This window comes from Alexandromys fortis, unplaced genomic scaffold (genome assembly GCF_014885135.2).
Source record: "Alexandromys fortis isolate MF-2015 unplaced genomic scaffold, M_Fortis_MF-2015_v1.1 scaffold_37, whole genome shotgun sequence".
Lineage (NCBI taxonomy): Eukaryota > Metazoa > Chordata > Mammalia > Rodentia > Cricetidae > Alexandromys > Alexandromys fortis.
This window is the reverse complement of record NW_026067914.1, coordinates 1,431,610-1,575,788: the sequence shown is the minus strand read 5'-3', so window position 1 is coordinate 1,575,788 and position 144,179 is coordinate 1,431,610. Positions and strand designations below refer to the sequence as shown.

Genomic DNA, 144,179 nt, shown 5'->3' with positions numbered 1-144,179 from the left:
AAACCAGAACAATGAACACATGAAACAGCAGGATAAGAAATAAGGATGTGGAGGGGAGAGTTGTCCCACTAATTAATCACACTTGCTGGTCTTGGGAAGGACTGAAGTTTGGTACCCTACCCCCACTGGCAGTTTACAAACCTCTGTACTACAATTCCAGAGGATCCAGTGTCCTCTTCTGATCTCTGCAGGCATCAAGCATGCATGGGATGCACATACAGACGCACCGACACAACGCTCATACACATAAAAAAATAAATAAATAGTCAATCATTAGATAAGAAAAAGGAGGAGGAGGAGGAGGAAGAAATAAGGATGCAACTGAAATTGTGGATTTCAACTCTGATTAGAAAATAAGGTCCAGAATTTGATCTATAGTGACTTCCCTCCATACACTCGCCAGAAAGAGTAATAAGTAATCAATGAAAAAAGTGCTAATTGAAACATTAATCTGGTACTAGATAAATAAATACATACCTTGTCAATGGTACAGTCATATCTTATTCCAAAACCAGGGCAGCATATTTCATCTTTCACCTCCTTCCTAATGACATGGAAGTCCCCATTCACCAGACGAGACTGAAGCCCACAGACCACAGAGGTTTGCAGGGCTGGGTCACCTCAGCGCTGATGGTCTGAGTCCTAAACCATCTTCAGAGATGTCACTCACTAATTCTCAGAAGGTGAAGGTCTATTTTGCTTTTTGTTGTCCCTGCTGTTTGTTGTATTGTTTTCTCATTTGGCTCTACGGTACCTTACCTCCCTGTTGTCTTTGAACAGGCTCTCTCATTGACCTCCGCTGGTGTAGTTTGGGAGGGGACAGAAAAAGAGAACAATGACTTACCCTTTGTACTCTCGAAGAGTTAATAAAATCTTCATTTTCCGTCCTGACTCGGAAATGTGTCAAAGGTACGAACTGATTGATTTATATCCGGCCAACTTCTGGAATCTCCCTTGACTCAAAATATCTTCTTTTAAATGGCTAAAGGTGGCCTCTTGCGTGAAGTGTTTTAACCCTGTCTTCTACAAGACCTTGATTGGAGGGGGAAATAGTTATGCAATCAAGGAACTGTTATCATTACTGTCATGCAGGTGAAGGTCCAAGAGTTACAGGCAAAACATGAAGAGCTATTAAAGTGGCAAGAAAAGTTACATAAAAGATGCACATATGACCAATAACTTCAAAGATGGATACCTTTTTGTGAAAAGTACCTCAAACCGTCCCAACTTTAACAGAGTTTTCTGCCTTCATGATTTCTTACAAACGAGTGCTGTAATCAACAGAGTCATGGCCCTGAATAGCATTTGCCTCTGACTGCATAGCAGTGATCTAGTTGCCAGAAAAAAGAAAAGGCTTCTTCTCTGTTTTGGCCTGAGAAGGATCCACAAGATTCCACTGGAATATGAAGCTAGTCTAAATACATAGAGTCAATGCGTCCTCCAAAGGACCCACAGCTCCTGCCTCTCAAAAGACACTCTAGTTTTTTAAAGTGGACTAGTTTAGAAGAGGAAAAGAGTCAGAAAGAATGGGAAGCAGACAAGAGAGGGTGAGGAGGGAGAGTATGATCAAAGCACATCACATACGAGTATGAAACTGCTATTATTTACAATTCACACATGCTAATAAAGCATTTAAAAAGAAACTATTTTTGAGTGCCTTCTGGCCAGGCTCTGATGCTACAGCCAGGGCTGTATACTCAGACCGGTCACTCTTGGCCCTGAAGCCAAACCGAGTAACCTGTTTGTACAGTTTGACAGCCATATCAGGGCAGGTTTGGTGTGTAAAAGTTCACAAGTTGGTGTGACAATATGCTTAAGTGCATGGAGTAAAATACAAAGCAGACCACTCATGGGATGTTTGATAAAAAAAAAGTGATATTTTTATTTTAAAAAAAAATTTCTTAGGAGCTTATATTTTTATATACATGTGTCTGCCTGTATACATATATAGTATACATATATGTGTGTATGACAATATATGTATCAGTTTTTATATATATCAGTATTTAAAGATGAGGTCATAAATTTGAGAAGAGGACATGCATGAAATTTTCATTAAAAAGTTTAGTTTTAAATAAATAAGTTCTCAAGGAGATAAGAGTCCCTGGCTATGGAGAAATACCCTGGGCTGGAGGATGGCCCAGAGGGGAAGAGCACTTGCTACTCCTGCAGAGGACCTGAGTCTGGGTCCCAGCAACCATATGAAGCAGCTCACAGTTGTTTGTGACTCCAGAGCCAGACGCTCCCACACCTCAGACTGCTGTGGGCATCTACATGCATGTCTACGTGCCCACACGCAGTCACATTCTCCTGCAAATAATCAAAAAGAACAAAAATATTTTCAAAAAAAGAAGCGGGGAATACTCATGCATCCCTGGAAATTCAAGTATGAGAGTATTGCTTAATAAAACCACTGCCCATGTATTAATTGATTTATTTAGTAGCGCTCTAGAAATTATTCATAAAGCACTGCAAGATCATTTATAATATCAAAGAATTACACAAAAATATATAATTAAATGCAGGTTTTAGATTAAAACATGCATTTTTAAATGGATAGAGAAAAAGATTGGCAGAAATTACATAAATAATTCTCAATGAGTGCCTTTTGTTAAATAAGTTAATCAATATCTATGTTATTTTACTTTCTAATGTTTTTCAAAAAGCCCATGCATTAAGTGTGATATCTTAGATTGTTCCTGTGTAGGCATGCTGTTATCCATAGATGAATGGACAGCCAGACAGATCAATGGCTAGCAAAAGTCAAAAGTCCAAAGAGATGCTGGCAAACTAAAAAGCAAATAGAGCTCCAGTGAAAGGGAACAAGGAAGCTAAATTCTTAGAACACACAAGTAATAGATAAACGTCCCAGGCAGTGGTGGTGCATTCCTTTAATCCCAGCATTCAGGAGACAGAGGCAGGAGGATCTCTGTGAGTTAGAGGCTAGCTTGGTCTATAGAGTTCCAGGACAGCCAGGACTACACAGAACAATCCTGTCTTAAAAAATAAAAACACGGCAACAAAAAAATTGCGTATAAAATAGTAATAGAAATGCGTGTGATTTTCAAAATCGCCAGCATGAGAAAGGACTTCATAAACTATCTATTAATGAAACAGTTTAACCAGATAAGTAATTCAATTAATTCAATAAAGCTTTATTTGGAACCTACTGTGTGCCAGGTACTTGTGCTTGGGATACAAAGATAAATATGATAAGGTCTGTCCTCAAGAGGAAGTATATAGTATGTCATGCTGTGGCTTGATAATGCAGGGTCCTTAAAAGCTATCCAAAGATTAAAGTTTTTATGCTTCATGTTCCACTAGTGAAAATGAAAGATTAAATTCCAATACTTGGCTGATGAAAAGGATGAAAATTTGCAGCTAGAGATTCAAGACTTAAAAATGCAGTGACTCGTGTTGGTGTCCCACAGATGGCCAAACCACACTAGGTTAGAGGAAGAGGTCAGCTTTGCAGAAGTGAGGCCGTTGGCCATGACCAGTGCTGCCCGTTGTGGTCAGAAGCAATGTAAAGCTCACCGTGAGACAAGAATAATAACAAAACCAGAACATGCCATCTCTTCCATGAGACGCTTAGACACCAATGTGAAAAGCAAAATATACAGAAGGCATGGTTTTAGAAAGCTGTTTTTTTTTCTTCCAACCACCCTTGTCCACTAAGCTCAGATGATAAGATAGTACAGAGAACTAAACCAGGAAATGAACTGAACAAGGGGAAGAACGCACCGTGGGCATCGTGAACGCACCGAAGCTGCATTCTGAAGGTCACAGGTGCTGAGAGAGGGATGGTGTGCTTGATGGATGGATGTGTAGCAAAATAAAGTAAGGACCAGCCAAGTTTGGGCTCACTTTAGCCCAACCCTGTGGCCCTTGGGAGGTTTTTAATTACACACAAATCCGCAAATTCTGACTCAACTAAGGTTCTTGGGGCCCAGAAATTTAGTATTTTGAAAAGAATTTTTCCAAATAGGGTTGATGTTCTGCCCACGTGACTCCTAGTTAGCAAACCACAGGACTTAACAACAAGAGATGATACCCTGAGCATGGTTATTTTAGACTTAAGGGATATTTCAAACGTCATAATTAATTTGGATGATTAGACTAAATTTAGAAGTAAGAATCATGCACTTTTCATATCTGAGTCATACTGAGGAAATATTTAATGAATGAACGAATACAAAATGTAAATTTTTAAAACCACTTGAGCACTTCAGCCAATAGGAAAGGTGATGACAAAAGAAGTTGTTGCAACATCAAAACAGAAGAATGGCAAACATCAGCAAGCGCCCTTCTGCCAAGTGCCTCACACACAGTGTGTCACCTCAGACACGAGCCTCACAAGCAGACAGAATCGTCCAAAATAGGTAGCTGAGGCCCAAGATCACTAGTAAAGCTTGGAATCTGGATTTCTGAATACTCATCACTGTGGGTTGTATTGGTAGATGCTTAACTATGTATGAAGAGGCGCCATAGCCACCAACACTGGCTCAAATTTCTGAGAAGAATTCCAGCTTTGGATGCACTCTACTGGAAACTGAAATGACACGTGATTTAATTAAGATATTTACCTAACTACAAGATTAGAGCTCTTGGCAGTAATCAGACAGGTGGACAAACATCTGATGTTTCTGTAAAATCATTTGACTCTTCTCATGTAGGATCCCCTTAGAAATGAAACAGCAAAGAAAATATGCGCCCCCCCTCCCGGTGTTTTATTTTGAAATAGGAAAGACAATTAACTGCCTCTTGAAATCAGGGGAATTTCTCAGTTTTTGTTATTTCTCTGTTTTCATCTGAGGTAACCTTTTGCTTTAATTTTAAACAGATTGTCCAAAAAGAAATATCTTTACATGATGTTATACATCGGGCAGAATAGCAGATTGTGTCAGCTGATATTATAACAAATAAAGAGAACACAGCATCTCACATTGGATAGTCACTGTTATGATGAAAAAGGAGGTTCTTTCTAGAAAACACCCTACTCAACACCACCAAAGAACCAAGCACCAAACCATAAGTTTAAAAAGTAAAACAAGACAAATGATAGTGCATTCTCTCATATGTGGAATCTAGGTTTTATCAGAATAAAGCAGGGACGTGAAATGGGACAACAGCAAAGAGGGCAAGAACGGGCAGGAGACGGAAGAAGGGGGCTGGCTCGATGGCTCAGGGGGTGGAGATACCCGCCATCATGGCTGCTGACAAGGTTACAGGACCCTCGTGGTGGGAAAAAAGAACCAGCCTCCAAAAGTTGTCCTCTGACCTCCCTCCACACCAGCACGTGACTTTCTCTGTATTGTGTGTGTTTATACGCACAGAGATAAAAATAAATGTAATTTTCAGTTTTGAATTTGGAAAGGAGGAAGGAACACGTACGTAATTAGGGAGTAGATATGATCTAAGGACATGATACAAATGCTTGAATCTGTCAAGAAACCTATTACTTTATAAAATATGGAAGTATCAATGAAAAGTAAGACAGATGTAGAGGACATTTTATGTAATGTCCTCTCCTCGGGTGTTAGTAGAAGCCTTCAGTTTAAAAGGGAGCTGTTTAGCTGCCCCAGGGAGGAAATGGGGAGCCATCCTACCATCCGAGTGATTTCGGAGTGAAAAACTGGCAAAAGTAAACGAGATAAGCACATCACTTGCCTTGTGGCTCCTTGGGAAACCAGAAATGGAATCTTTTGAGCTCTGTGTTTGAGTATAACCAAAGCCGATTCACTTAGCAGTCTGCCATATATTGTGAACTGGAAACACAGCTGGATTCTCCTACCCTTCCAACACATTTACTTTGTCATTTCAAGAACAACGCCTTATACCCTAGACGCACTCCCCATCTTCCATCTTACCCCCATTTTTTCATCTGTGACCTTCTTTCTTCAAGCCCCAAATGCACTGTCAGGATTTACTGTGCAAGCTCATACACAGCTGCTCTCTGAAATCCTTGCTCATTTACTAATTGTGCTGCGAATGTGGTTTTAAAAAAGCCGAAATTAATATCCCCCTCTCTCGGATCTCTGGATGCGGGTAGCACAAACACCATGGTTTGTTCTGGGCATCCAGAGTTTTGCATCTGTCTGGGTATGTACCGGTGATGCTCAGGAAAGTTCCCACTTTAGTCTCTAGAGTGTTCTGAAACAAGCAAACAGAGGGAAACAATCATCCACAAATTTCCTCTAGCTGTCTTTAGATCTTTACGACTAGCTCACAGTTCTTTGACAGATCTCTTGGGGTATCTGAAAGAGCACTCGGTGATTTGGAAAGGTCCTTCTGCCTCATTCGTAGGAAAACAAGCTGACAAAATCGCTCAGTAGTTCAGTATTTCTCTTATGTGCACAGGGCCCTGAGTTCAATACCCAGTGTTGTAGATGAGAGATACTTCTGCATGGGCCAGCCAGGAGGGCTGTTCTGAGGATGGCAGAACGAAGGCAGGACTGTCTGGAGGAAACAGATGTCTTCCCTTATGTTATTAACACTTCATATAATGATTTTCTTGCCGTTACTCTGTTTTCCTTCCTTGAGTCTCTTGGCACTTTACTCTGCAACTTATTCCAAATTTCAAAATGGAAGATAAAGGGGAAGTGAACAATGATAAAACAGTTCAAAGATTACGTAACCAAAGGCAGAACTCAGAACAAGTTTCTACAATAAAGCCCCAAACCCCCAACAGACTTCAAACACTACCAAACAAGGCCAAGTCCTCTGACAAAATCAATTCTTTGAAAGAAATCATTCTTCTTGAAATCAAGGCTAAATAAATGTGCTCGCCCAGAAAGGTGAAAGCAGCCCACCCCCGAAAGCCTAGAGAAGGCGAAGGGCAGCCCATAATACACCCAACATATTGTCCAAATTTTTCTTTTCACAATCAGTTGAGCACACACAATGTTCTTACTCCATCCTTTTGTTTCTTTAATTGCTACTTCGAACATTTTAGTCATCTGTGTCCCTGCAACACAATGCTTCAGCGACATTTTCATTGAACTAACTAAAAGCCTTATCTGGAGGCTGCCCTATTAAATACAGGTTTTCAAAAACATAGTAGAAAGACCTACTTAGATGAACACAGGTTAGTTGGAAAGCCTGCTTCATAGGAGACAAATACAGTAAATTGATATTTAAGGTATTTATCTTAAGTGTAATACTTTGTTTATGGTATTCTAAAAACAGATGCCAATGTATTAGCCCTCAAACGTTATTTTTTAAGAGTTGTTTTACTCCACAGCCTTCCCTTGGCCATTTATGATTTATTTTATTTTAATTGTATGAGAGGGGTGTGTGCATGTTCAGGTGTCCATCGGTATGTTGGATTTCCTGGAGTTGGAGTTACAGGCAATTGTAAGATACCCAAAATGGGTTCTGGGGATAATTAGGTCCTTTGTAAGAACAGTACACAGTTCTGACCCAGTACCTAGCTCCTGATCCAGTCCCTCTCCATTTTATTCTATACCAAGTAAAAAACTAAAGTCAGTGGGAAATAGTAATTATGCCTCTTATAATCAATACACATAAAAATACTTTAATTCAGTACACATAAACTTTGACATCTTTTACATTTGAAATTTTTAGTTAGAATTTCTACTTTAAGACTGAACAAACAGAAAAAAAAATTTTTTTCACTTCCAAGCCAACCCAGACTGAGAAAAAAATTTAAATATATTTTTCCATAGTAGCTTCAGTTGGTAACCTTATGTTTTTGAATTATCTCTACATTCATTTCCCTAAAACAAAAAGAAAGGATTTGGGGGCCAAAAGCACAACACCACAAATTCCATTGTTGTTATTTAAGAACTTCAAGTGAGAGAAAACATTTCCACACACAACCTTCTGCTTTCACCTCCTTTGCACATGAGACCATGGTCCAAACGCAATAGTGATGATTAGAGCAATCAGAAGAGACGGCCAGCAACCGCGACGACTGCCATCAATGAGGAGAGACATCATTACAAAGCTCGGGTGAGGTAACTGCTAGACTATAGCACTTAAGAGGACCTTTTGAAAAGAACAAAATTACTTAATGTATAAGGGGAAATAGACAAAATCGAAAATCCTCAAAAACCTCCAGCACACCTGAACCTCACACAAAATTATAACATTACCTGTAGACATTACTGGCTCGAATTTTTAACTAGAACAGCAAACTGTACAGTACCCTGGCAACTGGTGTATATTTTTGATGCTTTTGTATATTTTATTCTGTCAGACAAACTGAGGAGAGTTTTCTGCTGCAAAAGTAGAATAACTATCAAAACTGAAGAGAGAGCCGAGCTACCGTCCGAGCAGCGCCGGCTCAGCAAATGATGTGCACTTGGGCCAGTTTGGAGATGAGTCAAAGAAGGAAGTAACGGCTGCAAAGGGGATCTTACTCAAGGCCAGGATGCTCGCTTTCTGATTAGAGCAGCCACACTAATTCCTAACCACACACTCAAACAGCCGAAAATATCAAGAGTTGGTTCAAATGGCATGGACATTTGTAAATGATAGACCCTCCCTGCCTACTCCATAGAGACTAGAGTTCACAGCTGAACAACGGTGGATCTCACACAATACTTGTGCAAGTCTGAAATACGAGACTGCATATCTCCATGCACAGTGAATTGCTTTCTAGAAATCGGCACCTATTTTCCCCAGAAACTCCATTTTAATAATCCTGCCCTATCTACAGTCACAGTTTTGTCATTTTAATTCAGTGGCCCTTCTCCCATTGCTTCCAGAAGGTCAGGTAGGCTACTACTTGATGAATAGCTACCTAAATCCTATGTACCCAGTCATCTTGAAGGAGCCAAGCCATTGGGTGGACTTTAATTCTTTTACCAGGGACAAAGAAAGAAGTGTATTTTGAAAGTAATGTACGTTTACATCTATTCATATTGTTAGACACATCCTTCTTGGCTTTAAAATTTCCAATGAACAATATGCTTTAGTCTTGTACGAGAGCTCTTTCTCAGTGATCAAAGTCCAGTATGCTTGCAGGATAGATAGATCCGTGGTTAAGAGCCATGCTGCCTTTGCAGAGGACCCAGCATCTACACCCACAACTGTCTCTAACTCCACTTCCACGGTATGTGACACCATCTTCTGGCTCTGCAGGCACCAGGTGCACACCAGGGGCACATACACATATGTAGACAAAAACATACATACCAAAAAAAGAATAAATCTTTTTTCATACAATGCACTTAGAGCAGAGATTTTAAATACTTAAAATAGAGCTGAAAATATGGCTCAGGAGTTCAAAACACTGGTTACTCTTCCAGAGGACCTGGGTTCAGTTCCCAGCTCTCACGTGGAGGCTCACAACCTTCTGTAACTCAATTCTCAAGGGACTGGACACCCTCTTCTGACCTCCGAAGGCACTATGTACCCATGTGGTGCACAGATATACATTCAGACAAAACACATACGCATAAAAATATGTTTTAATCTTAATATTTAAAGTATGTCCAAGTCGTGGGAACCAACAAAATCCTGCAGCAGGTAATCACCTACGCCACCAATTCTGACAACTGCCGTTTGTTTCCCCAAACCAATGTAAAGATAAAAGAAGCACACAGATCACATAACCTCACTTTTGTGGGGAATCTGAAAACACTCATCTCGTATAGAATTGGAGGTCACAGGAGGCTGCAAAGAATGGTGAGAAGGTGGGGATGGGACAAGGTTGGTCAACAAGTACTAAGCTGCATTTAGATAGAAGAAAGGCCAGGGAAGGTGCCATGGCAAAGGAGCGTGCCCGAAGTTAACACTGATGCACTGCATAGGTGAGGAGCTAGAAAGGGTTCCAAACATTTACACCACAAAGAAACGCCAGGTCCTTAAGGAAACAGATGCATTTAAAATGATGGCTTCCTACTGCATCACATACTTCAGAAACTAACCCACCTTATACCGTCCTCCAATGGCTTCCTTTTTTTTTTCAGAAGTTAGAGCCTTGAAATTATCTTAATGGGTTATGACTAACACATCTTAAAATTAATAATGCTGATAATAAGTTAACATATTTCCTTTTGTTGCTCACAGATCTTCATGTGGTGGTGATAGAAAATGTATTTCTTAGTGCAGCATCATCAAAAGGGCTTGAAAGCATTACTATAGCAACATTGGAAACTCCAATAATAGTAGCTAAGGTAATTTTAAGTTTTTTTTAGTATCTCTAAATTTTGGTCCAACTCTTCAAAAGTGAATTAATATCAGCTTGGTAAGTTTTTCCTTCCTTTTAGCAAGGACAATATTAGAAATATCCTTGCAACCTCTGCTCACCTAATGGGTTGCACCGTCACAATCTAACATAACTCTGTTTAACAAAGAAAAAATATAATTAACTGTCTGTTGTGGGGAAACAGCCTCAGATTCTTTAATCAACAAGCCCATCTTCAAATCCATAAACCCAAACAATTTCAAAAAGACCCTAGGGGTAACGAGACCCAACCTCTCTAGAAAGTGGTTTGAGTAGTTTCTTGAACACACTCCTCAAAACATCACTTTTTAGGCACGTGTCTTACTAAAAATATTTGTTCCGGACAAATTTGGTAGCCGTTCAGGAAGTACTTTCTTCTGTCTTGGTCATTTCTGGTAACAGGCAGCTTCTTGGAGAAATGGTCTTTCCCAGAGGCACCCAGCTGACTTATCTCTTAGCCACCTGAGCCGAGCTCCTTATTGGGAAAAGCTGATCTACAGCCAACAGCTGGGAATGTCTGTCCTTGCCTTGTTAAAAAACAAAAAACCTCTTGGGCATTTTATTTAGACTCCCTTTTCTTCACATACGGAGAAGAGGTGCTCCTTGCCTTTAGGAGATCCTATGCTTTTTTTAAATCTGTAGCCCCTACCAAGAATGGTTTTCCCATGACCCCCAAAGGGTAGGTTAGTAGTAGGCAGAATACAGAACTCAAGACCATGCCATCCTCTCAGCCACTGATAAAAAGGTCCTATCATAGGGTTAGGGGTGTAGCTCAGGGATACGTCGCGTGTCTAGCATGTTCAGGCCCTGGTTCTAAACCTTAGGAACGTAAGAAAGGGAAGTTCTACCATGATTGTTTCATTCATTAAATCTTTATATTTCATTAGGATTAAGGTTCCCTGGAAAAAAATAATAATATAATAAGCAATCAATTCCTTTCACACACTTGTTGGGTAGCCTCTACATGTCTTTCATAGTTCGGCATCCTGGCATTTTCTTATGAACAGTAAAGGGCCAGTTGCTACAACGCTGAGCTCTCCACTGAACAGTTACATGAAAGTAATTTGTTAACTTTAAACCATGATAAAAGGTCAATATGTGTACATACATTAACTGGGTGCGATCTCATTTTAAAAACCTCTTAATTTACATCAAAGCATTCTTTCAAAACTAGGATTATTGGTAGGCAGTATTAAGAAAACCACAGCTGAAAATATCTATGTAACCAACTGCCAAAAAGAAAGACTCTTGACGAAGATAGCTGGATTTCTGTGAACTACATCTTACCAAACAAGATTAACTGAAATATCACAGCGTTTCCTTTCGAAGAAGGAAGTTCCAAATATCCATGTCATTACAAGGTGAAAGTGTAACCAACTAAGAACAGGAAGAGGTATTGATCCTCTCCATAACAGCCTGTGACATTTCTGAGGGCAAGACACAGGGCTGTCACACATCACTGAACTCGGGAGGTAACACTCCACTGTCCCCTCTGTGGTAAATAGTGTAGATGAACTGGTTTACGCTTAAAGTGACGGTGTCACTTAAATCCTATTTACAAGGAAAGGAATCACAGGTTTGCCCAGTTGTAAGCCTCAGTCACAAACATTCTGCATTTCGGTTACTTTTTATTTATTAATTTTATTTCTTCTTTGAGTCTTTCACATCCTGCCTTCCCATCCCATCCATCTCCTGTCCCTAAAATTTAGGAGAAAATGTGGGGGAAGGAAGAAGGAGAAAAATCTCATCATGGAAGTTGTAGTGTGGGTCATACAATAAACCCCTTTATCCATATATTTTTACATGCAGGCGTTTATCAAAAAGAACCATTGGTCTGGTTCGAGGCCCCTGGTCTCTGCTGCACCATCACTGCTGGGCCCTCTGGAACTCTTCCTGAACATCCCGTTGCTGCCCTGTGTCTTGCAGATCCTGCAGCCGTGGGTCCACAGAAATGACAGCCCCTTCCCATGCTCCAGCAGGTCACAGATGGGGCCGTGTTTGGGTGGTTTTGAGCCTGGGTAGCCGCTGGGTTGATCAGGCTACCAACTCTCCCCTGTCTTCACCACCACGATTGGGCTCTTCAGTGTAGCCCTGACTGATTCACCCCATAGAACAATGAGTAAGGCATGGGGCCAGTTCTCTTGCTTTCACATCCTCAGGGTCAGTTCTCCCACACCTACACTTTCAGGGTCGGCTCTACTGTGTTGTCCAGGCAAAGTGTAGAGGCCACTCTCCTGATTGCTGCAGCCAATGAGGGACAAGGGACCACTCTCCTGCTCTTAGGATCTCAGGGCCAATTCTTCTTCTATCTGCCTCAGGCATTGATGGGCTAAGAGGCATCTCTCCCCTACCCAGGCCACCACAAAGAGATGAGTAATGGGGACAACTCTCCCATGCTCACAACCTCAGAGCTGGAGCTCGCCCATGCGGCCACCAACAGAGTCAGTTCTACTGTGTTGCCCAGGCAAGGTGCAGGGCCTGCTCTCCTAAACGCTGCCTCAGACATTGATGGGCAGGGAGGTGAAGGGGATGGGAAGGGGTGTCAATTATTTTTAAGGTAAGAAATTCTAGGACCTTCTCACCTAAGTGCCAGATATCATTTTACTCTATGGAGAAACAGATTAAATATATTCGCTGAAAATATTTCCTGTTCAACCTCTTCACAGGATCTCGGGACAGCCGCAATCCTTAGAGAAAGAAGATCTCTTTGAAAGACTGAGATGCATTTCTTGCCCTATGAGGACAAAGACACCAACAAACTTGACTAACGGGCAAGTCCCAAGTTCACAGTATCATTTGGAGGGAGCCTTTCACCTAAATCCTGATGATGCTGAAACTCTAGAGGCCGGATAAACCCTGCTGCCTGTTACATCCAGAGATTTAGGAAGATAATTGGATCACATCTGTTAATGACTTTGAGTTCCATAGAAACGGATGCCAGAGAAATTCCTGACATTGTTAGAGGAATGTCACAAAGGGCAGGAGGTAGAACAATTTCTCAACAGCTAAACTTTAGGGGACTTTCTCTTCACATGGGTTTCTGTTTCCACCACACACAGAGAGACACACACAGATACACACACACACACACACACACACACACACCACCCCACAGTGGTACTGTGATGTCTACTCACCTGTGTCCACACAGACCTTTTAAAATGAAGAGGAACAAAGGTTGGTGACAGTGGTGGCATGTGGCAATTATTTAGGGAAATTACTGGGTTGCTTTTTGGGGGGGGAGGGAGGGAGGGAGTTAATAGAGAATAAACTTGAAGAAGAACAAAGCCAAAGCAGACTACATCATCTGTATTTGCAAAACTGAAGCTCAGATGAGGGTGAGAGCCATGGACTTCTCATGTCTAATCCTGGTTGGGCCTGAGAGTGGTTTCTACAGTTCTATGGCAGCGCAACACATGCTGGATGCCTTTAAGAGAATGTCTAGCCTGTCTTCTTCCCAGGTAGTGCCCACCCAGTCCTAGAAATCCAGAATTAGATCCAAAGAAATCTAGGAATTTCAATATGACCATAGAGGAAATCTAAGGTAGATTCTCCCTCAAGGTACTCTCAAGGACAGAATCACCTGGACTTACATAAGGGTACATACGCCTGGCTCAGTTCCCAGCACATAATGGCACGCTAATTGTCCTTCCTTCCTCTTCCCTTCGTGTTTCTTTATTACTATCTCGCCTTCTATTCAAAAGGGATGGGTCATTTACCTCTCCATACTTTCGCTTCTTCTCCACAAAAATTGACAGGGCCCTTGGGGATGGGGTGCGTGCCAATCATACCGTTGATGAGCCTCCTGTTTCTTCATGGAACAAAAGGATGGCTCCCATCACTGCGCCCCAGCCATCCTGGCAAAGCAGGAGACCAAGGTGAGGGGAGGCTGCAGCAGAGACATCAAATGCCAGCTCCAGCTGTTGCTACAACAAAGAGTGGTTGTGGTGTAATCAGAGCCATCCAGGCTCCATAAAATACTTCATTTACCCCATAATACTCATTTCTGTTCCTTCCCAGTTTCTCTCCTCTGCCCTCCACTCGGAGATACAGGGGTCAAGGAGACTCGGCCATTTACTGCCCTTAAGCTATTGCTTCCATCCTTCACACCCACATAAGACGTAAGGTTAGAAGAATTCGAGCATCCTCCCAAACAGTAAGCAACCTGTGGCCTCCATGCCGTCATCAAACCCATACACTGAAGCTTTGGTCGCTGTGAACATCAACACTCCTTCCGACTCAGGAACTAGCTCTAGTTTTCTAAGATGTCTGACTCCTTTACATCCCTTCCCTTCTGCTTTCCTATGGTTCTGTGTCCCGAGCTCCTACATATGTAGTCACCAGGCAGAGGCAGAAGAGCCTAACACTAAGAAGGGAAAATCCACAGTCCTATTTCATACAGGCACTGTGTAGGTGAGAAGAAATTTTCACAATTTGCTAAGTCGCAAAATGAGGTTGTGAGGATTACAGGAAATACCGCATGCCCAAGGCTCAACACATATGCATTCAGTTGCTCACGCCTTGGCTATGTGATGGACTCTGAGAAGGTAGGGCTGAGCAAAGCAGAGCTGCTGCCGGCACAGGTTACCATCCAGTGAGCTGGCAGGCCCTGGAGCTAAAGCAGAGAGTGATGTATGCGGTGGAGGCATGATAAGGGGCTACTGTGCTGAGCGATACAGTGTCGAAATAATTTTTGCTCATAATATAGCAGGAAAACTTTCTTTAAAGAAACTTTAAGTGGAATGAGGTCCAGAAGAAAAAAAAAAACTGAGAACAAATCCATGGCTGTGTTAGGAAAGGACTATGAAAAGACTCTAAAGCAGTGGTTCTCAGCCTGTGGGCCGCGACCCCTTGACAAACTTCTATCTCCAAAAAATAGTTGCATTATGATTCATAACAGTAGCAAGATTACAATAATAAAGTAGTAATGAAGACGATTTTATGGTTGGGGTCACCACAACATGAGGAACTGTATTAAAGGATCACAGCATTAGGAAGGTTGAGAACCACTGCTCTAAATCTTTTATTTTCTATTTTTATTTTTTGATTTTTGATTTTTTTCAAGATGGGGTCTCTGTGTGTGTAGACCTGGGATGTCCTGGAACTCATTCTGAAGACCTGGCTGGCCTCGAACTCCCAGAGATTCACCTGCCTCTGCCTCCCCAGTGCTGGGATTAAAGGCATATGCCACCACCACCCTGCTCTAGCTCTAAATCTTAAAGGGGTCGAAGTGGCCAGAAATCTTGAATAGAGGGAAGCAGGATAGAGAAAGGGCTGAAGTAAACTATCATGCAAATGTCAGTGGTTATGATTAGCTCTGCCGTGTCAGTTTAATAGGTCCTAAACAGAAACTCTCTTTTCAATGTAAGTCCTCTCTCCTGCTTTTCCTTTTGTATTGTCATTAGTAATCCCCAATCTGATGACTAATATAATAATAATAGTTTCTGGGGGGACTTCTCTTTGCCTTCCATTTCTACCTTCTTGCTGAAGATACGTAATGCAACATCTCAGGTCTTTAGACTCCCTTCCACCCTGTGTTCTCACTTCTTTTCCCACGGCTTCTACACAAACCCTCTGACCCCATGCCCGAGTTCTAGCAGGAACCTGTTTACTAAAGCCTTATCATCATGTTTTATCAACTCAAGGAAGCCCTGCCCTCACATTAAACATCACAAAACATTACTTTGTGAATAACAATAGTAAGGCTTTAAAAAAAATCAATGGCCTCTGATCGACTTTGAGCTGACACAAGGTTTATGAAGTTCTTCAAGACATTGCCTTCTGCCCATGAGCTGGCCTGAAGGTAGTGTGTGAAGAGAGATGAGCATTCTCACCAAAATGGCTGAGAATCCCTAAACACTGAAGGCCCATTCCACACTCTGACCCCTTGTGTCTCACTGGCGTCCCCTAAAAAAGAGTTTATGATTCTGGATACAAGATGGGTATGGTCAGTACTTTTTTAACCCAATCAGAGTATTCAAATGTACTTGGAGCCGGGCGATGGTGGCATACGCCTTTAATCCCACCTCTAGGGAGGCAGAGGCAGGCGGATCTCTGTGAGTTCGAGGTCATCCTGGTCTACAGAGCTAGTTCCAGGACAGGCTCCAAAGCCACAGAGAAACCCTGTCTCAAAAAAATAAAAAATAAAAAAAGAACCTCAAATGTACTTGGAGTGTTGAAAGGCACTGTGTGATGTATTCTCTAAGGCATTTCTCTAGGACACCTGTTATACTTCACCCCCCAATGCTAGCTCTTCTACCCTCTAGGTCCAACAGTTCTGTCTCTCTGTCTGCTCCTTTATTCCACCCTTCTCAAGAACTTTACAGTATTATAGGTTTGGATCTATTGTTTATGGCAATAAGGAAGCTAAACGGAAACTATAATTTGGGACCTTTGGTACATTTTTGGATTAAATGACTAACATGGACCAGTCAAGGAAAAGAACTACTACAAAATTCCATCAGTGGAAGGCAAATCTGCTCCGACTGAAGACGCTATTAGAGAAATGGCCATTAGAGAAATGAATTCAGATTTCCAATTTGGCCCACAAAGCACACATCCTTTTCCCTTAATGCTCTATGGGAACGGAGCATTTTATTTCCACAGCCTCTTACAGACTGGCAGAAAGACAAAACCTTTGAGGCCCTGCTGTTGGCTCCTAAGCTCTGAGGCAGCTACCACCCCACGGAGAGCTTACCCCTTTGCTGAGCATGCAGTACTGCATTCTCTTCTGGTCTTGGAAGAAAGCGATTACTATAGATGTATTTTCTAAGTAACCTAAGGGTTATCTGTCCTCATCTACAAAATAGTTAATCATTTTATTATGCTCTTTACTGAACAAAGTAAGTAGGTGGAAATCGTTTTTGCCAGTGAAGGTCTTATCCTAAACTTACGGATGTATGTGCTATCATATATATATCCCTGGAAAGGGTTTCACAGATCTAAACTTTATCCTCAGGCATATTCAATTGACATACACAACCAACAGGAGGAAAAGTGTTAAAGTAATGACTGCCTGTGATCGGCCTGAGCATTGCTGTGCATGCCCCGCCCCCTGGCCAAAACAAAGCCTTGCTATGTCTATTCTGAAAGAAAATCTGAGGGTGATTCCTTATCAGACTACGGTGGCAAATATTTTACTTCTTGCTTAGTGCTATTGCTTGGGAGATCATTAGCTTTAAGAAGCCTGAACTGAAACCTATGTGAAGGAGGAATCTTCTTGTAGGGTGACAGGTGTTCTCCTTGCATTGATTATGGAAGTGATTGAGGTCATGAGGAGGGAAATGGCAGTGGCCTTCAAGTGGGTGAGAATTCCCCAGCAGGCAAAACAGACAACATCTTCTCCCACCCTCGTCTAACGACAAAACATAAAAATCGAAGTCGCTTGCTATCAACTCAGCATGTTTAAAATGCTGTCGTCACCCCCAAATGCACAGCTATATCATTGAATATGTTTCGTGAGCCCCAGATAACAAAGACTCACTATTCCCTAGTTTATACCCCTATATAGCTTCGGGGACTCTTTCAAAGGACACATCCCCAGATAAAATATGTTTTATATTTAATCCAAAGATAGCTCCCACATCTAGCAAATTATCAGGGACATCGATCATGATATTTATTTGTCCTAACTAATAATCTTCTGGTTGCTGAACTTGTGGTATCGTAATGTATGTATTTTCTTCCCGCCTCTGCTACTGCTCTTCCTCAAAGAAAAACAAACGATTCTAACAATAATCAAAGCTATTTCTATGTCTACACAGTTGGACGGCACCTTTCTAAGTGCACAGATACCCTTGTGGAATTTTTGCTGGGTCTCTCTCTCTCTCTCTCTCTCTCTCCCTGCTTCTCTCTCTCCTCGCCCCATTGTTCAGGGACATTTGAAAAGAAAGTGAGTCAGCAGGAGAAGCTGCTGCACTTAAGGCAATTTGTGATCTGGTTTATAATTCATGCATCAGGGCCTGAGGGAGCTTAAGTGCTTAACTCCCGCTTTAGGATAAAAGCATGAGTAACGGCATCTCTCACTTGCATCTGATTCGGCTTGTTCATTGGATCCAAATCTAACACCTTGAATAAGTTCTCACTCAACACTGATGTCACCAGCAGCGTCTTGATCCTCAAGTGTGGTGCTACAATCAAATATTTGTGGTTATCCAAAAGGCCTTCTTTCTAGCTCCAAGGCAAATCATATCACGGTCTCTTTGATAGTCTCAGAAGGCAGTACTCTGGTGTAAAACAGCTTTAGCCAATGCGATTGTTTATAAAGGAACTATGCAGGGGAGAGAAGGAAGCAGGAAGTAGGGCAGAATACAACAGGCACATGGCTGTGATCTTCTAGACTACTAGTCAACTATTTCCCAGATTTTCTATTTGTAGCTTTGAGATTGTCACATCTAATGAGATTGTCACATTCTCTCTATGGCTTTTCACTGGGGATATTAGCCATACTTAAGGGTATGCCCCATGCCCAGCAGTAAATGTCCAATACAAAATGAACTCATGGTATTTTTGTAGACTTTTCATCTCACAATGCTCTATTTAGACATTTTTTACTTAGTGGTGTTTTGTTTTTATATTATGATACACAATTTTGTATATTTATAGGTTTGTATGTGTGCATGTGTTCACACATATGCAAGTGTGGGTGTGCTTTTGTCTATGCATGTGAATGCGATGTGGGGTTGTATGCTAGTGTTTTTGTGTATGTACACATGTGTCTGTGTATGTGTTTCTTGTGTTGTCTCTTTTTTTTTTCTTAATTCTTATTTGTTCGCCTGTTAGTTTTCCAAAGAAAGCAAAAAAGAACACAGGGAACTTGGTGTATGGGTAGAATCTGGAAGGAGTTGGGAGAATGGAAATTGTGATATATTGTGTGGGAAAAAAAAATATTTCCAGTTAAAAAAAAAACCTACCTCTTTCCCCTCACTTATTCATTGGGAAGCTGAGGTCCAAAGAAGCTAAGCAATAAGTTTATAAATCTGTAGAAGTCACATATTTTCAGAATCAGTAATAAACTCTTGGTGGTCCAACCTAGCCATCAGAGGAGACAACCTCCACAGGCTAGCTCTGCTATCAGTCAAGACCCATGAGTGTAGGGATGTAATTTTTTAATTGCTGAGACTTGCCCTGAGGGTGCTGAGATGTTACCATGTCCATGCTGAAATGACCAGCAGCATCCAAGTTCAATAACTCACACAAGGCACATCTATGGTCTGCTGAGAAAAGTTCCTTCTGAACTACTCAGATGGCTAAAGTGATTCTTTCCTCGGAAACAACAACCAATCCTACCTAGATGTCACTGTCACCAGCTCAGTTTTCGAGAATCGGCCACACATAACACTTGCTGTTCATGATCTGGGGAGACACCATGACTGGACTCGGAGATGCTCAGGTGGCGGAGTGTATGCCCAAGTACTAAGAAATTTTTTTAATTTGAAATTAATAAAAGGCAAAAGTACTACAGAAGTTCTTGCACTTTTATTATAATTGTGGCAATACTGATTTTCAGATTTTAATAAAAACACCAGGTTAACAATGGGCGTGCATCCTCCCGAGCACTTTCGACAACAACTCCATTTAATCCTGAAGCGACACTAAAAGTAGGCGTTAGTGCAACCCCAGACAATTTCACAGACAAGGACCCGACACACTCTCTCTCTCTCTCTTCCTCCCTCCTTCCCTCCCTCCCTCCCTCCCTCTTCTTAATTTCAAGCTTAAGTATTTTGGAGTCTGAGAAAATTCTTTGGGTGACAAATTAAATAAATAAAGACTGAGTCAACCGGCTCACAGTTTTTGGAGTTCAACTAACAGCTTTACAAAATCTGACCAGGCCCAGTTGAGTGTGTGAGAAATTTTCTCTTCTACACGACCTCAAAAGTAATCTAATTCACAAGCTCTTTATCATATGCTGAGCCCTAGAACAATGGCAGGTGTTAGATACGGTCATTCTGCCCTGGTGACAGAACGAGAGCTAGACATTATTTTAAAATGTAATGTCTTTTTAAAGGGCAATGTATGGTATATGTCAAATTGACAAGCTGACAGTGAATACATTTTTTAAAAGTTCTTCTACAAGTATTTGAACAGTCAGCATTCCAAGTACTAAGGATTTTTTTTAATTTTAAATTAATAAAAGGCAAAAATCTACAAAAGCTTTTTGTAATTTTATTATAATTATGGCAATATTGATTTTCAGATTTTAATAAAATGAAAAAAGCGTTTTACTAGATGCCTCCTTTAATTAAATATTTTGATTACATTTTTAAAAGATTATGAATTAGATACCAGGTAAATATTTCCTTAACAACTTCAATTAGAGCTTCATTTTGTTTAATGTTTACACTTTCTTTCCATGGCTGCTTTTCTTCCAAAAATAATAAAGGAAGTACCATAAATCCCTTTGACTATAAATTGTAGGAAGACTCCAAAACAAACCACGCAAACATGACAGATAGACGCAGCTTCGACAAGCCCATTCTCCCTGGCTGCCGATGCGCGGCTTCTCTCATTCATTGCTCACCACACGTGCACTCCCAAAGCTGCTTCCACTTCCTTTCAATGTGCCCGTTTTCTCCATTTGCATCATGAGTTTGTCATTACCCGCCGTTCTTCAATAACTATCTCCAGTTATTTTCTGCCTGAGCGTCCGTAGTCATTTTCATCCTCAGTTCATTTTCAGTGAATTCGGTCAGAATAAAAAAGAAGCCCTGCGAGAATTTACTTCTGGATTGTGCTCCCCACTCTGAAATTCAAACTGGAGTCCCAGCCTCAGAACTTGACTGTATGTAAAGAGAGACAAGGCTTTCCCAGGAGGGATCAAGGTGACACGTGTTAGGGTCAGCTCTAACTCAGGGTCACTAGGATTCTCACAACAGGGAAGCGCCTCTGGGGGCACAGAAGCTACAGGCACACAGGAACGTGTGGCAAGGAACAAAGAGCCTGGCCCACAAAGAGCACAGCAAGGAGATGTGTCTGAATCTAAACCTGCCAATACTTTGATTTAAGACTTGCAGCTTCCATCACGGTGAGAAAGTACACTTATTTTTGTTTAAGCCATACCAGGTGTGGTATTTTGTTACTGCAGGAGAAGCCGACCATGGAACCATGGAGACCCTTGCTCTGCTCTCCCACAGAGCTAATTCCATCGAGGCACAGCCTCGAGAATTCAGGTTTGTTTCTGCTGGCTCATTTTATGCCTTTCTTTTCATGTCACGTTTCTTCTCTTTTCTAGTCAACCATACCAAAGATAAACACAAGGCTTTATAGCAATAGCAAAGTAGATCAGTTGAGAAAACACTTGTTCAATTGGTTTGTTTTTAACAAGAAGATGGCAGGAAGTGGGTTAGCCAGAACCAAGGATATAGGAAGAAACCTTATGGAAATAGATTTTTGTGTTGCTCCCAACTTTGGTCCGAGAAGCTTCTTTTTACCCTGGGCAGTGGTTGATTCAGAGATTCATAACTGGTGACAGCGTCTGGTCTAAGTACCAATGAGTGCTCAGCTGTGAATGATTGTCTGTGTCAGCCTTGCTCTATGGAGGGATCAGGCCACACGGTGGGAGAGGGGGGGACAGAAGGGAAGAGCTGACAGATGAGGAAGGGAATTGTGAAGCGCTGATGGCTGGACACAATGTGACAATGGATGCAGCACTTGCGGTACCTCCACAAGATCAAACCCGTCCAGATCCCAGCATGAATGGGAGAGTAGCCCTGGAATCCCACCCTTGGTGAATAAATTTTGGCAGCCAGTAGTTGACGAGGGAGGGTCGCTGTCCTTTAGGACTTGGTCATGGGGAAGTGGCCATGCCCCAGTGAATAGCCCCACATTCCTTGCACTCACTGGACTCAAGGAGTTATTGAGAACAACAACAAAGAGAGAACATGAAGTTAGAAAGAAATGGAATGGGGATGTTACGGGGGCAGCTGTGTGGATGGATGCGATCAAGATGGATGCGAAAATTTCAAAAAATGAATAAAATATTTTGAAGGCAAAAAAATAAATAGAGGTTAGGAGGAAACTTCTGTAGCTTGTGGGTGTGTTTCAAGCATTAACTGTGGTGACGATTCCGTGGGTATTTGTCTTCGGAGTCATCATATTGTAGACCCTAAATGTGGACAGTTCTCTTATATGGCAATCTGTATCTCAGTAAAGTTGTTTTGTTTTGCTTTGTTTTGCTTTGCTTTGCTCTGGGTACTTTTCCTCGATGCTTACTTTATAATTTCATACGTTTATACGATGTATTTAGATCACATATACTCCCCACAAACACCCTCCAGTTCCTCCTAACTCCTTCTCAGCTCCCTCACAACTTGCCTCCAACTCCTCCCAGACCCTACCACCACAACTTCCTCCAAACTTCGTGACTTTTTCTTTTTCTCCTTTTTAACCAACCCACTGAGTTCAATTAGTGCTTCCCATATGTGCATGGGTGTAGCACCACCCATGAAACCACAGGCAACCTACCATAAGCCAGTTTTCTTCAAAAACAGAGTCTAGTTTTTCAAAATTGAGTCTAACTAAGTAGCCCAGGTTAGCCTCAAACTTGAGAGGCTCCTGCCTTGGTCTCCGAGTCCTGGCATTATAGGAGTATACCACCACACCCAGCACACAATACAGTATGTTTTACACAGTCAAAGGGGTCTTTGTAGAAACATTTGTGGATCTCTGTAGGCTGCTTCCTCACCCTACGCCGATGTCTCCCACCCTGAAACAAAATGGCTCCTTCCTCGCGAGGCCAGCGACTCAGTCATGCCTGCATAGCTGTCATAATTCGCTTTCTATTACTGTGATAAGGGCCACGACCAAAAGCTTCTCAAGAAGGAAAGGGTTTGTTTATCTTACGCTCCCACATCCCAGTCCATTATTGAGAGAATTCTGGGCAGGAACGGAGTTGGTCAGTGTTCAGGAACCGAAGCAGAGACAACGGAGGAATGCTACTTACTGACTTCCTGTTCTTATACAACCCAGAGACTCCTGCTAAGAGGTGTCACTATCCGCTGTAGGCTCGTCCCTCCCACACTAATCACTAATGCAGAAGAGGCCCCATAGCTTTGCCTACACAGTCCAGTCTGCTGGGGACATTTCTCAGCTGAGGCTCCTTCTTCCCAGATGATGTGAAAGTCTCAAACTGACAATAAAATAAAATAAAAAAGCAGTCAGCTCGATAACCCAGGCATCTGCCAGCCAGAGAAGGACACCAGCCTTAACTGCTGACACTTTTCCGTGAAGTCCTCATAAAAGCTGCGTGGAATTGCTTAAACGTTAGATAAGTATGATTCAGATTTATTTGTTCCTGACACAATGTGCCAATCCCTGCCGTTGAAAATTAAACTATAATATATTTCCCCTTCTGCCTCACAAAGCAATGGTCTGTTTCCCCGGGGGATAATCAGAGGCCAAAGGGTGGGTAATTTGTCATAAGGGAGAAATGGGCGCATTGCCAAGAGTAACAAAGGAGCAATGATATAGCAGGTCTTGCTGCGCTGGTTTAATTAAGGTAAAGCCGATAAACTTCACTCCTGATTCTCAACAGCAGGAGGTCAAGTTCAGTCTTCTCTCTCAGACAGCCAGTCAGATCCCAGAATACATGCAGAAAGTAACTGATAACCACACCAATCATCTTTTTATGACCAAGAGCTGTATTCTTAGGCACTGCAAGACTAGTGTGTCACAGTCTGGCAGATTTAAGAATCTGCGATGTCTCATAGAGTTACACTAATTAGTGGAGGCCATACTAAAAGAAATCAGGGGCTGGGGAGATGGCTCAGTGGTTAAGAGCACTGGCTGTTCTTCCAGAGGTCCTGAGTTCAATTCCCAGCAACCACATGGTGGCTCACAACCATCTGTACTGAGATCTGGCGCCCTCCTCTGCCATGCGGGCATACATGGAGGCAGAATGTTGTATACTTAATAAATAAATAAAGAAAAAAACAGAAGTCAGGACAAGTTTCACACGAAAATAAAAAGGCATTAAGGAAACCAAGCCATGTGTTTTCTAGGAGGAAATCATTTGTGGATTATATTTCATGTGGTATGTGTGTGCATGCATGTGTGTGTGTATGTGTGTGTGTGCCCATGTGTATCCATGCATGTGTGTATGTACATATGCGCATGTGGGGGGTATAGAACTTTCTGTGCTCACTCTTACAATCATGTAGGACCTGAGTCTGTGTAGTGACTTGTTGGAAAGAGCGAATAGGAAGGAGATAATGGTGCGGATAAACAAGGGAGCGCTTGTTCTAGTCTCATTTCTGTTGCTGTGATCAGACAAGGAAGAAGAACTTACTCTGCTTACGACTCCAGGTTATAGACCAGTTGTTTCCAACCTGTGCATGGCGACCCCTTTGAAGGACACATATCAGACACTCTGCGTAGCAGATATTTACGTTAGAATTCACCCCAACAGCAAAACTACAGTTATGAAGTGGAAACAAAATTTTATGGTTGAGGGGGTCACCATAACACAAGTAACTGTATTAAAGGGTCACAGTGTTAGGAAGGTTGAGAACCCCTAATCCAACATGTCTAGGGATTTAAGACAGGGACTTGAAACAGCTGTTTCAGTCCAAGAGAAAAAAACAGCCAAGAGGAAACAAACAAACAAACAAAAAGAGTCAATGCCTGCATGTCTGCTTGTGTTCTATCCACTCTTTACTCTCAAAACAGTCTCAGACCGAAAGCCCAGGGAATGGTGTCGTCCACAGTGGACTTAACCCTTCTACCTTAACCAATGTAATCAAGACACTCCCCCACAGACATGCCCACAGGCCAACCTGACCTAGACAGCCCTGAGCCTCTTCCCAAGTGTCTCTAGGTTGTGTCGCCTTGACAATAAAACTATCACCTAGGTCACCCAACTTCTGCAACTGCTAAATTCGTTTTACAGCTTCAAACTTGCACACATAGAAAGGGTGACTGGGGCCATACAAACAAAATGAATCATAAGTCAGTACTTCAAAACTAAAGAAAAATCTCTATAAAAATATTATATGCGTTCTTTAGTGGAGGAAAAGCTCTGCTTTTTGATTTAGGTATTAGTTATGAAGTGACATTTCTCCCATGAGAATCCATCAGGCAAAATTCTTGTGTTCTATGGCTATTTCTTCCAAAAACAGAGTTGATTTTTAAAACTGCAGCCTTAACTGAAAGTTACAGTAACACATGACACGCCGTACCTTCCTTCTTTCTACAACTTTATTCATTTGTTTTGTGTTGCTATTTTGTATGTGTCATGTCACACATGTGACAGCCAGGGGACAACGCTGGGGATCAGGACCAAACTCGGGTTGTTAGGTGTATCAGTTGCACTCCTAGCTCTGTGATGAAATACCGTGGTGAAAAGCAAATTAGGAAAGAGCAAGTTTATCTCCGCTTCTGGTTCCAAAAGGGATATAGTGCCCCACAGAATAGAAAGCATAGCAGTAGGAGTCCTGCGGTGAGACCAGCCTGGCAGAAAAGGAACAGAGGATCACATTTCATGGGCACCTAGGAAGTAGGATGACAGAACAGGAAGTAGGGTGATAGAACAGGAAATAGGGCCAGGCTATAAAACCACAAAGCCTGGCCTTTGGTGAGAGTATTTTATCCATCAAGGTTCTACCTGCTGGGAGAGTTCATAACCGTCCCAAAGAGCCCCCACCAGGCAGGGACAAAATGTTCAAGTGTACAAGCAAGTGTACTCCATAATTTATATTCAAACTCCAGCAGGGTTGGCGGCGGGTGCTTCACCCTCCTGCTGGCCCACTTCTTGCCTTTCAAGTGGACCACTGAAGTATTAACTGGTATCCTGAGAGACGCTGCTTTGTGATAATATAAGCTGAAGCAAAGCATGGACAACATTGTCCAAAGCTCTGAAAATTGTCCTCATGGTCTGGTGATTGCATTTCTCAGAATCTATCTCAAGGAGCTAATCTTCTATAGGAGAGAACTCTATCAACCAAAGATGGCAACCTGTAAAAAGAATCACAGAAGCTCCAGCCATAGAGTCCTACCAACAGGACTCAACATGAGCTGAACAAGAATATCAACAGATGTGCCAAAGCGGTCAGGGAAAGCCCACAAGGCCCCAACTCTACACGAAGAACTACAGGACACAAAGGGATGCTGGGAGTGGGAGAAACAGGCTTCCTCAGGGAGGAGCACACCAGTTGGTTACCCAATAGCAAAGGGTCAGCGCTGAAAACACACATACAGGAAACGTTGTACAGACTAAGCAGGTTATATGAAGAATATGTAACAGTAATCGATGAGAAAAGAGGTCAGAAATTTGAAAGTGAGAAAAGAGGGGTATGTGGGAGGGTTTGGAGGAAGAAAAGGGAAGGAAGAAATTTTATAATTATAATTTCAAAATTAAAAGAAATGTAAAAATAGTAATTATAGTTGGTGAATTACTAGGTAATTTTAGCATTACCCTAAGGAGTCGTTTATATAGGCTAAGATAAAACTAGAAAAACAAAAAAAAGGGACCTAGTGAGGGAAAAGGAAAACACTGGAGGGCCGTGGAGGAGGAGGACACTTAAGAACAAGGTGACACATATGAATAAAAATGCCATTCTGAAACCCATTGCTTTATATGCTAACCCAAAAATAAATTTTGAAAAAATACAAAAACCAAAAAGCAAATAAATGCCTCACAGAATTCCCAAAGCAACTGGAGAGGAGCGCTTTATATAAAACAGTGTCTGGCAACCTTCTATTTAAGCCGGGTGGCACACATACAGATATTTCTACCACAACCTTATAAAGCAACATACACATGCCAATGTGTAAATGCTATAGTTTATAGCGCTCAATTACTGATACATCCCAGACGAGAAAATCTTCACAAAACATTATCAAGATGAAGATGCTCATGTCAGAAAGATAATTTTTTTTGAATCAATATAGTATACAGGTCATGTAGAAGGAAGTTAGTCAAGACTAACTTGACTAACAGGTATTATTCTCAAGATTCCAACCCAGGGGACTCCAGGCAAGATCTCTCTGAACTGGGAGTCAAGGTCAGTGGGGAAGCACTTGCCAGCATTGAAATCATGCTCAAAACTATATTAATTTCAAAAGGTTAAAAGCTCTCTTTTTGAGAGCTTAAATGAGAAAAACAATTATCATTTATAATAATTTGTTATCCTTATAAACATAGTTCCAATATTTGTGAATGGAAGAAGCAGAAAGGAAACTATAGTTTCTTTTTATCATTTTTCAAAGAGTCAACTTCCTGCAGTTAGGTAACTTATTTTATTCATCAGGAAGTGTCTAACAAACTTAAGCCTTCCAACAAATAAGTAAACCCTACCAATAAATCTGAATAACCCTTGAAAGGAGCAGTGAGATTATTGATTAGTAATGTCTCCAATGTGCACAGGAGGAATACAAAACTTAGATGATCGATTCCGCCCTCCATATCATCCCTGAGTTGATGCTAATTCGTCATGTCCATTCTTACTCTACCCCTCATAAAATAAGAAATAATGGGGGGTGGAGCTGAAGAGATGACTGAGTGGTTAAGGTTCTTTATTGCTCTTCCTATACTGCGTCCCAGAGTTTGGTTCCCTGCACCCACAGAGAAGCTGATAATCACCTCATAATTCCAGTTCCAGAGGACCCAGCACACCTTCTATCCTCTGCAGGCTCCCACACATATCTGGTGCAAATAAACTCACAAAGGTTCACACGTATACACATAAATAAAAATTAAATACTTTGCTTTTAATTTTAAAAAAGAGTAAGTGGAAATTTTATTGCTGCATTTACATCTAGATGGAGATACAGGTGGCAAGCTTATTTTCTCTGAGAACCTAAATCTTAGTGGTCTGTGCACAGACTCATGGTATGTGTTAAAGTCATGAATAAGCAAACATGATCAATTTAGTGATGATGAGAAGAGGGAGGAGCTAGGGATACAGCTCCCCTGGTCAAGTGTGTGCCTGCCATGTACAAAGTCTTGGTTTTCATTCCCAGCATCACAGAGAGAGTTTGTTTTATGTTACTGTTATTGGAGGTGGCCATGGCAATGACATTTGCTGACAGAGCAAGGAACCTAGAAGGTATGCCCCATAGAAACTAACAGTACAAGACTTTCAGGAAGTCAATCTATATAAAACTCACACAGCTAAGGATGGCTGAGGCTTGATGTCCCATTTCTTCCTGTAACAGCAATTAGGAAACCAATTTCTGGCCCCGTTCCTTCCACTGCCATCGGGAAAGGCTCAGTTTATATTCTGTGAAAGTAAGGCTATACTCCACTTGTATATTTAGTTAAGAAAAAGTTGAATGTTAAATGCAGTCCCAGAATATAGCCTGCGCATGTGCAATGAATCTCCATATTAACACTGACGAAAGCATGAGTCTTTGTCACCAGACACAGGCCCGACTTACGCTGCAAAGTTGATTTTGGCTGTGTGTTTGTGAACAGAATAAACCCCAAGCGTCACAAGGAAATTCTACTGTTTAAACTGTCACAGAAATCGGTATCAACCCTGCCAGCAGCTTCGGAAGAGGTAGCTTTCTGCACATAAGACAATAAGTTAAAATACAAGGCCATCCTATCAAATTGAGGGCTTCGTGCCTCCTGTTTCCGGCAACAGCTTCTTGGGGACACAGAGAGAACGGGTAGATAGCAGACTATGCCATTGCTGTCCACAAAAGTTTCACCTTTATTGGTTTAATGACATGCTGCGCTTTCCGTTTGCTTTGTCTTTGTTGTGTAATGTTTTATGGATGGATGCGAGGCATTTAAGAGCAGGACAGCATCATCCAGTGACCAGCTACACATTCTCCATGTTGTAGCACTACCGAACTCCATGACCTGAGAACAATTACTGGGGTCTTCTCTGTCGCAATAGCCTCACTTGTGAAACGAGGGGCATGATTCCCTAAGTACTTCACACATTTCCTGGTGCGTGACTGGTGTTCCTTAAAGGTTATTCAGGAAGAGTTCCTGGGTAGCTGACTCGTGGCTCACTCCAGAGATGCTCGACTACTGGAGGATGACAGGAGCATCCCTGATGCAGAACATGTTCACCAGGGGAGAGCAGCATTGCAGGCAAGCTTCCATAGTATTTGTTTTAATTGACTTTTATTGAGCTCTACATTTTTCTCTGCTCCCCTTCCTGCCTCTCCCCTCACCTTCAACCCTCTCCCAAGATCCCCATGCTCCCAGTTTACTCAGGAGATCTTGTCTATTTCTACTTCCCATGTAGATTAGATCCATGTATGTCTCTCTTAGAGTCCTCATTGTTGTCTAGGTTCTCTGGGGTTTGTGATTGGTAGGCTGGTTATCTTTGTTTTATGTTTAAAAACCACTTGTGAGTGAGTATATATGATAATTGTCTTTCTGGGTCTGAGTTGCCTCACTCAAAATGATGTTTTCTAGCTCCATCCATTTGCCTGAAAAAATTCAAGATGTCGTTATTTTTTCTGCTGTGTAGTACTCCATTGTGTAAATGTACCACATTTTTCTTATCCATTCTTCAATCGAGGGGCATTTAGGTTGTTTTCTGGTTCTGTCTATGGCAAACAAAACTGCTATGAACATAGATGAGCACATGTCCTTGTGGTATGATTGAGCATCCTTTGGATATATACCCAGAAGTGGTATTACTGGGTCTTGAGGAAGGTTGTTTCCTAATTTTCTGAAAAATCACGACAATGATATCCAAAGAGGTTGTACCAGCTTGCACTCCCACCAGCAATGGAGGAGTGTTCCCTTTACCCCACAACCTCTCCAGCATAAGTTGTCATTAGTGTTTTTTATCTTGGCCATTCTTTCAGGTATAAGGTAGAATTTCAGAGTTGTTTTGATTTGCATTTCTCTGATGACTACGGATGTTGAGATTTCCTTAAGTGTCTTTCAGCCATTTTAGATTCTTCTGTTGAGAGTACTCTGTTTAGGTCTGTACTCCATTTTTTTTTTGATTAATTGTCCTTTTGATGACAAAATTCTTGGGTTCTTTGTATATTTTGGAAATCTGACATCTGTCTGACGTGGGGTTAGTGACGATCTTTTCCCATTCTGTAGGCTAAGTTTTGAATTGTTGGCCGTGTCCTTTGCTTTACAGAAGCTTTTTAGTTTCAGGAGGTCCCATTTATTAATTGTTTCTCTCAGTGTCTGTGCTGCTGGGGTTACATTTAGGAAGTGGTCTGCTCTGCCAGTGTGTTCAAGTGTACTTCCCACTTTATCTTATAAGAGGTTCAGTGTGGCTAGCTTTATGTTGAGATCTTTGATCCAACATGGACTTGAGTCTTATGCATGGTGATAGATATTCCATAGTGTTTTTAACTTGAACTTTCAGAAAGGTTGAAAGGGATGAGATGTCAGTATCACCATCCTATGTAAAATACCACACAATTAACATAATAACTTAAAGATCATAGGTTGATAACAGCTTCGCAAAGGCAATGATTTGCCAAGGATCCTAGAAACAAACACCCCCCCCACACACAACCTCCTGACAGCTCATTTGGGATTAGCTGCAAAGAACACACACTTTCTGATAATAAAAACATTCTTGAAGCCACTGAATCAGAAATCTTTCTCTCAAGGTGAATGTGTGGGGAAATGTACAAAAGAGCAAGCTGTAACTTGTAACTTATAACTCTTTTCATAAAAAAAAAAAAAAAACATGTTAGAAAAGTAAGGTAACAGACTAGAGGAGCTAGCTCTCGGCCTTGGGCAGAGAAGCCCATTTTTGGAGCAAACATTAACTACCACAAAAACCCAAGGTTAGTCAAGGTGCTGAGAATAAGTATGTGTCACCCCTTTCAAGAAAGATCAAGCAAGAGCAGAAAAATGGAAAAGCGAGACGATGCGGAGGAGGGCCTTGAACCGCTGTCTCCTGGGTATAACACAGTCACTCTGTGTGCTACATCCCCAGTCTCATGGGCTGCACTTGACCGTCAAAGACAATGTGGGTTAACTGGATGTGGGTTAACATCCAGTCGTGTGTGTAAGAGGAAGCTGGAACGGGGCCTGGTTATTCCTGTCAGACACTGTCTCATCCCAGCTCACATCCTCCAGGAAGTTCTCATAAAGCCGTGCAGCAATGCAGATATGAAAGTGGAAAGCCGTGGGCCATGATGAGCTACACATGACACTGGTGGTGGTGACCAGCTGGAGAGTTCCTGTATATCTTCTTTTTCCTTTTTTTTTTTAATTTGAGATTATAATTTAATTCCAATATTTTTCCCTTCCCTTTTCTCCCTCCAAATCCTCCTTATAACCCTCACTGCTTTCCTTCAAATAATTGACTCTTTTGTCACTAATTGATATTGAATGCATATATATGTATGTATATAATAGGATATATATATATATATATATATTCCTAAATATAACCTGTTCAGTCCACAGAGTGTTACTTGGCACTGGACTAGCAATTGGTGTGTCCTTCCCAGAGGAACACCACCTCTCCTGCTCCCAGTGTTCGTCAGTTGCTTATGGCTATGTAGGGTTAAGGCTTCATGACTTTTCCCCATCCAGTTAGATGTCTATGATGTCATCCTTGTTCAGCTCATGTTTGCACACATAATTCCATGTCTAAATATATAGTTTTATTGAACCTTTCTCATGTAGGCTGATGGTGCTCCCTCCAAGAGTCAAAAATCCCATAACAACAACTCAAACACCAGACATGACAAGTCCTCTTTTGAGCTGTTAGCCAGGGCTGTCCAAGAGTCTCCCAAACCATAAAACCTTTTACTGTTTAACTTGGTTACTCCCCAGAAGTGGAGTAAGGTAAGTCCTCATCGCTGTGTAGCTTTTACAGTGTTATAAACAGAGATTTTGGAGAGAAAAAAAAACATAAACTGAAACATAATGCAAAGCCCCTCCATCCTCTAGAAAAGAACCCTGAATTAATAATGTGTACACTTCGTCCGGACCTTCAAATACAGGCAGCATCGGGAACTCACCAAGGCCAGCTGGCCTGGGTCTGAAAAAAGCCCGGGATAAAACCGGTCTCGCTGAACATAGCGGACAAGGAGGACTACTGAGAACTCAAGAACAATGGCAATGGGTTTTTGATCCTACTGCAAGTACTGGCTTTGTGGGAGCATAGGCAGTTTAGATGCTCAACTTACTAGACCTGGATGGAGGTGGGTGGTCCTTGGACTTCCCACAGGGCAGGGAACCCTGATGGCTCTTTGGGCTGACAAGGGAAGGGGACTTGTTCGGGGGAGGGGGAGGGAAATGGGAGGCGGTGGTAGGGAAGAGTCAGAACTCTTTAATAAATAAATTAATTAATTTTAAAAAAAAATACAGGCAGCAACCAAAGCTTGCCACTGGCCTAAACCACAACAGAGGTGTGGCAGGAGTATTTGAAGGAAAACCAGAGAAACCAGAGTGGGAATGAAGGAAGAGAAAGCCCGTGCTTTGAGAAGTGCAACTGCCGGGAGCTGAAGGCGGCCTGAAGCAATCACTCCCTGTGGTTTGTTGACACAGAAAGATAGTGGGGGAGTCAGCCATAGCACTGACATGTGTCACGGCTCCAGGCAATACACTCAGCAAGGAGTTCACACTTAGAAAATGAAGACAATAGGGGAGCACGCACTTGCAATGCACTGCTAAAGAGGGGCAGCCACCATTAGGGCCACAGCCAAACCCAGTGTCCAATCAGTGTCATTTTTGTAACGCACCGAACCCCCTGGAAGTCAACTGTGTCTAAAGAGACTGCATTGCCTGTGACCCTGTTTTGAGTCACGAAAGGCAGGAAAAAACAAACACAGCCAGTGCAGCCCTCCTGTTATTTTTAACCATATTAAAGTTAGCACTTGGGGAGTGCATTGGGAACTTATTAAAGGGTCGGGACCAGAGGCATCAGTGATGGCTCAGCGGGTAAGAACTCCTGCTTCTCCTCCAGCGGAGCAGGGTTTGGTTCCCAGCATCCATGTCAAGTGGCTCACAGACACCTACTACCCCAGTTCCAGGGGTCAGCTAAAGCTTCTAACCTCCTCCACTATGAGTGCATGCTCATAGGCACCACAGACGCACACAAACATGTAGTTAAAAAAATAATAAAATAACCATGCTTCTGTGAGTGTGTATAGATAACACAAATTGGACTTGCTTTCCTGTTGTCTCATGTTTTATTTTTAATTTTACTCTTTGGGGCAGTCACAGACTGGACACGGAAGGACTAGGAAGTCATTATGATCAAAGTGCATGATATGAAATTCCCAGAGAATCAATAAAAATGTTATGTTGGAGTAATAATAATAATAACAACATAAATTTTAAAGGAGGTTGGGGCATACCTGATTCCCCTTCCTGCCCAGAAGTCATTCCTTTCCTTTCTCCAATCCTGATGGCTGAATCTGGCTTGTCCCACAGACCCTTTCATCCAGGGACGATCCAAACCTATTCCTTCACAAGTTGGTTGAAGTGCACATGTGTGGCAGTGTACCACAGCCTTTGGGTTTAAATGGCTTTTCACTTGAAGTTATTTATTTGACAGAGTAGTCAGACAATTAACCGGAACAGGAAATCACACAATCAGTTCTTGAACTACTTCAACCCTTCGGGGAGGGTTTAATGACAGTTCCAAAGAACTGAAGCTTCAATGCAGAGAGGTAGGAACGAGACAGAAACGGTGAGGGAAACAAAAAACAAAGATTAGAATAACGATCTCGTCATTGAAATATACAAACAATAACAAGAATTACCCACATGATTATAGCAAGTCTTCCCTTTTGCAATGTGAGTTCCTGGCAGAATGTGAGGGAAACTGGACTCCACTGCCCCAGTTTCCCAAACCAAGGAAATAAAGTGTTTCCCAAACTTCCAATTTCTCCCTTTCCAAGTACTAACCCGGCCTGAGCCTGCTTAGCTTCCGAAGCATAAATGTGTTGGAGGGTATTATGGCTGAAGACCAAACTTTCAATTTTTAATCTCTGAAGACTAACTTTATGTCATAAGAATGGTGACCACGGCTGGAGAGATGGCTTAGGGGACAAAAGCACTTGCTGCTCTTGCAGAAGATCTGGATTTGAGTCCCAGCATCCACATAGCAGCTCACAGCCTTTTTTTTCTGTAGCACTAGGCTCAAGGGATCCAATGGTCTCTTCTGGTCTCCACAGGCAGCAGGCACACACGTGGTACACAAGCAAACATGCAAGCAAAACACTCAACACAGTGAAAATAAATAAATCTTAAAGAGGAAGAGCAGGCAACTCCTTAGAGTTACAGTACATCAGAGGTAGCATTGTACTTTCTAAAATAGTGAACCAAAGAAGGTGTAGATAAGCTTCATGGCATTTTGTCTTAGCTATGAGAACTGGATTCTTATTTTCCATCATCTTAAAGATACTGGGAAGACAATTGGAAGGATTAGTAAGCAAATGCTTCAGCTGATAGCAAATCTAGTAAGAGATACTGATTTTTCTCAACATCGTACCTCAGGACACTTAATAATATTGCTTTTTAGGTTTTTTTTTTTAAAAAAAAAAAAACAAGTTCTCATAATAAAGTCCAGATTGGCCTTGAACTCACAATTCTACTTCAGTTTCCCAAATTTTACGAATACAAGTCTGTACTGCAATGCCCAGCTTAATATACTCTCCATTGTGAAAAATTCATACCACCAATCTTCTTAAATCAAATTTTTCTTTACAATTTCATAACTATATATAATGCATTCTTATTATTCTCTTCCCATACCCTCTTCTAGCTCCTATCTCTGTGTCTGTCCCCTTCCCCTCTTTACCAATCTCTTCCCAACCAATCCCTGTCCAAGATTTGTGAGTTTGGGCTTGCTTTGTGAACCATCTAGTTTAGCCAAAACCATCTGTGTGGACTGAAACTACCTGCAGTTACTATACCAATCCTAACTTTTTCATTTCAGGAACTTCGGGGGGGGGGGAGTATATTAACAGGCTATGGGAAACGTCCTCTCTTTCCTTCATGTGTTTTCTGACACCCAGCTAACACGAGTAACTATCATGCAATGTGGTTAGTGAGGAACAGGGGTGCAGGGTGCAGTTTCTGTCTTGTTATTCTTCTGGCGTTGATTTGTGTCCTGTGCTGAGATCATTCTAGAGATTGCTATCCGAAGGACGCACAGACAACAGAAATGACTGTACAATGGTAACAGCAGACTGAGAAAAAAAAAAAAAGAACCACCACTGATTGTTCCATCAGCTAAGAATGCCTTCCCTTCTGATGTTCATGATCAAAAAGCTTTACACACACTTAATGCCATAATACTATGCCCACATTTCCTTATGCAAATAAACACAATTCTGGGTATTTTTATAGACTTAAGTTAGCTAAAATCAGGTGTGCTCTTTGGTTCTCTTATTTTTCATTTGTTACTGAAACTAGCTAAAGTATCAGATAAATTCTTGGCAGATTTTTTTTTTTAATTCATGAAGTGATACTTAAGATTCAACCCACCTAGTTACTGTATAAGATGCTAAGTATGCGTGCTTCAGCAGGATAGAGGTTTTTCTAAGAATCTGAATTGCTTGGAAAACTATATTGTGTAGTTTTTAGAGAGTAGGGTGAAGCGGTTTTAATTGGCCTTGGTGTTTTCCAATCCTAAATTCTGTTTCCTAGAAGAAAAGTAGATAATTAAGAAATGATTGTTCCTCATCAAATAAGCCGAACAAACTATAAACCAAAGAATAAGGGAAGACAAATAGACCTTTTCTGAGTTAACAAAGAGGCAACGCCTGGAAAATCTGCTTATTTACTTATCAAACCTCGTCTCATCCTGCAGGTGAAGGCATCTACCAGAAAGCTAACAGGAAGGCGGAAGCTGCTCAGTCTACCCGTTTCAGAGCTCAGAAGTCCTCCTGAGGAAGAATGCTTTCCCAGTTAATCCCGGGACCTCAACTAAAGTCTCAGGTGTACCTGCTGCCACCACGTCTCTCCAAAGTCCCAAGGGCTCTCCCACCCAAGCCAGGAGAAGTTGCAGTTCGGTGTCGCTCGCCTTCCTCCCCGCCCCCGCTTTGGTGCCCTACTGAGGGCAGCTAGGGCACTGCCAACTCCTTTTATGGTGAGAGGATGGATTCTTCGTCGTCTCCCCGCCCAAGCCTGGTACCTACCCACCCGTCCACCCACGCGTCTGCCAAGTCTCACCCGGAGCTCTCGGGCGTACACACCCACGTACAACCACACACCCACATCTCCGCTCTGCCGCTCCCGGGTAGAGTCCTAAAGCAATTGTCCTGATAGCCCAAGACCCACAAGCTCGGTCCGCGGGTGGAAGGTGAGAGAATTAATGCCCTCCATACTGCAGAGCGACGTAGACCAGACGCTGGTCCCAGCAGCATCCCCACTAAATGCTCAGCTTAGGAGTGGCAAAAGCGCGTGCAGGGACTTCCCTGGGGCTCGGCAGCCCTGGAGCCACCTCCGCAGCGCGGTGGCACCCCCTCGGGTCCCTGCAGACCTCCCCAGGCTTTCCGCTCCGCCCTCCATCACCAGGCTCCCGGGCGGTGCCATAGGAAGACTCGCTCCGCCCTTTCTGTGTCAGCCAATGGGCGCCCGGGCCGCGCGCCGACTGTCTCCGCCTTCGCCAGGGAAACTTGCGGGGAGGAGAAAAGTTTGTACAGAGTCTGGAAAGGCGAGAGCCAAGCTCGAAACCCGGCAGCGGGAGAGGAAGATGAGCAGCCCCAGATCAGAGCCCCAGGCCCAAGGGACCCAGCGCCGCCCCCAGAGCACAAGGAGCGGCCTCAACGGCAGCCGCCTTCTCCGGTAGCTGTCCCTTCAGCCCGCGGCTGGGGAGGAGGGAACCCGGACCTACGCTCCGTTCCACCTGCGCGCGTGGCGGCACACCTGGACGCTGACCTCCCGCACCAGACCTGCGGACTCTGCAAAGCTGAGACTCGCCCTGGGGAGGGATAAATCAAACAAGAAAGCCAAGACCGTCTTCAACTGAGCCTCGCTTGCTTTCTAAGCTTTTTGAAAGCTCTGACCTCAGTTCCGGAAAGTTGGCAGACCAGGTTCCGAGGAGGGCAAAGGCTTGACAAGTTCCGCACTGAGCGGAAAGAAACTGATGGCTGAGGTTAGAGGCAGGTCCAGATCATCTGCGGCCTAAGCGTTGGGACGCACCCAGCTCCTAAACCACCCTACAGGTAAGTTGGGATGAACGTTTTTGCATGGATGACACAGGAGCCAGGCTCTTTCGGGGAACCAAAGAATAGAATGTGCTTCCCAAATCGTCCATAACTTGTTTCAATGAGAATTTTATCGACTCTGTCGGCAATAGCACTAGCAAGTCACTTTTCCCTTGAGAAGGGTCTTACTCATCTTGGCGATGGAATGAGTTGGGAGAGGGGGCGGTAGGCGGGAAAGGCAGTTATCAGTTTATAAATATTAATGTCAGCAGAGTGGTGCTCTTGGCAGGACGCATTCAGAGCTTGGGGATTTGAGTAGCCACAGTTAGTAAGTGGCTACAGATCAGGAAGTCGGATCCGGTTGCTCTCCCTTGTCTCATCGACACAGCATTTTTGGCCATGGGTCGAACACCTTGCAAGTGGTAAATGGCTCACCTCTCCCTTTCCTGTCTTTCACCATCTCCAGATCGAACCGTGAGCTCCAAAGCTGTGAACAGTCTACTGACCACCAGCATGTCCACTCCTGGGGTCAATGCGTCCTTCTCCTCCGCTTCGGAGAGGCTGAACAGCCCAGTGACCATTCCGGCAGTGATGTTCATCTTCGGGGTCGTGGGCAACCTGGTGGCCATCATAGTGCTGTGCAAGTCGCGCAAGGAGCAGAAGGAGACGACCTTCTACACTCTCGTATGTGGGCTGGCTGTCACTGACCTACTAGGCACGTTGCTGGTAAGCCCAGTGACCATCGCCACATACATGAAGGGCCAATGGCCCGGGGACCAGGCACTGTGTGACTACAGCACCTTCATCCTACTCTTCTTTGGCCTGTCGGGTCTCAGCATCATCTGTGCCATGAGCATTGAGCGCTACCTGGCCATCAACCACGCCTACTTCTACAGCCACTATGTGGACAAGCGGCTGGCCGGCCTCACACTCTTCGCGGTCTACGCATCCAACGTGCTGTTCTGCGCACTGCCTAACATGGGCCTGGGCAGGTCTGAGCGACAGTACCCCGGCACCTGGTGCTTCATCGACTGGACCAGCAACGTGACGGCCTATGCCGCCTTCTCTTACATGTACGCGGGCTTCAGCTCCTTCCTCATCCTAGCCACCGTGCTCTGTAATGTGCTCGTGTGCGGCGCGCTGCTCCGCATGCACCGCCAGTTCATGCGCCGCACCTCGCTGGGCACCGAGCAGCACCACGCGGCCGCCGCCGCAGCAGTGGCTTCGGCGGCCAGTCGGGGCCACGCGGGTGCCTCCCCAGCCCTGCAGCGCCTCAGCGACTTTCGCCGCCGCAGGAGCTTCCGGCGCATCGCGGGCGCTGAGATCCAGATGGTCATCTTACTCATCGCCACCTCCCTGGTGGTGCTCATCTGTTCCATTCCGCTGGTGGTGAGTGTCTGGGGCTGGGGTCCACTCGGTCCTTCTCCTGCGTCCACTTCTCTCCCCTCGCTCCCCGCTTTCTCCCTGAGTCCTTGGTGGGGGACAAGTTTCCTCCAGGTCTGGACTGGGACCTGCTCATGGCTTCCCTAGTAGACCCAGGCTTTTCTTCTAAGTCCTGACCCTAAGGACTTGGCGGGTGGTTTCCCCCGAAGTCCCCCGAGATTCTTTCCCCGAAAGCATGGGTTCTGAGGTCCCCTGGACAGCCCCCTGCGCTCCCCTCACAGCCTGTTGTTTTGCTTTGTATCTTCCCAGAACCCTCACTTGCAGGCTCAGTCAGATGGGGGTGGAGACAACTCACTATAGGATTACTTACTCTAGCGCTCCACTCTGTGGCCCCCAGAACACTGCAAACCAGGGGTGATAAGCCCTGTTGAATTCATCCCTTAGGGGAATTGTGGGTTTGGGTGTTTTGATTTCTGTGGGCCTTTTGCTCTTTCCTAGATTATGCAGCGTTTTAAAGTTAGAATAGATGAGATGCTTTTTAGTTTAAAAGCCAGACGGAAGAGAAAGAGTGACTTGTTTAGAATAGTCTTGCAGACACGTTCAAGCTGCTCGCTGCTGCTCCCCACTCCCCTCCCTCAGTGCCTCCCCACCCACCCACCCCCGCCCCCACAGACACATACAAAACCGTGGCATGCTTGAGAAGACACTGGAACAGGGTAACGTCCAAATTCAAGTTCCTTATTCTTTTTGCAAGCCAAGAAAGCGCGGTGGAGTTGGGAAGTATGGACAGTAGATGCGATCGGGCTGGCGTTGTATTTTAATTCTCGATGACCAGGAGAGGTGCGGTTTCTCCTTTATGCAGATGGTTTCCCTTCGGCCACCAGACGCCTGTCCCCACTACTGTCATACCACAGTCACTTCTAATTTGGGCTTTTGTGGAGAAAGTGTCCCTTGGTGCTTTGGTGCACTTCATCTTTGAGGCAACACACTCTTTGAAATTGCCTTCTGTAGCGCTTACAATATAAACAGAGAGGGGTAGATGCCTCTTAAGGTCTCTGCTTTGACCTGTCCTTGGTAGAATGCACTAGAAACAGGTCAGTGGTAGAACGTGATTCTTCGTCTAGAATTGATCTTGTTCCAAGTTCTGTCTCTCCAAATACTGCATTCCTGGAAATTCTAAACCACCTATTCAAAAAGAAATTACTATCTATGTTTACTGGAACCAAGTGGAAATAAATTTAATGGGCTATTATTCTTTTCTTTCACTCATTAATACTACTAGGGATCTCTGATATAAAATATTTTTATCTCTTACCAAAGTGACTGTAAATGGAAGAAACTTAGTGGTGGCTGAGAGCCAGCATACAGTAGCTTCTTGCCAATCTGTATAAACAGAAGTCAATATGACTGGCCAGCAGGGCCTGCAAGCCATCCCAGAACCTAATGTAATTTACAGAGTTAAGTCACACTTGAGCCACATAAATATATTTTACTGTCTGCAATGTCAACCCAAAATAAAGTGTGAGCTAGAAGGGAAGAACCCTGCTTCTGCCTCCAGCCTCTCTGCCTCCTACTTCACGGGACGGTAAATGACCAAGTGAGCGGTTGTAATTCACAGGACGTCCACTTCGTGGGACTGAGGAATGGAGCTAGGCCATTAGTAACCACACACGTACTTTCTAAAGGTTTTGGTTACAAGTGAGCATGTCACACTACTGATTCACGTGAAGCTACCCATAAAGTGATCTCTGTCGTCCGCAGAGGCATACAGAACTAATTCTATGGGCTGACCCGGCCCTCAGGTTGAGGGCCATTTATGACAAAGCGTGAGGACCTGGAGCTGTATTTATGGCTGGCAGGTTAATTACATTTTAGCGAATGAAAAATAGCGTCCAGTCTAAAGGAAGTCAGAACTAGGTATGGACGTTAAGTCATCTCTATTTGAAAGCTGGGACTGACTCAGCTAAGCTCACCTAAGGGCTGCTCCTATCGGTCAAGAGCCCGAATGCTTTTGTGAAAAAGAACTAGGCAGGAAAGAAGAGCATCTTCCGATTCTAGCCTTGAGTTTGAGCTACAAAAAAAAAAAAAAAGCAATCTTTTTCGGAGGCCAGTTTAAATTAAAATCTGTGGCAAGTGATGGGAAGCCGTAGAACCCACATAATCACCCACGGTTCCGTAATTATTGGAATAATCAAAAGAAACTTTCAGTTACCGTCTTTCTTGGCTTATTGTACAGCCCCGCCCCCAGGTTTCTCATATATTCAGAGAAGAAATGAGATTCAAGCTGTGCGAGCTCCCTGTGGGCGAAAGCGGCTGGGCATACTTTCAGCCCGAAACGGAAGATGAAGCACCTGCTTTTAACATTATTGAATAAAATTGAGTGCTAATTCCATTGGAGGAAATGAAGCCCTCTGGGTCATTTTCAGTGCTTTCGAAAAGCTACCTGGCCGAGCAAACTCAGCTTGCTTGGACTTTGAGAGAGCTACATACAATACAGACGGAAGGCAAAGCAGGCAAGAATCTGCCTTTTGGACCCGTGGGAAGAGGCCAGATTAGCTCTTACAACATCTATTTAATATGAAAAGCAAATTTTAATTTGTTGTACAAAATGGAGCCTTGAAAACTAAAGTTGAGACAGGCAGAGAATTCCGTGGTGGACATAATGGATGTGCCAAACCTGCAAAGTTCTCCGTGGGTCACAATCAGTGAGCAGAGGAAGCGTGAGCACACTCCTGTGCAGCACAAACAACATTTGGTCGGAATATGGGTTCTGTCATTTTGTCCTTTCTGCTATTTATAACTTGTCGTGGGGTTGGGTTTGTTTTGTTTTTTCAAAGCAGGAGAAGCTAAAGAAACAAAAGTACATGCTTAAGATAAATATCTTGCATTCTGTAGGAACATGCCATCAAAACTAGATCGATTTCTGGTACTTAATTGTGCAGTTCTAATACTAACGCTGAGATAACAGTTCTAATCAGATCTTTTGCCTCGGGGCTAAAGAGCTAGGGTGTCAGGTTTGGAACTGCATTTCCCTCCACACAAAGGCAAGCCACGGGCATATTTATTGCTTATTTGTTCCTTTTCGTTCTTCTTCCTCTGAGCTACCAGTAGTATGGCAAATTAATCATCTGTCTTGGTCAGGTAAATTCACGTCCTTAGGGAAACAGTTTCCTGTGTTTCTTTCTTTGCTTACTGTAAATTAGTTGTCACAATAAAGGCATCCACAACAGCTTACAAAAGCAGATAGAACTGTAAGCAGGAACTGGAAGGGAGCCCACTACATGATCATATGAACAAAAAGCGCATGCGCAGGTAAAATTGATTAATTTAGATGCCACAATAGTGAAATCAAAGACATTTGATCCCCTGCCTAATAAATGCAGCTAATTTTTTAAAAGAACTTCCTAGAAGCAATGTTTGAGTCACAGCTTGAAATGGCAGGCCTTTTAGAAGTGCTGGGGTGGCTGCAGAACAGCACATAAAAACGATTTCCCAAAACCCAACAGCTCATCGCAGTCTTCTCAGTGGAGCTTCCTGCCACTCAGCACCTCAGTTTCCCCAGGCACCGATGAAGAACAACGACTGACTGGGTGGCTGGGAGTGCCTCCTTCTTCAGTTCTCCTGACCAGCTTTACTGACATCTCAAGCTTTAGTTTTATTAAACATTTATAACATGACATTTTTCTCCCCTAGAGCTAAAGTGTTGAAGCTGTTGAATTAGGAGGAAAAGAAAAACTTTTACAATGAAGATAGATATGAGCCACCAGGGATGAAGTAACTTGCACGCGGTGAATGGCCAGTGAGTGAGCTAGAAGGGACACAAAATATAGACTCTTATACCGCCATTCAGTCAAAAACATTCGTTTCCCCCTTGTCTTTGGGGGGGGGTAAGAACTTCTAGTAGCAGCTGTGTCGATTCTGGACTCCTCCCAAGGCCGTGAGATAACTGGGTACACAGAGACAATTCCATTCATGTGCTTGGGACAGAACAAGTAGCCTGCATGCTCAGATCCAGTTACGGAGCCTGCCATTTACCGGACCGCATCTCAATTCAGACAACTAATTATTGCGCTGGTCTAGTCAAGAGTCCAACATTTCAGTCCAACATTCTCGAAACAGATTATTAAGTGGGAAGTACATGATTTTAATAGCAGCCACGAACTATATCCCAAAGCTACCTTTTCCTGAGCTATCAGAGTAGCCCAGAGTGGCCATGTTTCCACATCTATATTCAAAGGAAAGTAGTAAGTGGCAAAACAAATGTTAAATCCCAGGCCCTATACTAAGCACTTTAAGAACAGCCCGAACCGGTGGTGATCGCCTTTCATCCCAGCACTAGGTAGGCAGAGGCAGGCAGAGCTTTGTGGGTTCAAGATCAGCCAGTTTCAGGCCATCCTGGGCTACAAAAAGGGGCCCTAACCTTTATGCATAGATGGTAAAGGCCACAGCCATAATATGGAGTCATTTGTTTGGTAGCAAATCATGGGCATTCACCACGCTACCATATGCCCTCCCATTGGCTTTCCTGCAGTCACCTTCTAGTTTTTATCGCGTCCTCTCCCAGTTCTATTTTGGTGCTTCTAAGATGAATGTCTGGTCCGTCTTCAGCAGTTCAGAATCCTGGACTCACTGCCAGTAGCAGGCACAAGTTACACCCACCAAGTCTGCAGTTGCTCATCGTCAAAAGGCAAGAAAGTTAGGGGCCTTGATTGTATCCAGTAAGGTTTTCAGAATTTTCCCCTCTCTTGACTCAGACGTTCTGTTGTATCAGCAACACATGCTGCTGTAACTGCAGACTGCCCGAACTGATTTATTTATATAACATCTGGGGCTTGCTGGAGAAGGGGCATAGAAAAAGTGCTGCCATGGGTATTCCTGTCGAGCCTGTCGCTGCTCTTCAGGGACAGGAAAGCAAGAGGTCTTCTCTGTGTTTTGCTTTATGTTGGGTTTTTTATTTGGTTTTGTTTTGGGTTTTGGTGGTGGTGGTGGTGGTTGGTATTTCAAGACAGGGTTTCTCTGTGTAGCTCTGTCTGTCCTGGGACTCGTTCTGTAGGGCTAGTGGTGGCTTTTAAAGTGAAGCCAGAGCTGCTGTGTTTTCTTTCCAGCGCTATTAAATGCCTCAGGTTTTGTTTTTGCTTCTTTTTCCTTACTCTACTGAGACTAGGAGGCAAAGTCAAGCCCATCCATTGGGGTTCTCTGAAAATAATTTGATTGACTTCTGAGAATTTTTATGTGAATTTAGAATTGGGGCGTATGGACTGAATTTATTCTGAAGCTTTGGGAACTAAGCCTAAGGCTTATGCATGCTAGCCAAGTGCTCTCCCCCTGCACCTCCCCTAGCCCAGAACGTTGTGCTTTATACTTCGGTCTTCTCCATATGCCGCCCCTGAACGACACTAAGTGACGAGATCCAGGGGCCTGTGATAATGTTAGCACCCAGCCCCCACAGAACTCTAAATAGAACTTTAAAAAAATTACAGCTTCTTTCACTCCCTTCTGCGGTAGTCAGATTCAATTATGGCTGCAGATAAAATGAAATACAAAGGTGCTTTCTCCCTTGCTCCTTTTTAGTTTTGATAATAAAAACACCATTAATTTTTCACAACATTGACTTTTTTAAATATCACAGAAATCTGGAAACAAAATGTGAATTGCTTTAAGTAACTACAGCTTTTTTGTTTGTTTGTTTGTTTTAACTGTTCAGAAATTTCCTCTTTTCAGGGGTAACTGTTTCCTTTGAGGTTGTGGAGAGCCAACCAACAGAAAAACATGTTAATGTTAATATATAATATACATAATAGATGATAATACATGATATACAATATATTATGCATATATACATGAAATTCAAAGTCCAAACTTGACAAAACTATTCTGAAAGCTTCTTGTAAAAGTACCTGTGCAAAATGCATCAGAGATGCTAGGTACTAGCCGCTCCAAAGTAGAGCAACACTGCCCTCTAGAGGTTGAAGTGTTAGGTTCACATAAACCCTGCCACAGATGGGGCTTGCTAACAGGCTCAGGCGCTTCACTTCCTTCATCTTTGAAACATAAAGTACAGTGTGAGTAAAATACTGACGGCAATATTTTCTAGTGGTGACCTCACTACTAAGAATAAATTTTAAACGTAAATCCAGCTTGGGACAATGAATAACGCCACGTGAAATTCATCTGGAGACTAGAGCCCAGAACAGACCTGACTATCAATAGGATAGGAGAGAGCTTGAAAAGTCCAGTACGTTTCAGGTCTCTAGTTTATGCCTGTTTATCCCAGCATTTGGGAAGTTGAGGCAAGAATAGCCAGAATGGCAAAAATTGCCCTTACTCAAACACACACACACACACACACACACACAAGCACACATGCATGCAGGCACCCATGCACACACAACCTTCCAGGTCCAGGTAACAAGCATCAGTTGACAAAGGAGGAACTCCTCCAGCTACCATGGATCACTAAGGACTTTAGTAAAGTGTCTGGAAGGAGGAAACTAAGACACATTTTTGTGTGTGCTTGTTTTTGAGGCTTTTGAAGCAGAGGAGGGGTGGGTTCTCAATACAGTAGTCGAAGAGTCTCTGAATTCAGCTGAACCCTATCTGGAAGATTCACAAAACTATAGCTCACGGGGAGCTACGGGAGGCTTTTTTTTTTTAGCAGCCAAACTGCATAAAGGACATATACTTCAGAAATAATCTGGGGCAGTATGGAGGAGGGATTGCAGGGGAAATGTTATTTGGTTGGCTACTGCAATGTTATCTTCCTTGAGAAATGCTGTTGAGGAAATGGATTAGAAAAAAGTCTGGATTCAAGACACAGCAACACCGGATTATTATGGAGAGCGGGCAGTGCCACAGGGGAAAACTATGCTCTGGCCATTCTGGCTAACAGGAGACACTGGTATTAGTTCAAAAGCACGAAGTATTTTCTCTTAATGTACAGGCATGGGCCCCTCGGTAATTTTGTAATGATTACATGGTTAATTGACTTACAAAGTCTCTTTTAAAATACATAGTAACTGACTTGTGTAAACTGCCCTTGGAAAGTAGGCATTACCACGTAAGAGCAGCTACATCACGTCACTGCAAAGGTTAATGCAGCACTTCAAAGTGTTTTGCCAAATTGCTTAATTATAAAATCTCAACGTGGGCCTCTCGTTTGCGCAGGTGCGAGTGTTTATCAACCAGTTGTATCAGCCAAGTGTGGTGAAAGACATCAGCAGAAACCCCGACTTGCAGGCCATCAGAATCGCTTCCGTGAACCCCATTCTGGACCCCTGGATCTACATCCTTCTGCGGAAGACTGTACTCAGTAAAGCCATCGAGAAGATCAAGTGCCTCTTCTGCCGCATAGGTGGGTCTGGCAGAGATGGGTCGACGCAGCACTGCTCAGAGAGTCGGAGGACATCTTCGGCCATGTCTAGCCACTCCCGCTCCTTCCTCTCCCGGGAGCTGAGGGAGATCAGCAGCACATCTCAGACTCTCCTGTACCTACCAGACCTAAGCGAAAGCAGCCTGGGAGGCAGGAATTTGCTTCCGGGCGTGCACGGCGTGGGCCTGACCCAAGCAGACACCACCTCGCTGAGAACTTTGCGAATATCAGAGACCTCAGACTCCTCCCAGGGCCAGGACTCAGAGAGCGTCTTGTTGGTGGATGAGGTTGGTGGGAGTGGCAGGGAGGAGCCTGCCTCTAAAGGAAACTCTCTGCAAGTCACCTTCCCCAGTGAAACGCTGAACTTATCTGAAAAATGTATATAGTAGCTACAGGGGTTGGGGGAGCATTGTTTGGGGGAACTTTTCAAAGTCCTGTGCAATAGACGTACACGTGTTTAGCTGTACTCGGAAGGGCTGTCTCTGTCCGCGACTCCTAGCAGAGAACATTCGAGTTTGAGTGCTCTTCCTTCAGTGCGGCAGGCGAGCCCCTTGAGTGCCGAGGCCTGACGCACACTGGCCCTCACTCTGATGTGACTCCAGATCGCAGCGGCTGCAGCTGGCCACCTTTTTCTACTGGATAGGAAGATGGCAGAGGCTATGCTACTTTCAGAACATCAGAACTTTGGATTTGGCACCTACCGGAGGTCCGGATACTGGAAGGGCTCTACCCCAAACTCAAAGGACTATCTTACAGCCGATTTAAGTGTCTCACTAAAGCATGAAATGTGAATTTTTATTGTTAGAAATATAATTTAAGGTATTTATGTTCTTCTCTGTGAGAAGGTTTATTGTTAATACAAGGTATAAAAAAAATTATGATACGCCCTCTCCTGCCAGTATAACCAGCTAATATTGTCAATGTTATTTTTTTTCCATAAACAAGTCAGGCCAAAGTATTGAAAACAGAATGAAACTATTATCTATAAAATAAATATAAATTTTTAAAAGACTTTAGCATAATCAAAGGAAAAAAGAAAGATTATTTAAGATGTGAAAATTAAACAACCTAAAATATATTTTCCAAGCTATATATAAGAAAAATTAGAAATATAATATTACATTTATTTATCCAGAAAACTGTGATTTCAGGAGTACCTAACATTGCTGGTAAATATTTTCAACTTTTGCCCCCACTAATTGGTATTTTTAAAGATGTAACATACTTTTTTAAAGTCTCTGGCTGCCCATAATTGAAGTGTGTAGTATAAAAAGTCTAAGTGGCTTGTTCTGTCCTGAAAGTGTGTGTAGTTTTACTTGCCAACACAATGTCTGACAGCGTCCTTTCCCATCTAAAGAGGAAGAGGGCGCTCTGGCGTGGTTTCCACTCTTTTGTGTGTCAACGGAAACTGACAGTTTTGTGTGACACCCAGGAATGCTGTGCCCGTGCTCGGAGGCGCTTTCTCCAAGAAATACTAAGCATGTTTTGTTAATGTGTTCTTGTGAGTTGCTTGGTTGTGACCGACTTCTGAGCCTGACACCGAGGAGGGTATAAAGAGCAGCTGAACCGACTGAAATTATTCCGGAGATTACAATAAATAATTGTATTGATCTGCGTTCCACAGCCTCAATTTGGGAAACGGTGTATGGGGTTTTGTGCTGTTGTTTTGTTTTGGGGTGCCATATATATATCCTTTTAAAATGAAAGGGTTCTTCTTGATGATTGTTTTTGTTTTGTCTGAAGCTTGAAGACACTTTTATTGGATTTTGAGGAAAAACTCTAAGACAGCAAGCTGTCAGTCTTACCAGCTGCCCAGAGGAGGACAGAAGAGAGAAGGGGCCACAGCATCTCAGCTGAGTGGGCATGGAGGTCAGCCACATGGCAGGCAGCAGCCACACGGTAGGAAGTAGAGCTTTCGAAAGGGAGCCCAGTGTACCAGAAAATGCACACTCGGGCTCTGGCTAGCCTCTGAAAGAACGAGACAGAGAAGACGAGAAAGAAAAAGTCACGTCTCTGCGTGAGGATTTCAACAGGTGGGCAGACCCGGCAGAAGCTTGTGGCAGCCAAGAATCAGTTTCACACAGGGAGGGAATGCATAGAGGTGCATTGTCTCTTAAGTGCAGAGTGGAGACGTGCCGTGTCAAACACCTGGCCAAGAGACATACCCTCAGGAGGTAGAGGCCACCTTAAACTTGGCTAAAGAAATGAGGATGAAGATTAATTACCCCCTTAATGAGATGAACATTTTAAAACAGTGCGATTTTTAAGATGTCAAGCATAATATAAAGCCTATATCTGCTTAGTGGAGAATGAATGGCACTGAGGAACCGTGATCCAAGTGACAGACAATTAGTACTAAATGTCACCAGTGTATGTTGCTGGTGGGAGAAGCAATGTTATACTTAACTAGCTGCATGCTCGGTATCCAAATCGTTATCCCTAACTACTGACATCAACACTTCCTATTAGCGTTTTCTCTGTATCAGCATATTGGCATTCCCGAGACAGCAGCCTGAACAAGTCCTCAACAGAACCTACAGAAATTTTTTTCTTTCTTCCTTACCCTGCTTTTTCTTTTTCCTTCCTCCCCTCCCCCTCTCTTTCTTCTTTTCTTTCTTTCTTGCCTGTCTGTCCATCTGCCTTTTTTGACAGAATCTTGCTGTATGGCTCAGGCTGGCCTGTCACTCCTATGGCATTCCGAGATTACAGGCGTGCGCCTGCACACCCAGCAGAGGTCTCTGATTCGGTAAGATGGACATTTCCTCAGCTTTCCTGGGTGACAATGACGCTGCCTGTTTTAGGATTACTTTAGCAACAGTCTCGAGGCCTGAGGTCATGGTTTGCTATTTGCAAATATTAAAGGTATTTTAGACAGTGTCAGGAAAGCCAGACACCATCTGTGCAGGCCTGTTGGCTCTGGCATTCAGATAAGGATGGCAAGAAAGGAGCATGCAGACTTGACTTCTACAATGCTTTCTGTCCTCATCTGAATGAATGCCCAACAAACAATGGTTTCAGAAAATGTGTTGGGAATAAGAATTTTGTTTCACTTCCATGACCATGATCCACAGAGATCACCCACCCCTAGATTTAAATATAAATTAACGTGTGTGTGTGTGTGTGTGTGTGTGTGTGTGTGTGTGTGTGTGTGTGTGTAACTTCATTTGTGTCCCTGGGGCAAGCACAGCCTCACTCATGAATTAGCATTAGTAATATGTAAGACATATCTCACCCATGCTTACTTCAGGTTCAGTACCAAGAACACTGACTTGGCTTAATCTTGTTTACTAAAATATTTACATACCATGACATTTATTCTTCAAAGTACATATCCTTTAAAATGTTTTAGTAAATTCAACTAAAAACTACATCCTTCACTGACTTCCAATTCCCAAACATTTGCATCATCCCAAGAAGAAATCACAAGCCATATGCAATCAGTCCACACTGTTATCAGTCCTAGCCCGAGAACCAATATATGCCTATTGATTTCTCTATTGTGAACTTTCCATACAAAGGCAATAATGCAGTAACTGGCATTTTTGTTGGCCATCTTTGTGTCAGAATAACATTGTCACGGTTTGTTGATATGGCAACATTAATCAATATTTTATTCCTTTTTATATCTGAATAATACCCCATGAAATGGACATACCGCTTTGTAAAATCCACACATTAATTGGCCAGTGCTGCACTCATCTCACATCCTGGCTATTTTAAATAATGCTAAGAGCTTTTTTGTGTGTGTTTTTAAGACTTTTGGGCTCATAACTGAAATTGCTGGGACATATAGTAATTCTAAGTTCAGTATTTTGAAGCAATGTTGAACTCTTTTCGACATGACTAAAACACTTTACATTCCCACCAACAATGTATAAGTCCTTGATTTTTTTCAATAACCTTGCAAAACTTACTACTGTATTTTTATTATAGCCATCTGATGGGTGTGAAGTAGTTTAACTGCATGTCCTTAATGAATAATGATATTTTCAAAGTACATACATATAGTTACTGACTAGCTTTATATTTTAGAGAAATGTCCATTGGAGATTTTTCCCCCATTTTTAGTGGCTTATGTGGCTATGATAATCTGCCAAAGCTGCCACAGACTAGATGGCTTAACCAACAGAAATTTATTTTCTCGGAGTTCTATTGGTTGGAAGTTTAAGATAAAGGTGCTGGCAGGGCTGGCTTCTCGTGAGACTTCTCTTTCTCCGTGTGTCCTCACATGGCCTTTGTCTGTATTTCCACGCTATGTGCACATCTCCACTCACACATACAAGCCTAGGCACACCAGAGAGGACCTCCTGTAAAAGCTTTATCTCCAAACGGAATTTGAAAGTCAACAAATGAACTTGACAGATGGACAATTTAACTTATTGCTGAATCTAGTATATGCTTTAAAGAACAGCTAAAGAAGGCCGCCATTTTTCCGTCGTCTGTTCCATGTGGTTTATAGGATTTAACAGTTCAAAGGTAAAGACCATTTGTTCTTCTCATTCCTTGCTGTAGAACACTTGTGGATTGTCTGACTGATATAGAATCCTATCTCGTCCCAGTACAACACGATAAACAAGCAGGTAAATGTAACCAACTAGGTCAAGTTCAAGAAAGAAATGTAACTGCTAGAGCTGCTGAAAGGCAACCGACCCAGAGTCATGGAATCAGTGTTATTTTCCCAAACATTCCTCTCTACAGGTTTCTTCTTGGAGACAAAACATGAAGGACCATGGTAAAACCCAGGCACACTGATATTTACTGTTAGCTATACTTTTTAGTCTTGAATTTGAAGTTAGAAAAATCCATGCTATACAAGGCATTTTCTATAAACTCCCTAAACTAGTTTCAGAGCAAAAACAAATGATGCTTTCTCCGCCCTCCCACTGCCTCCAGCCTCCTGACTCCACATCCACACCGGAGCCTGATTCTGAAGTCAGGAGCTCATGACTGCCTTCCAGGTGCATGGGAAAAGGAACTAGATAGCAAAGCTTTACAACACGACAGACCAATTAATCTCATTGCGCATGAAGTTGCCATGGGCCACACTTGGTGCTTTAGAGCCATACATGGGGTAAAGGAAGAGGGGAAGAGAACTGGATCCCCTGTTCTCAGATCAGCGTCAACATCTCTGCCATCCATCCATCCATTCAATACCTTGCCTTGCCATTCTCTCCAGTCCCCACCATTGGATGAAGGGGACAGAAGAGAACACCAAACTTACCAATGCCTTAGACAACACTCACTCACAATCTCTCTACGGGTAAATCATTACTTTTCTTTCCAGAGAAGAATAAACCAGGACTTATTGCAAAAAAAAATAAATAAATAAACCGAATCCCATGAATGATGAAAGCACTCGGTCAAGAACACAGTGAAGTCAGCGGGGAAGAACGCTAGGCCATTCTAAGACTTTTTTTTTTTTTTTAAGGTGGATTGTTTGGTATGTAGCATTACTAAAAGGAAAATTGTAAATCCATTATACAGTTGGGGTATTTTTCTAATATATACATAGAAAAAAAAAATCAAGATGCTTACTGACTCCAGGAAAAACAAAGAGGGGTCCAGGAATGGAAAGATAAATACTCTAGTCTAACTCAACTCTATGTAGCAATCATACACACAATCACTAAATATTGACTTGAGAATGAACCAAATCACAATAAATTACACGGGAGACAGGAACTATATATACCATAAGCTAGACTCACCTGTAGCAAAAAAAAAAAAAAAAAAAAAAAAAAAATAATACCTTTAACTAAAAAAAAAAAAAAAAAAAAAAAAAAAAACAATAATGCCTTAACTGCTAAAAAAATGAATTAAAACACAGTAAGAATGTAAGAAGTTAGAGAACACCAAGTACACTTTAGAAAATCTCCCACATGGTTGGCAGAAGTGCAAAATTAATACAACCACCTTGAAAATTAACTTGCATAGCAAGTTTAAGAACTGAAATACATCAAAAAATATGTCTTAATGCATGGCTTTATAAGATGCAACAAAGCTAAACAGTTCATTGGTCACCACTGGAGAACACTAGGGAACCAACCTATTAAATGTTAAGAAAGACATGTGTGGGAACATGGACAGAACCAGAGACCGCTGCATTAAAGGGAGTAAGTAGATTCAGAAAGACAAATACTTTTATTTCATATGCAGATGAGCGAGAGAGAGTTGGGGTGTCTGTCTGTCTGTACAAGGTGTGGAATATGTAACTAGGGACTATGAGAAGGAAGATACCTTAAGGGAAGTGGGGAAAATGGACTCTATGTGACAAGAAAAAAGAAAAGGGGACGGTGTGGGGGAGGGAAGGGAGAAGCAAAGGAGGCAGCGAGGAGGAGCGAAGACTAAGAACAAAGCATAGTGGCATCCATATATGAAAACGCCATAATGAAACCCATCATCCTGTATGCTAACTTCAAACTTTAAATTTTAAATGAAAAAGAGTCAGGTCTTTACTCCTAAATGGCTTTACTATATAAATTATTTCCCAGAGAAAGAAAATACAGTTGACTCACAGAGTGTCTCTCTAGAGTTTTCTGGGACCAAAAGAGAAACAGAATGATCACTATCATTATGTGAAAGAATGACCCAGATCAGACAGCTAAGCTCGTCAGCTTATTGCTATGTGGAATCATCTAGGACACAGGCTTTCGGGTATATCTAGGAGATGTTACCAGAAGAAACACCCACCCTGAATGTGGATGAACCATCCCACAGGCTGGATCCTGGACTGCACAGAAAGGAGAAGCAAGCTGGGCATCCGCATTGGCTCTTTCTGCTTGCTGACTGCAGATGCCACATGACCAGCTAGCTACCTGGTGCTGCTGCCACCCCGCCTTCCACTCCATGATGGACTGTATCTTCAAATCATGAGCCAAAACAATGCCTTCCTTCTTCAGGTTTCTCTGTGAGGTCTTTTATCCCTGCAACAAGGAAAGCACACCAGACAAAGGCAATCAATTAATGCTGATAAGACTAAAAAGTCATAGCTAGTAATATTTAACTTCCGGTAGAAGTAGTCAAGGCTATAAACCTCCTCCTCTACCCCCGCTAAGAAAATGAATCTTACCAGCCTCCAGAACTAAGAACCCATTTATTAGCCATACAAACACAGACGAAAACTAATAGTATCAAGTAGGATGAAATAATCAAAATCTAAAACGTGAAAAATACTAAAGAAAAATGACTAATTCTTTTTTAAAGTAATGGGGGACCAGAAGTGGAAGGGAAGTGGTCCCTATTGCTGAAGACACTATGCACTCTGGAAACAGGACCAAGAGACCCCTGAGCTGGGACTGGCCTGAGGACTAGCTGTCCTGGCACCAGAAGGCACCATGGAGGCGTCTAAAGGAGGGAGACAACCAACAGTCCTACCCAGCTACGCCTATAAACCACGGCAATGACCAGCAGGCCATGATAACCCTAAGGATACGGCACCAGCACAAACACCCTGGCAGGAACCAACAACTCTCTAATTAAACTTACGACCCACTCAACAAGAGATCTCATGCCTGGCACTGGAAACCTAGTCAATTACCCAGGAACACAAAGGCATGGCTCTTAGAAGAGAACCATCTTCAACCACCACTTTACTAAACCAGCATAATCCTTAACTAAAGTCTAAATGACTTATAACCAAAGAGAAGGGTAGTCTTCACCCCTCATAAAGGAAACTTCTCTTTGTAAAAGATGGAGGACCACTACAGAAAACCACAACCAATCAAAATGCAGAGTTGTGGAGCCCAATCCCAATGGCTACATCTACAAAACATTCCTGTACCTAAAGCTCAAGGAACATTGCAGAAGAAGGGGCAGAAAGATTGTTAAGAGCCAGAAGATCAGGCTGGAGAGATCGTACTCAGCTGTTAAGAACACTGGCTGCTCTTCCAGAGGACCTAGGTTCAATCCCCAGCACCCACCTAGCAGCACACAACTGTCTGTACCTCCAGTTCCAGGGAACTGACACCCTCGCAAACATATATGCAAAACGCCAATGCACATAAAATTTTTAAAAAGGAAGAACCAGAAGATTAAGGAGTTTGTTCTGAGATTGTGTCGCCTAATAACATCAGAAGCTACATCAGAAGCCCCACCCACATGACCGCCCAAATGCAAACAGAGCAAGGGTGACAGCAGTGGACAATGTCAAACTGGACAGAGAAAAGCCCACAGGCCTGAATCCTTCACAGGGACTGCTGGCAACTGAGGAGCAGAAGTGTTCTTCCCAGGGAAGAGAACACCAATTGGTTGTCCAGTGCCAAATGGTCAGCCCTGAAAACATACAAACAAGTAACACTACACAGACTGGACAGGTTATGTTAAAGAGTGTGCGTGTGCGTGTGTGTGTGTGTGTGTGTGTGTGCACATATATGTACAATTAGTGAAAAGAGGCCATGGATTTGAAGGAGAATGGGGAGGGGTTAAGAGAGCGTTTGGAGGGAGGAAAGGGAAGGAAGAATTGTTGATTATGTTATAATCTCAAAATTAAAATGGAAGAATGGATGAAGAAAGTGTGGAATATATACACATTAGAATACTACTCAGCAGTAAAAAACAATGACTTCTCGAATTTTGCATGCAAATGGATGGAAATAGAACACACTATCCTGAGTGAGGTAACCCAGACCCAAAAAGATGAACTTGGGATGTACTCACTCATAATTGGTTTCTAGAGATAAATAAAGGTCAGTGAGTCTATAATTTGATCTCCTAAAGAAGCTAAATAAGAAGGTGATCCCAAAGAAAAACATATAGCTATCCTCCTGATTATGGGAAGTAGACAAGATTGCCGGGCAAAAAATGGGATCTTGGGGGGGGGGGGGAGGGAGGTAAGGGGAGATGGGGAGAGAAAAGTGAGAAGGGGAGGTTGGGGGGAACTTGGGAAACGGGATGTTTGGGATAAAGGAAGGTCGGATAGGGGAGCAGGGAAGCACACATCTTAATTAAGGGAGCCATCTTAGGGTTGGCAAGAGATTTGGTGCTCCCAGGTGCCCAGGGCGATGTCCCCAGTTAGTTCCTGGGGCAGCTGAGGACAGAGAACCTGAAATGACCCTATCCTATAGCCATACTGATTAATATCTTGCATATCACCATAGAACCTTCATCTGGAGATGGATGGAGATAGAGACAGAGACCCACACTGGAGCACTGGACTGAGCTCCCAATGTCCCAAGGAGGAGCAGAAGGAGGGAAAATATGAGCAAAGAAGTCAGGACCACGAGGGGTGCACCCACCCACGGAGACAGTGGGGCTGATCTATTGTGAGCTCACCAAGGTCAGCTGGACTACGACTGAAAAACCATGGGATAAAACCGGACTCTCTGAATATGGCGGACAATGAGGGCTGCTGAGAAGCCAAGGACAATGCCACTGGGTTTTGATCCTACTTTATATTCTGGCTTTGTGGGAGCCTAGCCAGTTTGGATGTCCACCTTCCTAGACCAAGATGGAGCGGGGAGGACTTTGGACTTTCCACAGGGCAGGGAACCCTGACTGCCCCTCAGACTGGAGAGGGAGGGGGAGAGGAGTGGGGGGGAGGGGGAGAGGAGAGGGAGGAGGGGGGAAAAGGGAGACGGGGAGGGAAATGGGAGGCGGGGAGGAGGCGGAAATCTTTTTTTTTTTTCAATAAAAAAATTATATTTAAAAAAAAATGAAAATAGTAGTGGGAGAGGAAGGAGACTTTCAAGTACTAAAGAACTGTGAGACATATCAACACAGCAGCAAACAGGCTCTTTCAGTCTTTAATATTATCACGCAATATCACATAATACATACATTAGCTATTTTTAAACCAGGTGTGGTCGCATGCCTATAATCCCGACATTTGGGAGGTGGCAAGAGGGAGAGCAGTCGTTCAAGTTCATCCTTAACGACACAGCAGTCAACTACAGAGCAAGTGCAAAAAAAGAAAAGAAGAAGGGAGGGAGGAGGGAGGGAGGGAGATAGCTGGACAGATGGAAGGAAGGAAGGAAGGAAGGGAGGAAGGAAGGAAGGAAGGAAGGAAGGAAGGAAGGAAGGAAGGAAGGAAGGAAGGAAGGAAGGAGAGCAGCCCCACATCACCAGGGAAATACATACTTAGAAAAAAAAAAAAACATCCACTAACCTGGAGAGACTGATAAAAATGGACAAATACCAAGATTGACAAATGAGTGGGAAAACACTTCTTCAGCAACTGCTAGAAAATACAAAATAAGGGAAATTTAGGGAAACAGTTTGGGAGATCCTTAAAGGCTTCATATAATACGCTCCACACACAGCAAGAATCGGCCTGTATCCTATGCATTTACCCAAAAGAAAGTAATGCATATGTCCATAAACGGAATGGGTCGCTTGTACAAAGCAGCTTTATTCATAAAGCAAAACTTGAAACAACCTAAGAGTTCATCTTCACCAGCAGTTAAACACACTGTGGTGTATTCCTACAAGAGGATACTAGAGGAACAGAACAGAACAGAAAGTGTTGCTCACGTGTAAAAATCAGGGATCAATCTGAGCATGGAAGAACAAAATGCACTGTTCTAATCAAAATATGCCAGACATGAGAGTACATACTGTGTGATCTATTCATTTATAATTTCACAAAAAAAGAAAAATCTAATTTATAGTCACAGAAAGCAGATAGGTCACTGAATAGAGCAGGGTACGGGGGGGGGGGGGAGAAGAGGTGAACTAGACACTTCCGATTTGTAGAGACCTTTTGGGTGGGCACAGTGGCGGGCAGAGATAAGCAGATATTCACACGTTAGTCGAGAACTTTTCAAACTGCAAACTTACAGCGGCTGCCTTTTCCTCTGTCTGAATGATCATCGTGTAAGAAAACCTCACCCGCGTTCCTTCCTTCAGCCTTGTGGTTTACTACTATTCCCAGGCAGCAGACTTTAAAATAGTATAAGCAAAATTTCCTGGTGCCTTGTAACACACATTATTCATTTTCAATAAAATCTCCACAACTTAAAAAAAGATTAGGACTTTGACATTTTGCTTCTGCTAAATTTCATACTTAATTTGAAATAAATTCAAATCTTTGTTAGGGCTTAAGGGAGTCCTAAACAATCTGTGCTCCCTCGTGGCCTAACGACCCAAGAGACAAGTCGGGGACACAGAGATGACACCAAATGACAGCATATAATGACCGAGTAATACTGAACCCAGACCTAGAGAGGCCTCGCTGAGCTATGGGCAGCTCTGAAGCAAAGGCTTCCCCTTTCCTGCAAGATTCACAATGTAGCTGAAAGGAGGCTTGACCAACGCAGAGAAAAGGGAGAAAGGGACCAGCGTGTCCAGCCCTGTTTCCCACGCTCCTTCCTCTCCTTGGAAGGTGGGAGGGGATCAGGATTTCCCAAGAAACTGCCCATTTTATCAGCTGTCCACGGCTCTCCAAGTACAACACAGGCAGCTCACACCTAACACTCACGGAGGCACTGTGCACTCGCTGCAGGGTCACTGTGGCTCTTGCATTCGTAGTGGCCCAACTCAACTGCATGTGGCTAAGGTCCGTGACTTCATATATATCTCCTTCATTTCATTTTAACTTCCATGGGTCGAGAGGCCATTCACAAACCGTCATGCTTTCTTACTGGTTGAAAAGAGTTTCTGTATGCTAACGTGGCACCAATCAGCGACTCCTTTGTTGGGTTGAAGTCATCTTAGAAAATCACATTCTAACACACACACTGAAGACAATGATGATGATGGTGGTTCTTGTGTTCACTCCTAACTCATCCAGACGCAGGCTATGTCGTGAAACCACAGCCTAGAGTGTCTATCACCAAGCGGGTTTTGAAGGGTTTCCCACAGAAGGGAATTAAAGAGCTGATTAATAATTCCCTTACTGCAAAAAAGGGGAGCCAGCCCGTGAGTCGCTGCGTGAAGCATAATCTGCAAACCGACGGGGCCGCGTGGTCCTGCTAACAATTGTGGAAGTATCGGTTTTCTAAGACAATCCCTCTAACTCATCAGTTTTAGCCAAACAACAAGAGCAATCTAGAATACTTGCGTGCTTACGCCGTCACCATCCTTTGTTGTCCATGGGCCCCAGCTGTAGTAGATAGGAGTTCTGAAATGCCTCCCGCATAACTTAATTTAAAATACAACACTTTATCACCCAGGCGCCTGCATTCTAGAGATTAACAGGAGTCTCAAGTTTTCAGGTATGGTCTCTATTCTCATTCTCTTAACAAGTATCTATACCGTACAATTTTGAAACTAGAACCATACAAATCATATTCGATATAATTTTAACACTAATACTGTTGCTTAAGATAATTAAACATAATTATATCATTATCATGAGTGTCATTTTCCTCCAGGTTCATAAGAACACATTATTCTAATTAACAAGCTCAGTGAACTTCTACATACAATTCCTCACATCCCAGCAAAATAACCAATGCAGTTTTCTCTTCCTACATGGAAGTGTTAGCTAAAGTACCTTTGGTGGTCTGGAAAAGTGAGCCTTTCTCCATAACTAAGTCTTCCTTTTCCTCCTCATCTTGTCTATTTTGCATCTTAGATCTGAGTAATAAAGAGACTAGCATGACCCACTAACACCAAAACAGTTGAGACAACAGGCTTAGCGGTCTGGAAGCAGCACGCAGGCCACGTACAGTAGTCTTGCCTATTTTGAGGTTGAGGCACAGACTCCATGCCAAGAGCAATCTGTAACTGACAGCTGCCTTTCAGTATCACAAGCCGTGACTTCATTCAGATAAAAGGTTATGAAAAAAATCTTTCCTAAAATCAGAAGGAAGTGAGAGGAAGTATTCCCAAACTAAGACAAGTTCTTCCCAGAAATGGCTAGCACTGACTAAGCAGTGCACGTGGGGAACCATACAGATGTTTCATGTATACTTTTACACACAGAAAAATAAAATCTACCTAATTCTCAAAATCGAAGAGGAAAATGTCCAAGACACATGGAAAAGGCTATTCTTTCACAAGTTACACAATAAACAGATATCCATATGTAATGTAGCAACTGTGACGTACTCACCTCTCTAGCCATCTGTCCTCTGAGAATATCCCTTGCTATTTAACAAAGTGCCTTTTTTCACTCATTCTAAAGCTGACCTCTCTCTCCATCCAGGGCTTATTTCTGGATGATAGACTTTAGGGGGATATAACACTATTTAAAACTGACCTCTCTCTCCATCCATGGCTTATTTCCGGATGATAGAATTTAGGGGGACATAACACTATTTAAAGTAACGGCTGATTTCTCCAACCGGAAAGAAAAAAAAAATGAACATTCCCCTAAAATACCTTCTAAAACATATCATCCTCACAAAAATGCTGCCCATAATTACATGTTCCAGCTGGTTTTGTTAAGATTTCACAACACAACAGAAATAACTTTCATCTCTAATGGGAAAAAATACATCAATTATATCAGGAAGAACAGCACCTGACAGTTGTGTACGTTTTGTTTGTACTACAATATACATAATAGAAACAGTCACCCACGGGAATAATAGTATTGGTTTGTAACTGTGAACGAGGATTTTTAATAAGCTTTTTTCTTTGGTTGCTTTATTTTCCACTGTTTTTGTTTTGTTCTGAGGCAAGGTCTTACCACGTGTCTCCCCGGCTGGCCGTGAGTTCACGCGTCCTCTGCCTTGCCTTCGACAGGGCCGGGATGAGAGGCATCTGCTTCCTTGCCACACCTGCTGCACACGTGGAATTACACTACCAATCACATTCCAGTTCCCTGCTTGTCAGTCATAGACCGACACCCTAATAATACCAGTGCCTTTTTCCTTTAAAGTCTGCTATTTTACACCGGTGTGAAACTGTGTAACTATTTTCTCATTTCATTGACTACTTCCACAAAAGCATCTTTGGAAAGACATTTATAAACTGTCCACTGCAAAGTTACAAGCGAGAAGTACTCATCAGCTGTGGCAGCCCCCGCCTGTATTCCCAGTAGTCCCGGATGCCAAGGCAGGAAGAGCCTTGAGGCTAGCCTGAGTTAAAAAGGAAAACCTGTCTTACTATTTGTTTGTTGGGCTCTGCATACTTGTAAAAATCAGAAAAGAAATAGGAGGATTTTGCTCAGCAACAGAGGTACTAGTCTAGCATGCTGGGGGCCTAGCTACATCCTCCCCTGTAAAAGGAAAAAAGGAAAGAAACTCTGTTTTGACCAAGATAATGTAATTGTAGAATTTACTGACAATCTCCAAATGCCATTCACCTTTACAAATGAATGACTTGTGACAAAGATGACTTGACCTTGACAATGAAATGAAAGGTCACTCTGACATCAGTATTCACAGTTAGCAAGTACTGAAGAAAACAGTTACCTCCTTTTAACTTTAAAGTCAAAACATAAGCACAATTAGAACAAAAATTCAAGGAAATGTTCAGGATACACACATCTGCATGCATTTTTAGGCAAACTTCCAAATATATCAAATACAACCAAACGATAACTTTGAATCAAGATGAATGTCAGAAATATTTAAGCTTGCACTAGTGCAGCAAGGAAAATGGAAAAAGACAAATGGCAGATTTCTAGGAGGGAGAGAAATCACACGCTTCCTTTATCATAGAACAAAAGTCTGCAAGTCTACATTGTAATAACACCGCCTGTCAAGTGAATCTCTATTCAAGAACACAATTTCCAAATTGTATCTTCAAATGTCCTCTCCCAACAGTCCAATCAAATGCTCAACAGTCAAAACACATTTCACTTAAGATGCGAACCTTAAGTATAATTTTCTCTCATCCAATCACTAAAGAATTCCACTACTTGATTTTTATATGCTTCATCTGAAAAACTCAAGTTTTGCCCTCCTCCTCCAAGGTGGATATCGAATGTCATCTAAGCATTAAGTAGCAACCAAAACCAAACAAAAAAAAAAAAAACCTAGATTCAAACATCTTTTCACCGCGTATGCTTCATCGGGCTTTGATAAAGACAGCGCCATCTGGGGTGGAGGCGCCCTCTTCCTTCTCGTTGACTATCTCCACAGTTCCAGAAGCCGACACGATAACCATGGTTTTATTTGCAGACACCAACTTCTGTTTCTCTGCAACAGCTGCACAAACAGCAACGATCTCGTCGCTTTCAAAGTCATAGTCAGGGATTGACTCTGGGGAGATGTCTGTTCCTTCGGGTGGAATTTCTTTTTTTTCAATCCTCCGAGCTACTTTCTGCTGTTCCTGGAGCTTTCTTGCCCAAGAAAGGTCCTCCTTCCATATTTCTGGGTTCATTGGATATATGTGGAGGGCTACTTGAAAACTTCGAATTGCCTGGGGGAAAAAGATTTTTTTTTCATTTGTCTTATTTCTGAAAATCACCATGTTAGCTACAATTACATACATACAAGTGAGTATGGGTATGTATGCAACCATACATGTCTACTCTAGCATACTACTATAGCTAATTTTAGCACAAAACACAGGCCATCTGTCCAGATGATTATGGTAGAGAAAAATACAGATGTGAGGGGGAAAGACTGAGAAAACACTAATGGGCTAAAATTAGGGGCACTGGTACTAGGGCTTGAGCACCTTAGCAGAATCGTACACTGTGATCACATAAGGGTTTATCCCTCAGAGGGGGATCACACAGTTCAACATAGACAACTGGTATAACAACACACATGAAAGATAAAAATCAGAGGATTTGTCCCAATAGGTGAAGAAAAACAATATGACAAAATTCAGTGTCTTTTTGTGATTAAAAAGTCAACAATCTAGGAATACATGAAAATAAAAGCCATGCAATAGAACACCCAAAACCAACATCACATTCAACAGTGAAAAACTGAGTGATTTCCTGCAAGATCAGAACGAAGCCAGTCTTCCCATTTCTCTTTTTTAAATTTAGAGATTATAATATAATTACATCATTTCTCCCTTCCCTGTCCTCCCTCCAAATGCTTTCATATGCTCTTTCTTACTCTTTAAAATTCAACACTGCTTTTTTTCATTGTTATGCATATATATATATGTATATATTCCTAAATATAACCTCCTCAGTCTATATAATGTTACTTGCATGTATGTTTTCAGGGCTGATCATTTGGTATTAGACAAGTTGGTATGCCCTTCCCATTTATGTTCAAAACTGAACTTTAAATTAAGCCAGAGAATTAAAAAAATACATAAATCATCAAAATGGAAAGGAAGAAGTAAAATTAACCCCATTTGCAGGTGACATTATCTTACTTATAGAAAGACTCCACAAGATAACTATCAGAACTGCCAGTCGCAGGGAAAGGTGCCTGAGTCCTCGCTTACTCAGGAAACTAAAACAGGAGGATGATTTGCACCAAGGAGGTCAAGGCTAGCCTGGACAAAATAGTGAATCTCAAATAAACAAACAAAAAAAAACTGTGAAGACTAATAAGCTCCAAAAAGCTGCAATATATGAAATCAACAACAAATATAAATAGGCATATTAGTATATATATGTGTGTGTGTATGTATATATATATATATATACATACATATATGGCTTAAACAATATTATGCCGCTCAGACTAATAATGCTCCCCACAAGAGTCACAGACTGTAAAAGAAACTCCAGTACGGGCATGAGAAACCCAGTCACAGTGTTGGTCAGGGTAATCCTAGAGACTCCTAAGACATTGTAGGCTATTGATGTTGCCTCTGGTTGCCCCTCAGAGGTGTAATGTTAAGTCACTATTGCTGAGAAATCATGCACTTCAGATACAGGACTCAAGATCTGAGCTAAACTGACTCAAAGGTCTGCTCCCTGAGGAGAAGCTTTCATAGCACCACAAGGCACTAAATAACTTGCTAAGGAAGGGAAGCAACCAAAAGTCCTATCTAGTGCCTCTGAACAAGAACAAGGACCATCGTGGCAAAATACTGCACCCTAAGGGCACACCTCATATCTTGGTGGTAACCAATAGTTATCTAATAGGATTTAAGGCCAGCTCAACAGCAAGGAAAAGGTGCCTAGTACTGGAAACCTAGACAACTTCCTGGGGCTAATGAGTCATGGATCTTAGAGGAGAATCTACTACTACTACTTTAATAAATCAACAGTTTATAACTGCACTTTAAATGCTTATTCTTATGCCCACAGATAAGTGTAGTTCTCACCATTCATCAAAGAAACTTCTCTGCAACAGAGGGAGACCATTACAGAAAACCACAATTGGTCAAAACACATGGAACAACTGATCATGACCTCATGTACATAGCCCCAGTACATAGCCACAACACAACTTCTGAAACTAAGGCCCAAGGGCCATCAAGAAGAAAGGAACAAAAGACTAAGGGTCATAGAACTAGGAAATATGCTATGAGACTGTATTTCCTAGAAAAGATAGAAAAGCTTCATCCATGATAACTCAACAATATAGATGCCTAAACAAGACCAAGTACAACACCAATAGACATGGTAACATGGAAGGGGTCATTCTCACAGGGCTCCACCACTAGAAAAAGAACTACAGGCGAATAAGGAATCCTGAAAGAGGGAGGCATAGTCATCCCCAGAAATGAACACCCTAACTGGCTATCTGATACCAATCGGTCAGCCCTGAAATCACATCATGCAATTAACACTAAACGGACTGAACAGATTATATTTATGTACTTGTGAACTGACATATAATAAGCACACATACACATACACAGATACAACAACAACGAAGAAGAGGTCATGAATTTGAGAAGGAGCAAGTGGAGGGATATAGGAAGGGTTGGAGGAAAGAAAAAAAGAAAATGATGTAATCGCAATTAATTTTTAAAATGTCAAATTAGAAAAAGATGGAATACAAATGGCCAATATAAACATGAAAGAACGTTCAGCCTCATTAGCTATCAGAGAACACAAATCAAAACCCAGTGAGAATCTTTCATGAAAAGCATACAGGGATTTTAGGGAGAAAAACAAATTAGAAACTGATCTATTATTTGGCCCAGTTTTGATCCTGTGACAGCACCCCTGGGTATTTACTCAAAGGACACCAAATAGACACATCACAGAGATGCTTACGCATTGATATTTATGCACAATTGTCACAAGAGCTAAGTGGGAAACAGCCCAGGTATACAACAACGAGAAAGGAAAATGTGGTGGGTATACATATACAACGCATGTTTTAGCTATAAAGAATGAAGTTATATTGTTTTTAGGAAGATGAATGTGACTAGAGACAGTCATATTCAGGACATTAAGTCAATCTCAGAAAGACAAATATATATTTTCTGTCACCCATTGGTCCTAGATTTTATAAAGTCACATAAAACAATCTATGTATATATTAAATGGAAATAAAAGCAAATTTATGTAGAGGAACAATGTGGACTAACAGGGTGGGATAATTGAGAAAAAAAGGGGATAGAAAGAATACAGGAACCCAAGATGAGGCAGTAAAGGGTATACTCAATATACAACATGCAAATAGAAGAAACTTATTCTAAAAGTCAAAATATAATTAAATTTGAGCATTGTAACAATTAAATTTCTTTACCAGGACTATCTCTCCTAATCCAAGCTGAGCACGACCTAAAGTCTGCCAAGACTCCCATGAGTGTGGGTTACGCTTGACAGCCATTTCGGCTGCATGTACTGCTGGAAACATTTCATGAAGGGACATCAGGACCTATGTGCCAAAAAGAAGAAGAAACAAAACCTGTCATGAGCTTATGCAGCATAAACTAGCAAACTACTGGTAGGTAATTATATGCAAGCAATGATTTTCCTTTACAAAATATATTTTAATTCGGCATACAGCATTTCCATGGATTTTATCCTCTACTTTACATTCAATATCAGAAATTCTAGACTTTTACTCCCCAAATAAGTGAAAATAAAAAGTGTCTCTATGTCCATCTGATCGAAACCAAGTGGTTGTCCGGCCACAGCAGCTCAAGGCTGTCTGAAGGCTGGCTTTCATTACAGTTACTATAGTACAGTGTAATTTTTAGGAAACACACAAGTCTTGCTGTTAAACATAGATAAATGAATTCATTCAACCAGTCATCCAACAATAACAGTTTACCTGCGATGAGAATTAAACACCCTGCAGGCCTCACAACTGGGCTTTTTAAGCCACACATCAGAAAATTCACAGAACTAGAGATCTGATCGCCCATGGGAAACAGTTGTACTTCATTTGTATCCTTTGAGTCCATGAACATTGTGGAACATTCTTGACACGAACACCATTCTTAGGTTCTAAATTAAACTCTTCATATAGTTCCCACGAATCTTCCCCTAACCTGCACATATTTTAGCCCTGAATGTGAACGCTTTCAAATGAAGGGTTTTAAGGAACCTGCTTCAGTGAAATTAATTTATTTGTGTTCTTCCTCAATAAAATAAAGCTATTAAAGCATGTGACTTTCATTTCAGAGTATTATGTGTTAAAAATACTTGTTAATATACATCAAGGCTGAACTGCAATCACTTTTTAGAGGCTGTTTTGCTGCTTTAATTTTGAGAGTTTCCCTATGGAGCTCAAGCTCCTGGAACTCCTCACTCTCCTTGCCTTAGTCTCCCAGAGTGCTGGGATGGCAGCATGTGCCACCACACCCGGCTGTCTGAGACAGTATTCCTTAGATAACTAGTTCAGGTGCTCAGAGACTCTCTATACAGAGGGTTGCCACTAAGTACTAGAAATGCATATTTAATACAAATGCCAGTTTCTTAACTGGTAATCATATCTTTCCCAGCTTTTTTGCCCAGATCTATGCAATTTATTTTCTTTTCATCTCATCTGTATTTACCTCTTAGGCAGATGTGACTTGGGACCTCCACTTCCACTCATAAGCCTTACTTAGTTACTGTTCGGTTGGCTTTACGAGACCTAGAGAGGTTAAATGTCTTGTTCCTCAGTACTTCTTTTGAACAACAAGCCCTGTGGGGAATTCTTCCTATCAAGTTGATTTAGCTTACATACTGAATTATGTAAGATTAGTGCATGCAGAAATAACTAGAGGGGATGGAAAGGTTGAAAAGTGGATCCTAGAAGAGAACTTCCTACAACAAATGTTCCACTAACCTGTTCAAATAAGCCAAGGAGAAACCTTTGATACCTAAGGAGAAAAAAAACTTATCTTCCTGAGTTATAATGTCACAATGATATTTTAAATATTAACAAAAGTAAACCAAAAACCCCTGTAAAACAGAAGAAAAGAAGGTGAGAAATGAAGATGTAGCTATATGCTTCTTCTGACGAAGCTGCCTTCCCCCATCTCTTCGCAGGGTGGCATCTCTTCAGTTACAGCAGCAGGACCATCTTAGACCGAGTTTGTTCATCCTCCGAATCCTGTTAGCATGTGTCTGAAGACTTTCCAGACTGAAAGCAGAAGCCAGGAGTACAGTTTCATGCAGCAAGATGACCAGACACTTTAGAGATGGGTCATTCTTGTCAGCCTCCACCTTCTGCTTTTCAGAAATGGAGTGGTCAGGGTGCACCCATAGGTGTCGTTGCTGCCATGTAACTCACTGTTGATTTGTCTCTTACGGCTGTCCTCTTTCATGTTTGCTGTCCATTCCTATGTGGTTGTGACATACAGCCTGGGGAAGTTACCAGTAAGTTTGATATGACTGCCTTTTCCACCTTTACCTCCAAAATGGCTTTCCATAATTGAGTAGAAATTTTGTCTTTTCGTCCTCTTTTATTTTTTTTCTTTCTTTCTCTCTTCTTCGTCTTCTGGAAGTTCCACTCCCTCCCTCTTTGGTGACTGACACTACACTCCCCTGCTCCAATCCCTCCAGCTGTTGGACACAGCCCTTATCAATGGGCTTTATCAGCTGCAGCAGTTCTAAACCAGTTCTTTAAGCTTTTGAAGATGTTTCACCAAGGCCATACTGTGAATGATCACTCTGCTAAAGATTCCCAGGCACGCTGCTCACCATTACATGCTTGGTGACCACAATCACTTTCTGAGCAATGAAATACACAGTAAAAACCAAAACCAAACTGGCCAATCACAAAAGTATCTGCACCAGCCTGCAAAGCACCCATAAAGGCTTTCACAAATGTAGTTTTGGCAACCTTACCAAAGTAGCTGATCAAGTCAACATTGGTCATTCTAATTCCAGTATCTTCAATAGTGAGAGTTTGAGCCTGTTTGTTAGGAATAAGAATTGACAAGGAATTCCTTCTCATAGTCTTGTTACCGGGATCTGATATGCTCTCACATTTAATTTATACAAAGAATCTGATAAATCTGAAATGAATGCCCCCAAAAAAGATCTGTTTAAGTAGAAATTATTGATAATCAAGCGACATTAGATGGGCAATTTGTACATGAAAGGCAGTTTCAACCTCTGCTCCTCCATTGGTCAGGCTTAGGTCTGGGTTTCCTCAAACATCTTCACTGAGTGACTAGTACACACTCCACTAGGAGTAGCTCTAGGTATGCTGGAGCAGCAGATCCATACATTTAAATACATATATAGATATGCGTGTGCATATACATATACACACACACATGTATACCTGTATGTGTGTGTATATGTATACACATATTCCAAATACAATGCACCCTCATTCTGAAGAAAAATTAGCTACTGGTAGACAATTAATTTACAACCAAAGTAGAAACTTGCCGTCTATTTTAAAAATGTACTAATAATTTTATCCATGTTATACCTTCTCAAAGCTAGGTTGAAATAACAATTGACCTCATTGCAAAAGCAAATGCATTTCTAACTTTATATACAACATTTTAAATAAAATTTTTAAAAATAAATTGTATTGAAAGAAATGAGAGCAGACATATTTGTTCAGCACTGCTCACCAAACAAACACTGCCTAATTATATAGAAAAATCAAATTCCTTATGGTTGGTACCTGTGATTTCATCTCATAAAGGGTGGCATCATCTGGGGTCAGCTGCAGTGCTTCGTCCCACTTCTGGATTGCCTCCTGGTACCTGTAATTGTTAACGTTGCATTAATATCACTTTGATTCGTTTTGTTTTTCAAGACAGGGTTTCTCTGTAGCTTTGGAGCCTGTCCTGGAACTCACTCTTGAGAGTCTGGTCTCAAAATCATAGAGATCTGCCTCTGCCTCCAGAGTGCTGGGATTAAAGCTGTGCGCCACCACCCAATTTTTTTTAATTTCATATTTTAACTAAATCTTTGAGAGTACATGTTAAATTTAAAAACTGGGAACTTGAAAATAATTACTAAGAAAATTTCCTATTTAGAAATTGATAATAATACTGTTTTAAAAAAAAACCTTAGGCAAATTAAAAAAATGAAGGGAAAAATCAACAAGAAAAAAGGACAGAATATAAATAAGAGATCTTACAGATCTCTTTCTAAGATTTTGGAGCTCAGGCTAGCAAGATGGCTCGGGGGGGGGNCGATTGGATAGAGAGGGGCAGAGGAGAGCCTAACCCTGAGTTCAATCCCTGTATCCCACAGAGAGGTTAAAAAAAAAACTAACTTTACAAACTTGTCCTCTGACCTACACACACACCATAGCAGGTATAAACACATAATTAATAGTAATAATAAAAATACATTTTAAAAGAGCTTTGTGAGCTGAGAAATCGCTACCAAAATGTCTTTTTTTTTTTTTTTTATTTAACTTCACTGATGGGATCTGTACTCTAACAAACTTGTTTAAAATATTTGCAACCATGCCTAAGTTCTCCTACAGAAATCTACTTGGTAGAGATGTCAGTCTGTCCTGGCTAGTTTTATGACAATTTGACACACCTGAATTCATCTGAGAGGAAGGAACCTCAACTGAGCAAATGCCTCCATATAACTGAATTGTAGGTAGGCAAACCTGTAGGGCATTTTCTTAATTAATGGTTGTTGGGGGGAGGACCAAGAGCATTGTGGGTGAGGCCACTTCTGGGGTGGTAGTCCTCGGTTCTGTAAGAAAGCAGGCTGAGCAAGCCAGTAAGCAGCACACTTGCATGGCCTCTGCATCAGCTCCTGCCTCCAAGTTCTGTCTTGTTTGAGTTCCTGCCCTGAAGCTTCAATGACAGTGATGTGAAAATGTATGCAAAATAAACCTTTTCCTCCCCAAATTGCTTTTGGTCATGGAAAGGACAATTGTCTATTTTTGTTCATAAGTATACATATATGGCAAGCTTAAAAGATGGGTAAAATGCACCCAAAATAATATGCAGATGACTGGCTTCTAGTATGCTGTGGTTTGAATGTGTTATGTCCCTTAAAGGTGTCTATGAGAACACTTAGCCCAGATGGTTGCACTAAAGTTGTGGAACCTTTAAGAAATAGATCACTAGGGGCTGACCCAAAACAGAGTACACAGCCCTTTATCCTCTTCCACCAGGACGTGAGACATGAGGAGTCCAGCTGCACACTCCTGCCAGTGTGGCGCTACCTTCCTGCTCCCTAGGCAATGCTGCTGAGCACTATTCCTATTCCAACTACCTGCACCTGTCTGCAGCCCAGGGCTGTGAATCACTGACAATGTATGCCACAGTCAGGATTATCATGCACTAAATTCTCTTACATCATTTCTTGCTACTTGTTTTCCAGACCCTTCATTTCCTCATATGTGTTCTGTATGTACAATACTCAATGATAACTGTTATTGATTGGATGGATGGATGGATGGATGGATGGATGGATGGATGGATGGATGGATAGATGTATGCAAGTGTTGATGTGTGTGGAGGTCATAGGAAGGTATCCTTCTTTATTGCTCCTGCCTTCTTCATTTGAGCTAGGTCCTTTCTGAGCCTGAAACATTCCATTTCTGTCACGTTAGCTGGCCAGGGAGCTTCTGGGATCCACTATCTCCCAGCCAGCAATGCTGGGGTTCCAGGTACACATGGTCATGTCCAGTCTTAAGTGAGTGCTGGAGATCTGGACTGGGTCCTCATGCGTATTCAGTAAGCATTCTTCCAGACTCAGTCACCTCCCCATCTAACCCACATAGTGTTATTGCTATTTTAGAGTGCTTCAGAGAACAAGCTTACTGTAAGAGATCACTGTACATTACACCCAAAGTAAAACTGCACACCCTTCGTTATCACTGAGTCTCTTGACTTTATCAAAAGCCACATCAAGAGACTGGCCTAAACCACTCAGGTTTTTTATTTTTATTCTAGTTATTTTTATTTACACGCATAATTACACTGGCCCGAAATATATTTCTCATTTTCACATTATACTGCTTGGAAAAGACAAGTGATTAGTTAATTACAAATTATCACTACAAAGGTGAACAGTCTCTGAGCACTGACTACGATGCCAGTTACTTCACACGCATTATTTTACTTGACCCGCACCAGAACCCCAGGTGGCATTAATTATTATCTCCATTTTATAAATCAGAAAGCTGGAGATTAAAAGGGAAGCTAATTTGCCAAAGGCAGATAACACTGCAGCTACAAGGGAGAAGCAGGATGGGAAGGCAACAATTGTAACATCAAAGCCAAATGCTAAGCCACAACTTGATCCTATTTCCTCACTTAGTACTCTGCTATGGCAAACAAAAGTGAGTAAACAGGCTTCCCGGTGAGATAGGAAAGGACGGATGGAGGGAGAGACAGGTAAAGCTCATCAACCCTACCGACTGTAAGGGGGATTTAAGATGCAGTCCTGGGGTCAAGTGAGCCAGCAGCATCACTTGCACAGTGTGTACGGGAAGCAAGGAAAGCTGAGAATAAAATCTAAGTTTGGTATGGTAACACATGCCTGTAATCCCTGCACTCAGAAGGCAGGGACAGGGGGATCGCTCCAATTTCCAGGCCACTGTGTGTTACATAGTAATCTCCAGGCAACCAGGTATACATTGAAAAACCTTGTCTTACAAAAACAAAACATATCTCACTAGGCATCCTTTTTGAGTAGCCTTTAAGTTTTTCTAAGTATACTCTACTGTGTACACACAATTAAGCTCTTGTTTGAAATGTATCTATGTAATGTTCTGGACTACTGAAAGAAATCACGAGGAGACATTGATGGAGATTTTGTATGTTGTGTGAAGGACTAGGGAACAAACAAGACACTAAAATGATACAGGAAAAGGAATTCCTTTATGTGCGAGGCTAAATTTAAAGGGAAACTATAAAAAATGTTGGAGATTTAACCATGTTAATTCTGGTTGATTTTCGTCATTAAAAATCCTGGTGATTCTTCACTGCAGAATAGTTAGTTATGTTAATAATGAGACTGTGTTCTTTAAGGTAAAAGAAGGATTATGGTCCTACATAATAGTTAATAATTAATCATCATATTGTAGCCCTCTGAGTTACTGGGTTCTATATGATTGGCCTCTTAGCTATTCAGACTTTCACAGAGAAATTCAAACATGTTTATTAAAAACTTCAACATCTATGGTCGGTAAATGAAAATTACAGTCTAACTGTTACTATAATGGTTAATAATAGGACAAGAAGCTAGTATTATGAGTTTATATTAATTCTGAGGATATAAAAAATATACAGGCCTGAGGACATCAATACAGGTTGTAAGGGTCTGTCTGAGGCATAAAAGTTTGGGTTATATAGGTCTGAGAGGATATTCTGAAAAATATAAATACAATTTATAAGAAATAATGGCTTAAGATGTATTTAGAAATTATTACAAGATTTATTTCCCCTTCCACAGTATTGTTATAATAGGACTTCAAAATGTTCAGCAAACTGATAGAACAATGACTGCTTACTGTTTGGGTCACAAGCTCAAGACTTTAAATTTCTTTTCATTGTCTTCTAAATACAGGCTTATATGCTGTTTAACCCAAATCTACAGTTTTTGCTAGGACTCAAGGATGTGAGTCACTCCTATTGTTTTATTGATACCTGTTACCTGCTTTTTCTACAATATGGATTTCAGTACAGATTGATAATGCTAATATATCTAAAACTTGTATTTTTTATAAAATGGAGATTCATATAAACTTCAGAAAATTGAGAAAATTATAAAACTTGGTTCTACTTCTCATGAGTTAAAAGAATTATGGTATTTTTTATCTCTCCTGGTCTTGGGACTCTTCCCCTTCCTTAATTATTGAGACTGTGAGTTCATAACTTTAACTTCTTCCCAGTTTGTATCTATTTCACCAGGTTCCCACTTGGGGGACAAACACATCCAAGCATCAACTGCTGATAACAACCTGCTCCAAATAACTATGAGTCCTGAACTCTCTGAAACCTGATGTGGATCAGTCCAGCCAATGTGATTGCTGTCTGTTTAGCTTATCAGTGAACCAGATGCTTCTAAGTTCCCTCATTGCCTTTGACTAACACTGTAGTCTTCCAGGGCCCTGAGAGCAATGTCCTAAGGTCAGCAGGAAGTAATTACAGAAATAAATACGTTGTCCCTGTTCCCTCCCTGGAATGTTAGATAAAAAGAAAATTTCTCTGTCAGTCATCACAGGGATTTTGGTCAATCATGCCTTTAATAAATGATAACTCCTGTCTGGGTACCATTAAGTTAATGATGCTAAAACCTCAATTTCAGCCTCTGGAACAAACTCATCTCAGAGATTTTAGATGACGCACTATGCAAAGGCAGAAATCCTAAAGGGGCATATGGGAGCCTTAAGACTCAATTAAAGATATAATTAAAAAGGAGGAGCTAGGGCTATACCCACCGTCATCATATGTGTATTTTATTTTAAAATTTTAAATGTTTAAACTGTAAATGTCTGTGAGCAATCTGCCATGAATAGATTTTGGCATGAAAGCACCACCACATAATTTACCCAGGTCTAATGCGTAAATTAATGGTGTAAATCCATCTACTGGCTTATGAAAGGATCCCGACAATGTTTTGGTATAGGGAAAGAGGACAAAATTGAAGTTCAATTGATATGGTGTGTGGAACCAAAAAATACTGATCCTGATGTTGCTGATAATAATCCAGAAAAGCCAGAGTGAGACCAACTGGGCCTTTGTCCCTGATCCACCCAGTTTACACCCTGCTGTTTGGAAGGGAAGGAGACTGTTGGCAGTCAATGATAACACAACTTTTAGATCGACCTGCCACACAAGAGTTCCAGATTACTTGAAAATTTTATGTTGGGTATGGCAAAGGAATTCCTGTATGTTTTGCAAAGAATGCTGCTTTAGAGAGATGGCCTTGGAGTGCTTTCAAAACTAATAATGGGACATGATAAACAATGTACATATTATACCAAGTTATTACTTCCTCAAGGTAATTGGGTAAATGGTACTTCACCCCCTCAACGATTTCCTCCACACACAAAGGAACTGCGAGAGTCTAACAGGACTCTGTTGTGGAGACAATGTACTAGTATTATCCCACTAAAGGACATCTCAGTACACTCTTGACTGGTCTGGAAATTAAGATTGTAGTGACTCTTATCCTTTATCTGCAGCAGAATCTTGGAACCGAGAACTGTCAGGTAGAATCTGGTATTCCGATACAAAATTTTACAGACTTATGTTTGGAAACTTGCTGCTGCCATGGGAAAAGTGGCAGGACAATCCAGTTCCACAAAATCTGTTTGCCCCCTCCCCAAAGGAACTGTTTTGGCTTATGTCAAAAGCCTTATTTTCCTTTAGTGGAAGAGATAAAAATCTCCATAAATAGTATTGTGTTTAATGTATCATGCCCTGATTGTATTTTGACTAATTGTATTTCTCAAGTGGAGTGGATGACCGTGTACTGGTTTAAAACAACCTTCTTTTTAATGTTGCCTGTGCATGTAAATGATCCATGGTTTGATGACAACGGGTTACAAGTAATTGAAGAAATTAAGAAAGCTTTAGGTAGACAGAAACGTGCTGTTGGATTAGTTGTAGCAGGAATTTCTGCTCTTGTTGTTATGCTAACTACGACTACAGTTGCTTCAGTGGCTTTGTCTCATCTATTCAATTTGTTAATCAATTATCTAAGAACGTTTCTATGACATTGGAGACACAAGAAGACACAGATGTAAAAATAGAATATAAGCTGAATGCCTCCACCACCGCTCCCGAAAGGGTAAGGTCTCCCTGGGGGAATCAACAAAGTCTGACATACCAAGTTGAGGCAAGACCAAGTCCCTCCCCGCTATACCAAGGTTGAGAAAGGTATCCCATGAACTGACTTTTTGGAAGGCTTTTAAGACAGGAACTTACTACATACCAGGCTGGCCATAACTCACACAGGCCTTCCTCTGCCTCCTGAGTACTGAGATTGCAGGCGTGTACCACCTTAATACCTTTTAACACACCTACCTGAACACTATGTTTAGTTTTAGGTGTAAGGCTACTCAAACTTTAGGAGTTCCTTTCTAATAATGTGAAAATAGTACAGCCATCTTACTGCTCATCACTCAAACTTCTTCATTATTCACCTCAGTTTTATCTTTTGTAAATATCATATTTACTGTGTTTTCTTTTTTCTTGATAATTCCTTCCATGTACACAATGACATATGATCATATCCTCTCCCTTTGCCCTCGTCCAGCACTCCTCACTCCTTAACAACCCCCCTCCTGGTTTTTTCCTCTACCTCTTCTTCTTTATAATCCATTAAGTCCAATCAGTGCTGCCCATATGAGCATGGTTGTGGGGCTGTACAGAAGGGTGAGCAATCTATCAGTTCTACCCCAAGTTTACAAAGTGTCATCACAATTCTGGGTATTTTCTACTAGCTCTACCTTTACCAACAATAAATCACAAATCTGGGTTTTTAATGTATTGTACTTCTCATATGCATATGAAACATTTCTTCGTATCTTTAGATCCCAAAATGATTCCCTATAGCATACTAGAGTGTATATAAACATATACAGTACTTTAATTGATAGATATAAAAAAACTGGATTTAACCACTCCTTTTTTCAAGGCAAGGTGACCACAGGTTTTTCCACCCAGGCCATAGCTGACTGGAACAAAGGAAAACAGGCAATCCAAATAAACCAATCCAAGGCCTAGTTGACTATGTATAATTTCTATGGCCTGGTCCAACTGACATAAACCTATCAGATTCTTCTTTGTGGAATCTGAAAATAGGAAACTGGAGAGTGAAAACTCTGGGAGGAGCAAACTGAAAAAACAGGGAAATTAAGCAGCAGTAGGGCACAGCAGAGAAACTCGAGAGGAAGCCAATAATTCTCAACTTTATTGAGAATAAATGTGGTGCTCTGAATAACAATGGCCCCAAAAGGCTCATATATTTGGATGCTTAGTCACCAGAGTGGTACTATTTGAAAAGATTAGAAGGATTGGGAAGACTTGCGCTCTCCCTCACACACAGAATGTAGCTCCTCTACCACCCATTTGCATGTCACCATACTCCCTGACATAATGAAACTCTGACACTGCAACTAAGTCCCCAATTAAATGCTTTCTCTTATTAGAGCTGTGCTGTGAGAAGTCCTTCTGTCTATGTATTGCCTTTATTGGTTAATGAATAAAGAAACTGTTTTGACCTGTGATAGGGTAGAACAGAGCTAGGTGGAGAAAATTAAACTGAAAGCTGGGAGAAAGAAGGCAGAATCAGGAGAAGCCATATAGCTGCCACTGGGGACAGACGTGCCAGAAGCTTGCTGGTAAGCCACAGCTATATGGTATTTCACAGATGAACAGAAATGGGTTAATTTAAGGATACAAGAGTAAACCAGAAATACACTTAAGTTACTGGCCAAACATTATTGCAAATCATATAGTTTCTGTGTGACTATTTCGAGGTCTGGGCAGCTGGGAAAGAACAAGAGGCTTCTGCCAATAGAGTTGCATTGGTCATTGTGTCTCGTCAAATCAATAGAAGTGACTGAGACAACGTCCAAATCCTTAACAAGGCCTACAAAGTCTGGCGACCTTTTCTGTCTCTGACCTGACCCCTTTCCATGATACACTTCAATTATACTTTGGTCATACTCTACTATTCCTCAGGTACATCAGGCAAACATCTGCTGTAGGGCATTTTTAATGTTGTTTCCCCTGCCTGGACTTTTCTTTCCCTGAATAACTATACTACGAATACTCTAGACTTTTTCTTTGATTCCAACATATCGCAAGACACCCTTGCCTATATAGCCTAGATATTATTGACTAGCTAGTTCAACAAACTCAAATCTCAGTCGCCTTTCTGCCAAAAACATTACTTCTCTAACTTCTGACCAAATCAATTTTCATAATTCTTTGTTTCTAACAAAGCATGGTGAATCCTGCTAAGAACATCATCAGAACAGATTGATGTGGCCTCACATTCACAACGTCAATCAAATGTATACTCAACACACATTAGAAGCTACAGGCTGGGCACACAGCAATGAAGGAGACAAAATGTCTACTTTGATAGAGCTTACACTCCGATACAAAAAACAGACATCAAATGAGTAATTGAATAAATATGACTGCTATAAAAAAGATACAGATAATTAGAAGACTAAAAGTAACCCACACTGTCTCAGCAGTTTAAAGAGGCCTGAAATGGTATTATTTGGGTCATTGCTGAAAGACAAAAATTAAGTTTACCATATGAAAATCTGAACAAAAAAATATTCTAAAGAGAAAATGCAAGAGCAGACATGAGTATTTGTGAATATGTTTGATACTATTTGGGAGAGGAGGATGAAATTCAGCCTGGTTTAAGCACAGTGGTAAAGAGATAAAATGAAAACAAAGAAACATGCAGGGTCCTGAAATTTAAAAATAACACTTAAATTATATTTAGTCTTAGTGTTGAGTTGATACTGGTATTAATACTTTCATACAATTACAGGCACACTATAAAATTCAAACAATTATGTTAATCCACTAAGAATCCTTTTTAGCATAGTAAGAAATAGAAGTTTCAGATGCTTAGATTTTAAGTTAAGACTAGCATCACTAATTTCTCATTAACAAAGTAATTTCTAGAGCTGGGAGACAGCTTGTTTGGTAACGTGCCATCCTCACAGCCCGCAGACCTCCTGGCTGTCTCGAGACACTACTCTGTCTGTCCCCTTGCTTTGATGCTCTTCTCACCTGCAAACCTTCGCAAGCATTCTTCACTCAGCCCTAACCCTGCTCCTCCACTTAATATCGTGTCTTTATATGATCCAATAAACCTGCTTAAATAATATAGCACTCAGGAACTACATCTTTTGGTGAATGTAAACACACAAATCAACAAAAAGCATAAAACTCTGGAAAATGGTGCTAAATACCACACAGAGGATTCCAAATACAAGAGTAACAACTGGAGCAATGGTAGACCATAGCCTTGTTTGACCTCAGCTGAGAATATTCTTATCAGAAGACTCCCTGTTTTTGTCTCTCTGTGCTTATCCACTAGTAAAGATGGACCGCAGTTAAAATTCATTGTAGTGGAAGGGAGTGGGATGAATAGGGGGAGTGGAGGGCAGAAGTAATGGATGGAAATGATACATTGCATAATATGTGAATTTCAAAAGCAAATTTAAAATACTGTTTAAAAATAATAAAATACATGTTAGTAAGCAGGTAAATTTAAAACACAGATAAGACAGTGACATATAGGAGACAGGAAACTGGACCATAGTCAATGCATCAGAGGTCTCGGATGGTCCTACTAGGCAAAGGAAAGGTATAAACATGTCTTAAAATAAATCCTAAATTGCTCCAAGTTTCAGTAGATATCTCATACTGAAATTATACAGTTAGAGGGGATTAATCATAAGTCCATTCCAGTAATTAGGCTGCTTATTTACACAAATGGGTAAATATGCCCTCAGTAGTTTCTAATTAAGTATGGGCAGAGCCAAGTCATCTACGGCAGATTAACCGTGAGAACAGCAGAAAGAGCTGACATGGCATGAGGGTGGACACAACACTGCATGAAGGCCATTTCCCAAAGCAATGGCAGTTTCTACCTAGTGCAAGAAACTTGAGTTTTACCACACTAACCATAACCACACAGTCCTATTGTCTTTACATACCTACAAGAGATGGCTTTTCTGAGACATGTGAGAAGTCAGTTTCAATCTTCCAAGTCTGACTTCTGATAATGGAACAATTAAATATATTTACTGCCCACATTCACTTCCCACATAAATGTCAGGAAAACCAAGTCAGCAGAAATTAGTACCAATATCACAGAATAATTTTGACCAAATAAAGGAAGAAAATAAACTATGTGATCATAGCAAGCTGTCTTGTCTTCTTTTAATGATAAGACCACAAAGTATGCAAAGTATGCAAAGGGAAAAGCATAAATGGAATTCATTCCCTCCCCAGAGTAAATCCAATCCCTTTCTCCTTAGAAAAGCCCCTTATCAAATTTATTCTAAGAACATGTCAGCAAGGTGGCTCTGCAATAAAGGTACTTTCCCCAAACCTAATGACCTGAGTTTGATTTCCAAAACCTTCATGGGGAAAAGAAAGAACCAAGTCCCACAAGTTGCCCTCTGACCTCCACATGTGAACAATGGCACATGCCTACTATGCACATGTCATACTGAATGGTTGAATGGTTATCAAAATTACTCAGGTAAATACTGCTTATAGCACTATGGAAACTTCTCTATAGATTAATTTGAAAATCTGAATTTGTTTCTGTGTTTGTTCTATGCATTGAATATCTCTTGGAAGGAGAAATAGAAGCAATCTCCTGGGTAAACTTGGAGTAGGGGCATGCAGATGAAGGGATGGGAACTTGAGAAAGTGGGTTGCGGGGGTTGGGTTCAGGAGGCAGGTTGGAGACAGGACAGAGAGTAAGGAAAGAGACATCTTCATGGGAGGAGTGGCATTTGGGGGTTAGGAAGAAACCTGGCACCAGGAAAACCCCTGAGGAATCCACAAGGATGACTCCAGCTAAGACTCTAGCAGTAGTGGAGAGGTGCCTGAACTGGCCCATCTACTCTAATCAGACTGGAGACTGCCCTAATTGTCATCAGAGATGCTCTGTCCAGTAACTGATGGAAGCAGATGCAGAGATCCACAGATGAGCACTGTGCTGAGCTCTGGAAGTCTTGCTGAAGAAAGAGAAGAGGAAATATAAGAGCCAGGGAGCTCATGATGGGGGAACCCACAGAGACAGCTGACCTATCCTCATGGGAACTCATGGACTCTGAATCAACAGGGAGTCTCCATGAAACTGACCTAGGCCCTCTGCATGTGTTCGACAGTTCTGTATCTTGGTCTCTTTGTAAGGCTCCCAGCAATGAGAACAGATTGCTGGATTACATTGCCCAGCCTTGATGCAAGGAGAGAAGCTTGGCCCTGCCTCAACTTGATGCACCATGCTTTGTTCAAGTCCATGAGAGACATGCCCCTTTCTGAACGGAAGAGGAGTAGAGAAAAGAGGGTACATGGAAAGGGGGAAAAGACACTGAGAGGCTAGGAGGGATGGGAAACTGTGGTCCATATGTAAAAAAAAAAAAAAAAAAAAAAAAAAAATTTTTTTAATCTATTCAGGCAGTGGCATTGGTACTCATCTCCCCTAACAGGAATCATCATTCCTGGAGAAGAAAGGTAGATAGATACAAGAGTAGTCTAGAGTCTTTATGTTATAGCATGGGATGATATAGAATAGGCCAAAAACCTGCTGCTTCTACCTAATCTGAAGTGTTAAATTTCATAATTAAACTTTAACCTGGGTTAGTGATGGAGCTCAGGGTCCTACCATCACTTCCACTTATTTAGAGAATTTAACAATAGATGGAAGTCGCATTTTTGTTATAAGAGCGAATCTGTCCTAAAGATTTCACCTCTATCAAATGAATATGAAAATCCTAAGCAGAAGATTAGTAAATTCCATCCAGAAACTTACAATACAAAATCCATACATAGCATAATGTACAGTGCAGAACATCAGAAATGTGGCTGTATGAAATGGAAAACAGAGGGAAACATGAGCCAGGCAAAAGCCAGAAACAGCACCAGTTTCTGGTTATCTATACCTGTGTGAGGTCATACACACATATATACATGCATATATATGGTATCAAATGGTATATACAGTATCAAATACTCTGTTGGTACCATTATGCACTAAGTTTGCATGACTTATCCAAAAAGCATCACACGAATATTAAGTGCTTGTGCTTCTTTAGGTAGACCGAGTAATCCCAGGCCTTGCCAAACAATGTTAGTGTATAACTCCTGACAACATGAGGAGCTGGAATCTGCAAAGTTCTGTTCCCTCTCTGGAATTCACAACGAGCCTTCCTTTGCCTGCAAATACTACAGCAATAAATGTTCTAAGATACAGTGGTAGCAAATACCGTTCCTTTAGCACTTCCATTCTGCCCAATCTTCTGTCTATACGGCCTACCCCATCTCTGCTCTGCTCAGCTGGAGTTTTACCCTGAAGCCAGCCATATATTATGTCTTTTCAAAGAGCTCCTAATGAACACCACATCAGACTGTCTTTCCCCTCTTCATCTATCAATATATAAAGAAGTCTCTAGTAAATTAAAATACTCTGCTCTTCCTGGTGGCTCAAATCACCAGCCATGAGTACCACTTGACTGACTCCATAGTAACTCATTTTTAAAGTATATTATAGTTTTTTTTTTTTTTACTTTTTAATGTATATTATGTTTTATGACTTTCTGGAAAGGGATAGAGATAATACAATTATTTAACATACAGCTGATTTTACTATTCAAAGTCCTATAAAATGGCATGACTCACTCTCCTTTTAAAGAGCAAAGGCTGAGAGCGACTACAAGACCAGTCCCAAGCTACACTGATGAAACCTGCCAAAGCTAGTGAGTAAAGTAGCTCTTACAAACCCACAGTGCCTTCTACAGCTACCTCAACAATGTCTCCCAGTTTTTCTAGTCCTTCTGTATACTTTTTCATTAATTTGGAAATCAGAGTAGGTTTGATTTTTGGTTTGTTTTGAGTCAGGACGTCACTCTGTAACCCTGGCTGGCTTGGAACTTGCTTTTGTAGACCAAGCTGGCTGTGAACTCTGAAGTCTGCCTGCCTTTTCCTCCTGACTGTGCCACCACATCAGCCTGAGTAGGTGTTTTGTTCCTTTCTTTTTTTTTTTTTTAACTATTCTTTTAAGCCACAGAAAATTTCTGTGCACGTAGAAGACACTAAAATCCCAGTCTTCATCGCCATCTACCCCAATTTTCCTACCTGTCCCGTGAGACTTCTAAAGGGGAGAGAAGCATGGAACACACGCTAACAAAGGACAGGAAGTGATGAGGGGGAGTTAAAACAAGTTCTTCCCTGAAATAAAGTAAGTAATTTTAATTTTTACTTTATCCCATCTCATTATTTCAGTAATAGAAAGTAAAAGGGATCCTATGACTAGAGAACTGTGATTAGAGATAAGAAGAGAAGACAGAGGGCGAAGAGGAGAAAGAGAAAGAGGAAGGCAGGAGGGCAGGGAGATAGGTATGACAGAGAGGCCTTAGCTCTTGGATGTCCAAGGTTCCAAGCATCTTTCCAGCCTTTCAGCTCCCTGGAGGACTCTGGTCTCTAGAGCAGGGATGACAGGGTGACAGCCCTAGCTAGCAAATACTGTAGACTTTGTGGGCTTTGTAGACTTGTAGACTGTAGTTTCTGTCACAACTACTCAGTTCTACCGTTGTGCCATAAAATCAGCCATAAACAGACACGACATGAGCAAATATGACCATGGCTCTGTCAGAATAAAACATTTTGGTTTCAAAAACAAGCAATGGTTTGCTCACCAATCTCTGCCTGGCTCGGCTACTGATGAAAGTTTGTCATGTTAGCCAAATATTCTTTTTACTTTAAATTCTACACTCTGCCTGAATAAACTAGAGGCAGTTATTACAACTCAACACGGTGTCATTTATGGGAATTCAGAGAGGTATTTTCAACTGTCACTATGAGTTTAAGGAATTAGTGCCATGAGCCACACAGAGCCAAGGATGTCCATAGCCTGTAAGGAAAACAGCAATCCTGTACTACAGAGGGTTGTCCTGCCCAAAAATGTCACTGACCCTACTGCTGAGAAGGAAGATGGTTTATCCTATCATCCAAGAAAGTTGTCCATATACAAAGAGCAAGATAAACTAAGAAATTGAAGAGAGCACTAACCACAACTCCTCCTACTGCGTTAGACGGATATGCACGCATGCTTATACACAGAGACATGTACATGTGCAAACACACCTCCCACAGATCTGTATGGAATACAAATTGCAAAACAAAAAGAAAAGCATGTCTTCTCCTCACCCAGCACTTTTATTTTGAAAATACAATCAATACTTCCAGATGAAGGTGGATCTCTGTGAGTTCGAGACCAGCCTGGTCTAAAGAGCGAGTTCCAGGACAGGCTCCAAAACCACAGAGAAACCCTGTCTCGAAAAACCAAAAAAAAAAAAAAAACTTCCAGATGAGTCTTTTCTTGCCTAAGTACACAAATATTTAAAGAGCAAATGAGCTGGCTCCCAGTGGTTAAAGTGAAGCAAGCAATGAAAAGTAATTCACTCCTGGCAGACCGCTGGGCTCCCTCCCACTCTGCTTCATTTCCCTGCCCTACAGGTAAATGGTGGCACCACTTAGTTCCTCCACTTGGGAAGCATTAGAAAGTTGGCACCTAATAAGTTAATCGATGGTCTCTCCCAACCCCATGGCCTATCTTCTAATTCAACTTCAGTCTGGAACAAACTGCAAAGACACAGCCCTGTTGCAGCTGTTGGATAGGAAACATTAAAAGATAAAAACTTGGTTTAAAGTCACTGTGGTTAATAAATGACTGAAGTCTGATTCAGCCAGTTTAAAGGCAGCCTTAAGAGCATGGAACTAATTTAGCACAAGGAAGGAAGCAGAGAGAACAGCTCAGGGATTACACAGGGCAGGGTGAGATAATGCCCCACAACAAAGCAAAGAACAGCTGGTGACCAAGCCAACTCAGTCAGCTAGCATGCTCACTCACCAGATGGAAATGTCACAGTGGTCAGTTCCTTTGCTCCCAATTACATTTCTAATTTACTACTGCTCAAATCTAATGAGCTATTTAGTTAATGGCATATTTTATAAATATTTATAGGTCATTTTCTCTGGGTGAGGTAGCATTCTAGATACTGAGAATGCTGCATTCTACAAGATATGAAGGTCTCTACTATTCCTCTAGAACATTCTAAATACTATATGGGAAGAAGGGGACATGGAGAAAAAGACAAGGTCTAAATGTATATATGATTTAAAACCAAGAGTCTTCTCACAATGAGACAATGGAAGAACAGGAGATTCCTCTTAGGAATGCATCTGAACTGAGGCCGGAAATGTCAAGAGAGGACAACAATCTGAAAATCTGGAGAAACTCTATTCCAGACAAAGGCAAGAACCCAAGAAGGACTAAGACCTCCATGTTAAGGGGACAGAAAAGTCAAACCAGTATGGTTATATTATAAAGAAAGGGAAAGCAATATTAGAGAAGTAGGTTAAGCCATGATCACAGAGAAACCTAACAGGCTATGGCTGGAAGGGTTGATTTAATGTAGGTGTGATGGAGATTTCATAGGTTTTATCAACACTGACATAATTTACACTTCTAAAAGATTTCAAGATCAAGGGAGAGGAATAAATTATTAGGATATAAAAACTTATCCAGATATCAGGAAAACAATGCAGGTTTATTAAGAAATTCAGTGACAAAGTAACTACCAAATGGACCAGGATAACTGAAGAGAAAACTGAAAGTGAGTCAGAGAGCATATGTGGTGTAGGAAACTCAACATGGGCTGGGCGTGAGGAGTGAAGGAAAGAAAGGAATCTAGAATGAAGTCCGTGGTCAAAGCTTGCTGGCTAACTTAACTGGGATCTCAAGTAAGCAAGATGGGGGCCAGGGCAAAGGAAAGAAGGATAAATACAAGGTCTATAAGAAGATGCCAACAGCTCTACAAATAAACTAGATGACCACTCTCTTGAGAAACTTCTTCAAAGACACCTATGAAATCACTGTGCATTGGAAGCAGTCCATGTACTGGGGTGAGGGAGGTAATCTACAGGCTCTTTCTCATATGCTGTTCTCCCACAAATCAAAGCCTCTTCCATACAGCCTTAACCCACCACTCTCTCTAGAACTCACCAAGTCAGTCTCATCTCGTCAGTCTCAAGGGGTGGTGGCCTTTCTATCAACATTACATTATGGACTAGTGAGAGGCTCACTAGTCTATAACGGCGCCAGAAAGGCATGGCTACAGGGACAGAGAACTGTCAGGCAACAGTGACTTACAGGCCAGTGGGACAGAACAGCTCTACAAGGGGGAGTAAGCCAGCAGAGCTGACTCCTAACAGGCAACTGGGGAAAATGCAAGTGCCTTTCACCTACAAGAAAGCAGCAGATGTTTGGGTAAAAACTCAGATGTTCTCTGCTTTGTTAAGTCTGATACATTTTACATATCCAAGTAGGTACAAAGACACTTCAACAGCTGGGGAGGATAACACGGACACAGATATTTGACACTGTCAACATTCAAACACTAAATGAAGGAAACTACACAAGTTTAAGGAACGAAAATAACCAAGCATCATGGCACATGCCTGCAATCCCAGGACTCAGGTGACAGCATAAGGATCAAGAGTTCAAGGCCAGCCTCACTACAGAGAGAATCCGAGGCACCATGAGCTTAGGAACACTTTTTCTTTATTCGTGAGACTATAACTACATCATTTCTCCCTTCCTTATCTGCCCTCCAAACCCTCATATACCGCTCCTTGCTCTCTTCATAGGCCTTCTTGTTCATGCTCTTTTTTCATTGTTAAATGTATACATGTATGTGTGTGTGTGTTTCTAAATATAACCTGCTCAGTCTGTATGACAGTTGTATGTATGTATGAATGACTGTTTCAGTGGATTAACAGGAACAGAATCTGAATAGTCAAAAAGGATACTACATCAGGAAAATGAGTTTGTAGCAAAAGTGATCCAAGAATTGCTAGAACGTGTGGCATCAAATATGCCTTGTTCTAAAGCATGTCAGTAAGTTAGAGAAGGCATAAGAGGGAGGAACAGATGACACAAAGACACTGGGAGATATTTAGGGAAATGTTCCTGCAAAGGCAAGAAGGGATGAATCCCGGTGCATAAGTGAGAACGTGGATCCCTCATGAGAATTTGTATTCCTTACAGCAGAGTAAAGACAAATACTCTACAGATACATTGAAGGACATCAGAGTAGGAAAATAAGCACACCACACTGACTACATCCACTTTTTTTTTCTAGAGATGTGAAGCAAAGTCACTGACTTTAAATACACTGAGGTTGGAATCAGAGCTTATGCATCACATGGTGAAAACACTCAAAGTCACTTCGGTCATTATACCTTCCTAAATGATGTTCATAGTGAATTCTAATTACTCTTGGCCTTCACACACATATACACCTGTGCCACAAGAACAAAGAAAAACCAGTCACTTAGCTATGCAAGTATCACCATCTAGTGGTTGACACTATATACTAATTTTAAAATGTTGGGAGCTTAAGAAGGCAAATCCTAGTTAGAAATAAGTCTACAAGTATCTGGAGAAACAAACTCCTGGAAAGCTTTGCAATACATGATAGAAACCAGTAACGTAAAATCCTAATACAGAGATTCTACCACACATTTACTTAGGGGTGACATAACATGCTACATTCTCTTTACATGGACTTGCTCTATAATCTTTCAATAATCTTTAAGACATGTATCATCATTTATATAGGAGGAAACCAGAAACTGGCAGAGAAGCTAATGACCTGCCCAAAACTTATTCAGAAAGAGATGATTATTAGGGTAGGATCTGAATGGATGTAAAATGACTTCAAATCCATACTCTTAACTACTATATTAAGTAGCCTGTCTTAAAAGCAAAAAACTACCTTGGGGATGAACAGAAAGTAACTCAGTCTTCTATCATGAAGAATCATTAGTACTATAGGGAAAAAATTCAAATTGCAAAATAAATCTAAGAGTAGTCTTGCCAGCTGGAATCAGGGACATCTCTGGGGTAAGATAGAAACCTAGTTCAATGGAAACTCCCAGGAATCCATGAGGGTGACCCTAGCTAAGACCCCTAGCAACGGGGGACACAGAGCCTGAACCAGTCATCTCCTGTAACCAGGCAAGACTGCCAGTGAAATGACTGGGACCGCGACACAGCCATATAACCCCTGACCTCCAATTTGCCCTGTCTACAAGATATACTGGAACAAAGGTGGTACAGAAATTATGGGAGAGGCCAGCCAATGACTGGTCCAATTTGAGACCCACTCTTGAAAACGCTTGGAGGGCTAGGAACTGGAGGCTGGACAGCTCAGAGACCTAGGATAGAACCAAACATGACTGGCAAAAAAGAAAACAAAAGTTAATGAAATGATTCCTGATCATATTCTGTTATACTCCTGATTATGCATGATCTAATTGTCATCAGAGAGGCTTCGCCCAACACCTGATGGGAACAGATGCAGAGATCCACAGTCAAACATTCGGGGGGCCTTGAGAAATCTTGTGGGAAAGAGGGATGAAGGATTATAGGAGCCAGAGATGCCAAGAACACCACGGGAAAACACACAAAGTCAACTGAACTGGGCTCATGGGGACTCACAGAGACTGAACCATCAACCAGAAAACCTGCATGGGACTGACCTGGGCCCTCTGCACATGTCTTCCAGTTGTGTGGTTTCATCTTCCTGTGGGACTCCTGGCAGCAGGAGCAGAAGTTGTCTCTGCCTCAGCTGCCTGCTCTTAGCACCCTTTCCTCCTGCTGGGTTACCTGTCCAGCATTAATGAGGTGCCTAGTCTCACGGCAACTTGATAAACTGTGGCTGGTTGATATACATGGAAGACCTGCACTTTTCTGAAAAAAAGGGAGAAGGAGTAGATGGGGAGAGGGAATGAGGTTGCAGGGAGGAACTGGGAGGAGAGGAAGGAGGTAGGGGAAACTAACCCGAGTGGGAAAAATTAAATAAATTTAAAAATGAAATTAATTTAAAAATAAAGCAGAAAAGAGTAGTCTTGTTATGATCAAACAAGCCATAAAAGACAGATACTAAAGAATGAAACCTTCACTAGAGAAGAGATAATAGTAACCTATTTGAATAAGGCCATATTAATATATTCAGATAACTCTATATGCTCAATAAAACTCAGTGAGAAAATATAAAGATTTAAAAAAACAAAAGAAAATCACAAGGACATATAAACAAGTAACTTAGTATTTAAAGTAACTTCAAAACAGTAGAAATACAAAAAGGGAAAAAAATGTTGGAGGGGGGGGTACTCAGAGTGCTACCACAGAACAGACTGCCTACCAAGAAGCAGGGAAGAGGGAGCCCAGGGTGCTACAGCAGAACAGACTGCCTACTAGAAAGGAGCTGTGAACAGACATGGGCAGAAGGGGCAGGAAAACACCAGAAAGGGGAGAAAAGAGCTCCTCACATGGTCACAGAAGAACTATGGTGAAGAAAGGCTGGGGGAGACAGCTCAGTCAGTAAATGCTTGTCGAACAGGCAGCAGGACCTTAATTCAGTCTGGCTCTACACTCACACAGACAAACATGCATACACAGTCACATATATGAATGTACATGTATGCACACACATGAAATTGTGTCGACAAAGAAACGCAAGGCAAGCCGGGCGGTGGTGGCGCACGCCTTTAATCCCAGCACTCGGGAGGCAGAGGCAGGCGGATCTCTGTGAGTTTGAGACCAGCCTGATCTACAAGAGCTAGTTCCAGGACAGGCTCCAAAACCACAGAGAAACCCTGTCTCGAAAAAACAAAAAAACAAAAAACAAAACAAAAAAAAGAAACGCAAGGCAAGTGTGGCGTGAGGCAGTGAAAACTGTAAAGCTGCTTTGATAGGAAGATGCTGGGCAGTGAGGTTGTTTTTAGTTTCAATTTCAATGCTGCTCCTTACATTGCTTTTAAACAACTTCAGCATGCTTTAGGCATTTTAAACTATTACTTCTATCTTTGCTTGGCTTTGAATAGCCAAATTACTTAATTCCACTAGATTTCCTTAATGCTCCTTATTTTCCAAATATCCTATATAATTCTAAATTATACTATATTATGCTAACAGGGGAAAAAAACCCTTCATATTTCTAAAGTGTTCTCCACTCAAAACCAGGCATGCAGCCTAGCTGATTTTAGTGATGTGACTCAATGCTCCAATGTGGGCAGAAAACATGAATTATTTTGTTTACCTTTAAAGCTGAAACCTCAGAAAATCCTACAGGAATGTCCTGACAGTAATCAATGGCTTTTCCCTCTGCACATTACTGTGGTATTGAGAAAAGGCAACACAATGAAATGAATGAACTTTACCAGGAGTTTACTAAAATTTCTAAAGATGTTTTAATAGATGTTCTAGAAGCAATTTCATAAATGTGAAAAACTTGAAAATGGTTTTCTTCTAAGACCCAATGGTCAATCTGCAAAGTTTAGCAAGAGAAAACTCTTTATCCCTAAAGCACCACAAACAACAATCACGACCTAGTATTCTGCTGTTAAGATCTTAACTGCAGTCAGCCAGGCATGATGGCTAACGCCTGTATTTCCAGCAATCTGCAAACTACAAGAGGAGAACTGACCTGAGTGTGAGATCATCCTGCCTCGTACACAACCTTATCTCAAAAACAAAAGCCGGGTGTGATGGCACACACTTTTAATCCAGCACTCGGGAAGCAGAGGCAGGAGGATCTCTATGAGTTTGAGGCCAGATCAGTCTACATAGCATGTTACAGGCCAGCTAAAGCTATATTTATAAAGTGAGGGCGTCTCAAAATAAACAAATAGATGATAGACAGACAGAAATACAAATAAAAACTTGATTTATGTTGATTGCTATTTATTTCTACCTTTTTGTCCCTAGCAATTTGATATGCTAACATAGTTGATGCGCGACTTATGCTTTCTGTTAAAATATAGGAAAAGATTCCCCAAGAATCAAAAATAAAAGCAGACCTAGAAACTAGTATATTACTGCCTCAGTTGACTCATTTATTATAAAAATAACTGGCAAAAATACCTCAAAATCATTTTTTTTTTACCAGTTCAAAGAAAAAAGAAGGAAGAAAATCAAAGCTTTCCTTTAGTTTGCCTGCTGCCGACAAGGCCCGGGTTCTCAGCAGAAAGGGAGTAGAATGTCTAAGGTATGGAGATGACACAGGCAGCAGTGTCTTCTCAACACTACTCATGGCAGTTATGACAGCATGCTTAAGACGCGCACAGGCTCAGGTCAGACGGAATCCCAACACATACATGTACATGAATGTGTGTGGCTGTGCATGCATATTTGTCTGTAAGAGTATGAAGCCAAACTGAATTAAGCATTTACTGACTGGACCGTCTCCCCCGTCTCTTATCGCCTATCTCTACCTCCTAGCTAAGGAGCTACTGGATATTGGCAACTAGTATCTGCTGGGGAAAAAAGTCGTTTTTTTTTAAGGGTGTGGCCCCTGGTAAATTGATCAAACTTTTCACACCACACGGATGATAGTCAGCAGCACACAGGCCGAACTTTATCACATCTTGAGGTGATATGAGCAGCGTTCTATCTCACAGATACCACTCTTAGGGTAAGGGTACAGTTCGGGAGTGTAACACAAGCTTAGCATGCAAAAGGCCCTAGCCAAAAAATACATACAGTAAAAACTAGATATTACTCCTTCTGGTCACTTATACATCTTATAAGAATCACAGTAAGTGAAAACATATCAAAAGTTGTCAGAATAATAACACTAAGTTTTCTAAGGTATTTTCTTCACCAAGGAAAAATGACCAAGATTTGATCCATAAAAAAAAAGAAAAGAAAAAGGAAAACAACTCTTTATCTTTATATGTATGTAGTGGGGTGTTCATGCGACTCGTGTGCAGGTGTATACTCATGTGTGTATGTGCACATGATGGAGGCCACAGGCTCAAGCACTGATACTGTTCCTCCATCACAATTCTGGGACAGGGTCTCGCACTAAGACTTCACTGATGTGGCCAGCAAGCTCCAATGACCTTCCTTTCTATCTCTACCTCCGGCCAGGACATATGACTGTTGAGTGACAGTTTCCTCCAAGTTTCAAACCTTTCGTGCTGCAGGGAAGGACTGTAAGCAGGAAGGTAAACCACTCGAAATAGCCTCAGGAAGTCCCTGAAACTGACCAGATCCCCTAGGCCCCTTCCTGGCAGAGAAAGTAATTAAAGCTGAGAGTCCCTCTCAGACAAGTCAGTCTGCCAAGACTCTGAGACCAGACCAGCGGCCTGGAAGCAGACACTAGCAGAGCTACCTGGAAGAGGCTTAAACCAACCGAGGCCCCTAGAAAAAACATTCTCCAAACTTTTGAGCTGCCTGTGGACTGTGCAGTGTGCTCCAGCTTCCTAGCTTTGTGAGCTGTCACCCATGCGGGGGTGGGCTTTGATGATGCAGCTTTCTTTGAGTCATTTTGCCTTTAGTCCTGTAAGTAACCCCTCACCCATATTTCTGTAACTCCTATGAAACTCATGGTTCACCAAGCTAGATTTTGGTGGTATCTGTCCTTTGGTTTGTCTCGGGTTCCCGATCTGAGGTGAGGTAAGCAGGCTCACGCGTGTGGCATGCATGTGTGCACACATGTGTGTGTTTTATCTCTCACAAAACAGCTGCTTATGTAGGTGCTGGGGAATCAAACCCCAGTCTTCAAGTTTGTATGGCGAGCAAGTTACCACCTGAGATACCACCTCAGCTTCAAAATAAAAAGATTTTAATTAAACGTATCTCTGAATAGTTCTCAAAGCAAACAGATATAGGCACAATGTCATTCTGACAGCTGCTCCAACAGAAGGCCATGTTACTTATCTCCCTACAAGATGAGGTAGCCAGCACAAAGTTTACCAAAAATGACTACTCTCCATCAAATCTTTACATCCAACTAACAATTTACAAAAAGTATGTGAGCCAGAGGAATAAATTAAATACAGACACAAGGGAAGAAGCATGGCACCCACCACACCTTTAATGCATCACTTGGGTGGTAGAGGCAGGCAGATCTCTGTGAGTGTGAGACCAGCCTGAGCTACAAAGCGAATTCCAGGACAGGCTTCAAAGCTACAGAGAAAGCCTGTCTCAAAAAGGTAAAAAAAAAAAAGAAAAGAAAAGTTGGCAACTACTCTCTAAAACTCTTAGATGTTTAGAAAGGGATCCTTGGGACTAGAGACAGCTCAGTAGTTAAAAACACTGGCTACTCTCCCAGAGGACCAGAGCTCTTTTCTCAGGCCCCACATGGAGGCTCACACCCATCTGCAGCTCCAGTTCTAAGGAATCCAGTGCTCTCCTCCAGACTCTGAGGCACAAGGTACACATGTATGCAAACAGACAAAACACCCGTACATATTAAATAGGATAATGACTTTTTTAATTATTAGGAACACTGAGGCTCGAGAGAAGGTCAGAGGTTAAGAGGTGCTCTTAGAGAAGGCCCAGGTGTGGGTCTCAGGACCCACATGCTGGCCCACAAACATCTGTAATGCCAGTTCCAAAAGATCCAACATGCTCTTCCAACCTCCGAGGAACCTAGGCACAAATGTGGTACAGATACAAACATGTAGGCAAAAAAAAACTCATATACACAAAAATAAATAAATAAATTAGAAAAAATTTTAAAAATTAATGGAGGAACTGGAGAGCGAGCTCAGTGGTTAAGAGCACTGGACACTCTTGAGGAAGACCCAGGTTCAGTCCCCAGAACCCACACTGCAGCTCACAACTGCCTCTTACTCCAGTTCCTGTTTCTTCTAGCTTTCATGAATACTGGGCATGCACCTGGTATACAAATACATACACAGGCAAAACTCATACACATAAAATAAAAATAAATCTTTAAAAAAGGGGAAGGGGGGGCTGGAGAGATGGCTCAGAGGTTAAAAGCATTGCCTGCTCTTCCAAAGGTCCTGAGTTCAATTCCCAGCAACCACATGGTGGCTCACGACCATCTGTAATGAGGTCTGGTGCCCTCTTCTGGCCTGCAAGCATACACACAGACAGAATATTGTATACATAATAAATAAATAAATAAATATTAAAAAAAAAAAAAAGGGGAAGGGGGGCTGGAGAGATGGCTCAGTGGTTAAGAGCATTGCCTGCTCTTCCAAAGGTCCTGAGTTCAATTCCCAGCAACCACATGGTGGCTCACAACCATCTGTAATGGGGTCTGGTGCCCTCTTCTGGCCTACGAGCATACACACAGACAGAATACTGTATACATAATAAATAAATAAATAAATATTAAAAAAAAAAAAAAGTTGTAATGGTTCGGTGAATGGTGGCACCTGCCTATGACCCCAGCACTCAGGAGGGAGAAACAAGATCACAAGCCCCAACCAGCCTAAGCTATAAGACCTAGTCATCCTGACTCAAACACTGCTAAAAATATTCTCCCTACTTGAGGCTTCTTCCATTACTTATAAACTTTATATTTACACTTTACAGGGCTGGAGGTGCAGCCCAGTTTATAAACTGCTTGACTACTGTTGCAAGCACCAGAGAAAACTAGATTGAATGGAGCAAACGTGTAATCACAGTACTTGGGAAGTAGAGACAGGAAGAGGGTCAGAAGTTCAAGGCCAACCTGGGTTATAGGAGCCTAATCTCAGAAATAAGGACAATCTTCCTTTTGATTAGACTTTAGGTTTTCAAGGCCCTGTCTCTTATGTAGCATTATTAATAAAGGTGCACCTTTATCTTTTTCTGATCTTGTTTTCCAACATACTCCATTAAACATCTGTCTTTTCTCCCCTGACTTGTGAAGGGATTTTCATTCCCACTGAAATTGCTAAGCAAAGGAAAGAGGATAAAAAGTAAGAAATCAATAGGGGGAAGGGAGAAAGAAGAGATACATAAGGGAAAATATATATATATATAATTATAAATAAAATATGCTATTATCAGGGGCTGGAGAGATGGCCCAGCAGTTAAGAGCACTGTCTGCTCCTCTAGAGGACCCGGGTTCAATTCTCAGGACCCATGAGGCCACTCACAACCATCTGTAACTCCAGTTCCAGGGATCTGACAACTTCAGAACAATGCACATATAATAAATTTAAATAAATTATTGTTTTAAAAAAGATACTATTATCAGGTTCCTGAGTGCCCACCATGTTTACAAAAGTATACAAGAAGTCAATGGCAAGCAGTATGGCTGCATATCTCTATGATATCTCTTAATGTGACTATCACTCATTTTCCTTGAAAATGGGAATTTTGCAAGTGAGCCTGAAACATCTCTTTTTAAAAATGAAATCAGATATATAAAACGTGAATCTATAAGATACAGCTGTGCTGACTAGTTTATATCAACTTGACACAAGCCACAATCATGTTGCAAGAGGATGAATCTCAATTGAGAAAATGCCCCCACCAGATTGGCCTGTGGGCAAGCCTGTGCTACATTTTCTATTTTTGTTTGTTTGTTTGTTTTTCGAGACAGGGTTTCTGTGTGGGACTCACGCTGGAACTCACACTGTAGACCAGGCTGGCCTCAAACTCATAGAAATCCACCTGCCTCTGCCTCCTGAGTGCTGGGATTAAATGCATGCATCACCACCACCCAGAACCTGTGGTACATTTTCTTGATTGATGTTTGATATGAGAAGGCCCAGATCACTATGGGTAGTGCCCCGCCCCGAGACTGGTGGTTCTGGATCATATAAGAAAGCAGGGTGGACAAGCCAAGAGGAGAAAGACAGCAAGCTGCTCTCCTCCATGGAGTCTGCTTCAGCTCCTGCCGCCAGGTTCCTGCCTGGCGTCCCTGCCTGGAGTTCCTGCCCTGACTTTCCTCAATGATAGATTGTTACCTAGAAGAGAAGGAAGAAATAAACCCCTTTCTTCTCAAGTTGCTTTTGGTCAGGGTGTTTCATCACAGCAATAGAAACCCTATCTGAGACAATAGTTCTTTGTTCCATTAGAGACCATGTACCAGAAAAAGGAAACTAGCCTCCATCAGTCATCATCATCATCATCCAAACGCATACCTTTTCTTTTCAGCCAGATTAGCGCCTTCGTCCTTCAGCTGCTTGCTCTTCAGTTTGCAGCCTTCCTGGAGGGTTTCCTTCCTCCGTTTGCTGGCATGAACCCAGCTCCCATCCTCGTTCTCAGCCGCATCCTTCTCATCGGCAGCTTCAGCTTCAAACTGCTGCGATGTGGCCTTGGATACCTTCTCACCAATCTTCCTCTTCCACCCAAAGGAAGCCATTCTGGAAAATTTCAGAAACCGCTTTAAAATGCTGCAAAGGTACTCTAATGACCAGGTGGAGACAGACTGACACAAGGAGACCACAGCCTTGCTAGCACCTCCTCAGGGATCAAGGGAATAACCAAGAACTCTAAGACTTCATAGATAGCACCTGGGCACTATTGTTTACCTCATTGCCTAATGGATGTGTGTGCTCTAGCAGACTAACCCTGGATCCCAACAGGCCTCTGCCAATTTATACAGAACCCACGACAGATTAAAGCAGGATAGTAACACATCAGATGTGGCAATGGCAAGCAGAACCTGAAGAAAAACATAACTGTTTGGATGAAAGAATAAACCACAACGCTGGCTGAACAACTGACAATATAAGTCACTCCTGTTTTTCAGTTGTTTTAATAGTATGATTGAATTTCCAAAAAAAAAAAAAACCTTTCCTTTAAGAACTACAAGCAAAGTGTTTATTATAAAATTGAATGAGAGTCTGAATACAGCTGTCCTAGAACTAAAAATTCTAGCTCAGAGTGGATTTGTGATCCTCCCATCTCAGCCTCCCATGTGCTAACTACAAACGTGTGCCGCTACACCTGGCTATAGAATAGTTTTTAAAGATATAAACAGGTAATGACTCAACAAAACTTTTGGGTAAGTAAATATATATATATATAATGGCTTTGTAAATCTATCATGATATTCAAAAGCTAAGGAAAAGAAAGGGCGGCTGATAGAATAAAGATGAATACTGAAAGTCTTCAACAGTACTCACTGACAGGATTAACTAATACATCCAGTAATTCCCTAGCTACACAGGTGGACTTTAAGATACAGAAGAATCCGAGCCAGTAGTGGTGTCCCAGGCCTTTAATCCCAGCACTTGGGGGGGTGGGGCATTATCAGGTGGATCTCTGTGAGTTCAAGGGCAGCCTGGTCTACAGAGTGAGTTCCAGGACTGTAGCACAAATTCTAGTTGGTCTTAATTAATCAAAATAAAGAGTCGGATATTGGGCTAAAGCTGAAGATCAGAGAAGCAGAGCAGTAAGCCACTAGAGAGACCTTTTATGTCTACCAGTGCTGAGACTTGAAGGGGCAATCCTCAGACTAACCAGACTGCACTGTGTCTCTCAAACCTCAGACTCCACTGAGCTATCACCTCCTCCTTCTATACCTCTCTTTGCCCAGCCGTATCACTCCTGTCTCCACCTCCCTAGTGCTGGGATTAAAGGCATGGGATTCCAAGGGCTGGGATCACCTTTGTGTGAGTTCTATTTCTCTTCTTAGACAGATTCAATCTTGCGTGGCTCAGGGTAGCCTTGAGTCTTGGGATTAGCTCTGCACTCTAATCTTCAAGCAAGCTTTATTTATTAAAACACAAACAAAATATCACTATACAGGCCATCAGGGCTGTTACATAGAAAAATCCTGTCTTGAAAAACCAAGATAAATAAATAACTGCATATCTTATACGCCATGTAGCTTATATGCTGTGTATATTCAGGAGTGTCTAAGATTCTATCCATTCTTAGAGGAATCTGTAACCTTAAGGAGACAAGCAAAAAGCAATAAATCAGAGGTCTTTTGAAATTATCAAACAATCGGTATTTAGAGAGGGAGGAAGGAAGGCAGGCAGGCAACGGTAAGTTCCTAGCAGTATAAAGGGATTCGTTACTGATGCACGTGACTGAAGTGGAATATAAGTAAAGACAGGAGGAGGAAAAAGTGAGGGTGGATAAAAGCCATTCCCACACAAAATCCCAAGTTACTATCAGCCTTGAGAAAATTGTGGGTCACAGGCCTGTTACTACACTAGAGAAAACGCATCCGGTCACCGCAAGCACCAAGCACATGGGCGGCTGCAGGCAAACCACGTGCTTTCCACAGAGCAGTGAATTTTGGGAAATCCTGAGTGCATTGTGGAGTATAACCTGCACTAGGAAATTAGGACAATGGGAACTTCCTCCTTGGCTTCATCATGTCATGGGGAAATGTATTTCCTCTGTCTGAAAAAATCACTTTATATATCCCAGGAGGAGACCAGGAAATGGCTAAAAATAGAAGAATGGTTACTATGGATCACAAATCCAGAGGCACAGGGTGAAGACAGCCTGGGGAAATGGATGCTTGGGGTGCCTTCAAAAGATACTAAAACAGAAGTAGGCGAGGAGCTGGTGGTGGTGGTTGCTCTCTTGCTTTTATGACTATCCCCAAAAGTAATGACAAAGATGGTCACGTTATCTGGTTTCAACTTCCCAAATGGACCTTACTTTACCAATTACCAATCACTGGTCAAATCTGTTGGGAGAAGCTGAAGATTGGATGAGGAGAAAAAGAATGAAGGGCCCTCGTGTGTGTGTGTGTGTGTGTGTGTGTGTGTGTGTGTGTGTGTCGCAATAGAGGCTACCGAGTCACGCAATCTATATGAGGGGCATTGTAATAACATGCCAGTTACATCTCAACTAGACTGTTTTCATTTTCAACTACTAGTTCCTTGTACCTCTAAGATCGTGTTTTTAATTAGCTTATCACTAAAAAAAAAAAAACCCTAACAAGAGGGGCTTTGGTAGATCTGGACTTGGACGGAAAAGGCGCCAAGATCCTAAACACTTTTTTTCACCAGGATTAAGAAGCCAAGTGAGTTAAAAAAAAAAAAAAAAAAAAAAACAACTGTACAGGTTTCGCGTTAATGCACGATTCAAGTCTGGTGTTAAAGTCAACATGTTCTACAGAATCAATGAGTGGGATCAAAATTCTAAACAATGGCACCTGCGTTCTAAATTTATGTACAACGATCCCCACAGAGATCGCTAGACTTGACACTTGACCCAGCCACAAGCTGGCGGGTGCTTGCGACAGAGTAAACGTTGTCTTGCACCGACTGCGTGAGAGGATGCGGCGCCCAGGATGGAAAAACACCGGCTGGGACGTAGAGCATCCCACCGAGCAGAAGAGACGTATTCGGAGAAGAGACGAATTAAAAGACACGGTTTATCTCAAAACGCTACCAAAGGAGAATTCATTCCCCTTCCTAGGCCGACAATAACCACGAGCCCGCAGCCGCAGCTCCTCAGGCCACCGGCCACCGCGCCCCGCGCCCGGGACAGCAGCAAACCTGCGGGCTCCGTGGACCTCACCGGGCCGCGCTCGCCCCCCTCTCCCGCACGCAGCACCCTCTCGCCTCGCTTCCCTCCCCTCTGTCTTCTACCGCCTACTCGCAGTTACCTGAAAGCCACTCCGTGGTCCCGTGTTTACATTCCACGTGCCCTTTGGCACCGGAAGCAGAAATGATCCCGCCGGCCCCCTAACAGACCTTGCCTGCCTGTGCGTTTTAATTCTCAATTAAATACGCATGAAGTCGTCCGGGGACGTTCGAACAACCCAGAAAAGCGGATAGAAGAAGAGGACTTTCTTATCCGCCAGCACCTTCAACAAGCCCCCTGATCCCAGAAGTCACTGCGGCGCCCAAGGTACTATGGGATTTGTAGTAGGGCCACCAGACCAGCGCGCCCTCTAGCAGCAGCCGCGAGTGGCTGACTTGGGGCAGGAGGCTCGGGCAGTAATCATTTGTAATACACACAGTCATCAGGTGAGGGGCTTAGACTAGCCTAGCCAGGCCTAGCAGGTGAGGGCCAGTGAGACGCAGAAAAAAGAGGAAAAAACTGAGCTGGAAACAAGTTCAAGGGACCTGCGCTGACTAATTTTTGTCAACTTGACACAAACCTAAACATGGCTGGCAAGAGGGAATCTTAATTAGGAAAATGCCTTCATAAGACTGGCCTCTAGGTAAATCTGTGGGGGTATTGTCTTAATGATTGGTGTGGGAGGACCCCATCCCTACCCCCACCCCTCCCATGATAAATGGTTTCATCCTCCAGGCAGGTGGTTCCTGGTCGGTATTAGGAAGCAAACTGAGCAAGTCAGGAGGAGCAAACCAATAAGCAGCCTTCCACCAGGGCATCAAATTCCTTCCTACCTCCCAGTTCCTGCCCTTCTTGAGTTCCTGCCCCTGCCTTCCTGCTACGACGTGGAACTATAAACTGAAGTAACCCTTTCCTCCCCAAGTAGACTCTGATCGTGGTGTTTTAGCCCAGCAATTGAAAACTCAGACGCAAGCTGATCAGGGAGAGCCAAGGCTAAACTGCAGACTTCCAAGTGAGAATCTACAACACAGCGTGCAAGTAGCACTGGGCCATTTCTTACAAGAATATTACAGGCAAATGTTAACACTGGTGTATGCTGAGGAGACCCATTTTTGGAAACTACGCTTCTTCAACCTCAGCACTTAGCATTTCTTACCGGTTAGTTATTTTTTGGGAGAAACATTTTAGGGTGCTGAGACGCCATTAAGTAACACTCCCCATGCCCCAGTCACGAACAGGACCAACAAACTGTTTCTCTCAGAAATATCAAACATACCCTGGAAGAAAAATCCTACCCCCATCACTGGCACCAAAAGCACTGACTCAAGGCTGTAAAGGCTTGCTGCTCCTGCAGAGGGCTCAGTTCTCAACACTCCAAGGTCTGTGCAGCACACCATAACTCCAGCTAAGGGATCTGTCCCCCCACCTCCGGCCTCCATGCTAATATGCAGGCAAAACACTCCATAATGAGATCTGGTGCCCTCTTCTGGCCTACAGGCAGAATACTGTATCCATAATTAATAAAATCTTTTATATGTAGATAGATATATATCAGGCGATGGTGGCACACACCTTTAATCCCAGCACTCTGGGAGACAGAGACAGGCGGATCTCTGTGAGTTCGAGGCCAGCCCGGTCTACAAAATGAGTATCAGGAAAGCCAAGGCTGATACAGAGAAACCCTGTCTCAAAAAAAAAAAAAAACTCTTCACAAATTCAAGCCAGTGTTTCTTAGCCTATATGAATTAAGACCCTTCCATCATCCATCACCAACATTCTTAGATGTTGCCATTTCTCACAAACGATGCTGCATTGGTTGAAGGCAAGGATGCGAAGCTGCAATGGCAGTGATGCAGTCCTCCATCACACCCCTACAGTGTAACTCTGGGGTACAGTGTTCTTCTGAGATGAGGCCTGTGGTACCTGGCAAGACTCCAACTTTCAGGCTCACTTTAATAAACCAATTATCCCGGCTTCCTCAAGGACCTTGCTGAATGATGGCCTTTATTTTTCTACCGGACCAAGTACTTTGCTGCTACTGAGAGTAGGCTGGACAAGACAGCCCAGCGGTTGAGAACACTGGCTCCTGCTTTGCCGGAGACCCAAGTTCAGTTCCCAACACCACCACGTGACGGCTCACCCTAGGGGATCCCAACACTGTGTTCTGGCCTCTGCAGGTGCCTGCGCACAATCACCTACACACCACTAAGAATAAAATCAGTTCTTCAAGGCTATTATAAGTTGAAGTTCTACTTCCTTGCGGAACACAACTTGTTTTGGAGCCACTGATGAACTTATTATTCACACTTGGGTATTTGACCTTTTCTTGAAATGAGCAAAGCAAGGGGTTCGTGAGATGACTCAGCGGGTGAGGATGCTTGCTGCTGAACAGGATGATGAGTTCCATCCCTAGAGTGCAAAGAGAGTTGTCTGGCCTCCATATCTGTGCTACGGCATGCAAACACACACACTCTCTCTCTCTCTCTCTCTCCATTTTTCTTAGAAAAGGAACTCTTGTTTCATGAAAAACAGCTAACACTGTCTGTACCAATGATAAAATTATAGCGATCTTGACAGTTTCCCAATACGTCTAGACGTGGAGATAATGGTCTCAGATGCAATTTTTATTTATAATTTGACTACGTTCATTAACTCTTTCAATGGTTGTAAAGTAAGCCAGTATTCTCAAAGTAACCAGGGCATGGCTGGTAGCCAGCCTCTAAAATGGGCTTTAGTGCTTCCGAGCCCTGGTATTCTTCCCACGATGTGGCAGAATTGGTCTGTATCCTCACTCTCATTAATCACAGTAGGCACAGTGGTGGGGGCATGTTCGTCCTGGATGGAGGTGACGTGGTCACATTCATTGCAACACCGAATACCCTGAAACACTAAACACCCACCAAGTCCACACTTACATTTGTTGTACTTTAGTGCATATGTGTGTGTCTCCACCCATCCCTAACAAGATGGATGGAGCAGGATTTGTATCTTGGGAGTCGTGGTCATGTTTGTCATGAAGGTTTCACAATGGCCATCTGGGGGAACGAATAGTACTTGAGGCTCTGTGCCTTCTAGGTCTCTCAGGGTGGCTTAACTTTGAGGTCCTCTACTCCCGTAACGGCTTGGCAACCGCCTCCAAGTCACTAAACATCCTCTCAATATTTGTTACTATTTATTGGCATTTACAGCAGAACTTTATTTATTCATAGTAAATAAGACCGCTTAATAGATGCTGCTCCACAAGACAGTTTCTTGTGCAAATCTGCAGAGAAGGCCTAGAGAAATGAGTTCTCCAAATGTACTTTGCTGTTCATAAGACTCTGCGATGCGGCTTTGCTGTCTTGAGTATTTAGAAAGTCAGCAGTCCAGCAAAAGCCCCAAGCGTACGAAGGGTTTTAGATTTACTAGCAACTGTATTCGAGCAGTGACGGATTGCTGCCCAGGGTTTGTGACCAGGATGTGACAGCTGCTCAGCGTTTCTGCTTGCATCTAAGTATTTTGTTTAGATGGCTGATTTCTAGGTGAAATCAAATTTACGAGAGACGAAAAGCAGTGTTTTGAGTACTAAACTATAATCAAGCACAATTTTCTATTTCAGTCCACGAAGGAGCCCAGATACTCAGCTGTGTGCGAACCAGTGAACCTCCACCTATCACACCTACATTGAACAAGAAAGACAAACCAGGTGAAAAATGAATGTCTCTATTTATTATGCCATCTTTCTAAATCCAGGTACTCTGGGCAATCATACATAAAGCACAAAGATTGATTCCACCCAAAACCAACTTACAGCTCGGCTGTGGGTGGATTTCATTCATCTTGTCGGAGCCCACAATGAACGGGGGAGAGGAAGGAGAAAAGGAGAAGAAAGATTTAGACATAGTTTTCCTTCATTCCCAAGACGCCGCTTGGGACACAGATCTTACACACCCCAGTTCATTTGTGAATGATATCAAAGATCCAAAGGATGGTGTCAGGAAGGGAGAGAATTGATATAAAATTATCTAAAACTCCAAAATACTACAAAAGCATCTTGAGAAAAGATATAATCAAATTAAAAGCAATGGTGTTTATTTCAGTGAAATTATTTTAAATTAGATATATTAAGCTCCCACATGTCCCAACTTGGTAGAAAAGTTCCTTTCGTGAGAAATCAATTTTAATGGCAAATTTTTTACATACCAGCAAAATCTGTTATATTTAAAACTATGTATACAGTACTTTTCTGGCAAAACCTTATACAGCTTTCAGTTGTCAAGACAAAGTAAAAATATGGTTGCATAAAATCACAAAAAATATAAATTGCTGAAAAGATAATAAAAAAGATTAAAAATCATTTGCATTAACTCCCCTTACATGTTCAATATAAGAATTTGCAAACTACATTTGTGAAAATTCTGTTGCTAGCTTGACATACTTAACTGAAAGTTGTCATTTCAAATATCCTAGCTTTAAAAAAAACTGACTGCAATAGTCTGCATTTATCATCCTGTTTATACAAGTGCAATATTTAAATATCTTCAAAATAAAACTCGGTAACTAAAAGGAATCACAGAATAACTTATAAAAGAAGCAAAGTTTACAAAATTAACAATTTTTAGAAGGTCCTATTTCATTGGTTCCTCCTTTTGTGCCTCTCCCCCCCAGCAGTTTATAGAGATATTCCTTAGTCCTATTTACAAATCTGTAACTTCAAAAATGCAGTCTTCCGTCCTTCACATCGGGAACACAATGCTGCATTCGGACAGCATGAGTGACGTCAGTAACCCCAAACAGAGGACACACACACAGGTATAAATACAGTTTGGAACTCATATAAATGGAGTCTCCATTACTTTATACAGCATTCAAATTGGAGTTGAATAAAACAAGCCCTGAACAAAAAGAATCATAGTTTTTGTTCGGAATTCAGTGCATAAACTATAGAGTCATCTTTTATGCAAGCTATCATGACCTCCAAATTCACTGCCATCTGGTTACATAAGTGCTCAACTGATTTGGGGAGTGAGGGGACTTTAAATGAATGCAGTGAAAAAAAGTCTGTCCTAAAAAAAGGGAAGATGATTAATGTTTAAAGAAAAAAGTAGTTTTGCATTGCTGGGATCAAACCCACAAACTGGGTGTGCCCCAGGCAAGCACTACCACTGAACTAGAGCCTCGGACTCAATTTAAATTTAAAAGAAGCCAGATATGGGCAATACGAAATGAATAGTTAGCTCATCAAATATCAGCTTTGTCTTATGAAATTTTAAACCTTCATTTACAACTATTATGCTATGCTATCACTCAACGGGGAGGTATATAAATCAAAGATCTAAGAAAGATTAAACTCCTTTAGCAGCTAATATTTTAAAAATTAAAACCTGAAATAAACTTGACCATTTTGAAGAACTGATTTCTTCTACACTTTTTCAAAATAATATTAACCTGATTAAAGAGCTACAACTGAAATCGGACTGTAACTTAAATGGGATTCCGGACAGGTAAGAGATAAATATGGAAGACCATGCACTATGTGGAAATTACTGATTTTATAATGGATTCAAGAGTTCCTTACAGGACGATAGCATTATTTTTAGGAGATGCTAAAAGTGCTTAGGGGGTTATTGTAGAAGTGAACTTAGGACTTTGGAATCTCTGAATATAGAAATTCCTTGGGTTTAGAGGCTTACAAGCTAAAGAAAAATTTTAAATTGAGCCTGTATCTGATATGACTTGCCACACAAGTGCTTAGGGCTGGTATGTGTATCTTAAACTCTCAATGGTTCAGAACAAAATCATACATACATTCAAAGATATATGCATATCTATGCTTTTGTACATATATGGACCTAAAGAGCAAATGCAGCCAGAGCGGCTGTTGGAACTGAGTCAGATACACGTGCAAGCGCTATACTCTTTCAACTGTCCTTTTTTAAAATACGTCCAGAATAAAATCAGGGGTTAAAAATCCAATCCAAGCATTCGAAGCTTATAAAAGACTTCCTTTCTATGCACTAAGTCAATTTTAAAAATACACAATCAAGTGACATTCAGTACTGTCATCACGATAGCCAGAAGACTCTGTTGACGGTGACAAAAACATGATTCAGTACAGTATGGGCACTCGACTCGTGGATCCAAAGCAGCACTTCATACACAAAACATGAGGGGGAAATTGCAGAAGTGAACTTGGGTTTGGAGGCTTACAAGCTAATGAAAATTTTTAAATTGAGTCTGTATCTGCTATGACTTACCACACAAAATAGCATTTTAAGAAGGGTACGGAAATAGTTCACAATGTTACCAGAAATGGAAATAGTAAATATTTAAGAAGCTAAGGAGCCCAGAAAACAGAATCACCTAAGGTCTATGGGGATTCTAGGCAAATAATTCATGTAGCAAATATAAACCACATCAACATATATGAAGGCTTTTATGGTAAATTTATGGCCTACACAGCCCTGCTGTACCAAATTAAAATGGTCAAAAATCAAGTGAGCCTGATCCTACAATCCATTCTGTGTATATTATGATATATGTACCTATTGAATAAGGGACAACAGAATGGTCCCAGTTCATTTCTGCACATAGGCTTCTAATTATCAATCATTTTCCAATCCCTGTGCAAACTGCATTCCAAAAGGCCAATCCTTAGTTATAATCATATATATATATATATATATAACTTGGTAAGTGGAAGTGTTTGGCTATTATTTATTATGCATGCTTATTGCATCAAAGAAATAAGCAAAGTTTTAGGTTTACTGGGCAAGAATTTTAATTAGATTTGCACACATCTCAAAAAATTCTATTGTGTGACTTCCTGGTCTTGGAGCGAAGTCAACAGGAGAAGAGTCGAGCGAGGTCACAGATGAGGTAAGAGAAACTTCTGAGGGTTTTCCTTGAGCCTCAGCATCAGAGTCACTCCTTTGGCAAGATCGGTAGTTGCTGATGGATCCCGATCTCTGTGGAGTAGCTGTCCCAGATTTGGCTTCTGTAATTTCATCTGGTGGAAAAGAATTTGAACATGTTACTCTTTCTCCCTCAAGTGTTCCAACAGTATGGGTCAGACTCTTTAAGTGAGATTACTGACCAGCTCCCAGGAGCACGTTTCTCTTAAATACATGCTCAAATGGGGGCAGTGTGCCTGGAGTAAGCCACTCAGCATCTCCACACAGCACGAAGAATGCCTATGATGGCCAGTCTACACAGGTACATAAACTACCACTCTTGTCTTTTATGCTGATTTAAGAGCCAGGAAACTAATATCCTGGGTTTTAATAAAAATCCCCTAGCACTAATATTCTTTTCTATTAAGACCACAGAATTAATCACTTGAAATATAGAAGGTATCTCGGAAATCATTTCACGCAAGAACCATTTATTATACTGATAGGAAACAAAGCTAGAAAAGTCAAGTGATTTGTTCAAAGAAACAAATGAGCAGAAAGCTTCAGTAGCTCGGGTGCTCCACTCTCCTGACTTCAGTTCAGTGCTTTGTGCACTGCAGTCTCTCATATTCACTTAAAAGCATAGCAGGGAAACAATTCCAATAAGCAAAATCAGAAAAGACCAGGCCTAGTGGTACGGGCCTTCAATCCCAGCTACTCGGGAAGCTAAAACCAGGATGACCCTAAGTTCGGAGTTCAAGGACAACCTGGGTAGACTTCCCTCAAAATAACAAGTAAAAAGGGGGTTGGAGTTAGAACTCATTGAGAAGTACCGGTTTCATCTCTAGTACCACAAAAGTATCGCTAAAAATAAAATCACAGAGAAACTAAAGAACAATCACAGAGAATGAAATCTAAGTAGAACTAAAATACTATAACAGAGGAAGTTGGAGAGATGGCTCAGCAGTTAAGAGCACTGCCTGCTCTTCCAAAGGTCCTGAGTTCAATTCCCAGCAACCACATGGTGGCTCACAACCATCTGTAATGAGATCTGGTGCCCTCTTCTGGCCTGTAGACATACACACAGACAGAATATTGTATACATAATAAATAAATAAATAAATATTTCTTTTAAAAAAATACTATAACAGAAATATAGAAACAGCAAATTTCATATAGTTGGTCAAGCCCAAGAGTGGATATAACTAAGACTGCAAAATTATCTAAATACCGAGAAACAAATAATACTCGTGCCTGATCTCAAACTGTATTGGTATATGTTAGCTGGCAGGGACATGCTATCCAGACATCTGTGCATGGTGCACACCTGTAACCCAGCATTCAGAGATGGAGCAAAGAGGACCGACTCTTTAAAGCCAGGCCAGCCTACATAGAAGACCCTGCCTCAAAAATCAATCAATCAATAAACAAATAAAAAGTCAATCAATAAATCAACAAGCCGACTATCAGGTTGGTCAGTGTATATCATAGCTCAAGCCTCTGTTTTTCTTATACTCTGTAGGTGCTGTCTTTGAGTCTATACGTAATAATTCTAGATATCCTCCCATAGATACTGGTATAAGTGATTTGGAAGAATAGCCATAATGTAGTATTTAATTTTAAAAGTACTTAATGGTGAATAAAACTACAATAACATCGACATTTACTTTTAAATAAAAAATTTATGTTGACAAAATGAACCTTACAAAGTGACAGAAATATGAAAGAGAATTATCAGTTTAGGATTAAACTGTATATTTTTTTAAACTAATGCATTATTTATTTTTGGAATTTGCCATGTGATACTTTGAGGCTTTGATGGACCAGGGTGGGTGACAGAAGCCACAAAAAAAAGCCAAACTGAGGGTGTATTTATATAGATGAAGATAGCAGGTTCTAGAACGATCTAAAGAGCCAGCTGGTAAACACGTGGCTGCTGCCATCCCAGAGCCGACTGTAAACTGTATATTTTTAAAAAGTTTTCAGGATAATAATCATTTTCTACTTTGGGAGAAATGGTAATGGTGACTAAAGCCAGTGTTTTGTGTATGCAAGGCAAGAAAGAACATCACTACTGAACTACATCCCTAGCCCCAAAATGATAATCTGTTAAAGAACATTGTTCTACATGGAACAAGAATAATAGGACTCACAATCGTCAGTGTCAGTGTCATGTTTACTATTACTTACCAGGAAAAAGGCAGGAAGCTTCATGAGACAAAGGTTGAGGTGGGGAAGGCAGTGGGGGAGGGGATAAAAACAAAGCACACGGAGGAAAGGGTCACGCTGGGGGCCGGGAGATCAATGGCTCCGTGGATAAACAGCCCACTACACTGCATCAGGACCTCAGTTCCCGTCCCCACACCCATGGAAAAGTCAGGCCAGGAGGTGAACATCTGTAACCCTGGCACTGGAGCCTGGAAATGAGAAGATCCCTGGGCTTGCTGGCCAGTGAGTCTGACCTAAAGGGCCACTTCCTCTTCGGAAAGAGACCTTGTCTCAAAAGTGAGATGCAGAGTGATAGAGGAAGGCAGTCCGCATTGAGCTGTGCTGCTCCCACCCATGCACACATGGGTGAGTGCGCCAAAACACACCTGCGGAGGGAGGGAGGGAGAGAGGGAGGGAGGGAGGGAGGGAGGGAGGGAGGGAGGGAGGGAGGGAGGGAGGGAGGGAGGGAGGGAGGGAGGGAGGGAGGGAGGGAGGGAGGGAGGGAGGGAGGGAGGGAGGGAGGGGGGAGAAAAGGTATTGCCATATTGAAACTTATTACTTTGCATGCTTAGTTTTAATTAAAAACAAAACAAATGACTATAAACCAAATTAGGTAACGAAGTCTATCTGTGGGTCTGTGGGTACATACCATCAATACTACGGAAATCCAATAAGTAAGTCCGACTGTCCACCTGGTATAGCTGTAGACTCATTTTGGAAAATGTGCTTGTCACAGGATTCTTCCTTCGTACACGCAAATAATAAGGGTTTACAACCTAGCATTTGATAGGAACAAAAACAATGATACATCAAATCAAATCTTCTATTAAAGACTTTTGTCCAGAGGTTCATCAAATGTGTTAGGTAGAATATTTGCCTTCTTACCTTCCATTCATAATCCAATTGCTTGATTGCTCTACAAACTTCTGCCATGATATCATTTGGTCGACTTTGACTTCTAATTCCCAAATGCCATTTTGCTTTCCGTACACCTTGGTGTTTGGATTTCTGTGGGTTTAATTCATCAAGGGTATGCCGTGCCCTTGGTGTTTCAGCAACCAAGAATGGTACTCTTTCAGGATGCGGCCGAGTTAAATGGTGATCATCGAGGAAAGAATCAGGGGGGCTTGTTGCCAAGTAGAAATCTTTGGCTTCGTTCATTATTCTCCTGTTGTCTATTATGAGATGGTAGGCAACCGCCAGTGGGTCCTGGTGATTTCTGTTGTACAGGCAGCTGAGAACCTCCTCTTCTGAGCATTCAAACTTCTCACACACTTCTTTTAAGGCTTCATCATCAATCATGGTTGAACTGTATGATGGATCCTCAGGAAACAGATATTTTGGAAGGTCCTGTTTAAACCATTCATGTTCCCTAAGAGAAAACAGCAGTGTGCGGAGGATTTTGAGTAAAGCCAAGAATAAAAATAATGCCTTTCAAGAGCTTAGGGTATGAATTAATTTACACTTATACCCACACTACATTACTACCTTTTAACTCTTTTCCTCTTCCAGCTCACACTTTATTGAATATACTAAAAAAAAAATGTTCTAACTTGCCACTAATTTTGAAGGATTGATGCAGCCAAGTAAAAAGGTATGTCTACTCAAATGACAAAATAGTTTTCTTCAGCTCAGAAAGAAATAATCTTGTGTGGCTTCACTGTTATACTCTTGTTTATACTGTTTCGTGTTACATGAAAAGAACTTAGAAACAAAAACACTACGCAATATCCTGAGTTCTTACTGTGTACTTAATTTTATGATAAGCAATTCATACATGTAAAATCTATCCTCCTCCTCACAACCCAGTTCCGTATGACTCAAAAGGCCCTTCTCTGAATGATTCCCGATTATATTATTTAATTGCATATGTAAAAGTATAGGGAACCATATCAAGAACTATGCTAAAACTCAGAAAACAAAAACAACAACAAAAACCACAGAGGAAAACGCCCAAAAGAATAATGGTTATCATCTAAGTGAAAGACATAAAAGCATTCTTTTATTCTCTTGAGTTTTGTTTGTTTGTATTGTAATTTTAACAGTGTATGTTTGTTTCTTTCCAACTGGAGACTGGTTTTTGAGACTGAATCTCACTATGTAGCCCAGGCTGGAATCGAAGTCACTATCATCCCCGCCTGAGCTTCCCAAGTCCTGGGATTACAGGTGTGCACCACCATTCACAGCGCTTTCTATCATACTTTCATTATGAAAAACTGCGTAAAACATATGCAAACATACTTCTCACGTAGATATTTTACAGTATCAGTTTAAGAGAATGAGGTTAAAGCCATGCCCTCTGCCACTTGGGATCTCCTTTCAGCAGGTTTGGTTTGGTTTGGTTTAGTTTTTTTGTGACAGGGTTACTCTACATAGCCCTGGCTGTCCTGAACTCACTATGTACACTATGTAGATCAGGGTGGCCATGAACTCACAAAGATCTGCCTGCCTCCACCTCCCAAGTGCTGAGATTGAAGGTGTAGGCCAGCACCACCTCGCTTCAGCAGAACTTTTAGCATAAGAAGTGAAAAAAAATAAAGCTTACATCACCTGATGAAGGTTAATGTTCAGAAGGATGCCTATATGTTTTTCTTTGGGTTCTCTTTCTTATTTAGCTTCTCTAAGAACCCGAATTATAGGCTCAATGTCCTTTATTTATGGCTAGAAACCAAATATGAGTGAGTACATCCCATGTTCCTCAATGGGTTTTTGATCCTACTGCACCTATTGGTTTTGTGGGAGCCTAGGCAGTTTGGATGCTCACCTCACTAGACCTGGATGGAGGTGGGTGGTCCTTGGACTTCCCACAGGGCAGGGAACCCTGATTGCTCTTTGGGCTGACGAGGGGGGGGGACTTCGTTGGGGGAGGGGGAGGGAAAGGGGAGGTGGCGGTGCGGAAGAGACAGAAATCTTAAATAAATAAATAAATAAATAAATAAATAAATAAATAAATAAACAAACAAAAATTAAAAAAAAAATAAAGCTTAGCCGGGCGGTGGTGGCGCACGCCTTTAATCCCAGCACTCCGGGAGGCAGAGGCAGGCGGATCTCTGTGAGTTCGAGACCAGCCTGGTCTACAGAGCTAGTTCCAGGACAGGAACCAAAAAGCTATGGAGAAACCCTGTCTTGAAAATCAAAAAATAAATAAATAAGTAAATAAATAAATAAATAAATAAATAATAAAGCTTAAATCCACATATAATCCTCTTCCTGCTTATTCTAATGCTTTCTTTTTTTTTTTTTTTTTTGGTTTTTCGAGACAGGGTTTCTCTGTGGCTTTGGAGCCTGTCCTGGCACTAGCTCTGTAGACCAGGCTGGTCTCGAACTCACAGAGATCCGCCTGCCTCTGCCTCCCGAGTGCTGGGATTAAAGGCGTGCGCCACCATCGCCCCGCTCTAATGCTTTCTTATTTATTACCCCTATATGCACAAAATTTTTCTTTCTTTCTTCCTCCAGTACCAGAAAAATGTGTAGTCTAGTCATCAGGATATCAACAAATTAAGGAAAACAAAAATAAGGGGGGGGGGGTGAGATAACAGTGTTGGCAGAACAAAGTCTCCAGTACATACTCTGAGTGTTCATGAGAAACGGCTCACCTCAACTTGAGAAGCCAATCTGTCACCATCCCTTCTGCCTTATTAAAACTATTAGGTTCAACCACAAACAATGCAACATTACCAATAAAACTCAGTTTCCTAGGACTCAAAGCATACTGCTAGGGAAAAAACTACATCATTAATAAAATGAAATTTCTCTCACGTCTTGAGATTCAAAACGGTAGGAAAGCCCGCTGGCCTGGAATTACCTGATATCTTTTACTGTGGCCCTCTTCATGGCATCCACCTGTAGCATATGCTTCAAAAGGCTGATCACAGAGGGATTGAGATACTGCGGGGTGTAAAATATCCCATCACAGATCTTCTTAAACAGAGTTGGCACATGGTCGTCATCAAAGGGGAGGGTTCCACATAGCAGGGCATAGAGGATGACCCCGCTGCTCCAGATGTCCACCTCAGGACCTGCGTACAATCTGAACAGGGGTGCAACTGCATTAATCAATAATCAACCCTCGTCAAACACAAATATTTTATGAAGACTACAAGAAAATCAGTTTTAAAGAAATCAGTGATCAGAACATGGTGTTTATAGCTGCACATCATGCATAAAGATGTAAATATCAGTATTACCTTTTCAAAGTTAAGATATTTTGTATATTATGAGCCATGGGAAAAACTGCTTTGCTACCTTACTTTGACCCTCAAAGGGTCCCACCAATAAGCCCAAAACTTGAACCATCATGCTCAATGTTGAATTTGAGCCACAGAGATAAAACACTGTTTTTCAATGACTTTTATTTTGTGCATGTATGTATGTGCGTGCACACACGTCTGTGTGTGCCATGTGCATATCTGTGCGTGTGCATAGTGAGTGTGGAGGTGAAAGGACAACTTGGTGGGAGTCAGTTCACCCCTTTGACCTTGACACAAGTTTCTGGGATCAAACTCAGGTCATCATTCTTGGCAGCAAGCACCTGACCAGCTGTGCCATCCCGCTGGGCCAAGATTAAATTCTGTACTGACAGACTCTGGACCCATTTCTCCTAAAACCCTCATGTCAAAGCTCAAAGAGCTCGAGGCTGTGGAAGCAAGCCACGGTAAGTGGGATTCTCAGAGCTCTCTAGACTTCTCCAAAGCACTCTGGAAATGAGTATTTTAACTAGCTACAAAAATAAATAGTCTCCTCTTCTCTCTCTTTCTCTCCCTCTCTCTCTGTCCCCCCCCTTCACCCTTCCACCTCCATAACCCCCTGAATAAACATTCAACCTCACCCTGCAAAAAAATAAAATAAAATAAAATAAAAATAAAAAAGCTGACTCATCCATTCAGAGTCTGACTTCAAGTGGAAAACATCTTTAAAATGACCAAATAAATTATTATAAATATCAGTAAAACCCTTTATTGAAAGTAAATGTTCTTATTCACCCAGACCTCAAAGAAAGACAATCCAAACTCAACAAACAGAGTACACTAACCACCCATTTTATGGATGCTTGATCATAAGGCACCACTTTGTTTTTGTTTTTGGTTCTTCGAGACAGGATTTCTCTGTAGCTTTAGAGCCTGTCCTGGAACTCACTCTGTAGACCAGGCCGGCCTCGAACTCACAGAGATCTGTCTGCTTCTGCCTCCCGAGTGCTGGGATTAAAGCCGTGCGCTACCACCACCCACTCAAGTTCTCAAATTCAGCATTCTCATATTTCAGTGTCTAGCAGATCCAGATTAAGACAAATGAATCTGACTTTCTCCCACCTGGCTTTTTCCTGACACAGGTCTATGTATACAGTCCTGACTCACAGCCTATGCGCAGTGCTCAGGTTACAGGTATGCACTACATCCAGCCAGTCTGACTCCTGGTTTTGGAGGACCTCTTCTTTAATTCAATCTCCTAAGACACGTTCTTTCCTCATAAAACATGAAGCTGCTACACAGATGGCATTTATTTGAATAATTATGAAACTATACATTACATTATACTTGTAACTCCATTTTGCTTTCTGTCTGGGTAGTTTTGGTTTTTGTTTGTTTGTATTTGTTTGTTTTTTGATATAGTGTATTAGGTAGCACAGAATGATCTCAACCTCTCAAGCTCTTGAATTACAAGCACAGACCCCTTAGAATGTTCTTTTTTTTTTTTTTTTGCCAAGTAAGCCATTTCTCATAAGTATTGGATAGTCAGGTTTTCAGTAACTTACCTATCTCCCTTTACAACTTATTTGCTTGAAATTCTCTTTCCAGCAGAAAAATTAAAGTATTCCATTCTAACCATTTTCAATTTTTTAAAATATTTATTATTATGTATACAATATTCTGTCTGTGTGTATGCCCGCAGGCCAGAAGAGGGCACCAGACCCCATTACAGATGGTTGTGAGTCACCATGTGGTTGCTGGGAATTGAACTCAGGACTTTTGGTAGAGCAGGCAATGGTCTAAACCTCTGAGCCATCTCTCCAGCCCCTATTCTAACCATTTTAATATGACTTGTAAACCAACATTTTCCTCTTTAAATGGATTTGCTAATTTATCTGCTATGTTTTTTATAAAACTTTTTTTATTCATGTGTGTGTATGTGTGTCTATAATGATATACACATGCATGCAACTGTTTGCAGAAAGCAAAAGAGAGTGTTGGGTCTCCTGGAGGTAAGTTAAGGCAACTGTGAGCTACCCAAAACGTGGGTGCTGAGACCTAAACTCTAGTCCTCTAGAAGAGAAGCCAGTGCTCTTAACCACAGAGCCATCTCTCCAGCTCCTTGTGTATTAGCCTTAAAATGCAAAATTTGCAGATAAGAAAACCCTTGTCCCTTCCTTCACTAGTATTAAATACGACAATTCAGACTAACAAAATCTAAAAGAATGAAGCAACTACAAATACATCATAAGTATCATAATATCAAACACACCTTCCTGAAATTACTTCTGGTGCAGCATAATTGGGTGAGCCACAGCTTGTCCTTAAAAATTCACCATCTGACATCATGTTTGAAAGACCTGAAAAGACAAACAACGGCCACTCAAGATTCCCCAAGGACAAAAACGAAAGTCCATTGAACAACACAGCTAAGTTTGTATTAACATGATCGCCTGCCCTTACACACAAATGCACAATGTATTTCGATGACTAGAGGTTAATGAGTACACAGTAAACTACTGACGGCGTTGCTTGCTAGGATAAATGGAAAATGTTTAACTTTCAATATCGTGATGGCTAGGCAAGATAATCTCAGATAAACAGAAAGATTTTGACCAGTCCTGATCTGTTCTATAAAAGCAAAACCTCAGCCCAGAGTGGTCACCCGAACCCATATTCTCTTTCCTTTTATGTAGCCCACTGTGGCCTTGAATCCACCTGCCTCCATTTCTGGCATTCTGGAACATGTGCGACCACATCTGAAATTCAACTTTTCAGTATTAGATATTTAAAAGTTTCCTCATATAGATTTCAATTTTTTGAATAATTCCATTCCACTTACTTTCCCTCTCTCCACACTTGACCAAAAGAATATATTAGAAATAAAACTGCTACCTTCTTTACAAATAATAACCTCTCTAATGACAACTTGAAATACTTATTATCACAAAACTAAATGTTACTGCTGGCAAGATGGCTGGCTAGGCAGGCAAAGGTGCTTACTACCAAGCCTGACAACCTGAGTTCAAGCTATAAGACCCAATGGTGGAAGAACGGAAACAACCCCCACGACTGTCCTTTGACATGTATATATGAGTCTGTGTGTGTGTGTGTGCATGCACATGTGTACACAAGAGTATGTATGCACGCACATGTGTGCATGTGCACAAAATAAAAATCTTTATACTCAGTTTTGAAGAAGAGAGTAACTTACTGTTTTCCCCTTTTGTATGCTCGTTTACAAGATGGGATTCTCAGCACTCATGCTAACTGATATTCAAACTGTCCTTACCAAAATCAGCTATCTTTGCATTCATGTGTGCATCAAGCAGGACGTTTTCAGGTTTCAAGTCCCTGTGGACCACCATGTGCCTGTGACAATAATCCACACCAGAAAGGATCTGTTGGAACAGACGGCGACTTTCCTTTTCGTCCAACTAGGAAAAATAGAAAATATTTTAAGCTGTGCATTAGATTAATTATTACAAGGTTCAATGGAAACTTTTCCTACTTATAATTCTCTAGCCAGAACTTTCCAAAGCATGAACCCTTCTAAGTGAACTTCACCCATGAGGTACTTTCAAAATGAGGAAGTAATACAGGTAAGCACTAACCTAAAATGCCAGGCATTTATGGGGACCTTGATCAGCAGCTCAACTTTCTGATCCTATCACCTGCACAGACTGCACACATGCACACACACACACACACACAAACTGTCTTCTTCTGTAGTTCATGGGTTAGTCCTAATAGTTTCAACTTCTACCTGAAACTAGGCATGCTTTCCACTCTAAGTTAGTGATGTTTAATCCTTCATTCTTTCAGTAAATATGTATTGAACATATTCAATATGCCATACAGGTTAGACATTCCTAACACAGAAATGAATGAAAGGCCCTACTTTAGTTGGGAGCGGGGGGGGGGGGGGGTGGCAGTTAAAAAAATACACCAGTGTAACAGTGGGGAAAAAAGGTCAGAATAATACAAAACGTGCTACGAAGGACAAATGCAAACCCATAGTCAAATAAATGGTCCTTGTCAAACTCACAAAACATCATGCAAATCATGCAAGTAAGGAAGGGGCCTGTAGGAAGGAGGGGGTGACAGGAGTGGGAGAGAAGAGAGCACAAGGAGTGAGAAACAGGAAGCACATAAGACATGGATGAAACCATCCAAGAACAAATTTAATTGATAAGAAAGGAAAGAAAAAGAATCTAGAAAGTGCTGTTGGGATGGGCTACTATTTCAGACTATGACGAAGTAACAATCAAGCACCTCAGATGAATTACAAAACAACCACAGTCTGTGTTCTGAAATTTAAGATTTTTTTTTTAACTATTATATGTGTATGAGGGAGAGAGGGAGAGAAGGAGAGAGAGAGAGAAAGAAAGAATACATCTACATATGAGTATCTACAGAGGCCAGATTTCTGAGGATCTAGAGTTAGAGACAGTCATGAGCCACCCTACATGGGTGCTAAGAACCAAACTCCAGACCTCTGAAAGAACAGCACACCCTCATGACTGCTGAGTTGTCTCTTAAGGCCCGAGATATTTTACTTAAACAAAAGAAAACTCTCAGCACTTTTTGCTTTTGCACATTTACCAAAACTGGGGGGGAGGGGGGGGACGGGACGACTTACAATACAATTAATACTTTTAAAATATAATCTTTTAAAAATAATCTTCAAAAATCTCCCCCATATTTTCTGATGTCTGCTCAACAAGTGATAACTACCACTGGTTTATACCTGCTCCAGGACAGCACTAAATAAACAAAGCTGCGGGTCCCCCAGACAAGGACTCTCCCACACAATCCTCCGGCAGCTCGTGAGTAAGCATTCTAAATCCAGAATTCTACACCTTCAACGCATGGATAATATGGGGGGAAAGATAAACCAGCATTTCTTGCAATGCAAAATTAAAACTGCTATAGAAGTATAAGATACCCTTCCTCAAGAAAAATGTATTAATATATTTGCAATCTAATGCTTTTATTTGTTCCAGTCAATGGTTATTTTAAAAATTTATGAAAGCAGGAGAAAAAAATTAACTAACAGACAATATAAAAAGTAAAATAAGTTGCTGGAGAGATGGCTCAGCGGTTAATAGCACTGACTGTTCTTCCAGATTCAATTTCCAGCACCCACATGGCAGTTCACAACTGTCTGTAAACTCTAGCTCCAGGGGATCCAACACCTGCATACAGACATACATGCAGGCAGTACATCAATGTACATAAAATAAAAATAAATCATTTTTTAAAAGAAGTAAAATAAGTAGAAAGGCTACAAAGGTTAAAAAATACTATATTTACAAAAATATAGTACAAGGAATGGCTGAGACTAAAGAGATGAACAAAATCAGAGCATCTCTCAGCTCATGAATATCACACACTCAGTCTTTTGTGCATGATCACAGCACCAGGATTCTATCAGCAATACACAAAGCTCATAAAACAAAAGGATCAAGAGACGAGCAGCCACTGAGGAGTGCCTGGACAGCAGAGGCAAACAGAGAAACGCAAAACCCAAAGCCTAGAGGAAGAAATAAGCACATGTGCATAGGAAATCCTGCAGGAGCTGGGGAACAAGATGTGCCAGGACCTTCCGAGGCAGAATGAGGGTGGGCTACAAACAAGACAGCTGGGCCCAGTGAGAACCTTTAAACTCCTCGCCACTGGGGAGTGAGACCTCGGGTTTCTCAAGCAGAGCCAAGCCAGACCATTCTCAACACTGTGGCGAGAACAAAGCATCGTAAGATGTGTCCTAAGTGACAACCAGCACACTAACAGAAGAGACCCCAACTCCAGCTCAGTTCCGACAGCTGAACTACCACCATCACCAAAACGGGAAACACCAAATACCAAATCAAATGAAGAAGAAAAATACATATGATTGTTGGTAAACAATTAACCCTACCCAAATTAACTGGTCTCCCAACAACTCAGCCTATGGGAAAAGCCACCAATCAATAAATCTTACACGTACATGAGCTTGGCATTTGGAACGTCATTCTAAAATTTTGAAATTTAAGAGGACATCCAAGAATCACCAGATCTGAGAAAGAATCATGGGGGGAAAAAAAGACAAATAAAATGAGCACCAAGAATGGAACAGTGCAGGAGCCAAAAGACAATTAAAACCAAAATGTTTCCTCGACCAGGTAAGGGTACATATCTGTGAGGCCAGACAGGAAGGCTGTCTAAAGGCAATTTCAGAAAATGAGGCAGATATCTGAAATACAGAAACACGATAGCCAAAACTTCAGCACTCAAAATGTAAAACGACATCCCCATAACGTAGCACAAAATGACTGAAAATGACAACCAGAACAAAAAGATGAGAAAGCAGGGATTATTTTAGGATTATTTATTCCTCTAGGGGATAGGAGTGGGGCCTTGAAGATGAGAAAGGGAATACTTTAAGCAGAAATTAAGCGTGCTGAGAAGTAAAGATTAACTTGGTTAGTGAGTTCTATTCCGATTACAGAGAAACGCTATATAAAATGAATGATGAATAATACACATATAACTTCAGACTGAGAGCAGGCAAAGGTCTTTGCCCAGTGCCAGGGGTGGGTCTCTTAGAAGGTACAGATCAGATGACCCGAGGCCAAGTTTGGGCAGGGGACAGTGCTCAGTATTCCCATCTATGACCTAAATGTCTCCAAAGTTCCTCCCAACGCTAATGTCTTCAAGTCTAACCCCTAAGGCCTCCACAAAGCTGTTCTCACTGTTCCAGGTACATAAGGGTTCAGAACCAAAGAATGAATGCAACTTAAATGATTTTGTAAGGATTACTTATAGCTTTAAGGTGCATATTAAAAGGGTTTGTATAGGCTGGGCACACCTTTATTCCCAGTATTTGAGAGGCAGAGGCAGGGAGATCTCTATGCAGTGGAAGCCAGAATGAACTACAGAGAGTTCCAGGCCAGCTAAGGTGGCATAGTGAGACCCAGTCTAAAAAAAAAAAAAAAAAGCTTTATACCCCAAAACATAAATCTGAGGATTATAAATTTTAGGGATTTAAGTGAACTCTATCACAATTAAATCATGTGACCTTGAAAGACTACTTAACTGGGAGGCTCAGTATCCACCTCTGTCTGTATAAGTGGCTCAGGGGCTCATCGCTGAGGTCTTTCTTTCTACCTCTAAGTAGCCTATGATTCTAAACAAATATGATTAAGGAACTGGTTACTAAGCAGACCTCTGAAAATTGCTTTCTGACATTCTAATCCAGATAAGGGGTACCGGGGAGTTACAAAATATGTACAGGATGAAATGAGAACTGCTTACCCTTCCATTTTTACAGATATAATCAAATAGCTCTCCTCCTGAGACATATTCCATCACCATGAAAATATCAGATGGTGTACTGATGACCTGGTACCTGGTGAGAGAAAACATTATCTACTGACATTAAAACATGTGTATTCATGCATTCAATAAAGATTCACTACGCACCTAATAAACCAGGTACTATGCTAGAAACCAGAAGGCTGTGAGGAACAAAGCCAGCCTCCTGTGTCTGTGATGCTCTTGACCCGGGGGCCAGGAAACAGAGTAAATGAGCATCACCTAGTGCAGAGCATGCAATGGAGGAGGGAAAGCAAACTCTTCTAGACAGAGCTCTCCAGGAAGGCCAGAGGACACCCGCGGAGAGCCTGAAGGAAGGAAGGCGCAGGCTGCATTACCCCGCATTACCCCGGAGGAAGGTGAACCAGGCAGAGGGGACAGCACGGGCAAGGGCCCAGGTGGGAGCCTGCTCGGCATGCTCATGGTAAGGCAAGAGCACAACAAGCCGGGAGAGAGACAGGACGTGGAGTCAGTCACGGGAGGCCAAAGATGCAGCATGTCACAAGCCAGGAAGGTAGAGACTTCGGGCTTTTACGTAAAGGAAGATGAAAAGCTATGGGATGTTCTGAATGCTGGCAGTCACATGATTTGCACAGTCAGAGAGTAAGTGACTGACTGAACGCTAAGAAGCTGAGCTCCTCCAGCAGCCCATGAGAGGGAGGATGGTCCAGACCAAGGTGATGGTGACAAAGCACGGAGAGAAAGACCGGAGGTCCACTCTGAAGGAAGAGATGGAGGGATGGTGTGAAGAGGATAAACAGGAGTGTTAGTGATGCTCTTAAGTTTTCATCCTGGGTCAAGTGGCAATTGGCCACTATGGTGAAAAGGGTGAGGCCAGCAGATCCCAGGAGATGATAAAGAGATGAGACTTGACCGCGTCTTCTGGAAGCCTCGTGGACATCCCAACAAGGATTATAAAGTAAGCAGTGGGCATAGGGCCCAGAGGGCAAAGCAAGAAATGTGCATGTAGGGTCGTCGGCAGATATGATATTTCAAAACACTCTAATAAATGAGAGATGAAAACCAAACAGTTTTTGAGCAGGCCAGTTCAACAGAAAAGTCCAAGCACTTTCAATTAGAGCACACATGGTGACACAGGGGTAAGAAATAAGTTCCGGTGCCCTCCTGCCACCCTAGGTGCCTCAGTCTGATGTGTGTCAGCAAGCACAAGCAGGTAGGGCAAACTACTTCTAGCACACAGTCGCTCATGAGCCTAATTCCAGCCTGTGGAAAGTGGAAACGAGAAACTGGGAGGTCAAGAATGCTCTGCCACCTTTTTAGCCTTTGGGTGGAACTGGAGACCAAACAAAGGGCCCGGCTCCTGCTACAGAAACTTTTACTAGAAAAATCAGTAGTTGGCTCTCTACATAAAAACAGAAGCACAAAGTGTTATCAGACAACAGGAAGAACAAGACTAAACATGCTAGGAACCACGGTAACACACGGGGCGGACTTTGTAATTGGCAGACAACGGGGCTGGATATGAAAGAAACCTCCAGTCTCAGAAACAGGGTGAAGGTCAGGCCTCTCTCTGGTTTGCCAGGTTAGGCAGGTTAACAAAGGGCATGGGCAGATGGCAGGACCAGGTTTGATAAGCTGGACTTACAGTTTTATTATGTGAGGGTGTCGGAAAAGCTTCAGGTTCTGGATTTCTCTGCGGATTTTCCCGACCACGTCAAGGCTTCGAATCTTCTGCCGGTTGAGTATCTTCACAGCAACTTTATGTCCAGTCAGTTCATGTTTGCCCACTGCAGAAGGAATAATTTTAATACATTAGCACCAGGTTTGATTGGCAATATACTTTGGAGTTATTATAATAGTAAGCTAAGCAATCTGAGAAAGTACTCGAGCATGTTTGCTTTCTGTCTCCCCGATTACACCCCTGAAAGTTTAGATGGTTAACTCAGGAGTACACCAGGAACTGCTTGCAGAGAATGGCTTTGGGAAGAAGGAACGCTAGAACAGTTATGGGAGAGCTAGGAGAAACTCTTCCCTCTTCCTGTATGCCTTCACTCAAATTCTTTTAACTTACTCTTCATTTTTAAACTATTGGATATATAAAATCAAACTATCTTTGATATGGCACTTTCCACAGATTTTCACGCTTGCGACTATCGTGTCAGGGTGTGTTACTTTTGTTTATGGTGCCATTTGTTTAATTCTGTGAAGCTGCGACACTGTCTAGAACACCTGATGGTCAAATAAAGATCTGAACAGTCAACAGTGAGGCAGGAGAAAGGATAGGAGGAGGGGCTGGCAGGCAGAGAGAATACACAAAAGGAGAAATCTGGGAGGTTCAAAGAAGTAGCCAGAGGAGGAGGAGGACATCAGGGGCCAACCATCCAGCTACACAGCAGTCCATGGAGTAAGAGTAAGATTTACAGGAGTAGGAAATGGGAAAAGCACAGCAGTATAAGGCAGAAGGGTCATCTAAGTTAAGAAAAGCTGGCAAAGCTGAACTAGGACTGAACGAGCATGGGATCAAACCTGACTCTCTGAATGTGGCTGACAATAGGGGCTGACTGAGAAGCCGATGATAATGGCACTGGGTTTTGATGCTACTGCATGTACTGGCTTTTGGGGATCCTAGTCTGTTTGGATGCTCACCTTCCTAGGCCTGGATGGAGGGGGGAGGGCCTTGGACTTCCCACAGGACAGGGTACCCTGCCTTCTCTTAGGACTGGAGGGGGTGGGGGAAGGGTGAGTGGGGGAGCGGGAGGGAAATGTAGCATGATACATGCCTATAACTGGGGAAAAGAGCAGTTGGGCAGAGACGAGGACCACTGGGTCTTACTAGCTAACTACCTAGTTCCATCTTCAAAAGTCAGAGAATGATAAAGCAGGCCACACCCTTGGGCCTGGCATGTACACATATAACACACACATGCACACCTACAAAACGAAATAAACTCCCCTGTGGCAGTGATATGCTTCCCCTATTACTAACAGCCCATGTACTTTTTTTCAGTTTTAGCTCTATGGTGTAGTTCCCATTTTCAAATATGAAATTTAAAAATAAGTGAGTTTAGTTTGGAGAGATGATTAAGTGGTTCCACCTTCGCTTCTGGAGGACTCAGGTTCGATTCCCAGCACCCACATAGTGGCCCATAACCATCCATAACTCCAGTTCCAAGGGATCCAATAACCTCTTCTGGCCCCCATGGGAACCACACACACACATAGTGCACAGATATATATGCTGTCGAAACACCCATGCACATAAAAAACAATAAATAGTTTTTAAAGGGATTCCATCTTGCCAAATGCTATGCCCACCCCAGCAGTCAACAGGCATAGAAGAATTCAGAATCTGCTACTGAGGCAAAGTCTCCAAAAGTTTAATATCTGTGTGTGCCCCTTCTCAGGAAGCTGGGGGAGAATATAGATCCTATCAAAATCAGAGTGGAAACAAACAAAAATGACCTCATATCTAGTTAAGAAGGGATCTGAGCCAGGTGGTTGGTTGTGCACACCTCTAATCCCAGCACATGGGAGGCAGAGAAAGGCAGATCTCTGTTAAGTTTGAGGCCAAAGCAATTTCCAGGACTTTATCTCAAAAAAACAAACAAACAAAAACAAAACCAAAAAAACACAGAGAGAGAAAAGAATAAGATCTAACAGTGTGCTGGCTTTCCTAGTCTTGGGAGCATTAATTACTCCCAGGTCCAGGCCGACAAGGGCTACAGAATGGAACACTGTCTCAAAAACAAAGTCAAGTGTGGTCATGCATGCCTGTAATGCCAGCTTATGAGAAGGAGAGAAAAGCTTAAGGTTATTTTTGCTACAAAGAGAGCTCAGGAGCAGTTTAAATGGCACCATCCCCAAAAGAGCCCACCCCCAAAAAACAGTACTGCAACTCAGGAGGAAAACTATGAAAACTCCCAGATGGTGGTGAAAGAAAAGCTACAGGAGCAGATGTCAGACAGCAGTGAATTCAGAACACAGCTGGGGCCCAAGACAGTCATTTTGAGGGAAGAGAGATGATAATCCTATGCCTTTGAGAATGTGGTATTATTAAAGCCAGGTGTGGTGGCTCAGGAAGGCATTCAGCATTAATTAATCCCAGCATTCGCACTGAGTTCAAGGCCAGCCTGGTCTACAAAGCGAGTTCTAGTACAGCCAGAGTTAAACAGAAAAACCTTGTCTTGGAGGAAGAAAAAAAAAAAAAACTATGGAATACTATTTGAGACAAAGATTTATTATAAAGGTACTAGAAGACATGGGAAATAGCCTTAATTTCAAAGAAAACCAGAAAAAAAAAAAAAAAAACAAATTAATTCATTAACTCAAGCCAGAAAAAAAAACTAAAAGTTCTATAAGAAATGAACTATGAACTATGAGGCCAGGTACAGTGGCACATACCTTTAATCCTAGAACTCAAGAGGCAGACAAAAGTGGATCTCTGTGACTGGAGGCCAATTTGGTCTACATAGTGAATTCCAGGCCATCCAGAGCTACATAGTGAGACCCTGTCTCAAAACACCAAGAAGAGAAAAGAAAAAAAAAACAAGCTAGGGTGTTGGTTTAGCAATTACTATTTATGTGTCACTGTGGAGGCGGGCTTTGAGGCTTCCTATGCTCAAGATACCACCCAGTGCCTCAGCTGACTTCCTGTTGCCTGCAAGATGTAGGACTCTCAACTACTCCTCCAGCACCTATCTGCCTGCACCCCATCATGCTCCCCACCATGATAATGGACTGAACCTCTGATTATAAGAGTTGTGTGGTCATGGGTGTCTCTTGACAGCAATAAAAACCCTAAGGTATTATTTATGCAGTCATAATGCTGAAAAATAAAGCAATTTTTAAAAATAGGATTTTAAATATATAAGGAAAATGGAAACACAAAGGAAAAAGTACAGGAAGAAGAAAATGCTAAAATTAGTGCAAAATCAAGAACATTCTAATCTCTAGCGTGGCTTTTGCCAATCTTGAATCCTAATTAGATGTGATTAAGTGCAGCAACTGTCACAGCCCCATTTGGGAAGTGCTTTCTGTCTGACAACTAGTTTATTGACACCTAATCTCATCGGTTCCAACTGTCCCCCAAATTCACAAGCTCTGGCACAGTGGGAACCTCTTCTCCATCAGCTATCAACTGAGCCACGACCGGAAAACAGGTCAAAGCAGGGTAAAGGCAGGCTCAAACCTGGAAGAATACTGGAAAACAGCCGGGCGGTGGTGGCGCACGCCTTTAATCCCAGCACTCGGGAGGCAGAGGCAGGCTATCTCTGTGAGTTCGCAGCCAGTTCCAGGACAGGCACCAAAGCTACAGAGAAACCCTGCCTCAATAAATGATTGATTGATAGATAGATAGATAGATAGATAGATAGATAGATAGATAGATAGATAGATACCAAACAAACAAAAACAAGGTAAACACTGACAGAAGAACCACAGACTAGAGGTAGATCCCTAGTCTGCACACACACATACACATCCCTAAATATACATGTACACCTGGCAACTAAAAACAGGTGTATGTGTATTGTGGTAGTTTGAATGTAACTGTCCCCCAAAGCTCATAGGGAGTGGATCCATTAGGAGGTGTGATTTTGTTGAAGTAGGCATGGCCTTGTTGGAGGAAATGTGTCACTGTAGGGGTGGGTTTTGAGATCACCTATGCTCCAGCTATGCCCTGTGACACAATTCACTTCCTGTTGCCTATTGATCAAGATGGAAAACTGTCAGCTCCTTCTCCAGCACCATGCCTTCCTGCACACTGCCATGTCGCACCATGATGAGAATGGACTAACCTCTGAAACTATAAGCCAGCCCAATCAAATGTTTTCCTTTACAAAAGCTGCTGTGGTCATGGTGTCTCTTCCCAGCAATTGAAACCCTAAGACATGGATGTGTGTGTGTGCGTGTGTGTGTGTGTGTGTGTGTGTGTGTGTGTGTACACAAAAAGCAACCTGAGTTGTGGCACACACCTGTAATCCTAGCACTAGGGAGCTAAGGCAAGAGGCCTGCCGAGAATTCTAGGCTAGTCTGGGCTACACAGCAAGACCTGTCTCTACACAACAAAGCAGGGCTACAGATGTCAACTCAGTGCTTACACAGCACAGTCAGGGTTTGAGCTCCAGCACTGTGTAACTGAGGGTGATGGTGCACCCTTGAATTCTAGCCCAAGGAAGGGGGAATCAGAAGTTCTGGGTTATCAATAGATAGACAGTCAAGGTCAGCCTGTGATACAGAAGACTGACATTTTAAAGAAAAGTCAGATATGGTGGTTCATGCCTACAACATCAGTGCTTAGAAGGCTGAGACAGGAGGACTGCCATGAGTTCAAGGCCAACTAAGGCTAATGTGTAAGACCCTATCTCAAAAAAGGAGAAAGAAAAAGGAGAAGGGAGGGAGGGAAGGAGGCAGGCAGGCAGGCAGGCAGAAAGGCAGAAAGAAACCTAGCATGGCTCAGGAGGTAAGGTTGCTTACTTACTACCAAGGCTGATAACCTGAGTTCAATTCCTAGTAGAAGGAAAGAACCAACTCCTCGAAGTTGTCTTCTGACCTCTACTAACACAACATGGTGCATACAGCCATACACATTCATAAACACACACACACATTTACACACACACATATATACGCATACTCATATGAGCACAGACTCACACACACACATGCTTTTTTAAAGCACAGAGGGACACAAAGAGAACAATGAGAATTCTACAACAGAAGGATTCAAGTCATTTGAAGGCATTATGATGCCAGGCGGTGGTGGCACATACCTTTAATTCCAGCACTGAGGAGGCAGAGACAGGAGGATCTTTGTGAGTTCGAGACTAGCCTGGACTACAGACTAGTTCTAAGACAGCTAGGGCTGTTACAGAGAAACCCTGTCACCAAAAAAANAAAAAAAAAAAAAAAAAAAAAAAAAAAAAAAAAAGAGAGAGAGAATTAGAGAAGTTAACAGGAATAAAGGTAACATGCTAGCCAAGGAATAGGAATCAAGTATATAATTTTAGTAATAAGGAGAAAGAATAGTATATCACCCACAAACACTAGAGGTCCCCTCCTGAAAATAGCAAACTGAATGAAGCCCATATCCAGCTAAGCACACCACAACACTCTTCCTCGGGCTTGAGCATGTCGTCACACTGTAAGCAATCAGAAGTGTGGGAATCCAAGCTCTTCTCTTCCAAACCAACTCAGGAGAGCTTTCAGTGAGCAGAGCTTCCCTCCAGGTCTGAGGACTGAACTCAGGTCCTCTCACACAAGGTGGGAAGGGAGAAGACTCCTTCGGGTGTGCACAAAGCAGTTCTCTAACTTCCACGTATGCTCTGTGACACATATCACACACACAGACACGTATGCACGTGCACACACATAAATTAAAATGAGGGTTGAGCTACTTAAATATTAAAAAAGAAGCAAAAAAAAAAAGCCCACATAAATTCAACTGTATTCAAAGAAAAACTGAGAAGGGCTGACTGGGGGATGGAAGGGGCGAGCATGAAGTGAAAGGTCAACCAGCCCCCCCAGCACACACACAGTGAACTAAACAGAAAGGAAGCAAAGGAGAAGGTAATGATTGCTTTTTCTCTCTATTTAACAAAACACTAACACAATAGTTCCTTTTCCGTGTGAGGGGTGTTATGATCTTGCTGGCTTGCCCTGTCACCTGGGTATCCTGTCCCTTTAAGAGGCAAGCTCCACCCACTCCCAGTCTCTCTGCCCACCAAGGCAGCTCCCTGGGCTCCTTTCTTTCTGCCAAAAAGGCAGCTCCTGTCCCGTCCCGTCCCGTGTCCGCGCCCCCCCCCCCCGCCCCCGCCACTTTCTCTCTGTCCTTCTCTTTCTCCTCCCCAGCCCCCTCCCCGCCCCGGCCTGGTCCACTTATACTCTCAATCTTGCCAAATAGGCACTCTTGGTTGCCAAGCTCTCTCTGCATGGCCTGTCTGTCCTTTAAGAGGCAAGCTCCCTAGCCAGCCTTCCTTATTGCCTCTGAAGGCAAGGTGCTGGGCTCCTTTCTTTCTGCCAAAAAGGCAGCTCCTGTCCCGCTTTGTCCCGTGTCCGCGCCCCCCCCCCCCGCCCCCGCCACTTTCTCTCTGTCCTTCTCTTTCTCCTCCCCAGCCCCCTCCCCGCCCCGGCCATATACACTTATACTTTCCAATATCCACTAAATAAACTCTCCATACCCAAGCTCTCTCTGCATGGCCTGTCTGTCCCTTACCGGCCATGGGATTCGCCAGGGTCACTCGCACCATAAATCACAACAAGAGGGATGTCGGGATGAGCCAATAGGGCACTCAGGAAAACCAAAGTATCCTGAGAGTTAGAGACGACATTGTATTTACAAAGAAAACATGTTGTGCTCCAAATTGAACTACGAAGTAAGCTAAACACACGCATAAATGTTTCTCAGTTTATTACAGCTTTTTACACAAAAACAAAAGCCTGCAAACCTCCTAATGGTTAATTCAGAAAACAGTTTAATCCTGTGGTTGTTCCAATACACTGGACTCCTATAGAAAGACTGAAAAATGTTCCTATCAATGAAGAGTAAGCAAAGTTACAGACTTCTACATCTGCCATCTACCGAAAAAATAAGAAAGATATTCTATAGCCACTGTTCTTCATTGTACTGTTTTATATTCTTTTCAGTTTAAAATAAAATCCAAGAAGAAAGCAACAACTCTAGACGTGAGCCGATCCAAACTTCGTCAGGGGCAGACTGCACACTGTTTCCCCCCCACCCCAGAAGGCAGTGTGTGTATAGAGAGCACATTCTGTAGCCCTGGGTGTTGCTCCTGTTTGAAGGTATTTAGCAGACAAGTTAAAACACTGTAAATGCAGCCCCCTGTTCTCTAAGGGTGGCCACAGCAGCACAGAAAGCATTGTAAAGTATCTATCACACTGCCTAGCGCACAGTAATGGTCCAGGGACAATTGTAGTATTTAAAGATACGTTTCCATTATTCCCAAAACAGTCCCCATCCCTATTCAGTCAGCCCTGAACTACCCATTTTAAACCCCAAACAGCCATTTTGGTTCTTAGCTCTTTGATTAGTGCTCTCTGTTCACTTGTGTTCAACAGCCTACCCTTAACAAGGCTAAACAAGAGGCTTTGCCACCATCCCTCTCACCGCTTAAATCCATCATCCCAACCCACCTCGCTCCAAGCCTGAGATTTCTGGATTCCAAAGTTCAGCCCATTTCCTCACCGGTTAATATTCAACAGGTCACTGTTACACACTTACAATCATGTCACCTTCTACCTAAAATTTTCAGAAACAGTGCTATGGCCACAGATGGGAACAGTCCAGAGAGGAGAAAGCAGGCTCATTTGACTATAGTTTAAACAAGTACAGTTTTCTTAAACAAATACCATTTTCTGTAATATAAGCCTTGCTGGTTTGTATTGTGCAACACAATGAAGTCATACACCTTTTTAGTCAGTCACACATCCACTTTGTACACAAACAAACTGGCTCTCACCAACTTTGGAAGGCTGGTGTTACATCACTGCAGGGAACAGAGGCACAAGAGGAATAACCTATCACAGGTACACAGGTGGTGAGAGGCACAGCCAAAAGCTAAATTCAGACTGGGTTTAAAAACTTCTTGCATCTTCTAAGCGAGGAAATGTGATAACACTCTTCAGGCATGTTTTAAAGACTATTTTATGTATTACTACTGCATGTGTGGTATGTATGTATGAGCGTGGGAACCCTGGTGCCGCAGCACTTGTGAAGAGGTCAGAGGTTAACCTTCAGGAGTCAGTTCTCTCCTCCACCCAGTGTCCAGGGATAGAACTCAGGTCGCCCAAGCATGCACAGAAGGAATTGTACCTACAGAGCCATCTTGCCATAATAATATATTTCTTAGAAAAAGATAACTCTGGGAGTTGGAGAGATAGCTCAGCAGCTAGAAGCTCAAATGAATGGTCTTGCGGAGAATCAGAGCTCAGTTCCCAGGACCCACATCAGTTCCTACCAGCAGCTACACCGGGTTGCTCACAACTAGCAATAACTCCAGCTCCAGTGATCCAAGACTTCTGCCAGCACCAGCACCCATAAGTGCAAGCCCACACATAGATCCACACACACACACACACACACACACACACACACACAATTAAAAATAATAAAAGAGCTGGGCTGGAGAGATGGTTCCGTGGTTAAGAGCACAGACTGCGTTTCCAGAGGACCGGGGTTCAATTCCCAATTCCCAGCAAACACATGGAATAATAATAAAAATAGGTGTATGGCACTATCAATCCCACCTCCAAAAAGGCAGGGATAGGTGGATCTCTGAGTTCAAGATCTCCTGCTCTACAGAGTGAAAACATATCCCCAATAATGGTAACGATGATAAAATTTATCTTTAAAAGCAGATAAACTGAAAGGAGTGGGGAGGGGAGAGAAGGGAGAGAGGCAGGAGTGCCAGAAGCAGCGTGCATCTAGAGACCCTGGGCTTTTGGAGAGTTGTATGCTTTAAGTCAGATAAACCAATTTAAAAGAATTTTGTAAGAGGCATCCCAGGGGCGATGGTGGATCTGGCCATTGCAAGCACCCATTTTAAAAGTCTATGCCCAAATGTGTGGCTCAAGTCTATTAAAGCGCATCTGCTGAACTAGCTCTTGGGCCAAAATGGGGCTGTAAAAATTGAATGTTAGGACTCCCTAAACAAACAAAGTCTACCTCAACTTTCACTGCATGGATCAGGCAAAAAAAAAAAAAAAAAAAAAAACTGCACCGTATTTATACATATATATACAATGCATATATATGTATCCTTCTAATAAAACATATAAAAGTTGAATAATCAGAAAGAAGCATCTTCAGTTTGTAGTGAAGTTTTGAAAATAAAAGACTGAATTTTTCAATACTAAAAAAAAATCATTTTAAAATTTCACTTTCATTTATCTTTTTCCTATCTTAGTACACAAGCCTTGTCTGCTAAAAACCTGCCTCCTATCAACTTCGACATCTTTCTATTCTAGCTTTTTAAATTAAAAAATTTTAAGATACACTGTAAAGACATTTTGTTAAAACAGTCTCCCAAATCACCTTAAAAATTAAGGCAGAATTTAAGAGTCAAGAAAAAAGAGGAAGCTGTGGGTGATGGCTTGCAGTTTGCAACCCCAGATTCGGGATTAATGGCATTTGATCTCTACAAATTCAAGGTCAAAGTGGTCTTTATAGAAAGTTCCAGGACAGCCAGAGCTAGTAAAGACCTGTCTCTGATTAATAAACAAACAAACAAACAAACAAGCTAATTAAATCCTTTAAAAGAAAAGAGAAAAAGCATAGAGCATAAGCTGTGAGAGAGCTTTCGAAGAAGGCAAGCAGACTTGAGTTGAAATTCTCAGCTCTCACATAAAAACCAAGGATGGCAATGCATGCCCTTAATCTCAAAGTCTGGAACTCCGAAACAGGCAGATTCCAGGAGCTGCCAGCTAGCCTAGCTGAAAGAATGAGTTAGCTTTGGGTTAAGGAGGGACCTTGACCGAACAAGAGAGGACAACACCTGACATCCTCCTCTGCCCTCCACACACGACTGTGTGCACTCACACACATGAATAATAAAAGACGAAACAGTACAAAGAACAGTGAGCTGAAATCCGCCTCGGAATGCTATCTTATTTGGGAATAGTTCTTCACAAATGGAATTAGTATAGGGTCTCAAAATGGTATGATGCTAGACTCAGGGTGAGCACAATTATCTACGGACTTCTTTTCATAAACGGAGGACACACACAAGACTAACCAGGTGGCAGCAGGCTGGAATTGCGCTAGAACGAGCCAAGCAAAACCAGGAGCCAACCGGCAGAAGCTAGAGGAAAGGAACATTCTCCACTGACCTTCAAAGGGAGCACAGCCCTGGGGACCCCAGGCTTTACACTTTTGACCTCCAGACTGAAAGAGAACAACTTTCTCTTAAGCCACCGATCTTTTAGCATGGCTTCTGCAGCCTCAGCAAGGTGACATGCTTACTGATTTAAAAGCAGCCAGCATTCTGGAGGGGAGGGAGAAGGATTGGGAGTTCAAAGCCAAACCAAGCCATATGAGACTAGGGGGACAGAAGGGTGGCTCAGCAGTTCAGAGCACAGAGGACCACCTACATCAGGGGGCATACAACGACCTGTCACTCCAACTTCAGGGGGATCCCACACCTCTGGTCTCCTCAAGTACTGCAGTCACATACATACAGGCAAACATAATTTGAAAAATAATAAAATTTAAAAATAGCATTAATAACAAGAGACCTATTTTAAAAAGGCTTTCTACACTGGACTATACATGGCCAAGGTTTCAAAAGCAGAATATAGTATTCATGAGGACAAGGACACAAATGTTCAGCTTAGGGTAAACACATACAATGTGCCTTCACACAATGCTGTGCTGGGAACCGGTTAGCTCAGAGGACTTCCGATGACTAGATAATTTTGTCGACGGTCCTGTGGCTCTCTCTCCTTTTGAAGCTAAGCTGCTTCACAGTCTATCAGGAATCACCTCCCATGGCCCCTTTTCTGGTGTTTTAATTATTTCCTATTGGCTGAAAAATTCATACAGCTCAAAGTACTAAAATTGATTTTCTCAAGTCATGTTCTTTAAGCAAAAAATAGACTGCACCTTATGTATAATATATGTACATAATATGTAGAGGACTGGAGCCTCCACAGAGAAAGTTTTCCCAAACCTAGGAAAGGGTGTATATTTTTTCCTTCTATAGACTCTCTAAGTTTATTAACAAAGCTCTGAGAAACCCTACAGTAAAAAACAAAACAAATCTGTTAAACATGGACTCTCTTTGTGGCGGTTTGAGTGTTTGGTTTATGGTGTGCTGTTTGAAAAGGATTAGGAGATGCTGTTGGTAAACGTGTGTCACTAAGGGTGGGGCTTGGAGGTTTCAAAAGCACACACAAGGCCCAATGTGTGTCTGTGTTTATTTATCTCTGTCTCTCTGTCTGTCTGCCTGTCCGCTTGTCTGCCACCCCCTTCCGTACTGCTTATGAATCAGATGTAAGGGCTCAGCTACTGCTCCAGGGCCATGCCTGCCTATCTGCCACCACCATGCTCCCTACCGTGGTTATGGACACACCCTCTAAAACTCAATAAAAATGCTTTCTCTTGTAAGTTGCCTTGGTCATGGAGTCCCTGCACAGCAACAGAGCAGTAACAACAGAGACGCTCCTAATTCCCCATCCCTGCTGTTAAGGCACTTACTTGGTTTGGATGTGAGTATTGTGACCCTTGTAACAAAGAATCACAGAATTTTTCCTCCTCTTTGTTTTCACTTCACTTCCTCATGGTCTATCACTGGCAGCTGTCAGTACAACAAAATCAGATGACTGGGATGGCAGGTTACTCTGCCGTTCGCTAGATCTCAACTTGTACATCAGTTAGTGGTGTGTGGAGTAGGTCCTTTTACTCTTGCTTCATCTCCCTTTGACCCCCCAGAGCTGGCTACTTAGCTACACTAACTAAATGAATGAATGAGTTTTAAGGTTTAACCTGCAAAAAAATAAAAAGAGCCACATCACACATACACAGACAGACACACACACAGACAGACACAAAGTAAAAATAATAAGACAAACTTCTCTCTCTACGGTTCTTAAGCAAATGTCTCAACCCTGATGATCAGAAAGTATTTTCTCTTTTAGAACAGGCATTATCTCAGCTGGGCACGGTAGTGCCCACCTCTCACCCCAGCGCTCAGAGGAGGTTGGAACTGCGGAGTTCAAGGGTAGCCTTGTCTACAGGGACTTTCAGGATAGCCAGGGCTACACCACAGAGAAATCCTGTCTCAAAAAACAAACAAACAAAAGACTAGACATCTCCTTCAATTTACTCATCCTTCCCCTCTTCCCAGTTAAGTCTGTCATTTAAAGCCACAGCAACACAAAGTTGCTAGTAGGCATGCTGGGAACACAGAAATGTTTGCCTTGGATAGGACTGGCAACATAAACATTTCATCAGCCTAAAACGTTTTAAAACGTAGTAACTTAGGCCTAGCCATAGGTCTGAAAAGCTAAGGATGAACAAACTGGGCCTCTTTCGGTCTGGAATTGGTCAGAGTACAGCTATTTTGATCAAATCCACCTGCTCTTCTGAACCCAAGTCTTTTGACCTAGACACTCTCTCCTACCCTTGCAATGAGAAGGCACCTACCAGCCATTACTGAGAGGGGGAGGGGGAAATGGCATAAAGTCAGAATCAGAACTGTTTTCTCAAAACTGGGCTAAAGATTCCCTATTGAGTAAACTCAGGCGGAGTCAAAGTAATTGCGGTTCTCTTCAAAAACATAATAAAAGGACTTTGTCAAGAGTATATATTCCCTGAGGGGCCCACCTGCCCCTTATCAACACTTAATCTGCTTGTTCCAGACTGTTACTATGTTTCCAACATGGCTAAAATGTTACTTTGAAGCAAACCGCAACACTGGCGTAGTCACATCCATAGGGTCTACCTCCCAAATACAGCAAGTTACTCAACTAAAGACAGCTAACTGTGTTACTGCACTTCACAGGGAACTCTAACTACACAAAACACTGCCAACAAATGATCTAATCAGATCCGGAATGCTGAAGTGTAACAAGATCCTATTTTTTTTTAATTTATTGTTTTGTTTGTTTTTGAGACAGGGTCCTATTTTTAAAGAAAGGATTTTAGCAAGCAAGAGATGCCATGAAGATAGAAATGTCCCCGGAAGCATTCTATTCACCTAACCATTTCCATTTCCTTTCTAAAATTAGAAAAAAAATTCCACTGAAAGTATTCAGAAACAGCTTGATCCTATCAAGGGGGGAATTTAAAAGATTTCTTTCCTGCATATCAAAACTTGCCAAGGGCCAGGGAGACCTGAAGCCTGATAACCTGAGTTCCAGCCCCAGGTCCTACAGGATGGAACAACAGAACTGCAAAATGTTCTCCTCTAACATCTACACAAGTGCCAAACGCGCGCGCGCGCGCACACACACACACACACACACACACACACACACAATAAATAAATAAGTAAAGTTATTTTTTCAGAGTCATACCAAATACTCAGGTACCAGCCACTTAAGAAATACATTACAGACACATTTGAAGTCCCAGAGGATTCTGCCCAGAGCTTTTCATCTCTCCCCGAGGTGACAGCCACTCTAAATTCGGTGTCCATCTCCCACACACTCACATATTTTTATTGTGTAAGTATAAATCCATAAAAATACAGTAGCATCTCATTTTTTCATAAATTTTATTTATTTAAAAGTGACTTTGGAGCACGCATGAAAGAACAGAGGATGTGCAACAGTACCGCATCCTTGGCTACCTTGTCTCTGGAGCAAGGAGCACAGGGGTTTCCTGCACATCTGCACAGGACAAACTACACACAGAGAGAAGAAGCAATGCACAGCGGCATATTTGCCTCTGCTTTCTATACATAAACATTACTTTCTGCTCTGAAAACATATCTGGTAAACTCTTCTCTAAATTACACAGAACTCCTTGCTTCTCCCTTAAATGTATGGAGAAAATAATTTAATTATTTACCTATTAGAAAAGTTAGTTCCAGCTGAGCCGTGGTGGCGCACACCTTTAATCCCAGCACTCTGAAGGCAGAGGCAGGGAGTTCTCTGTGAGTTCGAGACCAGCCTGGTCTACAAGAGCTAGTTCCAGGACAGGCTCCAAAACCACAGAGAAACCCTGTCTCAAAAAACAAAAAACAAACAAAAAAAAAAAGATGTATTTATTTATTTATTATGTATACAGTGTTCTGCCTGCTTGTGTGCCTTCAGGCCAGAAGAGAAAGTCAAATCTCATTACAGAGAGACGGTTGTGAGCAACCATGTGGGTGCTAGGAATTGAACTCAGGGCCTCTGGAAGAACAGCCAGGGCTGTTAACTGCTGAGCCCCATTTCTAAACTTTTTGTTGTAACCGTTGTTCATTTTTTTGAGGCAAGATCTCTTGCAACCGAGGCTGATCTTTAATTTGTTATGTAGAAGAGGCTAGCCTTCAACTCCTATCTCTCTCTCTCCTTCCTCTAACTCTCAAGCACTGGGTTTAACGGTGTGTGCCACACCCAGCTAATTCTACACTTCTATATTACACATTCTGTAACAAATAACACAATGCTCCAAGCACATGCACACACGTACAGAATAAATTCCCACAAGTTCAATTGCTCTGCTAACCTGAATACATACTGTCAGCCACTATGGGTGGTATTACTTTGTAGCATTGTTTTGTATGTTTCTTAACCTACATAAATATCAGACTATACATATTCTTCTACAACACGAACTTGTGTTTTTGTTTTTTAGAAACAGGATCTCCTTAGCCCCTGTATGACTCAAACTCCGTATCTTGTCAAGATAACAACCTTCCTGTCTTGGCCTCCCAAGTACTGTGATTACGAGCATGTCCCACCACGTACATCTCTACAACTTGCCTTTGGGGCCTATCCTTAGTTTCTTCTTTTGTTTTTTTAGATGTATTTGTTTATTATGTATAGTGCTCTGCCTGCATGTGACCCTGCAAGCCAGAAGAGGGCATCAGATCTCATTACAGATGATTATGAGCCATCTGTAATGTGCTGCTGGGAACTGAACCCTGAGTCATCTCTTCAGCCCTAACCTTATAGTATAAAGATTCAGTCATGCCTCACATACATGGAGTTTATGTACACATACTATATTATATATATATTATGTGTATATATAGATAATTTTTAACTTGAGGACATTTTCATGACTCAAAGAGAAGAGAATCTATGACCTGAAATAAGGGTTTAATGGAGGACTCACCAACCTAAGAGATCATCTGCAGAAATAACTGACTTGCTGAAGATGCGTCCCACCCATAAAACCTCTCACAAACTGCCATTTTACTGTAGTAAAAACACTCTCTTCATCGATGCTTCTGTAACAGTTCCATGGGAGGTGGGAGGTGACATGCAAAGGAGTAGAGACCAACACTTTGACAAACGGAGGGGGAATAACCTTGAAACAATAATTCAAGTCCAATCCCAACCCCTATTTTCTGCTTAACCTTTCCCCTCCAAATGTCATCATTAAGTAACCCAATTATTTTAATTAGTGTTTCTTTGATACAAGATAATCACTAACAATTTAGTCACAAAATTACATTGCTAGGGCTGGGAAGTGGTCCAGTTGGTAGGGCACTTGGCTAGCACACACGAAGTCCAAAGCCCAGCGTTCAGTCCTTAGGACTCCATAAAAGCAGGCAGGGTAACGTGCACCCTGTAGTCCTCGCACTGAGGAAGAGGGTGCAGGAAGATCAAAAGTCCAAGGTTGCCCTCAGCTACCTAGTGAGTCTGAGGGCAACCTAGGCTAAATTGAGACCCTTATCTCAAAAAACGAGGCAAACAAACCATTTAAATTCCCTGGAGGCACTGAATATCACACTGGAGATTTATCTATCAATATTATACTTTCTGTTAAATTACCTTATTTTAAATTTACCAACATACATAAGCGTTGAAATTACAATATATGGCTAATGTTATTATCTCTGAGAATCCTTGGCAAACTAAGATTGAGGTTAATTACCAACGTGACCACTACGGTAGTTAATTTTGCTGGCTCACTGAGCATCCCTGCCTCCCATTTTCCCTCCAACCCAAAAAGACTCATTCTTTGTCGATGTCCATCCAGCGAGAGCAAGAACATATATAACCACATACTGTGTCCAAGCACTCAAATAAATAAATAAATAAATAAATAAATAAAGATGCTCCCAACACACGTACATCCAAACCCGGGTCTCATGCCTCTCATGGTCATGCTATTCCCCTGGATGCATAAACCAAATGACGCATGGCCATTCCTTGCTATGGAGTGGACCATAGTAAAAATCATGGTTTCTATTATTACTATTAAAAAAAATCCCAACTGTCTAACAGTTTTAAAATGAACTGGTTGAATAATTAAGCCAACATCAACTAGCAGATTTAAGGACAAGTTTAATTATAACCATGATGCTATGATCCTCTGACTCATACTGGCCCTCTCCCTTTGGGGAGGCTTATGACTGACAGTATAGGATTTCAAGAGAAGACTGTGTGGGTGGAGAAGTGAAGGTTAAGGAAAAGCCGAGTCACTCCAGGGAAAATCCGCGTCACTTCACAGGTCAAAGCCCCAAGCTGAAAACAACCTCTTCCTTTCCTATCTGCCTGACCCACTCTGGTGCCTGTCAGGAGACCTGCGGACACCACCTTCTGAGCAGAACCCCCAGAAGGAACGCTGTGAGTCCAAGACGGGCTTATCGCTGCACTGACGGGCATTTCTCATCAACACTTGTAAACAAAAAAGCACCTTATAACGGCTAACAAGGACCATGCCTGGCTAGAAGTAAACAGAACCCTGCAAGGGCTGCCTCTAATACCAACTACTTAGGAGGCTGATGTATAGAGGACGACAAGTTCAAAGCCAGCCTGGGCAGCACTGTAACACTCTCTAGATGATAGATAGATAGATAGATAGATAGATAGATAGATAGATAGATAGATAGATAGATAGATAGACAGACAGACAGACAGACAAAAAACAACCAAATAAATAAATCAAAACAAAGCAGAAACCTGTATGAGCACACAGCACCTTACCGGCCTAGTATGAACCCATCATGATTTGCTACTGCCCTACACTTTTGCCTGCTCCTCTCCCACATTGGTGCAATTGATTTTCCTAAGGTTCATGCATTTGCTCCCCTGGGCGTTACACAGCAACGTCCAAGTTTTAGGACTAGGAAAGGGCAAGAGAAGGAAGGGTTCTTCTGTTCCTCCTGGGAGAACAGAGCTCAGTTGGCTCACTGTGTAAGTTTCCATGAACTTTTTATTTCAATCACTACCTACTAAAAGTTTACTATATGCAGGTCATAGTGTATTATTTCTCCAAAACCAATGCATGAATTGTTTCTTATCAGTTCCAAACTTCCTTCCTCTAAATACTTAATAGCGAGCTTAAATATTTTAAAGGGGGGAAAAAAAGTCCACCTCACAAAGGTTGCATCAGAATTCCCCTTTTCTAGCTGGGGGCTAGACAGCAAGCTTATTGTTGACAAGAATGCTTGTACTTTTGCTAACACAGTAACGGAATTCTACGAAAACAAACACAGAGCCCAAAGGATGTGCACTAAATGACTAATATACATATACTGTGACAATAAACGGAAACTATATCAATAGGCTAATAAATACCACCTGGAGGTAACGTATGCCCTACCTACCAGGTATGGCTCTCAGAAATCGCAAAACTTCCGAAAATGAAAACACTTAAAAGCACAGGGTCTGAATTCAGCTGTAAACCATGCACAGAAAACACAGCGCCAGTTCACACGCATATCCATCAAGTGTCCTAATGGAGATCTGTAGTCCTTACAAGGTCTTCATCATCATGACTGTTATCACTATTATTCTTATTTCTGAAAGATCTCGCCACAGCTACCTTACTTAGGGGAGAACACATTTCGACTCAAGAAACCGGACAAGCACTTAAGCCGACAACCTCCTTAAAAAGCGAGGCAGCGACAACTCCGAGGACCGGCAAGGCGCGATGGGCTAGCTACGCACCAAGGGTGCACAAGGGAGCAGGAAACGAGGTGAGACCCCCTCGTCCCCGCCAGGCGCCCCCGCGCGCCTCAGTGACCAACTCCCTCGCCTGGGAAAGTTGAACCCAGAGACATCCCCGCCCCTCGGGCGCCGCGCCGTCGCCAAGGCGACCGCCCCCACCCCACCGCAGCGGACCCTACCGCTCTGCAGCCCGCGGCGGCCTCGGGCTCGGCTCCCAGCGCCGCCGGGACCGGGGATACGGAGCCCAGAGGCCCGGAAGGCGGGCGCGGGGGAGGATGCGGAGTGCGAAAAGGCACGGTCACCCTCCGTCCGCGGGGTCCGCGCCGGCCCGGGCGTCCTCACCCTTCACTTTGCCGAAGGTGCCGACGCCCAGCGTGTCCCCCAGGATGTAGTGGCCGATCTTCACCCGCCCGTCGTGCTTCTGCTTCTCGGCCGTCGCCATCTTTCTCCAGGAACTGAGTCTGCGCATGGCGCCGCGGGAGGGGGCGGAGGGGGCGGGTAGGGCCGCGCCGGGGGCGGGCGGGTGCCGAGGGGGTGGGGACGCGGGTGCGCCGCGGCGGGGCGCAGTCGCCGGCCGCCGCCCGCGCAGGCCCCGCAGTCCCCGCAGCCGGCCTCCGAGCGCACTCGCTCCCCCTGGCGGGCTGGGCGGCGGGGTGGCGGGAGCGGCGCCGGTACTCGCCTCGGCGCCCCGCATCCCTCTGCGCGCGCCCGCCCGCCCACCTGCGCGCGGGGGCTGGAGGGGGCTCCCTAGCGTCCCCTCCAGTGGCCACTCCAGGGTCTGCGGGCGAGGGTTGAGTCCCCCCTGTAATTCCCACGAGGGCAATGCAGAAACGTTGCCCCGGGACAGTGCAGTGTGCTTTGAAACATGGCAGGAGACGCCGCCCTGCCACTGACTTCTAACCTTGGTTTTCATCTCAGAGGCATCTGGAAGCCTGGGGTGTTTTCACTTGCACTTTTAATACTTCCCACTGCTTAAAAAAGAAAAGAAAAGAAAAAAAAAAAAAAAAAAAGACTCAGAGCCGGTTACTACTATTGGGCACCGCACAGCTCAAGCAGTCTGGAGAGTCTTCAGTCCTAGGAAATTTGCTACCCTCAAATTTCCCCTGTGGCGAGCAGCAGGCTGGAAATGTGTGCCCGTGTGTGTGTGTGTGTGTGTGTGTGTGTGTGTGTGTGTGTGTGTGTGTGTGTGTGTGTGTGTACGGAAAAGAGGGATGTTATCCCGAACGTATGGTGTAGAGAAATTAATATTTTCACATTATCACTGGAATGTACACTTTCTCTGCACTAAAAAAAAAAAAGATTGTATTGTTGGTATAAACGGAGCCATAACATTACAAAGAAAATGTTTGTAATAAAAATTTCACGTGAGTCTGTTACACAATAGGCAAAATCAACCGCATTATCATTTTTTAAAAAATGTGTATGCCTCCTTCAGTTTTGCAGTTTCAATTTCTGTCGATGTCAATGGACAAAATGGTCAGTCTTCATGAAGGGATTTTTTGCTTTGTTTTGTCTTAAGAACCTAGAAGAGCCATCTTTCTTCGGGATGAAAATTGCCAGGTCTCCTAGTTTCCTCATCTTCTAGCTTCAGACATCAAAGTGGTGTTAAGTGCTGGTTTGTTCTAGGAAAGCACTTCAGGGGAAAGAAATCCAACTGGAGCTTAGGGCACTGGTTCTCAACCTTCCTAATGCTGAGACCCTTTAATACTCATGTTGTGGAGACCCCCCCCCCCAGCCATACAGTTATTTTTGTTGCTACTTCATGACTGTAATTTTGTTACTGTCACCGTTCATATTGTAAATATCCGTGTTTTTCGGACAGGCAACCCCTGTAAAGTTTGACCCACAAAGAGGTTGAGAACCTCTTGTTTACAGCATTTCATAAGCAGAGACCGGTTGTGGATAGTCAACTCCCTACCTTACACTTAGGTTGAAAAGTAAAATAAGACTTTGTTTTGTTTTTTTGAGACAAGGTTTCTCTGTGTGTAGCTCTGACTGTCCTGGAACTCACTCTGTAGACCAGGCTGGTCTCGAACTCACAGGAAAATAAGACATGTTTTTGATAGCTGGTGTATTTGAGCGACTGACTTTAACTTTTCCTCTTTGCCTTGTGAGGCTTTTTGGATTCCTATAAGGCAGAAATAGCTCTGAATTCTATTAAGGAGGGTGAAACAGCATCTTAATTCACTTCATGGCTAGGATTTGGCCCAAGGGGGTTCTGCTATTTACTTCAATCTAAAAGAAATAGCTGGACTAAGGCTGTAACTCAGTTGATAGAGCGCTTGCCTAGCTTGGGTGAAGCTGTAGGTTTGAGGTTTGATCCCCAGCAGCTCACAAAAGTGAGCATGACAGCTTGTGTCTGAAAATCTCAGCACTCGACATTATTGTGGGGGGGGGGGGGTCAGAAATTCTGCTACCTAGGGACTTTGAGGCCACCCCGAACCACATGAGACCTCTCAAAACTAACACAAACTAAGGTAGGAGAGATGGCTCAACAGTTAAAGGCACACACTGCCAAGCCTGAAGACCTGAATTTGAACCTCAGAACCTACATGGCAGAAGGAGAGAACAGACTCCCAAAAGTTATCCTCTGACCTCCACCTGCATGCCTACACATAAACACGTTAAGTAACATTTAAAATAAAGAAAAGAAAAGAATAACAGAATACTCTGTGTGCCAGTTACATCACTAGGATGTTGCAAAAGAGTAAACAGGAACTGAGTTTTGTAAAACACCATTTGCAATTTCTCCTGAAACTATTAAAGACTTGAGAATCTAACACACAATCAAGCATGAAGGCGCATCCTCGACCCCAAATCCTCGACCCCAGCTCTTGTAGAGAAGCAGATGTGGCTATATCAATTCCAGGGCTACATAGAGCTCCAGGCTGCAGGACTGAGACTGTCTCCAAAGGAAAAGTAAAAACAATCTTCAAAAGCTAAAGATCAACCAGGCAGTAATGGTGCACACCCTTTAGTCCCAGCACTTGGAAGGCAGAGACAGGTGGATTTCTGTGAGTTCGAGGTCAGCCTGGTCTACAGAGTAAGTTCCAAGATAGCCAGGACTGTTTCACAAAGAAAAAAAAAAAAAAAAAAAAAAAAAAAAAAAAAAAAGTTGAAAATCATACAAAGGCAACTGGAAGGCTTTATTTTTTTTATTTTTGTTTTGTTTTTGTGAAGTGTTATTATCAGATACAATTAGAGTTAACACACAGAGTTTAAGGTCACAAAAATCCTGGAATCAAAATAAAATACTCTGAGTAAGTGTAAAGACAAATGTCTATCACACATTTGTTCTTGGTTTTCTTTTTTAATTTTCCTTGGAAACACATTTTTAAGTCAATTTAACACTTTGATTTGCCTTCCCGTAGTCTCAGTTAGAAATCGACTCTAATAAACCACACACTTTAAATTTTGTAATCTGGTAAAATTTTATTGTTAAACCTGTTTAAGCAAAAGATAATTAATTTAAAATTTTTTTAGTCGGGCGATGGTGGCACACACCTTTAATCCCAGCCCTCGGGAGGCAGAGGCAGGCGGATCTCTGTGAGTTTGAGACCAGCCTGGTCTACAGAGCTAGTTCCAGGACAGGCTCCAAAGCCACAGAGAAACCCTGTCTCAAAAAAAAAAAAAAAAAATTAAATGAAGAAATGCACTCCGGTATTATTTTCACTCTCAGCCTATTCATTGTTTTTTTAATAAATAAAGCTGCCTGAGAAGACCAGAATGCAAAACAGCCACACTAGTCAGTCATACAGGCCCAGCAGTGGTAGCTTTTATTGTTGAAAAGAATTATGTTCTTCAATATTGACTAGTTTTATGTTCTTTCTTAGTTTTGGGTTTAAGGTTTATTTGTTTTTATTTTATGTGCACCAGTGTTTTGTGTGTATGTATGTCTGTGAGGGTGTCAGATCCCCTGAAACTGGAGTTACAGACAGTGGTGAGCTGCCATGTGGTTGCTGGAAATTGAACCCAGGACCTCTGGAAGAGCAGCCAGTGCTCTTAATCCCTGAGCCATCTCTCCAACCCCTACTTTTTTTTTTCAATGTCTTCAATAAAGCCTACATTTTCTGGTTGTGTGGAAAGCCTGAAATAGCAAGTCAAACCGTTGGGCAGGAACTTAGAGATTGTCTTATCTATTGACCACAGCTGGGGCTTAAGTAGCTTTACCTGCTCAGCGTTTTGAGGGTTTTGTTCGGAGGGATTGTGTTGTTGTTAGTTTGGGGGTGGGGAGCTTGTTTTGTTTTTCTTATTTTGAGTTGAAACTCCAATCAAATTGGGTGTCTGAAATAATAAAGAATAAGCTCTATAGCACTTTGCTTCTTCTCTCTCCTTCCTGTTTGTTTGGGTTTTTATCTTTTTAATGTTAATACACTTTCTTCTACCTTATTTTCATTCATTCCTGCACCGATCCATCTCCAAACCTTCACTTGCTTCATCTGCTTTTTAGTTCCAGGCACTATGAAAACGGACATTTTTTAAGGAAATGAAAAGTCATGGCTCCTACTGTTAAGAAAGGTGAAAAGTATCATATTCTACTGGGAGGATTCTTTGTATTCTACCTACCTAGCCATGATGGAATATGTAGTGATATTTCGTTTGCTTTTTAATAAATAAAGCTGCCTGAGAAGACCAGAATGCAAAAGAGCCACACTAGTCAGTCAAACAGGCCAGGCAGTAGTAACAGACACCTTTAATCCCAGCAGCCTGATCTTCATGTTGAACCCCAATATCTGTCTCTGGGTTTTAATTATTCATGCTATACTTGACATCCAATGTTTGGGGTATGAATTCACAAAAAACCGATTGCCTGTGGCTTTACAGTCACCGGCATCACCAGAGCTACAAGTCACTGTTGTTGCCTAGAGTCACTGCCCTACAGGCTAGGTTTTTCTTTTTTATCTCCTGGTGGACTCTCTCCCTGAACCCCTTTCTCAGGCTGCTGACAAACTAGGTAGCTGCCTTGAAATACAGTTAGGCTTTTACTGTTCTACACAGCAGCAATCAGCCACACATCTTTAACATCGACGGCAGATTTGGTAAGACAGTTGGGAATTCTGGAAGGGAGGAATTAGTGAAAGGAGAGAGGTTTTTCCCACATTAAAAAATGTGAAACACCATTACATTGAAGGGCTTTATGTCTCTGTATGATAATTCCCTAGACAGTCACTTGTCTTGCTATTTTTTCTCAATCATGAGAAAAAGTCACTAACACTGCATTCTTTGTTATCAGATAATCTGCAGGATATTACACTATATTTAGATATTACTGACTAAATGCATGTATCTCCAAAATGTATATGTTAAAATTCTACCATTACTCTGATCATAATTTGAGGATCAATTAGGTCATGAGGGTAAAGACCACAGGAATAGAATTCGTGCCTTTATAGACTGCAGAGAGCTCTCTTTCCACCATGTAGGAAGACAACACAAGGAACCAACCTTACAAGTTATTCAACTTTTCACAATTTCTTCTTGAAAATAGTTTCAGACCCCATAAATTAAGAGCTCAATCCCATAGAACCACTTTCCTTATCTGTTGTCAACTATATATTTTGTACTTCTGTACATCACAGCCTACAAACCTTTCCTCTAGTTCTGTTTTCTACATCAGCTCACACAACCAAAGAAAACAGTTTGTTTAGACAGTTTACTTACTACCTCTTACAACTTAACCCATTTCTATTAGCCTATCCGTTTTCACCTGTGTTAGTTTTGAGACAAGTTCTAAAACAGCAGAAAAATGCTAGCAAGGCTATGAGACAGCAATTTATATTTAAATAGTCCCCATTTTCACTCTGGCCCCTTCTTAAATACACACAGGTGACTTGCAAATGTTCAGTAATCCAAACCATGTACTTTTGTGTGGTGGAATATTAGTTTAAGATGTGTACACTTGTTTATTCTATGGAATATTTGTTTAATGATGAAATGATGTGCTGCGTTCTTTTATGTTGCATTTGTTTAACTATGTAAAACTGTGCTACTTTGCCTGCTTAAAACACCTGATTGGTCTAATAAAGCACTGAATGACCAATAGCTAGACAGGAGAGAGGAATAGGTGGGGCTGCCAGGCAGAGAAAATAAATAGGAGAAGAAAGAAGAGCTGGGCTTAAGAAAAGGAGAAGGAGGGCTGGAGAGATGGCTCAGCAGTTAAGAGCATTGCCTGCTCTTCCAAAGGTCCTGAGTTCAATTCCCAGCAACCACATGGTGGCTCACAACCATCTGTAATGGGGTCTGGTGCCCTCTTCTGGCCTGCAGGCGTACACACTGACAGAATATTGTATACATAATAAATAAATATAAAAAAAAAAGAAAAGAAAAGGAGAAGGAAAAGAAGATGTCAGGGCCAGTCATCTAGACAGACACAGAGTAAGAAAGAAAGGAATAGAGAATAGAGAAATGTAAACGCCCGGAGGCAAGAGATAAACAGGATAATTTAAGTTAAGAAAAGCTACTTAGAAATAAGCCAAGCTAAGGCTGGCCATTCATAAGTAAGAATAAGTCTCCAAGCATTTGTTTGGGAGCTGGATGGCAGAACCCTAAAAGAGGAAAAGAAAACCAAAAACTGAAAGACCTGGATAAATCCAGACCCCCCCCCCCCTAGCAGGAAGAGTAGAGCCAAAAATTTAGGTTAGCTAGTTCAGTGACTCTATTCCAGGAACTAGCTGACCAAAAAGTTAGATTATAATCTTAAAAATAATCTTGAGACATGGGGAGTTACCCCCTTGTGATTATCACTGGTATTTTTGGAATTTTTCAATGACGCCCTCCCTATCTGCTTTGGGTTGTGGTTTCTTCCCTTAAATACCTCTTTTCCTAGCTACTCGGGGTCGAACTCCTCTATCCCACGGGATATGAATCTCGGCCCCAGCGCGCTGGTTCCTGTCAATAAACCTCGTGTGATTGC

At 42.1% G+C, this 144,179-nt stretch overlaps 3 protein-coding genes and 1 long non-coding RNA gene across 7 annotated transcripts; 2 read left to right on the top strand and 2 right to left on the bottom strand.

Annotated features, from left to right (window-relative positions):
* Window positions 1-36,744: 36,744 nt before the first annotated feature.
* On the top strand, window positions 36,745-47,605 carry Ptger4 (prostaglandin E receptor 4). Of its 2 annotated transcripts, XM_050138957.1 has the most exons (3): window positions 36,745-37,261; window positions 37,710-38,632; window positions 45,791-47,605. In XM_050138957.1, the coding sequence occupies exons 2-3, from the start codon at window positions 37,757-37,759 to the stop codon at window positions 46,379-46,381; spliced, it is 1,467 nt and encodes a 488-aa protein (XP_049994914.1). In that variant the 5' UTR covers window positions 36,745-37,261; window positions 37,710-37,756; the 3' UTR covers window positions 46,382-47,605. The 2 variants fall into 2 exon arrangements, with proteins under 2 accessions (XP_049994914.1, XP_049994913.1); XM_050138956.1 differs by lacking the exon at window positions 36,745-37,261 and having other exon boundaries at window positions 37,301-38,632.
* A 4,512-nt stretch (window positions 47,606-52,117) lies between these two features.
* On the bottom strand, window positions 52,118-97,411 carry Ttc33 (tetratricopeptide repeat domain 33). The gene is made up of 6 exons (XM_050138961.1): window positions 97,199-97,411; window positions 93,762-93,983; window positions 67,781-67,862; window positions 64,448-64,579; window positions 56,098-61,244; window positions 52,118-52,918 (listed from the first exon to the last, which is right to left on the bottom strand). Exons 2-5 carry the CDS (start codon window positions 93,980-93,982, stop codon window positions 60,891-60,893), a joined length of 789 nt encoding a protein of 262 aa, XP_049994918.1. The 5' UTR covers window position 93,983; window positions 97,199-97,411; the 3' UTR covers window positions 52,118-52,918; window positions 56,098-60,890.
* On the top strand, window positions 54,365-60,883 carry LOC126499679 (uncharacterized). The gene is made up of 2 exons (XR_007591156.1): window positions 54,365-54,679; window positions 55,091-60,883. It is a non-coding gene; the product is annotated as an uncharacterized lncRNA (long non-coding RNA).
* A 3,391-nt stretch (window positions 97,412-100,802) lies between the features above and the next one.
* Prkaa1 (protein kinase AMP-activated catalytic subunit alpha 1) lies at window positions 100,803-137,763 on the bottom strand. Of its 3 annotated transcripts, none has more exons than XM_050138953.1 (9): window positions 137,609-137,763; window positions 119,346-119,487; window positions 117,680-117,773; window positions 113,676-113,820; window positions 112,656-112,743; window positions 110,002-110,226; window positions 107,082-107,568; window positions 106,846-106,972; window positions 100,803-104,104 (listed from the first exon to the last, which is right to left on the bottom strand). In XM_050138953.1, the coding sequence occupies exons 1-9, from the start codon at window positions 137,733-137,735 to the stop codon at window positions 103,860-103,862; spliced, it is 1,680 nt and encodes a 559-aa protein (XP_049994910.1). In that variant the 5' UTR covers window positions 137,736-137,763; the 3' UTR covers window positions 100,803-103,859. The 3 variants fall into 3 exon arrangements, with proteins under 3 accessions (XP_049994910.1, XP_049994912.1, XP_049994911.1); XM_050138955.1 differs by lacking the exon at window positions 137,609-137,763 and adding an exon at window positions 122,102-122,182; XM_050138954.1 differs by lacking the exons at window positions 117,680-117,773; window positions 137,609-137,763.
* Between the last annotated feature and the right edge of the window lie 6,416 nt (window positions 137,764-144,179).

Excerpts from the sequence above, each read along its gene's own strand:
- Ptger4 (XM_050138956.1), top strand. The coding sequence starts at position 37,670 with ATGGCTCACCTCTCCCTTTCCTGTCTTTCACCATCTCCAGATCGAACC. Across the intron at positions 38,633-45,790 it reads TCTGTTCCATTCCGCTGGTG|GTGCGAGTGTTTATCAACCA; the intron begins GTGAGTGTCTGG and ends TCGTTTGCGCAG.
- Ttc33 (XM_050138961.1), bottom strand. The coding sequence starts at position 93,982 with ATGGCTTCCTTTGGGTGGAAGAGGAAGATTGGTGAGAAGGTATCCAAG. Across the intron at positions 64,580-67,780 it reads TTTATGAGATGAAATCACAG|GTCCTGATGTCCCTTCATGA; the intron begins GTACCAACCATA and ends TTTGGCACATAG. Across the intron at positions 61,245-64,447 it reads GATTAGGAGAGATAGTCCTG|GCAATTCGAAGTTTTCAAGT; the intron begins GTAAAGAAATTT and ends TTTTTCCCCCAG.
- Prkaa1 (XM_050138953.1), bottom strand. The coding sequence starts at position 137,735 with ATGCGCAGACTCAGTTCCTGGAGAAAGATGGCGACGGCCGAGAAGCAG. Across the intron at positions 112,744-113,675 it reads TGCAAAGATAGCTGATTTTG|GTCTTTCAAACATGATGTCA; the intron begins GTAAGGACAGTT and ends TTGTCTTTTCAG. Across the intron at positions 106,973-107,081 it reads AATTGGATTATGAATGGAAG|GTTGTAAACCCTTATTATTT; the intron begins GTAAGAAGGCAA and ends ATCAAATGCTAG.